This window comes from Eschrichtius robustus, chromosome 18, assembly GCF_028021215.1.
Source record: "Eschrichtius robustus isolate mEscRob2 chromosome 18, mEscRob2.pri, whole genome shotgun sequence".
Lineage (NCBI taxonomy): Eukaryota > Metazoa > Chordata > Mammalia > Artiodactyla > Eschrichtiidae > Eschrichtius > Eschrichtius robustus.
This window is the reverse complement of record NC_090841.1, coordinates 27,376,816-27,520,994: the sequence shown is the minus strand read 5'-3', so window position 1 is coordinate 27,520,994 and position 144,179 is coordinate 27,376,816.

Below are 144,179 nucleotides of genomic sequence, written 5' to 3'. Positions count from 1 at the left end.
CCTACCTAAGGAGACAAAAGACCTTTATGCAGGAAACTATAAGACACTGATGAAAGAAATTAAAGATGATACAAACAGATTGAGAGATATACCATGTTCTTGGATTGGAAGAATCAATATTGTGAAAATGACTCTACTACCCAAAGCAATCTACAGATTCAATGCAATCCCTATCAAACTACCAATGGCATTTTTCACAGAACCAAAACAAAAAATTTCACAATCTGTAGGGAAACACAAAAGACTCCGGATAGCCAAAGCAATCTTGAGAAAGAAAAACGGAGCTGGAGGAATCAGGCTCCCTGTCTTCAGACTATACTACAAAGCTACAGTAATCAAGACAGTATGGTATTGGCACAAAAACAGAAATATAAATAAATGGAACAGGATAGAAAGCTCAGAGATAAACCCACGCACATATGGTCACCTTATCTTTGATAAAGGAGGCAAGAATATACAATGGAGAAAAGACAGCCTCTTCAATAAGTGGTGCTGGGAAAACTGGACAGATACATGCAAACAAATGATGTTAGAACACTCCTTAACACCATACACAAAAATAAACTCAAAATGGATTAAAGACCGAAATGTAAGGCCAGACACTATAAAACTCTTAGAGGAAAACATAGGCGGAACACTCCATGACATAAATCACAGCAAGGTCCTTTTTGACCCACCTCCTAGAGAAATGGAAATAAAAACAAAAATAAACAAATGGGACCTGATGAAACTTAAAAGTTTTTGCACAGCAAAGGAAACCATAAACAACACTCAAAGACAACCCTCAGAATGGGAGAAAATATTTGCAAACGAAGCAACTGACAAAGGATTAATCTCCAAAATATGCGAGCAGCTCATGCAGCTCAATATCAAAAAAACAAGCATCCCGATCCAAAAATGGTCAGAACACCTAAATAGACATTTCTCCAACAAAGACATACAGACTGCCAACAAACACATGAAAGAATCTTCAACATCACTAATCATTAGAGAAATGCAAATCAAAACTACAATGAGGTACCACCTCACACCAGTCAGAATGGCCATCATCAAAAAATCTACAAACAATAAATGCTGGAGAGGGTGTGGACAAAAGGGAACCCTCTTGCACTGTTGCTGGGAATGTAAATTGATACAGCCACTATGGAGAACAGTATGGAGGTTCCTTAAAAAACTAAAACTAGAACTACCATATGATCCAGCAATCCCACTACTGGGCATATACCCTGAGAAAAACATAATTCAAAAAGTGTCATGCACTACAATGTTCATTGCAGCTCCTTTTTCAATAGCCAGGACATGGAAGTAAGCTAAATGTCCATCGTCAGATGAATGGATAAAGAAGATGTGGCACATATATACAATGGAATATTACTCAGCCATAAAAAGAAATGAAATTGAATTATTTGTAGTGAGGTGGTTGGACCTAGAGACTCTCATACAGAGTGAAGTAAGTCATAAAGAGAAAAACATATACCGTATGCTAACACATATATATGGAATCTAAAAAAAAAAAATTGGTTCTGAAGAACCTAGGGCCAGGACAGGAATAAAGACACAGACGTAGAGTATGGAGTTGAGGACATGAGGAGGGGGTAGGGTAAGCTGGGACGAAGTAAGAGAGTGGCATGGACATATATACACTACCAAATGTAAAATAGATAGCTAGTGGGAAGCAGCTGCATAGCACAGGGAGATCAGCTTGTTGCTTTGTGTCCACCTAGAAGGGTGGGATAGGGAGGGTGGGAGGGAAATGCGAGAGGGTGGAGATATGGGGATGTATGTATATGTATAGCTGATTCACTTTGTTATACAGCAGAAACTAACACACCATTGTAAAGCAATTATACTGCAATAAAGATGTTAAAAAAATATATTAAGTGATGAACCTGAGTTTGATTCTCATCATGATAGAATCTGATTGTAACTGCTATATGATTCTGAACACACGACCCATCCCTACACCCTGAAATAAAATACCAGATTATGATGACATTAGGAAAAACCTCATGGTGTACAACTTTATCACATAAAGTTCCAGATCCCTTTCAACATGACTTTTAAAAAAAAAATCACACTGATGGAATCAAAAAGCAAATAGAATGAGTGAACTTTTTTTTTTTTCCCCCACATCTGGGAATTTGTCCTTATCCAAGTGACTGGAAATGTTACTATGCTCTATGTATTTAAGGTAAACAGAAATGAATTACCAATATTAGTTTCAAGTTTCCTTCATTGTTCCAATAAAAGTCAATGAGCCAGGAGTATCTTATAGATGCTTTTCTATTTGTTTTGTTTTATATTTTATTCCCTTATATTTTATTATGAAATTATGAAAATAATTATAAAAATTCAAAGAGTATGGAAGTGTGAAAAGTCGAAATGTAAGTGTCCTTCCTTCACTTCCCACAGTTGATCCCTGCTACCATTTTCTAAATTTCCTGAAAACTTTCAAACTAAGAAATACCTAAAACAACAGATTTGGATATATTTATTGCTACAGGTATTTCTTTCCCAGGACTATGTCAAATCTTTGTTTAAGAAAATGTATTGATAAGAAAGCAATCATACTAAGTGAAGGAAGTCAGACAGAGAAAGATAAATATATGATATCACTTATATGTGGAATCTGAAAAATGATACAAATGAACTTATTTACAAAACAGAAACAGACTCGCAGACTTAGAAAACAAACTTATGGTACAAAAGGGGAAAGAGGAGAGGGAGGGATAAATTAGGAGACTAAGACTTACATATACACACTACTATATATAAAATAAATAATCAGCAAGGACCTACTGTATAGCACAGGGAACACTTCTCAATGCTCTGTAATAACCTATATGGGAGAAGAATCTGAACAAGAATAGATATATGCATATGTATAACTAAATCACTTTGCTGTACACCTGAAACTAACATAGCATTGTAAATCAACTATACTCCAATATAAAATTAAAAAAAAATTTAAAAGAAAGAAAAACATTGAAGTTAAAAAAAAAGAAGAAGAAGGCAGCAATAGATTGAAATGTCTTATATTTCCTCTCCAAATTTGTGGTAGTGAATAGAAAAAGATGAAAATATTTCCTATGTCTCATCTATCACTTTAGTGTCGATTTTGTTTTGTATTTTATTTTTTGTCACCCAGGATTGGTTACTTTCAAGTCACATTGTTTGGGCAAGAAAGAGAGACCCCATCCTCAGCTTCCTGTCAGGCGTAGCCTCTCCTGCCCACCGTGGTGATTAGTTCATTCTGAACACATGACTTCCTTCTGACCAGTGGGTCAGGTCTAGGACATCTGTTTGACTGACCACATAGGGCAATTATTAGGATTACTTAAGCTACAGAATGTATTCAGATTTAAGGCATAGTCTGCCACTCTGCCTGGCATTGATTTAAAATTATTCCCAACATTCTGCCTCTTGGATGGCTGCCTTTAGTTCCACAAATTTTAGCTCAGGCTTCTGCACCCAAATTCCCAACTCTCTGGGCAGTATTTTGCCTGAGATGTGTTAATAACACTGTATCTCTAAGTTAATGTTTTTGACGCGAACCAAAATTGCACTTTATAACTTTCTCCCAGAGTCCCATATTGAGACATATTTGAAAAATTTTGACACATGTGGGAAAAACACAAAATCGATGAGAGTAGTTGATACAATAATTTCAGAAAAAAGAGTGGATAAAGACCTACATTTTATAATAAACACACACTAAAAATCTAAAGTAAAATTGGAGTAGAGATAACTGTGAACGTGTGGCAGATAAACATATTAAAATTTCATTTAAATTCATAGTGACAAATAAGATTTGTTCCATTTCATAGATAAAGAAAACAAATGACTGGCCATGCCAAATAACAGTAGAGACATAAACCAAACTCAAGTATGCAGCTATGTGCAAGGACAAAAACAAGATAGTATCATCATTTCCATGTAATCCTCTTTTTAATCATCAAGTGTCTATATTTTATAGGAGATATTTCTAAATGTTGTGAGCCATTTTCAGATTTTCAAACCATAGTGTTTCCCATCAAATGGCAGAACCATTTATATTCATGGAAGCTGAGAGGTTTTTTTTTTGTTGTTATTTTTCCTTTTTTTCCTTTGGCACACATGGTCTTATGCCTGAGCTTCTATTATTTCTGTTCCAGAAGAATGCAATAAATATGTCTAGAGACAAGGGACAAAGTAAATAAAAGGCTGTCCTTTCCTTTGCCTAAGACCCTGGTTTAAAATGAGCTATTTTCCCTGAACACCATATATTAATTGGATGGCTTCAGCTTTAGCCACAGACAAAAGCAGCCCTGATCATGATTATCTGCAATATAATTCTTCTTGATATGATGAGCAGTCACAGATTATAGATATTAAAAAGTGAACTTTTTCCATGACAAGAAAAAGATCCTAGAATGTGACCTCTTGGTAGGTCAGTTAAAGGAGCAACACTGATATCATTTCTGGCATTGTGTGTATCCTCTCAAAGATTCATAAATATTTTATAATTACAGAGGCTTCAAAACTATTTGACTTCTAATTGGCTCAATTTTTTTAAAAGTCAGTTGCCTCAATAGAGTACTTTTTGTTTGTTTTTAATATGTATTCAGGATCCTCTGTTATGATTTCTACACCTTGTAGAGGGTGAACAGTGTTTAATTGATAGCAGACTCTCTGGAGTCTGCAAACATCTTGGCCATTTTAATTAAAAAAGTAATTTTTCTGTCTTTTTGTATAATTTGTAGAATATAAAGTACCTACATTCTTTTTTATATATGAAGGTGCCATTCTCAGGTCCTTTGCTTAAAACTCTAAAACTAAGTTCTGGGGTCTGGGCAAGATGGCGGAAGAGTAAGAGGCGGAGATCACCTTCCTTCCCACAGATACAGTAGAAATACATCTACACGTGGAACTGCTCCTACAGAACACCCACTGAACGCTGGCAGAAGACGTCAGACCTCCCAAAAGGCAAGAAACTCCCCATGTAGTTGGGTAGGGTAAAAGAAAAAAGAAATAACAGAGACAAAAGAATAGGAATGGGACCTGCACCAGTGGGAGGGAGCTGTAAAGGAGGGAAGGTTTCCACAAAGTAGGAAGCCCCTTCGCGGGCGGAGACAGCGGGTGGCAGAAGGGGGAAGATTCGGAGCCACGGAGGAGAGCGCAGCCACAGTGGTGTGGAGGGCAAAGCGGAGAGATTCCCGCACGGAGGATCTGTGCCGAACAGCACTCACCAGCCCGAGAGGCTTCTCTGCTCACCCGCTGGGGCGGGCGGGGGCTGGGAGCTGAGGCTCGGGCTTCAGTCGGATCGCAGGGAGAGTACTGGGGTTGGTGGCGAGAACACAGCCTGAAGGGGTTAGCACACCACAGCTAGCCAGGAGGGAGTCCGGGAAAAAGCCTGGACCTGCCAAAGAGGCAAGAGACTTTTTCTTGCCTCTTTGTTTCACGGCGTGCAAGGAGAGGGGATTCAGAGAGCCGCCTAAAGGAGCTCCAGAGACGAGACGGGCGCAAGCCGTGGCTATCAGCGCGGACCCCAGAGACGGGCATGAGACGCTAAGGCTGCTGCTGCCACCACCAAGAAGGCTGTGTGCGAGCACAAGTCACTCTCCACACCGCCCCTCCTGGGAACCAGTGCAGCCCGCCACGGCCAGGCTCCCGTGATCCAGGGACAACTTCCCCTGGAGAATGCAAGGCGTGCCTCGGGCTGGTGCAACGTCATGCAGGCCTCTGCCGCTACAGGCTAACCCTGCCTCCTCCGTACCCTCCACTCCCCCCAGCCTGAGTGAGCCAGAGCCCCCGAAGCAGCTGCTCCTTTAACCCCGTTCTGTCTGGGAGGGGAACAGACGCCCTCAAGCGACCTACACGCAGAGGCGGGTCCAAATCCAAAGCTGAACCCTGCGAGCTGTGCGAACAAAGAAGAGAAAGGGGAATCTCTCCCAGCAGCCTCAGAAGCAGAGGATTAAAGCTCCACAGACAACTTGATGTACCTGCATCAGTTGAATACCTGAATAGACAATGAATCATCCCAAATTCAGGAGGTGGACATTGGGAGCAGGATATATTAATTTTTCCCCGTTTCCTTTTTTTGTGAGTGTATATGTGTATGCTTCTGGGTGAGATTTTGTCTGTATAGCTTTGCTTTCACCATTTGTCCAAGAGTTCGGGCCGTCCGTTTTTTTTTTTTTTTTTTTTACTTAAAAAAATATTTTTTCTTAGTAAGTGTTTTCTTAATAATTTTTCCTTATTTTCTATTTTTAAAAAATCAAAAAAAATTTTTCTTAATAATTTTAAATATTTTTTATTTTAAAAAATTAAAATTTTTTTTCTTAAAAATTTTTTTCTTAAATTTTTTTTAAAATTTTTTACTATAATAGCTTTATTTTACTTTATTTTATTCTATTTTATCCTCTTTCTTTCTTTCTTTCTTTCTATTTTTTCTCCCTTTTATTCTGAGCCATGTGGATGAAAGGCGCTTGGTGCTCCGGCCAGGCATCAGGGCTGAGGTGGGAGAGCCAACTTCAGGACACTGGTCCACAAGAGACCTCCCAGCTCCACATAATACCAAATGACGAAAACCTCCCAGAGATCTCCATCTCAACACCAAGACCCAGCTTCACTCAACGACCAGCAAGCTAAAGTGCTGGACACCCAATGCCAAACAACTAGCAAGACAGGAACACAGCCCCATCCATTAGCAGAGAGGCTGCCTAAAATCATAATACGGCCACAGACACCCCAAAACACACCACCAGATGTGGACGTGCCCACCAGAAAGACAAGATCCAGCCTCATCCACCAGAACATAAGCACTAGTCCTCTCCACCAGGAAGCCTACACAACCCACTGAACCAACCTTAGCCACTGGGGACAGATACCAAAAACAACATGAACTATGAACCTGCAGCCTGCGAAAAGGAGAACCCAAACACAGTAAGATAAGCAAAATTAGAAGACAGAAAAGCACACAGCAGATGAAGAAACAAGGTAAAAACACACTTGACCTAACAAATGAAGAGGAAATAGGCAGTCTACCTGAAAAAGAATTCAGAATAATAATAGTAAGGATGATCTAAAATCTTGGAACTAGAATAGACAAAATGCAAGAAACATTTAACAAGGACCTAGAAGAACTAAAGAGGAAACAAGCAATGATGAAAAACACAATAAATGAAATTAAAAATAATCTAGACGGGATCAATAGCAGAATTACTGAGGCAGAAGAACGGATAAGTGACCTGGAAGATAAAATAGTGGAAATAACTACTGCAGAGCAGAATAAAGGGAAAAGAAAGAAAAGAACTGCGGACAGTCTCAGAGACCTCTGGGACAACATTAAACGCACCAACATTCGAATTATAGGGGTCCCAGAAGAAGAAGAGAAAAAGAAAGGGACTGAGAAAATATTTGCAGAGATTATAGTTGAAAACTACCCCAATATGGGATAGGAAGTAGTTAATCAAGTCCTGGAAGCACAGAGAGTCCCATACAGGATAAATCCAAGGAGAAACACGCCAAGACACATACTAATCAAACTATCAAAAATTATAAAGAAAACATATTAAAAGCAGCAAGGGAAAAACAACAAATAACACACAAGGGAATCCCCATAAGGTTAACAGCTGATCTTTCAGCAGAAACTCTGCAAGCCAGAAGGGAGTGGCAGGATATACTCAAAGTGATGAAGGAGAAAAACCTACAACCAAGATTACTCTAGCCAGCAAGGATCTCATTCAGATTTGATGGAGAAATTAAAAACTTTACAGACGAGCAAAAGCTGAGAGAGTTCATCACCACCAAACCAGCTTTGCAACAAATGCTAAAGGAACTTCTCTAGGCAAGAAACACAAGAGAAGGAAAACACCTACAATAACAAACCCAAAACATTTAAGAAAATGGGAATAGGAACATACATATTGATAATTACCTTAAATGTAAATGGATTAAATGCTCCCACAAAAGACACAGACTGGCTGAATGGATACAAAAACAAGACCCATATATATGCTGTCTACCAGAGAACCACTTCAGACCTAGAGACACATACAGACTGAAAGTGAGGGGATGGAAAAAGATATTCCATGCAAATGGAAATCAAAAGAAAGCTGGAGTAGCAATTCTCATATCAGACAAAATAGACTTTAAAATAAAGAATATTACAAGAGACAAAGAAGGACACTATATAATGATCAAAGGATCGATCCAAGAGGAAGGTATAACAATTGTAAATATTTATGCACCCAACATAGGAGCGCCTCAATACATAAGGCAAACACTAACAGCCATAAAAGGAGAAATCGACCGTAACACAATCATAGTAGGGGACTTTAACACCCCACTTTCACCAATGGACAGATCATCCAAAATGAAAATAAATAAGGAAACACAAGCTTTAAATGATACATTAAACAAGATGGACTTAATTGATATTTATAGGACATTCCACCAAAAACAACAGAATACACATTTTTCTCAAGTGCTCATGGAACATTCTCCAGGATAGATCATATCTTGGGTCACAAATCAAGCCTTGGTACATTTAAGAAAATTGAAATCGTATCAAGTATCTTTTCCGACCACAATGCTATGAGACTAGATATCAATTACAGGAAAAGATCTGTAAAAAATACAAACACATGAAGGCTACACAATACACTACTTAATAACGAAGTGATCACTGAAGAAATCAAAGGGGAAATCAAAAAATTCCTAGAAACAAATGACAATGGAGACACGACGACCCAAAACCTATGGGATGCAGCAAAAGCAGTTCTATGAGGGAAGTTTATAGCAATACAAGCCTACATCAAGAAACAGGAAACATCTCGAATAAACAACCTAACCTAGCACCTAAAGTAATTAGAGAAAGAAGAACAGAAAAACCCCAAAGCTAGCAGAAGGAAAGAAATCATAAAGATCAGATCAGCAATAAATGATAAAGAAATGAAGGAGACAATAGCAAAGATCAATAAAACTAAAAGCTGGTTCTTTGAGAAGATAAACAAAATTGATAAACCATTAGCCAGACTCAACAAGAGAAAAAGGGAGAAGACTCAAATCAATAGAATTATTAGAAATGAAAAAGGAGAAGTAACCACTGACACTGCAGAAATACAAACGATCATGAGAGATTACTACAAGCAACTCTATGCCAATAAAATGGACAACCTGGAAAAAATGGACACATTCTTAGAAATACACAACCTGCCGAGACTGAACCAAGAAGAAATAGAAAATATGAACAGACCAATCACAAGCACTGAACTTGAAACTGTGATTAAAAATCTTCCAACAGACAAAAGCCCAGCACCAGATGGCTTCACAGGTGAATTCTATCAAACATTTAGAGAAGAGCTAACACCTATCCTTCTCAAACTCTTCCACAATATTGCAGAGGGAGGAACACTCCCCAACTCATTCTATGAGGCCACCATCACCCTGATACCAAAACCAGACAAAGATGTCACAAAGAAAGAAAACTACAGGCCAATATCACTGATGAACATAGATGCAAAAATCCTCAACAAAATACTAGCAAACAGAATCCAACAGCACATTAAAATGACCATACACCATGATCAAGTGAGGTTTATTCCAGGAATGCAAGGATTCATCAATATATGCAAATCAATCAACGTGATACATCATATTAACAAATTGAAGGAGAAAAACCATATGATCGTCTCAATAGATGCAGAGAAAGCTTTTGACAAAACTCAACACCCATTTATGATAAAAGCCCTGCAGAAAGTAGGCATAGAGGGAACTTTCCTCAACATAATAAAGGCCATATATGACAAACCCACAGCCAACATTGTCCTCAATGGTGAAAAACTGAAACCATTTCCCCTAAGATCAGAAACAAGACAAGGTTGCCCACTCTCACCACTATTATTCAACATACTTTTGGAAGTGTTAGCCACAGCAATCAGAGAAGAAAAAGAAATAAAAGGAATCCAAATCGGAAAAGAAGAAGTAAAGCTGGCACTGTTTGCAGATGACATGATACTATACATAGAGAATCCTAAAGATGCTACTAGAAAACTACTAGAGGTAATCAATGAATTTGGTAAAGTAGCAGGATACAAAATTAATGCACAGAAATCTCTTGCATTCCTATACACTAATGACGAAAAATCTGAAAGTGAAATTAAGAAAACACTCCCGTTTACCATTGCAATAAAAAGAATAAATTATATAGGAATAAACCTACCTAAGGAGACAAAAGACCTGTATGCAGAAAATTATAGGACACTGACGAAAGAAATTAAACATGATACAAATAGATGGAGAGATATACCATGTTCTTGGATTGGAAGAATCAACGTTGTGAAAATGACTCTACTACCCAAAGCAGTCTACAGATTCAATGCAATCCCTGTCAAACTACCACTGGCATTTTTCACAGAACTAGAACAAAAAGTTTCACAATTTGTATGGAGACACAAAAGACCCCGAATAGCCAAAGCAATCTTGAGAACGAAAAATGGAGCTGGAGGAATCAGGCTCCCTGACTTCAGACTATATTACAAAGCTACAGTAATCAAGACAGTTTGGTACTGGCACAAAAATAGAAATATAGATCAATGGAACAGGATAGAAAGCCCAGAGATAAACCCACACACATATGGTCACCTTATCTTTGATAAAGGAGGCAAGCATATACAGTGGAGAAAAGACAGCCTCTTCAATAAGTGGTGCTGGGAAAATTGGACAGGTACATGTAAAAGTATGAAATTAGAACACTCCCTGACTCCATACACAAAAATAAACTCAAAATGGATTAAAGACCTAAGTGTAAGGCCAGACACTATTAAACTCTTAGAGGAAAACATAGGTAGAACACTCTATGACATAAACCACAGCAAGATCCTTTTTGACCCAGCTCCTAGAGAAATGGAAATAAAAACTCAAATAAACAAATGGGACCTAATGAAACTTTAAACTTTTGCACAGCGAAGGAAACCATAAACAAGACCAAAAGACAACCCTCAGAATGGGAGAAAATATTTGCAAATGAAGCAACTGACAAAGGATTAATCTCCAAGATTTACAAGCAGCTCATGCAGCTCATTAACAAAAAAACAAACAACCCAATTCCAAAATGGGCAGAAGACCTAAATAGACATTTCTCCAAAGAAGATATACAGATTGCCAACAGACACATGAAAGAATGCTCAACATCATTAATCATTAGACAAATGCAAATCAAAACTACAATGAGATATCATCTCACACTGGTCAGAATGGCCATCATCAAAAAATCTAGAAACAATAAATGCTGGAGAGGGTGTGGAGAAAAGGGAACACTCTTGCACTGTTGATGGGAATGTAAATTGATGCAGCCACTATGGAGAACAGCATGGAGCTTCCTTAAAAAACTAAAAATAGAACTACCATATGACCCAGTAATCCCACTACTGGGCATATACCCTGAGAAAACCATAATTCAAAAAGAGTCATGTACCAAAATGTTCATTGCAGCTCTATTTACAATAGTCAGGACATGGAAGCAACCTAAATGTCCATCGACAGATGAATGGATAAAGAAGATGTGGCACATATATACAATGGAATATTACTCAGCCATAAAAAGAAATGAAATGGAGGTATTTGTAGTGAGGTGGATGGAGTTAGAGTCTGTCATACAGAGTGAAGTAAGTCAGAAAGAGAAAAACAAATACAGTATGCTAACACATATATATGGAATCTAAGGAAAAAAAAAAAAAAAGTCATGAAGAACCTAGTGGCAAGATGGGAATAAAGACACAGACCTACCAGAGAATGGACTTGAGGATATTGGGAGGGGGAGGGGTAAGATGTGACAGGGTGATAGAGTGGCATGGACATATATACACTCCCAAATGTAAAATAGATAGCTAGTGGGAAGCAGCCGCATAGCACAGGGAGATCAGCTCGGTGCTTTGTGACCCCCTAGAGGGGTGGGGTAGGGAGGGTGGGAGGGAGGGAGATGCAAGAGTGAAGAGATATGGGAACATATGTATATGTATAACTGATTCACTTTGTTATAAAGGAGAAACTAACACACCGTTGTAAAGCAATTATACTCCAATAAAGATGTTTTAAAAAGAAAAAGAAAGAAAACAAAACAAAAATATATTGAGGAAAAAAAAATACTAAAACTAGGTTCTGAATCTAAATTAAACATGTTTCAAGTCTTTAATCCTAAACAGTTTCTGAAATCCCAACTTCATACTGATCCAAAGGACAGAAAATGGCTAAGCTTGCATAGTGCTGTATCCACTCTGCTTTGGGGGAGTTATTTTAATCTCTTAAATGACTAGATTGATAGCTCGGCATCAGTGTGAATAATCACTGATGATCAGGCAATCAAGCATAGCAATATAATTGCTCCTCCCATTAACCTCTATTTAAAAAAATTTTTGGAAGTTATATAAGTCTGTGGTTCTCAACTGGGGGTCACCTTGCTCCTCAAAGAGGGTTTGGCAATATCTGGAGTCATTTTAAATTACCATTACTTGGGAGTAGGGGTGTGCTAAAGGGTAGAGGCCAGAAATACTACTAAACCCCCTACAATGCTCAGAACAGCTCCCAACGGCAAAGAATGATGTGGTCCAAAATGTCAGTAGTGCTAAGGTTGAGAAATCCTGACATAGATGAACAAAGGTAAGGAAGGATGGTAGAGAGTTACAATATTTTATATTGCTAACCTTTGTTCTCCAAGCTTAAATAATTGTTTAGCTTTCTACTTGTCTAAATTCAAATAGCTTTAATTACAAATATTCACTCATGCATTGAGACATTCATCCATTCATCCATTGCCTCATTAAAATGGGCAGTGGGGAGGCATCTAAAATCCCAGTTAAAATAAATACCTGAATTTTTAAGATATTAAGGACAAAAAAACCAGAATAGAAGTATGAAGTCACATTCCAACACATATTTGTCTTGGATTTTATGACAGGGCAAAGCAAAATCATTGAAAGAATTTAAACTTGACAATGGACAAAAATAAGATTTCTGTTTAGGAAGATTACCTTAGTTGGAGTGGAAGTTTATGCACAGAGTCAGAATCCAAATAGGCGGTTATTGTAATTCTCCAGGCAAAGGAATTTGATGGTTTGGCATAAAATACTGTTCGAGGAATGAAGAAATAGGCTGATTATAGAAGATGTTTAGGAGGTAGAATCAGACACAGCTATACCGTTAAGGAGCTATGAGATTGTGAAGATGGGGACCAGTCAGGACTATGCCTGGATTTCTTCTGCTTTAACCAATGAGGAAACACTGGTATCATAGGAGGCAGAATGTAGCAGAGAGTATGTTAGGGGTGGGGGAGATAATAATGTCAGTTTTTGATATCTTAAACTCAAAAACCTGTGCAACACCGTTGGAAATGTCCTTAGTTGATTATGTGAGATTAAAAATTCTGGATTAAAGGCAGTCTTCAAGAAAGTGGTTGAAATTTGATTTGGCCAGGATTCATGAGTACCCAGAAGCCACAGAAGAGGAAGGTCTGGGTGTCAGGGAAATTTGTTCAATCAGATTCAATAAAGTCATCAGGTACAAAGAGGGTACAGAGAGTACATTTCCTCAGTCAAGAAAATATAATGGAAAAACCAGTGTTTGAAAGAGATGCAAAGTCTGACTCTTGATGTTGTGAAAATAAAATTCAGTTAATATTAACACTGACATTTGTGTAGTGCTTTAAATTTTACAAAGTGTTTTCATGGGAATTATCTTATTTAATTCAAACAACCTGAGTAAGGGAGGACAGATATTATTATTGTTCCATTCTGTAGATATGGCTACTGAGGCAATAAGAGGTTAAAGTGTATTTCTCAGTATCAGGTAGGAGATAAGTGCCATTACCGAATGTTGAGTCAAGTTTTCTCATCCTAAGCTCCATGCATTTTTCAACACAAACACACACACACACACACACACACACACACAAATATACACACAGATACATACACAAGTGTAATGCCTGAATATGGACAAATGAAAAGTAAAATGAATGTTGTTTAGAACATAGTTTCTCCCCAGTAAGGATTTTATATATGGCTTAAAAATAAATCAGGGCCATTTCAAGAGACTGTAGAATAATACTAAAGTGTATTTCTATACCATTTATCTAACTTGAGATTTTAAAGATTTTAAATATTAAGAATGAACATACATAATAATATTAAAATAGATCATTGCTCTCAGTAGGCATTGGTCACACACAGCCTCCTAGCCTAACATAAAATGTTAGCAGGTTTCCATGATAGACAGATAATTTTACAGTTTACTGCTAAATGTACATTTCAAGTGACTTTGGATATCAGATTTGAATGACAAAGGTTCCTGCAGTAGGCAATTCAGAGGTAAAGGAACTTTGACATGCGCCCTAGTTTCAATGGTGCACTGTCTTGAATAAAAATTGATAAAAACTCCAGGACTGGAAATGCTTTATCAGTCCCAGAGGGTTTGTCTCTTCACACCAGATGCAGGAAGTTGCCTGTATTCATTAATATCCTTCAGTGAGGGCCACAGGTAGGGAGAGAAGGAGCTCCAGGGGGGATAGCTGGTGAAATAAAAACAAGAATATTGAGTTTTGTGTAGTAAAGGAAGGATGTGGGTTTATAAAGTTCTCATGGTCTTAAGGATGTAAATAAATTGAAAGTCAAGTCCACTGAAAGGAACACGTTGTTACTTCAGCCTTCCTATTGCATCCAGAAGAGATGGTCCCTGTTCAGGGTGACTATTGCTTTTTACTCCTCTCTTTCTCCCTAGTCTACCCTTTAAAATTACAAACACACACACACACACACACACACACACACGGGAGTATTGTTCCGGTTTTGTTACTTTGTTATTTTGTCTTGGATTGGTGAAAACTGGAATTAAAACCCGTGGTATTCTTTTATGACACTTTCTCTGTCAACATGTTTCTCAGAATCGAGCTTAACGGATTCAAGTGAATCTGTGTGCAGAAGTGATTCCTGAGGGAAAAGACAAAATCCTTCGAAAGGATTGCTACGCAGCTTCAGCCACAAGCATTGAGACCTCCTTATCCGGCCTAACCCTGCTAATGTATTTCAGAATTGAACCCCATCTTCATCCCGGCACAGCATCCCCCTGGTGATTTGAGCAAGCCTTGTTCACAGTTTCATCTAACAGGCTCAGCGGTTTCAACATTTGATTATCTTTCCCTCAGGTTCCCGATCAAGTCTTTTGCCTTCGTTATGCGCTGACAGGCACACTGGGCTCAGGTTCTGTGTGTGGGTAGCTTCACAGACTGAACGTGCAGAAAGTGCAGAATCGACAATCTGGGTAAATCTCGTATTCAAGGAATTTAATTGTATTATTGAAATTCAGGGCTGCGCCCCTGAGACATTGATCCGGTATTGTCAGTTTCAAATCCTGGGCGCATTGGCAGCGGGCCGATGTGCTCATGGAATTTGCAATTGAGGTAATGAGGAATCAAAGCTCGCGACAGGATCGCTAACTGACAGAAAACAGGGGAACCAACGCCAGTCGATACGGGTCGGCCCAATGGAGCCCACCGGGCAGCGTGCAATCCTGGCCAAGTTCCTCGGGTTTCAATTTAAGAACAGGCTCAGGACTTCGGAAAGGGGCACAGTTGGTGGTGCAGACTAGGGTGAAGTCTTTGCTTTCCAAGGCACAGAGAATGTTTGCTCATAAGCTTTTATTGCCAAAGGCAAGGCACTCTGGCTTCAGCAGCCAAATAAAACAAAGGGGGATTAAAACAAAACAGTGGAATACAAAATATGAGGGGAAAAAAAGGAAAAAGACTTGTGACAAATGATTGCTTTTTTGCTCTGCAAGAAGTTAGATGTAATCTGCTCTGTTGGGGGATTCTTCAACAATTTCAAAGCAGGTGAAGGCCCGCAGTATTATAAGGAGGATATATTTTCATCATAAAGTTGGAATTTTCTGAACTTTTGTTTATTTTAGACCTAAGAGAAGCTCATTTTCATTTCAGAGTGATGGAGCTTAATGTGTTTCTTAGAATAAACCAAAACGGACTATTGTCCTCCATTTGCCTTTTTGTTCAGTAACCCACTTTCCCTGTTGGTTTACAGATGCCCTGGGAAGGCTGAGCTATAATTGTAAACATGGAGAAAAGGAATCCAGAGATAGATATTGCAAGCAAAATATTTTTATCTTGTTCCTGGACATTTACTTTCATGGGACAATTATTAAATTACATGGATGTTCCTCAGCCCAACAAAACGTAGAGTGGGGTTACATCTCTAATTGTGGAAAGACTTTGATTTAAACACGTTGTCCTGGAATAATTATGAAAAGCACTCTCTTTTATTTTCAGAATATCTTCATTTGGATAATAAAAATATGGTAATATGTGGTCACCTTGAAAACCTAAACGAGTTATCAATTCAAAAGGAGAGGGGTTTGCTTCTTACCAGACAGCATTCATTGTACCATATAATACATAAATGTAGCTTGATACCTAGTTTGGAAAAAAATATATATGTTATTGCCTCAGTTTCCTCTGAAGTTAAAGAATAAATGCTATCTTAAAGACTTTAGGGGGAAAGTTATTGCTGTTTAGCTGGATTTTACCAATACTTAAATTACTCCCTAGATGCTTTATGTGCTTTAGAAGGTACAAGGATACACTTGTGAAAGAACAACATGTTTCATCACTGCCTGAGAAATTGCTGGACTGCTCTGTGGCTCTCAGAGTCACCTTTCTTTTACTATATTCCTACAACAGGAAAAACGCTGTTTTTGTGATTAAATACCAAGAAATCTAGTCAAATAAACAAATCTATTTAAATTATTCAGAAGAAGATTTTAGATAAATAAGTAGGGAGGTATATTTATTTTAACCCTTTTGGATAAAAAATAATTCCCTGAAATATATGGAAACTTCCCAGACCTGATGATCAGAGCATCACTGCATAGTTTAAGGTTATCTAAATTATTGGAAAAGATCAGTACTCATACCAGGAAACAGCTTGGCTTTCCCATCCTGAAATTGATCTCATATCAGTTTGACATTGTCACTTACATTTTTTTTCTATTAAAATAAGTGAAAACTATGAGAGATTGATTTTATTGGTACATGACAAAATTGCAATTGTGTAAAACTGGCCATTCAATAATGGCTAAAGCAGGTTTAACTCAAAAGTTTCTTGTCTTTATAAAAATATTTACAGAGTTCTAACAAATGTCTTTGGGACTATTTTTAAAGGAAGGTTCTCTTATTTCAGTATCTTTAACTCCACCAATCTCTTAGAATCAGATTCAACTCACTTTCATAATCACTTCTACTAAATTCGATAGAGAAATATCACATTTTGTAAAACCTTAAAGTATTGCTATGAGAGAACATTATGACCAATTTTCCCTTTAATATCTACCAAATAAAGATTCACTGTATCTTCCCTTCCATCTTAAAACAGTCAAATTTCATTCTTCTGGAGGAGGCAAATTAAAGTATTTTGAAATTTGGTAAATTAGTTTAACATGCTTATTAATCTTATGATTGGATACAGGAAAAACTTAATTGTCCTTTGAATTGAGAGAAAAAATACAATAAATTTTAATCCAATGTAGCAATTAATTGACTCATTCATTTACTCATAAATAATTGCTCAATGCCCACTATCTGCTAAACACTTAGGAACACATCGGAGAACATGGCAGGAATAATATAAAGATTGTCCCTGCCCTTACTGGGAGGCAAAAAAATGAAGGCAAAATGATTCTAATTGCCCTGTTCTATCGCCCTGCTGTGTCTTCCCCTAGGTCATTAAAGCTTAAAGACCTTCTTATTCTTTATATATATTTCTAGAGGGTTCTGCTGAATATCATTCCCAAAAAGAAAGCACAGATGTAATGCAAAGTTTTCAAGCAACTGATAAAATTAAAAAAAAAAAAAAAAAAAAAAAAAACTCTTCCCTCATTTTGCTTTTAAGTCTAGTTTTCCTTTAATTCCTTACTAATCATTGTTCAATATTCATTCTACTATGAAGAAATTATTATCCTATTGCACAAATTACTCTCACTCCAAAATGACATGATTAGAAATTTTCAGCTAATCAGTAAGTGGTCTGTAGTTTGATTCCCATTCATCAGTGATGTGAAAGGGGAAGAGATCATGGAAGGGGAGCAGTGCTTTATCAAGCATTCCCTGTTAGTAAATGAAGACTGAAATTGATTAATAATTGAGAAAAGAATTAAAATTCTTTTCTTTCACCCATGTTATGGAGAAGAGATTGCTATAGTTAATGGCAATTATGTGAAATATTCTGGGTAATGAAGCAACTTAAATAAACTTTGCAGTCCTCACTCATATTACAAATAGAAAGAAATGACAATTTGAATGTAACATCACAATTTTCATTTAGGATTATGAGGAAACTCAGTGCTTGAACTAACTCAGCCTATTAGGCAATAACAGTTTCAGTAATTCTAAGTGTTATTATTATTACTATAATCATAATAACGCTCTCTGCTTAATTGCCTTTAGTTTGACTAGCATAGTTTACAAATATTTTTAAACAGGCTAAAAGTGCAACCTAAAACCTATTCTTGAATTTTTTAAGGGGGTGCAGACATCTTAGGGGTAGGAGTTAGGTTGTTAATACTTCAGAATGTATCCCTTTAACTATCATCTTATTTGTAATTTAATTTGTTTTGTATGTCATTTATTTATATAGTAATTAATTCATTGGATTTGTACTAAATGAGAATATAGTCTCTTGCATTTTATACATGCTATAGGTTTTATGATAGTGGAACATTTAACTCTCCTTTATCCCTGTACATGTTTTCTGAATTCTCAGCTATTTAAATAATCAAACACCTGCACTCTGGCATCTGGTGGTCTTTGGAAGAGTGGGCCAGGTGATGAGTACCCACCACTGGGGGCTCAGAAGAGGCTCTCCAGGACCGTTGATGGCATTATTTGTTCACAGATAATGTGAGCAATTTTGGATAATAATTTAGTTTAGTTAAGATATCCAATAACTGGATGCTCATTAAGCCAACATCAGTGTACCAGTTGTCAATTATTTTAGATTTACTCTCTTCCCAGTGAACTAAAATAATCAAGTTTGCAAAAGAGGTTTTATTCATTACACATGATCATGAGGTACATGATCAGAGCTGCGTGAAAATATACACACAGAAAAAAGAACAGGAAGAACTCAGAAACCTAAAGAGTTTTTTTTTTCTCCAAATGGCACAACTGTGTATTTCATGTGTTTTCCATAATAAATAGAAATTACTTTTGTTGTGGCAATGTGACCTTTATGGAAATACTTTATTACAATTAAATTTTTAAAATTTAGCAGTCCACATTCAAGACTTTGACATATACTTTAGGAAAAATATTTTCTGAGCACTGTCAAACACTAAATTGTTTCTACAGTCACTATCTTGTACCTTTGCCATCCTAAACAGATGTTTATTTCAACTAAGGCATGTGGAGGAGAAAAATAATCTCTAATACTTTCAAGTCCTTATCATCTTTATTAAATGTTGGTCAAAGGGGTTTATCATCAATGGCTTTATACAAAATTTTGGAATTTTTCTCCCAACTCATTAAACTATGAGAAGCAGAGTTGACATTCTGTGAAAAAGCCCCTAACATGAATTTTTCTTGAAAGAATCATTGCCAATTTAAGGAAGCCTTCAGTTGTCCCAGGATTTCTCAAAATGTTTTGTTATTTTTGTGGTGTTTTGCGGAATCCATAATTCCTTCACAGCTAGCTTCCCTGGGGTTAATCTGAGAGGAGAAAAACAACAACCTGAACTTATTTTGTCATCTTGATAGTCTATCTAAATAGAGGTTTTGCTTTTAACATGGTGCTATTGATTTCCAACTAAATCTTTGCATCCACTCTTACTAAAAATACTGTTCTCTGAGATTAGTAAAATGAGAATTACTGAAGGCTTGTTGCCAAAAGGAATGAAAGTAAAAAATACACAAGAATTTATTTAATGTAGCTATGTAGGAGGTTAACTGAAAAGCTATTACATTATATATACATACAGTTTGATTTATGAGATTTATATAGAGTATATTAATGTGTACCTTCTTCATTAAAGAAGACCAGAATAGATCTGCAGAAATGTCCAAAATATTAAATGTGTAAACTCAAGTGTAAAGGACTTCTGACAACTCTTAACCTATAGATAAGCACATAAAAATAAATAAAATTAAACATAATTCTAACTTTTTGAAAGTCTTGAAATTGAGGTGTCCAAGATAAAGTAAGTTACTGCCCATCCAAATTAACAATATATAAGGGAGTTGATTCTACAGTAATTTTGAATAATTGTGCAGAAGTTGTCACATCACCATTATCTTGTTGTATAATTCTATTTCCAAAACATAACTTGATTCAGTTCACTTCATTTCTCCTGCCTCCAGTTTTGTTCAAGTATCTACCTTTTCTCACCTGGCCCACTGCCGTCAGCTCCTCACAAATTTCCCTGCCTATCTACTGTATTTAACCTCTTCTCTCAATCAGCTCATTTAGTCCAGTACATAAAAATGTTCAAGTTCCATCCAATATATCATTCCTGACCCTCTATATCTCTTTCTCTCCATGCCTTCACAGTCAAGGTTCCCAAAACTTTGTACTTTTTGTCTGTCCTGCTTCAATGATTTTCTACTCTTAATTCATAGTGTAATTAATTAATTCATAATCCTACTGTAACAAGCAACTAGAAACTTACTTCCTGAGGTCATTGAGAACCTCCTAATTGTCAGGTCCAATCTGACCTTTCTGCAATATTTGCCTCTGTTGACCATTCTTGTCTTTTGGAAACTCTTTCACAATTGCCTTTTGTGACACATCTCTTCTTTCTGCATCTCTGCTTATGTGTCGGGCAGGGTCATGGCAGGAAACAGATGGCACATATAAATTGGATAATTTGAGAAGATTTTAATATAGGGACTATTTACAAAAGTGTGAGCAAGGGAGATGGGTAGGATAGTGTAGTTCCCTAGGTTTAATATCTGTGAGTGTCACTACTCTTAGGCATGAAGTGCAAAAAGAGGAAGAGATTACCAAGAGTTGGGGACAGAGAGCTTTTGTTGAGCTATATAGGAAATGTAACCTTCAGTCATGGGATATGTCAATGCTTTGAGAACTCAGTAAGATGGATGTGGGAAAATAAAACCTCTGAACTCACTCTTCTTTCTACCAATTTTTTTTGCAAGTGCCTCCTCTTCAATTCCTCTCCTCTAACAATACCTAATGTTAGAGGGCAAGGGCACCATTATATGTGGTCCAAACAGGTCAGCTCAGCATCTCAGGCACAGGGCAAAGTGGAGAAGATTAGAGAAGAGAGTGATCCTGCCCAGCCTCTATTTTTAAGTGGTGGTTTTTCTCCAGGGTTCCAATCTGGATCCCCCATATTCATATTCTTTAAACATCCTTCTAACCCTGGAAACTTCTTATCTTCAATCTTGACTTCTGTTATTATTTCTATGCTGGTGATTCCCCAATCTGTATCTCCTTTATAAATATATTTTCTAAGGTCAGTCTCATACATTCAAGTATAGTAATAGTATCTCTTTCTTGAATTCAACATCACAAAATCTGAACTCATTTTCTTTCCAAGTAATTTACTTTTCTATATTATCTCTCTTTGAAACTGAGTTACATCCAAACCCACCCAATCACCAAAGCTCAAAGCCCAGAATTATCCTTGACTGAGTTTTACTCACTAGGTAGGTAGGACCAGTTGATCACAAGGCATTATAGACTACTCCTAACAGGTGTTTAATTCACCTGCTCCTGTGCACTGTCACCATCACTATCCTAGTGAGTGTGGCAAAAACAAACATACCAGGAGTTATGGAAACTGTGTATATGAAGAGTTTACCTAGTCTTCAGACTAAGTTCTTCCAAAGGAAAACCAATGTTAGCTAAGTCCTGAAGGATGAGTAAAGGGTGCCTGGACAACTGGAAAAAGTGTTGGATGCAAAAGAAACAGAATGTGCAAACATTCCTACAGGAAAGAAAAATATTAAACATTGGAAAGACTAAAATAAGGCAAGTGTAGCTGGAGTGTGGAGAATTGGGATAGGAGAATATCTTAAAATATCTTCAGCTGAGACTGAGGAAGTAGGAAGACAAGACTGAGAAGGCTTTGAGAGTTATCATGGCTTGGGGACTTAATGTATATGGTACTCAAGTTGATGGAAGAAATAAAGAATTTAAGAAAAGACTCCAAAAGAATTATTCTATTTAAGCCTGAAAAGGTCTTACAGTCTTACTCTGTAGAGTAGAAGGATGTTCCAGCCAGTTGAGAAAAGATGATCTGATCAAAGGCAACAGGTAAAGAAATCTTTAGGAGCGGCACACTCGTTTACTACTCAATTTTCCAACTGCAACTCATCTTTGTTCCCTGAACATCTGTGCGTATTCAAGAATTTTCAGATTACATTATGAGTCAGGAATGCTTCTTTGACGGGAATTCCTTTGCATTTATAATTTGCTCCAAAATTTTTGGAATTTATTATGAATATTTGTCACATCTTTTTTCCAAGAGGCAGGATGGAAAGATCATTTATCTAAGAGTTAAAAATCTTAGACATCACCTTGTTGTTGTAATTATTATTATTTAATCATGACCTTACAGATTGCTGATAATTGGAGCAAGCCATTAAGGCTCCATGTTTTTATTTCTTGTCTTCTAAAATATGAGTTGAATGAGATAATTACCAAGAGACTTTCAAGGTCCGAAATTCTGTAAATCTAAATAAACCCAAATCATGAGAGAAGATTAAATGATCCTTTAAGATTGGTTCCAATCCTCTAAGCTCTAAAACAAATACCATAAAATAAATGAAATGGACAATCATGAGAAATCATCATTGCATGATTCCAAGTAGATCAGCATTCATTCATGTAATCCATAAAGCTTGGAATCTGATTTAAATCTTCCATCTACCATAGTAGTTATTCGACTGTGGAAATTCCATCTCCAGAAAGGTATTAGTAATTAGATATCAGATAAGTTCCAAGTTAATGTACTGAAGAAATTCATCTGACTCTTGGAAGAAACTACGTATCACAACACACACACACACACACACACACACACACACACACACACACAATTCTTGTTAGAGGCTAGACTATAGGTATTTTCGCAGACAAAAGAGAAAAGGAAGAATGAAAATGATGAGAAAATGAATAATTAAGGAAAAATACATTGTCCTCTCTCATTTTTACATCTTAAACTATTTTAAGTAATAACTTTTGACTTTACTCTTAATTTTCTTTGATCACCTCTTGACTTCAACTTAACACTGTCCAGTGGAGAATTTCAACTCCTAAAGGATCTTAAGGCTTAATTAATAGAGGAGCCAGCCAGAGGGATAAATCTAGAGATATCAGAAGTAATTACAGTTTAATGAAACAAGAATGAACAAATTACCACAAAGCCCAGTAGCCTGGTAAGTGACCTGAAATGAAAATGTGGTCATCAAACTGATAACCTCTTTTTTTTTAACCTCTGTCCCTGAAATACCATTTCCCTTTACTCTTTCCCTTTCCGTTCCCTTTTCAATTGGGAGAATATTTGAAATGATCATAGTTATGAGAGGGTGGTCCTCAGCACACAACTTCACCACAGTACATCTTAAATTCAGCTTCAGAAAATGCTTGGAATACAGGGAATGTTTACAGTCCCCGTGCTGTTTATTTTGACAAACACAATCTCTTTTCGCACTGCAGGAGGGAAAGAAAAGGGGATCAAAAAAAAAAAAAAAGAATCTTTGTTTTAATCCGTTGCTATCAAATGTTAGAACTGAAAAGGGGAAATTTAACTCCCATCCTTCTGGTGAGAAGCAGCAACAGGTTGAACTGAACTGGGAAGACAATCACTGTCCTTCTCATGTTTCCACTGGGGCAAAAATGAAAGCCTATTCCCAGGGACCCCCAGCCCCTCTCCCATAGATGCAGAATCTCTCTAGCACCAGTCAAGATGCCTGAATGTATTACATGATACAAAGTATTTCAGTTTGGGGGGAGAGGGATACGGGTGAACAAAATCTAGCTGATAGAAGAAAAATTATCCAGTGCAGACCATGGCACTCTTTATTACAAAGCTGGTTGTGAGTGAGGAAATGATTTCCACCTTTCAGCCAGCACTGAGACAATGTAATCTTGCATTTTCTTATATCTAACAGTTCACTGCCTCTGTGGACATATTGGCTTTCACAAAAATGGAAACTGGGGCAATTAAATGAGGGTTTAAAATTTACCCAATATCTCTGGACTATCTAATGAATTGTAGTCTAAGAAACTAATTTGAGTCAATATTGCCAAATGAACAGTTATTTAGTTGTATACAATATTTTCTCCTGATGATAGCTAGTTTTAGAAATACATTGAAAGTAGCCTTATCTAATCACATCCTAGAAGAATGATATTTATTATATAGATAAATGATGCTAAATTCTGGCAGGTTTGATAATGTGTGTGTGTGGGGGGGGTTAGCTTTAAATGAGTCAGAAATATGCTCAATAAATACAATAAATGAATGCAATAAATGAAATAAAAAAATAACAAAATGAAAACAAATCTATCGTTAAAGCAATGTGATACAACTATGAAGGAAACTGCTGTGATACTGAGAAAAAAAAAAGATGACGTATTAAAGTACTTTATTAATAACGTCTTTAAAATCAGAAGATTATTTAAGGTTAAATATTAAATTCACCTAAAGAAGTGAGACATCAAGAAGAAAGTAATAGATACAGCTTCCACAGTATATGAAAAGACATGAAAAAAAGCATTTAAGACCCACTTTAAAGTATTATATATGTGTGTATGTGTATATATATATACATTATATGTGTATAAAAATGTAGCAAGTATTTGTAATGAATAAACTGTTCTATCAATGGGGAATCCCTGTGCAACTACACGTTAACATGTGTTTTCAAATTTTACGCAAAATCATCCTTCCTCTTCAGGCATAGGCCAGATGGAAGCTTATGGGCTGCTATGTCAATACCTACAGAACGTTGATGTCTTCTTAGCTAGTCCAAATAGAACCATTCCATCTGCCATAAACACTGGACCCAAAGGCCACATTAGATATTGAGCTAAAAATAGTTAAAATTATTTTTACCGTGAAGACATTTTTATAGATTCTGGGAAAAAGGAAACACTGTGTATTCCAAAATACGTATTCTCGGGTGATTGTGAGTGCATTCTCATGAGTGCATGTATAGAGAAATAATAAAATAACCTTAATAGGAGATTTTTATGGATGCCAGAGCTAAATTAACTGTGTGATAGTATTGTTTCCCTGGGGGTGAGATCTAGCTGATTCTCTTTAGCTTCTGCATCTTCAGTCTTCTCAAGATGATGATTGGTTTTATTCCTTTTTTTAAAAAATTCTAACCACCTGATGGTTTCCTTCTCCAGATGGAAGATGTAGAGTACATCTTTGTCAATCTGCCAGGTCAAATTCAGTGAGCGTTTTGTTTCCTTTCAAAATGAGAGTTTCACAGTGCTTGGAAAGGTTAAAACAATCTGCACCCAGGTTCTTATAACCTGCTAAGAACTCAAAGGTTCTGAAGGTAAAAGATGACCATAGGTCACTAACTGTCCCCAAACCTACTTTGTAGGTTTGTAATAGTCAAAAAATATCAGACTTAAATTCATTTATTTTGACTTCTGTAAAAGACAGATAAGCATGCATGATTGAAGTGAAGGGAAAAGAAGAAATAAAGAGGATTATTGGAGCCTCCTGTATTTTAAAAAGTCACCAGATACTAAATACTGTTATTCTAGAGTCACGCCAGAGTCCACAAGAAGAGTAAGGAAGGAAAATCAACTCTGGTGTCTTCTTTCCCTCCATCTGTACTTTAGTGTGTTGGTCATTGATTCTGGGTTGGTTGGTTTGTACAAATCAAATTCAGTAATCCATTTTAAGGGATTTGAAAGTCTCAAGTGCTATAATAAGTTGGATGGGGAACCAAATTAAATATTTTTAATGCCATATGAATGTTAGTTATTCATGAGTATTCCCACTATACTCAGTAGGAAATGGTGAAGAAGGGAGGGAAAGGAATTGCCTGGCCAGGCAAGTCAGCTGAATCATCCTGGAGAGGAGTGAGTCAGTAGAAAAAAGATGTTAGACATGTGTCACACTCTGTGGTATACGTGGTGATTGACCTTCCAGCCCATTCCTGTTGTGGAAAGTCTATCAACCAAAGCTGCTAGAACAAACCGTCTAGGTATCAAGTGACCTCAAGGAGACTGACTAAAGCTGAATAGTGTGTACCTGTGATCAAACTCAAAAAATCTCAGGGAGAGTCTCTCTCCCAGAAATTTAGAATTAGGATACTGAAAAACTTAGTCTGTTGATAATGGTATATCCCTAACTGAAAGGTCTTGTAGTCAAAGTAAAGTTAACGCCATGGTCAGCCAATGCCATATACAAGCTGAAATTCTAGAGAAGAAGTGAAGATCTAACTGCAGAGAGGTGGGATAGGGGAAAAGGAGATAACAGACAAACAAAGATCATGGCCATGTGGCTCTAGAGAAGAGGGAAGATAGAGCTTCATTTTCTGACATTTTACTTTGAATCTTGTGGCAACATGGCTAAACATCTGCCTTGCTGTTGGCTTAAAACAAATACCATTTTCATAAGCCATTTTAAGATTTTTTTGTACACAAATATGGCATGTCTATAACATGTGCACATCCTTCTCTTAATGCTCTTTACACACATAGTCTACATCACACTACTGTGTGTGTGCAAAATACTGCATCCAGCTTTGTCATGTCGGTTCACATTGGTTTCAAGATTTTTAAGAGAAGGAACTATGCCTTCTATGTTTGCGCATATACTACAGAGCCTAGCATTCTAGGCAAACCAGTGCCATTTTAAATACAGACTTATTTGACAGTCATCTTGGTCCAATTTTTCTCAGGCAATGGTGGTTGCCAACCACGAGGAAATCACTCTCCACCTAGGTTTTCCATAAAACGTAAATTATACCTGGGACTGGATGTATTTGGAAGCCTATTAGTCACTACTTCTTTGCTCTATCTCAATGGCATCTTTACACTTCCATTTAATAAACAAGAATTTCATTAAGGAAGAACTTATGTTACTTGAGGAAGCACCAAAGGAAGAAGCTGGCTTGATTAAATATAAACTTAGGACTAAAATAAATAATCTAAGAAGGTAAATCTACAGATGTAGACAAGTACACGGAATTGGAAGTTTTCTGAAAGATTCTTAATTTAGCTATATTTATTCTTAGCATTTCTTATTTTTTCTTGGTGGAAATTAAAGATCAAGTTCATAAAGGCAAACCAGTCTACAGGTTTTTCTTTAAGGATAAAAAGGAAGAAGTAGGGACTTCCCTGGTGGCACAGTAGTTAAGAATCTGCCTGCCAATAAAGGGACACAGGATCAATCCCTGGTCCAGGAAGATCCCACATGCCGCAGAGCAACTAAACCCATGAGCCACAACTACCGAGCCCGCATGCCACAACTACTGAAGCCTGTGCGTGTAGATCCTGTGTTCTGCAACAAGAGAAGCCACCACAATGAGAAGCCCACGCAACATAATGAAGAGTTGCCCCAGCTCGCCGCAACTAGAGAAAGCCCACATGCAGCAACGAAGACCCAAGGCAGCCAAAAGTCAATCAATAAATTAACAAATTAAAAAAAAAAAAAGGAAGAAGCAATGCTGGACACCTTTTTTTTTTTTTTTTTTTTTTCATTTTACATCTTTATTGGAGTATAATTGCTTTACAATGGTTTGTTAGTTTCTGCTGTATAACGAAGTGAATAAGCTATAAATAAACATATATCCCATATCTCCTCCCTCTTGCATCTCCCTCCCACCCTCCCTATCCCACCCCTCTAGGTGGACACAAAGCACCAAGCTAATCTACATGTGCTATGTGGCTGCTTCCCACTAGCTATCTATTTCACATTTCGTAGTGTATATATGTCCATGCCACTCTTTCACTTCGGCCCAGCTTACCCTGCCCCTTCCCTGTGTCCTCAAGTCCATTCTCTATGTCTGCATCTTTATTCCTGTCCTGCCCCTAGGTTCTCCAGAACCTTTTGTTTTTCTTAAGATTCCATATATATGTGTTAGCATACGGTATGTGTTTTTCTGACTTACTTCACTCTGTATAACAGACTCTAGGTACATCCACCTCACTACAAATAACTCAATTTCGTTTCTTTTTATGGTGAGTAATATTCCATTGTATATATGTGCCACATCTTCTTTATCCATTCATCAGTCGATGGACACTTAAGATGCTTCCATGTCATGGCTATTGTAAATAGAGCTGCAATGAACATTGTGGTACATGACTCTTTTTGAATTATTGTATTCTCAGGGTACATGCCCAGTAGTGGGAATGCTGGGTTGTATGGTACTTCTATTTTTTGTTTTTTAAGGAACCTCCATATTGTTCTCCATGGTGGCTGTATCGATTTACATTCCCAACAGCAGTGCAAGAGGGTTCCCTTTTCTCCACACCCTTTCCAGCACTTATTGTTTGTAGATTTTTTGATGATGGCCATTCTGACCAGTGTGAGGTGATACCACATTGTAGTTTTGATTTGCATTTCTCTAATGATTAGTGATGTTGAGCATCCTTTCATGTGTTTGTTGGCAATCTGTATGTCTTCTTTGGAGAAATCTCTATTTAGGTCTTCTGCCCATTTTTGGATTGGTTGTTTGTTTTTTTGATATTGAGCTGCCTGAGCTGCTTGTATATTTTGGAGATTAATGTTTTGTCAGTTGCTTCATTTGCAAATATTTTCTCCCATTCTGAGGGCTGTCTTTTCATCTTGTTTATGGTTTACTTTGCTCTGCAAAAACTTTTAAGTTTCATTAGGTCCCATTTGTTTATTTTTGTGTTTATTTCCATTTCTCTAGGAGGTGGGTCAAAAAAGATCTTACTGTGATTTATGTCATAGAGTGTCCCGCCTATGATTTCCTCTAAGAGTTTTATAGTGGCTGGCCCAATATTTAGGTCTTTAATGCATTTTGAATTTATTTCTGTGTATGGTGTTAGGGAGTGTTCTAATTTCTTTCTTTTACATGTAGCTGTCCAGTTTTCCCATCATGACTTATAGAAGAAGCTGTCTTTTCTCCATTGTATATTTTTCCTCCTTTATCAAAAATAAGGTGACTATATGTGTGTGGGTTTATCTCTGGGCTTTCTATCCTGTTCCATTGATCTATAATTCTGTTTTTGTGCCAGTACCATACTGCCTTGATTACTGTAGCTTTGTAGTATAGTCTGAAGTCAGGGAGCCTGGTTCCTCCAGCCCTGTTTTTTTTCTCAAGTTTGCTTTGGCTAATCGGGGTCTTTTGTGTTTCCATACAAATTGTGAAAATTTTTGTTTTAGTTCTGTGAAAAATGCCATTGGTAATTTGATAGGGATTGCATTGAATCTGTAGGCTGCTTTGGGTAGTAGAGTCATTTTTACAGTGTTGATTCTTCCAATCCAAGAACATGGTATATCTCTCTATCTGTTTGTATCATCTTTAATTTCTTTCATCAGTGTCTTATAGTTTTCTGCATATGGGTCTTTTGTATCCTTAGGTAGGTTTATTCCTAAGTATTTTATTCTTTGTGTTGCAATGGTAAATGGGAGTGTTTTCTTAATTTCTCTATCAGATTTTTCATCATTAGTGTGTAGGAAAGCAAGAGATTTCTGTGTATTAATTTTGTATCCTGCAACTTTACCAAATTCATTGATTAGCTCTAGTAGTTTTCTGGTAGCATCTTTAGGATTCTCTATGTATACTATCATGTCATCTGCAAACAGTGACAGTTTTAATTCTTCTTTTCTGATTTGGATTCATTTAATTTCTTTTTCTTCTCTGATTGCTGTGACTAAAACTTCCAAAACTATGGTGTATAAGAGTGGTGAGAGTGGGCAACCTTGTCTTGTTCTTGGTCTTAGTGGAAAAGTTTCCAGTTTTTCACCATTGAGAACGATGTTGGCTGTTGGTTTGTTATATATGACCTTTATTATGTTGAGGTAAGTTCCCTCTATACCTACATTCTGGAGAGTTTTTAATCATAAACGGTTGTTGAATTTTGTTGAAGGCTTTTTCTGCATCTCTTGAGATGAGCATATGGTTTTTCTCCTTCAATTTGTTAGTATGGTTTATCACATTGGTTGATTTGCGTATATTGAAGAATCCTTGCATTTCTAGGATAAACCCCACTTGATCATGGTATATGATGCTTTTAATGTGCTGTTGGATTCTATATGCTAGTATTTTGTTGAGAAGTTTTTCAACTATGTTTATCAGTGATATTGGCCTATAGTTGTTTTTTGTGATATCTTTTTCTGGTTTTGGTATCAGGGTGATGGTGGCCTCATAGAATGAGTTTGAGAGTGTTCCTCCTTCTGCTATATTTTGGGAGAGTTTGAGAAGGATAGGTGTTAGCTCTTTTCTAAACGTCTGATAGGATTTGCCTGTGAATCCGTCTGGTCCTGGGCTTTTGTTTGTTGAAAGATTTTTAATCACAGTTCCAATGTCAGTGCTTGTGATTGGTCTGTTTATATTATCTATTTCTTCCTGGTTCATTCTTGGGAGGTTGTGTTTTTCTCAGAATTTGTCCATTTCTTCCAGGTTGTCCATTTTATTGGCATATAGTTGGTTGTAGTAATCTCTCATGATCCTTTGTATTTCTGCAGTATCAGTTGTTACTTCTCCTATTTCATTTCTAATTCTATCAATTTGAATCTTCTCCCTTTTTTTCTTGACAAGTCTGGCTAATGGTTTATCAATTTTGTTTATCTTCTCAGAGAACCAGGTTTTAGTTTTATTGATCTGAGCTAGTGTTTCCTTCATTTCTTTTTCACTTATTTCTGATCTGATATTTATGATTTCTTTCCATCTGCTCAGTTTGGGGGTTTTTTGTTCTTCTTTCTCTAATTCCTTAAGTTGAAAGGTTAGGTTGTTTATTTGAGATGTTTCCTGTTTCTTGAGGTAGGATTGTATTGCTATAAACTTCCTTCTTAGAACTGCTTTTGCTGCATCCCATAGGTTTTGGGTTGCTGTGTTTTTGTTGTCATTTGTTTCTAGGTATTTTTTTAATTTCCTCTTTGATTTCTTCAGTGATCTGTTATTTAGTAGTGTATTGTTTAGCCTCCACGTGTTTGCATTTTTTACAGATTTTTTCCTGTAATCAATATCTAGTCTCATAGCGTTGTGGTCAGAAAAGATGCTTGATACAATTTAAATTTTCTTAAGTTTAGCAAGGCTTGATTTGTGACCCAAGTTATGATCTATCCTGGAGAATGTTCCATGAGCAGTTGAGAAGAAAGTGTATCCTGTTGTTTTTGAATGGAATGTCCTGTAAATATCAATTAAGTCCATCTTGTTTAATGTATTATTTAAAGCTTGTGTTTCCTTATTTATTTTCATTTTGGATGATCTTTCCATTGGTGAAAGTGTGGTGTTAAAGTCCCCTACTATGATTGTGTTACTGTCAATTTCCCCTTTTATGACTGTTAGCATTTGCCTTATGTATGGAGGTGCTCCTATTGGGTGCATAAATATTTATAATTGTTATAACTTCTTGGATCGATCCCTTGATCATTATGTACTGTCCTTCTTTGTCTCTCATAATAGTCTTTACTTTAAAGTCTGTTTGTCTCATATGAGAAGTGCTACTCCAGCTTTCTTTTGACTTCTATTTTCATGGAATATCTTTTTACATTCCCTCACTTCCAGTCTGTATGTATATGTGTCCCTAGGTCTGAATTGGTCTCTTGTAGACAGCATATATATGGTCTTGTTTTTGTATCCATTCAGCCAGTCTGTCTTTTTGTTGGATCATTAATTTTCTACCTTACTTTACATTTAAGGTAGTTATTGATATGTGTGTTCTTATTACCATTTTCTTAATTGTTTTTGGTTTGTTATTGTAGGTGTTTTCCTTCTCTTGTGTTTCCTGCCTAGAAAGTTCCTTTAGCATTTGTTGTAAAGCTGGTTTGGTGGTGCTGAATTCTCTTAGATTTTGCATGTCTGTAAAGGTTTTAATTTCTCCATTGAATCTGATGAAATCCTTGCTGGGTAGAGTAATCTTGGGTGTAGGTTCTTCCCTTTCATCACTTTAAATATGTCCTGCTACTCACTTCTGGCTTACAGAGTTTCTGCTGAAAGATCAGCTGTTAACCTTATGGGGATCCCCTTGTATGTTATTTATTGTTTTCCCTTGCTGCTTTTAATTTTTTTTCCTTCGTGTTTAATTTTTTTATAGTTTGATTAATATGTGTCTTGGCGTGTTTTCCTTGGATTCATCCTGTATGGGACTCTCTGTGCTTCCTGCACCTTATTGACTATTTCCTTTCCCATATTAGGGAAGTTTTCAACTATAATCCTTCAAATATTTTCTCAGTCCGTTTCTTTTTCTCTTCTTCTTCTGGGATCCCTATAATTCAAATGTTGGTGCATTTAATGTTGTCCTGGAAGTCTCTGAGACTGTCCTAAATTCCTTTCATTGTTTTTTCTTTATTCTGCTCTGCAATAGTTATTTCCACTATTTTATCTTCCCAGTCACTTATCCATTCTCTGCCTCAGTTATTTTGTTATTGATTTCTTCTAGAGAATTTTAAATTTCATTTATTGTGTTGGTCATCATTGTTTGTTTGCTCTTTAGTTCTTCTAGGCCCTTATTAAACGTTTCTTGTATTTTCTCCATTCTATTTCCAAGATTTTGGATCATCTTTACTATCATCATTCTGAACTCTTTTTTAGGTAGACTATTTCCTCTTTATTTGTTTGGTCTGGTGGGTTTTTACGTTGCTCCCTCATCTGTTGTGTGTTTCTCTGTCTTCTCATTTTGCTTAACTGTCTGTGTTTGGGGTCTCCTTTTCGCAGGCTGCATTTTCATAGTTCCCATTGTTTTTGGTGTCTGCCCCCCGTGGGTAAGATACATTCAGTGGGTTGTGTAGGCTTCCTGGTGGAGGGGACTGGTGCCTGTGTTCTGGTGGATGAGGCTGGATCTTGTCTTTCTGGTGGGCAGGACCGCTTCTGGTGGTGTGTTTTGGGATGTCTGTGAACTTATTATAATTTTAGGCAACCTCTCTGCTAATGGGTGGTGTTGTGTTTCTGTCTTGCTAGTTGTTTGGCATGGGGTTTCCAGCACTGTAGCTTGCTGGTCGTTGAGTAGAGCTGGTTCTTCTCATTGAGATGGAGATCTCTGAGAGAGATTTCACTATTTGATATTACATGGGTCCAGGAGGTATCTGGTGGACCAATGTCCTGAACTTGGCTCTCCCACCTCAGAGACTCAGGCCTGCCTCCCGGCCAGAGCACCAAGTTGCTGTCAGCCACACAGCTCAGAAGAAAATGGGGAATAAAAAGAAAGAAAGAAAGAAAGAAAGAAAGAAAGAAAGAAAGAAAGAAAGAAAGAAAGAAAGAAAGAATAAAATAAAGTTATTAAAGTAAAAAATATATTATTAAAAATAAAAAGGTAATAAAAAAAAGAAAAAAGAAAGAAAAGAGCAACCAAGCTGAAAAACAAATCCACCAATGATAACAAGTGTTAAAATCTCTACTAAACAAACAAACAAACAAACAAAAACAGACAGACAGAACCTAGGACAAATGGTAAAAGAAAAGCTATACAGACAAAATCACACAAAGAAGCATGCACATACACATTTACAAAAGGAGAAAAAGGAAAAATATATATATATTTGAAAACAAGGAAGAGAGCAACCAAATCAATAAACAAATCTACCAAAGATAATAAACTCTAAATACTAAAGTAAGATAAACATAAAACCAGAAACCAGTTAGTCACATACAGCAAACCCCAAGTCTACAGTTGCTCCCAAAGTCCACCGCCTCAATTTTTGGATGATTTGTTGTCTATTCAGGTATTCCACAGATGCAGTGTACATCAAATTGATTGTGGAGATTTAATCCGCTGCTCCTGAGGCTGCATGGAGAGATTTTCCTTTCTCTTCTTTGTTCACATAGCTCCTGGGGTTCAGCTTTGGATTTGGCCTTGCTTCTGCATGTAGGTCTCCTGACGGCATCTATTCCCTGCCCAGAGAGGATGGGGTTAAAGTAGCAGCTGATTAGGGGGCTCTGGCTCACTCAGGCTGGGGGGAAGTAGGGGTACGGAATGCAGGGCGAGCCTGCGGCGACAGAGGCCAGAGTGACGTTGCAACAGCCTGAGGCACGTCCTGTGTTCTCCTGGGGAAGTTGTCCCTGGATCACGGGACCCTGGCAGTGGCAGGCTGCACAGGCTCTTGGGAGGGGTGGTGTGGATAGTGACCTGTGTTTGCACACAGGCTTCTTGGTGGCTGCAGTAGCAGCCTTAGCATTTCATGCCCATCTCTGGTGTCTGCATTGATAGCCACAGCTCTGGAGCTTGTTTACACGGTGCTCTGAATCCCCTCTCTTCATGCACTCTGAAACTATGGCCTCTTGCCTCTTAAGCAGTTCCAGACTTTTTCCTGGACTGCCTCCCGGCTAGCTGTGGCACACTAGCCCCCTTCTGGCTGTGTTCATGCAGCAAACTGCAGTCCTCTCTCTGGGATCTGACCTCTGAAGCCCTAGCCTCAGCTCCCAGCCCCCGCCCGCCCCGGCAGGGGAGCAGACAAGCATCTCTGGCTGGTGAGTGCTGGTCGGCACCGATCCTTTGCAGGAATCTCTCCACTTTGCCCTCCGCACCCCTGCTGCAGCGCTCTCCTCCATGGCTCCGAAGCTTCCCCCCACCACCCACCCACCGTCTCTGCCAGTGAAGGGGCTTCCTAGTGTGTGGAAGCTTTTCTTCCTTCACAGCTCCCTCTCAGAGGTGCAGGTTCTGTCCCTATTCTTTTGTTTCTGTTTTTTTCTTTTTTCTTTTGCCTTACCCAGGTACGTGGGGAGTTTCTTGCCTTTTGGGAAGTCTGAGGTCTTTTGCCAACATTCAGTAGGTGTTCTGTAGGAGCTGTTCCTCATGTAGTTGTACTTTTGATGTATTTGTGGGGAGGAAGGTGATGTCCATGTCTTACTCCTCCGCCATCTTGAAGCTGAACTTCTGGGCACCTTTTTGAAGTCAGATTTGATAGAAAAAGTATCTCCAAGACACAGATGATGTGGTGTCTGATATATGAGAGAGAGAGAGAGAGAAAGACATAGAGACAGAGACAGAGTGATTGAGAGGGGTTGAGACAGAGGCAGTGGGAGGGGGATGGAGAAGGAGAGAGACCCTCTGAGACCTCTGTCTCTCCAGGTTCCATCAAGATTATCAAGATCACTTGAAGCTCCAGGAATCTTCAGGATGTTCAGGTTAGCCTCTGCTCCTTGTTTTCCCAAGAGACAGGTTCATTTTTTAATTGTTAGAGAAATTTCAGGCATTTAGCCTTCAAACGCTGATTAAGAGGGAGTGTTGTGGCAGATTCATCCATTTCTTCCTGAAACTACCTAAGTATTATATATATATATATAAAAGTTCAAAATACATGAGACTCCATTTTCAAGCCTATCGATGGTCGATTCATATGTTTGAAAATATTCCTGAAGAAAAATATGTTTTAAGTTGTGAGTTGTGAGTTATAAAGCCTTGAGTTGTGACTGATAAAGCTTGGATGTACATATTTACATAAACTGCAGGGCATTTTTGTGCTGCCATGTTGATAACAATGGAGTTAGACAAAAAGGCAAGGATCAATGGTTCCACTATGGGTAGAAACAATCTCACTTCACAGAAAGTCAAATTTGTAGAGAATTTATTAGCGTTCCCCAAAGATAATCCATTGAAAACATTCACACACGAGAGAAATATTTTACATTCTACCCTTACTATATAATGCAACATTGATTCAATAAAATTTTTACAAAACAAGACTTTGTTAGAGGGAAATGCTTCGCTAAAATTTTATTTCCTTGAGATGTGATGTTCCTTAACCACTCCTGGCTTCCAACCCGGTATCTTGATCCTCCAGTGGAGGTTGAGTGAGGGGTCAGTTGGTTAGAGGTGATAATTATTAGTCCATGTTTCTCTTCTGGGAGAGATTAAGCTGTCAAAACTTCTGAGCACAGACATTTCCTTTTTTTCTCTTACTCTCCACTTGGTCCAACAAGGAGCAATGATGTGAATTGGTGTTGCTGCTCTGAAAACTCAAATTTTGTCTTTGGGAAGACTATGCCAATTTGGACAGTTGGGAGAAATGGAGGTTGAAGGCTTGCTCATGGAGGCATTCTCCCTAATTCCTCCAATTTACCCTTCACTGGCTGTTAAGGTGATGTTCGGGTAATTCACTTGCTGACATGTTTTTCTTATTTCCAAAATTTTCCAAAAGTTCTTCAGGAAAGAGGGCATTTCATTTGACTCTGTAGACAGTCTATAGTATAATGCAAGGTTTATTTTTATACAAATATGAAAATGTAATTTTGGATTACTAATTAAGTCCTATAAAATAAATTCAGCAATATACAGGAATAAATTACTGATTATCCATAAAGAACATTAACTAGTTAATCAAATATGCTGTCAAGATTATTTTTAAAGACAACAGAAATTTATACATAATTCTTTGAGATGAAGAAACAGATACTCCATAACATTTGGTGCAAACACAAAGCCATATTTAAGTCCCGAATTATGAATTCAATTAATAATTAAAGGATTATGCTCATAGGGAAGGGTATATATAAAACAGTAAATGGCTTTTTCAGGTGATTAAGCATCTCACACCAAAGGGAAAAAAAAGTTTATTGTGATGCTATTCCTTAGCTTGAATAATATTCCTCCAACATAATAAGAACATAATTTAATGAAACTAAAATAGCAGAAGAGAGAATGAAGTTCCTTTGGGGTTTCTGAATGGCTGGCCTGACTGTTTTCTTCAAGTTACCAGGGATATCACAGCGACTGCAAGCAAGAGGTGAGCAGAATGAAGTGAGGGCAGGTATGAAAATGGGATAATTATGTGAACCTGGATTAAATAAGTGAATGATTTTCAGTTGAAATTATCTGTATAGAAAGGCAGTGATATAATTAGATATTTTAAAGCCAATAAGAATTTCAGGGTCATTTTGTGAATGGGAGAAGGTATGAATTCTCTAAGCTAACCTTGCCTATATCCTTCTCTTGACATACTGTAGCAATTATTCTCCCATAAGCCTTCACAGGATACAAATTGGACAATGTACAAGTAATTACTGATGAATGTGAATGTGCTGCTCAGTGATGAAATGTTTTCATAGAAACAGAACGAAGTAGATGGAAAAGATATTCTCATCAATTTTGAATAGATCTAGTCAAAGATAATGTGCCTACCACAAAAGATTTGAAAAGAGGTGTTTCAGTAATGTGCTCATAAAGGGTCATTTATAGTAGACTTTTTTAAAAAGCTCTTCCTATTGAAACACAGAAAGGCAATTGTATAGAAAAAAAATGATAAATACACATTACAGCTATTTAAGGAAGGATGGATGCTACATAAATGCGTTCTATTCATTTTAAGACTTGGATTTTTAAAAATTTCTCTGGTTGGAAATATACAGTTTACATCATAAAGATCCTGTTATATCTAATGGAAATTAAACACTGAATATCTTTCAGTGTCAATAATAGTCTTTTTTAAAGGTTTGCATAATTGCATTATAAGTTCCTTGAAAAACATCTATATATTCTCAGAAAAATTAATACAGATATACATATAGTTTTAGAAACACTGTTATTTGGGCATATTTTGTCTACCATCCTTGCTTTACTATTGCTTCTTAATCCTTTGTGCATTCTCTTCTCACAGACAGCTGAACCTGTAATTTCACAATTTCTCATGTGAGGTGGCTCCAAGGAGTACCTCCACACTCAGCCCAAGGAAAGGGTTCTGCATTTTGAACCCTTTCTGCTGGAAGGACAGGACATGCTCGAGAATTAAAATGAGTTTTCTGCATTGGCCTAAACCCTGTGCACTCTTCAAAGAAATACAAATAAAAATCACAGTCCAGAAGACTGAACATTTTCTACATTTATGGTCTATGTCACAAAATACTTAAATTATTTATTCTTTGATACGCCACTTTAATTATGCGTGGTATCAACTGCAGAAATATGTCTGGGGCTCAGCCTCTCTCTTTCTCAGAGCTTTTCTTGTTATCTCCATGAGAGAACAACATTATGAGTCAAAAAGGGGTGAAACCTCTGGAAATATTGGAAATACATGAAAAGGCTTATAGGATAACCCAGTAGGGAAGAGCCTGGTCTCTCCAATCAGATATATCCCTTACAGTTCTTGCCTCTATCCTTTTCAAAATGAACTACCTAGGGGAATTTAATCTATCTTGGCCTGTGGGAGTTGTGGCGGGAATTAAATAAGATGTCGATAAATACTTAACCAAATACACCGTTACTCCCCTTGGTTTCCACAGCTCTACTAGGAGTTGTGGGGATGCTAAGCTCACTATTAAGAGTGGTTAATCTCTTGTTATGGTTGTGTTCACAACACTTGTCTCTTATTCTGTTGTCAGGTATGGTTTGTGCAATTTGATTCTAAGGATGATGCATCAAAGCTTGTAAATTATTTTATTTTTAATAACCAAATGGAGAGGTCTCAAGGTGTAGGCATAAGAGAGTCACTTTCAAGATGCTGCTTTGAATGAGAATGAAAAGGGTTTAGTGACAATTACTGCACTGGGAGCTGCCCAAGGTCCTGTCCCCTCCAAGGGAGAGGACTCACAATGGATATAAATATCATTTGTCCATATGTTTCAAAAGATTGAAAATGCTTCAGAAAAAAGGATTGCCCTTAAATTTCCAAGTTATTAAAGATATGGAAAATATGAGAAGAATATTTTAGCAGAGGAAGTGAAACAGAGAAAATCCAAGGTAAGCTTTAGAACAATCATTTGGAAGTCCATAAAGTTAACTCACTTCATTAGTTGCCTTTAAAACTTTTCATGTGAACCTGTATTTGGAAATATTCTGGGGCATAGGAGGAAGTTTAGGGAATTGAATATATCAGGTTATATGGCACCCTATACAAGCAGCACATGTTCATTCAACTAATAGTTATTCAACATCTTCTATAAGTCAGACACTGCTCTGTCCTGGATGATAGTAATAAAGCCTTAAAAAAAAATCCTCTCTTCTTGAAGCATATATTCACATGTGTATGTGCATGCTCTCGTGGGATGAAAAAGATGGTCTCTCAAATAAGTGGGGGAAAGAAAAATTATTTAATAACAGCACTAGAAAAACTGAATCACAATTTGAAATAAAATAAAATAAACTTGAATTGAAATCTCACACACACACACACACACACACAAATCCAGATGGATCAAAGATCCATCAAACAAAGAAATTCACACAGAAAATAAAATAAAATTTGTCATGAAATTAAAAACAAAAATCCATCAAAGATGCAAAAGTCATAAAGTTAAATACTACATAAAAATAAAAACACTTTGCTTTGGAAAGTGCATCATAATCAAAGTCAAAAGACAAAGCAAACATCTTGTTTTCTTAACATGTAAGAATCGCCTTGACATCAACAGGAATAAGACCAACAACTCAGAGAAAAATATAACAGTGGACAGATTCTCTGTAGTTTATTGATATATATAAAAATTATCTGAATAGCTGGAGTGGAAACTATCACTATAAAGATGAAAACAAACACTGAAAAATATTTTTTCTCTTTATACTTGAATTCTGATTGGCTTATGTTGCCTTTTGCTCTTTGATAAAAGAAAGTATTTTTGAAAAGTAAATACTGATTATATCATTTTGAGGATTTTGGATTCTGTAGAAATAATTTATGTTTAATGAACATCATAAACTTTTCTTTGATTTGCTTCTTCATTATAAACAATGTGTCTTTGAACACTTGAACTTAAAGTAAGATCTAATTTGGCTTTAGTTTTTTTAAAAAACTGCTTTTTTAAAAAAATCTTTTTAGTCCAGCAAACTATTGGATCAAATAACTAAGGAAAATCTTTAATGTTAAACATATTAACAACTTTCTCTTCAGTACAAATTATAACCATAGCCCCTATTGATTTTTTTTATATATTAAAATATAAAGCAAACACTGAGATTACAGAAAGTCATTTCAAACAGTCTCCTGGCTTTTAGTCAAATACAATACAAAGATTTTACTTGGCTGCATCACATTTAAATAATTCTGATGGCTAGGGCACCCCTTTATCCACAAAGACAACAAAATAACATTACCGGTTAGTATTTCTCAGTTCAGTTTTTGAATATACATTTTATTTTCCTAATTAATAAAAACATTAAGTGATAATTCTAGTTATTCTCATCATCATTAAATTTAGAATGCTTTGTATGAATGCAGAGCTTTAAAACTCATAAAGACTACAGTCACTTGACCAAAAATTTTATAATTGAGACTTATATAATGTGTTAAGCAAGGCCTCAAACACCAAGGGTATAGGCAGTTCTTAGGTGAAACTTCAATTCAGATTTTATAAACCTTTAAGCAAAATTCAAAAGAAATAATGTGTACTGCAATATTTCAGAAGTGAAAACCCCAAGACTTGTCAAAATCTTAAATTATAGATTGGTGTCCTACATTTTATTAAATTCTCCATAATGCTTTACTTAAGCAGCTTCAGAAATAAAGTCCACAGGCCTCATGGAATATTCGGGATTCCTGCTATTGCGAGTGACAAAAGCCCAATTCAAACTACCTTCAGAAAACAGAACAAGAAAAGGAATATTCGGGGCATTACGGCTTCAGAAAACTTTAGATCCAGGAGCTAAAAAACTGTCACCAGTACTCAATCTAGTTCTTTGCACATTACAATCTGTCAGACATTTGTTACATCATAGCCTCCAGCAGCCCCACCTTTTATGTTACCAGGTTTCAGCTTATAGACCAAGAGTAAGAAAAAGAAAATTCTTGGAACTGAGTATTGCTGGACCAACCCAGGCAGAGGTCCATCTGAGTTTAACTCATGATATATTAGATCTAAGTCATAATCTGAGCCCTGAAGCCAAACCAAACCTTGTCTACCAGGACAGGGGAAGGAGTATTTTCTCATTAGTAATTTGAGCTGGTGTTTTCTGAACAGTTGGATGTGGGACACGCAGAAGTTTTCCCTTCATATCTGCATAATCCTCATTACCATTTGGCTTTATACTTCCTCTTCGTTTTTGGTCTGCACTTTCTCCTAAAAGTCATCTATTCTTTCTGCAACTCGTAGTTAATTAATGTCATCACTCTTCTCTTCTAGGTTATTAAGTAAGGTACTTAATTGCTCTTCTGGACTCTAATCTTCCTTTCTTTTACACACAACCTCCCCTCTGTACCCAAAGTACCCATTTAAAGCCTAACCTAACCATGTCACTATTGATAATTCAAACTCAATAAATATCCATTCCCAAATCTCAAATCTTTGACACATTTATTCTACCCCTTACTTCAATACTCAGTCTCAGAAGATAATCTTGCCTCGTGACATACGGAAAAAATAGAAAGAAAAAGTTACTGGGGAAATGATCCTTTTCTCTAAAAATTATTAAATAAGTATCTGATATGGGGCTGAATCATTTTTGTCCTTCTGATAATGTATTTCCAGTACAACTAAATCGAGTATTTACACAAAGATTAATTCACAGATATGTTAGAATAATAAGATACTTTATAGGACTCATAATAAACCAAATTCTCCCAAGAATAGCTTCAAATATTGATTTTTTTTACTCTGAATTTTTGCTCTGTAGTGTGGAAGCACCTCAAAGTTTGAAGTTTTTTGTTGCTGTTATAAATAAGGTTAAACTATTATAAACCTCTATATCCACCTCCATGTTTTCTATTCATACAAATAAATCTGTGCTACCACTGTTTAATAATGTTGGCTTATAGGCTTATGAACACTTTTGCACATAATAAACCGTAGCATTATTGAATTCTACTGGACAGTTGTCAAAGTGCTTAAAGCATTATAATCATATTTTTCTCTCTTCTCAATGACCTGGAAGCACAAAGGCAACATCTATACGCACCCTGTAATAAGTTTATTTTGTTTAAATGAGTTTTGTTAATGCCTGGTGATGTTGGGCAATGTTAATTTTGTTATTAAGATGGTTCAGTGTGTGCCTAGTGTATCAGCACACACTAAAGAGATCAAAAATGCAAAACTATGGTCAATAAGATCATGCAAAGCTACATCATCACATCACAGTTTAGCATAATTGAATTTCACTTTATAAAACAATTTATGAAATAGCCATAAAACCTAGTAAGTCTTGAGCTAGGAGCAATTGATTATATAAAGAAAAAAGATATACTTGGGCAACTGGTGAAACAGATTCTTTAGTGCTTGCACCTCACTGACATATTGATAATAATCAATAATCATTGTTTTTTCTTGCCATCTTGACTTTGCATATAGTTTATGTAGTAACTGAGAGCATGAGTTCTGAAGTACATGGTTTCAAAAACTGACTTTACCAATAGCTTCCCATTTTTTGAAAATTATTGAAACTTTATGTGCCACCATTTCTTCATTGATAAAATGGGGATAATAGTACGTATTTCATAGGGTTGTTGGCAAGTTTATGTGGCATCATACCAGGAAGATGCTTAGATAGAATTGCACACACAGTATATACTATTATATATTCTAAATACCATTGTTTATGCATCTCACCTGATATGGGAAGGGACTTCTCAGGCTCCACTGACAGTGTCAACCAGAACTAGCAAATAAAGGCAGAGATCCAGGCTCCATATAAGCTGGTACACTGCATTAGGCGCAGTATTGTATTGAATACAGTAGTATATTGAATACAGTAATATGCATTGAAGATAATAATACATAATATCAGTGTGTGTTATCTGCATGAGAGACGATGCATTTTTTGAAGTGTGAATTCATAGAACACATTGGATACACATATTCCAATATGTATTCTTCCACTGTGTTCTGTATCTTATCTCCAGTTTTCAGAGCAGAGGTGAAGGGATTGACATTAGGTCAGAGGTTACACAAGTGCTTTCTTATAGCATGAGGCAGAGAGCAGGGGTGTGGGCAGGTATGTGAAACCCTGAGATCTAGTAATAGGAAATTCGAGTTTTATCTGGTGGCTCAGTTCAGTGGTGAACTTCTCAAGAAAGGGTAATGTGTTGGCTATTTCTTTAATACTATTCTCCTTTCCAAACAATGACACTTAGTAAACTCTGCACACTTTGAACACTCAACAAATAATCTGTGGTTTTCAGAAGTTTTCATTACTCTGGTCATAAAATGAAAAATCAATAATTATAAATTAATAAATCATTCCTATAGTTTATAAACGTCTTCCATTCTGATGGAGTTTCTGGAAAGGACGGGATAGAATTTATTCCTCTTACTCATTACCTACATAGGAGCAGTCAACTGAACTTTGGGATGAAAACAATACTACAAAATTCACTTTTAGGTAGAAGTCATTGACAAATATTATTTTTTTTTTTTTTAGACTGTGAAGATCTGTATAGCCCCGTCAAAAATTAAAATAACATTTGAATGTTATTTGAATTCAATATCAACTCATTTGAATCAATTCTTGATTTTCATTTTGCTTCTATTTTTAAGAACAGTGTTCTAAAATGTCCACATAATCTCTGAAGTACTTTGTTTACCTTAGGAAGGTACAAAAGCTTTTAAAATAAAACACAAATAGCTTGGCAGAGTTCACAAGAATATTTACTGATAAAAGATCTATTTTCAGAAAATATATCAGCTTTGTCATTTACTTCAGATTAGAATAAAATATAATCATGTAAGGTAGGATGTGTCATCCCTTAAAAATTAATTTCTTTTTGTCCCTTATTGACTCTCATTCTTCTCCTTATATCCTCTTTATATTTCAACTTCACCAAGGAGCATTAGTATCCTTCATTAGGCCATGATGCACTCACCAGATAATCCCTCTACATAAGCCTGTTGTACACACTGTCAATGTAAATTTGAGGGTATACACAAGAAGTTAAAAATTTTAAGAAAGACATTTTTTCTCTCTCCTCTCCATTAGCCAAACCAGCAGGACGGTGGTAAAATAAGGCAAGACCTCTGGCTCAGATAAAGGCCAGAAAGATAGAAGGGAAGTTACCTGGATACTCCAAAGGTGTTCTTCTGTAAGGTGAGAGGTGGGGAAAAATTTTATGCTGTTTAGGGTGATTCTTGTGAGAAAAGGATTTCAGTGATCCATGGAGTATAGGCCAAAGCACTAGTGATAGCGTTAATAACATATAGCACTGTAAGTGCAAGATATTTTGACCAAATATTACCAGGTGACTTTGGGTCTCCCAAGCTCACTGAGCCTAGGTTTTCTTATCTTTAAATTAGCGGTGAGAATGCCTACCTGTAGCAGATTATATTTTCCAAAATTGATACAGCAATATTTCTGGTCCCACATGCTCTTCTAGAATTTTGTCATAGCCAATAAAGAGGCAATTCCTTTATCCTTCTCTTAAACTTGAACAGGACTTTCCAACTGCACTTCCAGATAGAGTGGTGCAGGTAATACCACGTGACTCCGAGGTCAGAGGTCAGGTCCTGAAAGGTGATACAGCTGTCACCTGGCTCTCTCCTTCAGGACATGCAACTTGTGGTTCCCTGGGCCATCGTGTACAAAGTCTAGCTCTCTTGAGTCCACCATGAGAGGGAAAACATGTGTAGAGGCCACATAGAGAAACAGCTATTGAATCTTCCCTAGCAAGGCACCAGGTATGAGAATGGAGAACGTCTTCAGACTGTGTCCTCATGAGACAGGCCAGAACCTCCCAGCCAAGCTGTTCTTGAATTCTTAACCCACAGAGACCATGAGAGGTAATAAAGTATTCTTATTGTTTTAAACCACTAAATTTTGTGGTGATTTTTAATGTAGCAATAGATAACTAATACATCACAATTTAGTCAACTTGTGAGGATTAGAAAGCATGTTTTAAAACTTTGTCAGAGTAGATGCTCAATAAAAAGCAGATGTTTATTAACATATTTACATGAACTACATGCACTTATATACCATCCTTCCATTCTCTGTCCCCAAAAATTTCTAATAGTAATAATAATAAAAGAAGAAAAAGAGGAAAAATATTATCACCTTCTGTAATAAATGTCTCTGTGTTCTGAAATTCTATTTCAAGCATAATTTTTGTAAAGAGTAATAAAGCATTTGGTGAGGAAAGACACACGCCTTTTCCTGGTGCCCTTTCTTTTTAATACACCTGGAAAACTGAACTGAATGAATAAATTATATCTCTATTGCCAATATTATTTTCCCATCTATTATTCCTCATATTCTAAAGCTACAAAGCAAGTTATTTTGTTAGGGGGAGGAATATTATAAGTATGGTAGCATACCACATATAATTATTAGAATATCCTTAATAATAAAATGATATAGCATTCTGTAATTAAATTTGTAGTCATTTCTTGGCATAAAATACGATATACCGTTGACAAAATTAACAGAAGATCATGTAACCAGTGTAATGAAATTGCCTCTGATTAGACACCAGTGTGTACTTCCACATCCTAGGGCTTGGTTGGGCCTTTAAAGGGAAGGCAGACCTTCATGTTTTGGCCATGCTAAACAGGGCAGAAGCCAGTTGAAACTGTTCCACATAAGAAATGAGGGGTTTTGCTTCTGAGAGTGAGGAAACTGAGAACTTTGGGGAAGGGGAAGGAGTGGAGGGGCATAATCCAAAGCAAAATAACAAAATGACCCCAAACATAAAAATAATAAAAAGGCTAATGTCTAAAATTCAACATCAGATTGTTTGCATATGTGCTATATTATCTCCTTCTATCTCTACAAGCACAGAGTAAAGTCTGTTGTATATTTCAAATGCCATCCAGATAATTTATCAATTTTGGATACTGAAACTGATGCTGAAACTAACCCTAAAAGTGATGCTCTCTCAGTAATAGAGGTGGGCAAGTGAGAATGACACTCACTGTTTTTAGATATAACACAACTCCCCATATCTTGCAAATGCCATTTAGTTGCTTAGTGCTCAGAGAACTTTCCTTGTCTACTCTTTGGAGATAGTTCAACTATGTTGAACATTATGGCATTCTGATGATTTTTGTTAGTAATAATGTTATTTTCTCAGCTACTCAAAAGCATGCATACTTCACCTTAACTTAAAATCTTCTTCCAAATAAAATTTGAATGGTGTTGTTCCCCACAAACATGGCTACTTCTGTTTCAAATTAAAAATTGGCAACCTTGAGGTGAATTGGTACATACACTCAACAGTTGCTATACAGTCAAATGATTTGTGTAGAGGAAGTAGCCATATTGAATAATTCTGTAGTTAAGTACAGTGTTAGCAGTATAATCTAGCTCAGGAGCATTAAAATCCATGTTTTAATTGAGTTATCATAGTTTATTTTTAAAATGTTAGAAGGATTTTATAGCTTTACATTCTGAGTGTTACTTTATAGTATACTGGGAGCTGCAATTCTAAATAGCATGCAGAGCTAAAATCTTTGCACTGAAATTGGATATACCTGAAACCAAGTGCTAGCTCAGCCATAAACTAGTTGTGTGACCATGATCAAGTTACTTAACCTCTCTGAGCCTTGATTTTGCCCTCTGTCAAATGTAGACAATAATAGTATCTATCCAATGGGTTGTGGTGAGGGTTAAGTGAGATGATTCATGTTCTTGACCCAAAGAAATGTTACCTTTTAATTCTATATTTTTAAAGTTACTCTATGTGTCCTCAATAATATAATATCAGTATGTAGAGCCAATATCTTCTAATGACTAATACGGTCAATTGCCACTACTTTGAGCACTTTACACTTTACAAGTATTTTCACATGCTTTATCATATTAACATTCACCCTAAACCTAGGTGCTGGATATTCTTACTATCTTAAGTTCAGAGATGAAAAAATTGAAGCTCAAGGAACTGAAGTAACTTTTCCAAGGTGACTCATGTCACTACTAGCAGAACCAGAACAGGAACGAAGCTGCCACTATTGCCATAATAACTAATCTCAAAACAGAAAAAACAGAAAGAGAAATGTGTCTCAAACATTTCAGTTTTTTTTTTTTTTTTATATATAGGAAGTCAAGTTTATTCAACTTAAAGGGTTGTGTTTTTTTTTTAATTGAAGTATAGTTGATTTACAATGTTTTGTTAGTTTCAGGTGTACAGCAAAGTGATTCAGTTTTAGATACATAGATAGATAGATAGATAGACAGATAGATAGATAGATGATAGATAGATAGATATTCTTTATATATCTAGATAGATATTCTATATATGTATATTCTTCTTCATTATAGGTTATTAAAAGACATTGAATATAGTTCCCTGTGCTATAGAGTAGGTCCTTGTTATTTATTTTATAGAAAACATTTCAGTTTAAAACATCACATGCTTATTTGCAGTGCTGATATCTTGATATTCTTCTCAGGGATGCATCAATATAATCTCACTCGCATTATTTTTTTTCCCTGCCCTTCTTTGTGATGGCTGTGCTTTCATTCACACATCTATGGTACACAATGCTTGCTCCCTTGTCTTTCCCCTACAATCAGCTCAGCCCACTGGAGTTCTACACCTTTGCTTTGGGCATAATGACTGCACGCCAAGGATTTGCTGAAGCTGACTCTGTATAGGCCTCGAAGACAACAGGGGGCACATAGTGTGTCAAATAAGACCCTGATTCACAAAGTGCAGTCTTTAAAATTTTCTGTAACACTGTCTCACTCACGTACTTTGCAGAACTCGAGCTGGAGTACTAGACTGAAATATTGGGTTGGCAAGAGATAGAGCAACAGCTAGAGGAAAGATTTACAAAACTTACTGGGTTGAAAACAAAAAGAAAACTAAACTTTCACACCTCCGTTCTGATCAGAGCACAAGCTTACTTTTATCAGCTAGATGTCTTGTTTTTCTTGAGATTGCATTATGGTGGGGTCAACTCATTTGCTGACCTCTGTCTTATTCACCCTGAATATTTCATCTCAAATGCTGGACTGATTTTCAAAATGATCCGTAACACAGAGCAGAGTTTAAAAGGTGAAGAGACAAGGGTCCTTGAGGAATTTTGAGTAGGACAGTCAAGTAACAAGGACACTGGAAACTACAATTAAGTAGCCTTGAGGAACTGTAAATAGCTGTGAACAGCAGCCTGAGAGGGCCGTCAGTCTTGGAATCATGGCTACAAAGAACTGAAGATTTTTCCACAAACAGATGGTTTTCTACCTCATAAAATTATGTGGTACATGCATCTTATGCTTTCTTATAAATTTATCCTATAATATCCTTGGCTTTCACTACATCCAGAAGGATATAGATAGCAATTCTAAACAGAAAGTGAGGCTCCCATTGTATGGCAGCAATGCCTTAAGTGACTAATAGCATATTTCTTATCTCTGATTTATTCTTTGGTTTATTCATCAATTCTTTACCATTTATGGAGCCAAGCAACAAAAAGTAGAATATCTTCATAATCTGATTGTGCCAAGCCAGTGATATCATGATTCATTGCCAGTATCATCTCTCATAGATATGCATTCCAAGAACCTCCCACACAATGCTCTACATAAAGAGTGAATCACTAGCTACGATGCCAAAATCTTCAAAATCATGAACAAGGACAACTGTAGTCATTGAAAACCTTTTAATAATACTCTAGAGCTGTTATCCCCCCCAAAAAATTGGACTTATTAGTCATTGTCAAAGAATTTTTAATTATAAAAGGAGGCTTCCCCATCTTAACAAATGGCATTAGCTTCCACCAAGTCATCCTAGCCAAAAAGTTAAGTCCATCTTGATTCCTGTCATATCATCCATCAAATTCTTAAAGCCCCGTTAGTTATAACTTCTGAATCTCGGTCATGCCATCTACACTGCTGCCAGGAGTTCCCAAAGTACTACCATTGCTGGCCTGGATGGCCTTCATCTGGTCTCTTTGTTGATTACTGCCTCACTACTATCCACCCTCTGCACAGCACTAACGTGAAAATCCATGCTCTTTATCATGGCTTTCCTGCTTTTTGAGGTCTGGTCCCAGCTTTACTGTCTATCTAGTACTTTTCCCTGACAATACTGGCCTTTTTCATCTTCTATGAATATTTGAAACTTGTTCTTACCAAGTAGTTCTCACCATTCCTACATCTTTGCATGGCTGGCTTCTCTGCCCAGGTAGGTCCCCTCTCAAAGGTATTTTCCTAGAGACCTATCCCAGAATTCTTTTCTAAGTCATTATCTGCCACTCTATTTTGCTTTTGCCATTAAGTTTATTATCTGACATGATCTTGCTTCTTTTACTTGGTTATTGTCTGTCTCTACCATTTAATGTATAAGCTCCATGAGCACAAGGAACCTATTGTGTGTTTTCTTGCTATGACCAGTTCTTGGGACTATTCACAACGTGTGATAGTAATCAATGAGCATTTTTTTTTGAATGGGTGAATGAATGAAAGGGACCTGTAAGAAAAGATATAATAAGAAATAAAGAAGAAGAAAAAGCTATGTCATAAACTTTTTTATCATAAATCCAAAGGTTAAAATATAAAGTTTTATTGTATATCACCTATATGTTTTAAAATAGGTTAATAGATTATTTTCTCATACAGTTTTATGTAGACATGTGGAATAAAGTTTTACTAATTGTACTTTTCTGAATTCTTATTTACATTTATTCATGGAATGCTTATTAAGGAAGTAAACTAGAATTGCAAGCATGACCAAAAGACAGGGTTCACGGAGCCTGGTTTCTTGATGAGACTTGTGAAATGCAAACATATTTGAACATATAAATATGTTTTTAATAATGAATGATTATTAATGTCCTCTAAGCAAGGCAGAATGTGTTACTTAAACAAATAATTATCTTTCAGATTTGAAAAGTGAATAAGATAATTTATATTTTTATTTTTTCCTCTATTGTGTTTTCAAGCAGGTAGCATATGCTCCACACATGAGAGTGAGCAAGCTTGCAAAGACTTGAGCCTATCTACCAATGAGCTAAATTACCTAATGAAAGGTCAGGAGACATGGAGGGGCTGGCCACCACAGGGGGGCTGTTCCTCCAGAATTCAAAGGAACCCAAATGATATCAAACTGGGTTCTCTTTCTTTGCTTTCTCTGTTCGCAGAAGCTATTTCTTAACCTGAAATTTCAGAAGTACTGTCTCCATGGGGACAACTTCACATTTATCTCTTTTTTCATCACCTTGGATCTCCTACTTAGTTTTGAGTAGCCCTTAATGCGTGTTCCATATTTGAGCAGAGCCACTAAGCCAAGTGCTGTGAATCTGAGAGGCAGCCTGTTGCCCTGGGAATACTATGATCCACAGGGTCAAACAGAATCATTCCTCCTACGTCTGCCACTTACTAGCTTGGCAGCTAGGCTCTTTCACTTCTGCGAGCCTCAGTTTCTCACCTATGGAACAGTAAGTAAACTCACAAGGCTCTTGTAACAGTTGAATGAGATGGTGGGGGCAGACATGCTTAACCCAGTATCTGGCATACAGTGTCCCCTCTATCCCTCCTCTAGTCTCAGTTCTGACACTTCCTAGAAATGGGACCTTGTCAATTTACTCATCAGGTCTGGGTTTAATTTTCCCCTTTCAAATGATAGCATAATAGCCAACATGTTCTTAAAAGGATTATTAGATCCAAAAGTCTAAGATTCTTACCTGTAAGAATCATCAGCTTGACCATTCACATGGGAATGATATATTCAATGTCTTGGTAATCTCTTCCACATTCATTTCTCTGTTTTATTTCACCTCTACTTTATCATGTATATGTGCTAAAAGTAAATCTGATTTCCTCGAGAAAGACACCACTGTCTTTCAGATGTATCAAGTGCCAAGTTTGTATAAAGCTCAGCACCCAAAGTGCATTATAATGTAGGATGTGATGGTTGTCTTCTGGGTAATGTCCTTAAAGTCACACATACCATTAATTTTATTCTCAAAAGAAAACATCTTTTAAGTTGCTTTGACTCTAATATAGATCATCCATATTTTAAAAGGCAATTTGGGAAATAGGATACTTCAACATAAAAAAATCTCACCTTCAATGGTTCAGCCAATACAACCACATCTAGACCAAGTCCTGTGAGCCACATGGTGGCAAACGATCTTCCCTCCCCAGCTGAAAATCCTCTCAGCTTCAGTTTCTCTTTTGCAATATACTAGAACCCGACTTTACCTGATTCTTTTCATATTTTGTCATGTAAGAATAAAACACAGATAAAGAAATATGCAGTTGAAAATGCATTTGTATTTTAATCAAGAACTGTGTGTTCAGGAATTATCACTCATGCAAATGGAGATAGTCATCAATCATAAGTGCTCCTTTGTACCTGTGGCAACTTATTACAGAGAAAAGAAGTATTTCTGGAGTCTGAGAAATTTGCTGTCAGAAATACTACTCAGAACGCTTTTCTTTTCTTTTAATTTCCTGCAAGCCTCTGAAGGCAGAAATGAAGTAGGAGGGATGTTTTTTTCCTTTGCTGTGACCTGAAAACAGACAGAAACAGATAATCTGTAACATTGCCATTTAAATCAAAACTCTGGAAATGACATTAGTCATTAGTTTATTTAGTATTATAACCATAGTAAGATGAGCATAGTAATTTATAGTATATAAATGTATATATATATATATAAGTATACGTTTGTGTATTATATGATTTGATTTATACAAAAATTCTGTTATATTTTAATTGAGATTCAGAAGACAGCAAGGGACTTGGGACAGGAACTCAGGGCTTCTGTCTATATGTCCTAAGTTATTTCCATATTATATTTTCCCATTTAATTTACAGTAAAAAAAAAAATCAGAGATTCACTTGAAGTAATAAGAATTTTAGAGAGTGGAATAACACTTTGTATGTATGTATATATATACACGCATACATAATACAAACTAATTGTTTTTTTCTAATTTATTTATTTATTTATTTTTGGCTGCATTGGGTCTTCGTTGCTGCATGCAGGCTTTCTCTAGTTACAGCGAGTGGAGGCCACTCTTCATTGAGGTGCGGGGGCTTCTCATTGCAGTGGCTTCTCTTGTTGTGGAGCATGGGCTCTAGGTGTGCGGGCTTCAGTAGTTGCAGCACATGGGCTCAGTAGTTGTGGTTCATGGGCTCTAGAGTGCAGGCTCAGTAGCTGCCGTGCACGGCCTTAGTTGCTCCACAGCATGTGGGATCTTTCTGGACCAGGGATCGAACCCGTGTCCCTGCATTGGCAGATGGATTCTTAACCACTGTGCCACCAGGGAAGTCCAAACTAATTGTTTTCATATCTAATAGTTAAGATTTTGGTTTATCTTTATGTAATTAAAACATATATTTTTAGAATTCAATATAGACATACTTTCAACCTCTATTTTCCATATTTAAATTGTCAACTTTAAGAAATGTACAACAATTTCAATCCCCAATCAGCGTAAACCAGATAGGAGACTGAAACTCATCTACAAGGTGCTTTGTAAGTGTTCTGAAGTCTTTTCTGTATGCTTCATTCTGTATTTCTAATAGTGTGTAAACAGCTTCATGATGCAGACCATGTTTTTTTTGTGATACCTCATGATATAAGTATTGAGAGATGCAAACAGTGAGATCTTAGTGAAATATGGCTTCCTGAATCTAATTGTGTAGGTTTTTAACATCTCACAGACACTTCAGTTGGTTGTCTTCATGTTCTCCTCATACTTTAAACTGTGAAGTCAAGAGCTAAGCAGAAGAGCCTTTTAGTCGTGGTCTGGTATTAAATAGGAATCATGTCTACATTTGTACCATCCAGAACATGCCCAGCTTCAATCATGAGTGCTGAGTAGATTTGCATCTTTCAGTATTTGTATGGGAGATTTCATGCGAAAACCAAGTCCTATAGGCCTTTAAGATAAACAGTGTTTTCCGATGGTTAAGAATACAATATTTAAAGTTATGGAAACCTGGTTCATATTCAAACTTTCCTATGTGAACTTAAGCAATTTACTTCAGTAATTTAGTTCTCAGTCTCTTCTACCCATAGAATGGGAACAAAAGAGCACCTACCTTATTGGATATGTTTGATAAGGATTATACATTAGTGCATGTACAACACTTTGACCAGTGTCTGCACATGGTTACTTGTCATTCAATAGTACTTAGCAATAGTACTCAGAGTTTTATAATATTATTAATGCTCCCTTTGATAGTTTACTATTCACTCACTTAACAGATATTTATTGGGTACCAGCTATGTAAGAAGCACTGTCCTAGGTGCTAGTTGTACAAAAGGATACATCTCTATTCTCATGGATTTTACAGTTACTCTATTTCTATCATTACTCCTAATTCTGCATTATGCATTCTCAATTGTATTTCTATTCTATACAGTTCTATTGTATTACTGTATTAATTCCATTATGCAAATATACTCACAAATAAGTGTACAACTTTGACTGATAGATGATTCAAAGAAGAGCTGGTTAATGCTATGGACTTCATTGTTTTTTCACATTGAGGAATAGACCTGATACATAGCTATAATCCACAAGATCTCAAGGTCAGAGAGAACTGAAAAGATACCCAATTAAACAAGTATGTATTTGTATGTTGTTTAGTCTCTTCAATGATTGCCCCCTGTACATTTTCCATCATTTAGTCTAAAGTTCATTCTCTTGATTTCTTGTCATTTTCTCAATTGGCTATGATGTAAGATAAATAATTATGGTTAAACAATAAGGCTAGGATATAAACGAGAAAGCAATATAGTAAAATCTTGTTAATCCAATGCTAGTTCATTCAAAATAACATTCAAATTGAATCAACACTTATTCCCCAGTCAAATAGATATGGTTTTCTCATTAAAATTGTTCATTTAATACAAAGCATGCATTATGAATTATTTAAGGCAGAAATTAGGTCCCAGGAGTACCTTGCATTATTAAAGAGGTAAAATAATTCCAAAGGATGCCAGGAAACAGCTGTATATAAGCTACAGTGAAACTGTATTTGTGGACCACTGTGATTACTTGAGGCTGCAGGACTTGGTACATAAGATAACCATTCTCTCACGTCTTCTCTTTAAAACAGATATGCAGGACCATTTCTATAACTTTACAATTTTCCAGGGGAAGGGCTCCTCTGCTTCTTCCTATGGTATTCAGTACCTGGTACAGAATTACTTAATTTTAATAATTAAAAATAATTGAAGATGTTTTACTCTCAACCATGAGCTAAGTTTTCAATGATAAACGGTTTTTTATGATCTCCTTGAATTTCTAGAAACTGAAAACTTTCCATTGTGAATGGCTGGAGAACTAAAAAAACTCACTGTTATTAAAAGGTACTAAGTGTATTTTCGGGAAACAATTGGAAGATACAAAGCACCATTTTTAGAGACAAAATTCCTCAGCTTTGCTGTCTTTGAAATGGAGCTACTGTGATTTGATGCTCATCAGAGGGTCCAGACAATATAATTTTAATGTTAAAGAACCTGAGGATCATCAGATAGAGAAGTGTTTTGAAAGTACAAATTAGGATTGTTTAAAATGTATAAACTGTATCATCTAATTATAAAGGAAAATCTTACTTTAGAATCCCTGGGGGTATGGATGTTATTTCTCTTTTAAAACTATTAAACAATCTAAGAGCTGACAGTAGAGTTAGTGTGGTTTGAGCTTTCAGACATGATTTTAGTGTAAGGTTTCACTTCTGTTCTAGGGGACACATAACTGTTGAGAACAAATACTCTCTGCTGCGGCCCTAGTTGTGTCAATATGACAATTCATTTGGGAGATTTGCAAATCATTAGAAAAGGTTTAGAGTATTGTATCCCCCTAATGACCACAATGGGCTATGTCACATGGTGATTTATGACTCCTCATGAATTTCCTTGGGATAAACCATGTGGAGTTTAACATCGTATACTCTTGAAATTAACCAGCATTACTATCTACGTGATCCACTTGCAAACAGAGAGGAGTAGATTTGAAGGTTAAATCACAAAGACATGGAAAGAGCAGGATATGTGATTTTTTTTTTTTTTTTTTAATTTATTTATTTATGGCTGTGTTGGGTCTTCGCCCCTGTGCGAGGGCTTTCTCTAGCTGCGGCAAGCGGGGGCCACCCTTCATCGCGGTGCGCAGGCCTCTCATCATTGCGGCCTCTCTTGATGCGGAGCACAGGCTCCAGACGCGCAGGCTCAGCAATTGTGGCTCACGGGCCCAGCTGCTCCGCGGCATGTGGGATCCTCCCAGAACAGGGCTCGAACTTGTGTCCCCTGCATTGGCAGGCAGACTCCCAACAACCGCGCCACCAGGGAAGCCCAGGATATGTGTTTTATAGTAATAATTCATATAATAAAACTACAGTTTTAAGGAAAGCCAATTCAATTCATAAAAGAGGCATGATAGTATTAACTTTGCCATTATAATAATAGCAGGCATCCATTCAACAAATATTTTTGTTGATTATTTTGTGCATCATCTGTCAGGTGCAACAGGAAACATAAAGGTATCTAAGATATCGCTCCTATCCTCAAAATATGTAGATGAGAAATCTTTACAAATTTCTTCTACTCTCTCCCCTGGGCTCCATCAAACCAGAGTCAAAAATAAACAAAACTAACAAATATACCAGAAGCCTCTCTCTGCCTTCTTCCTAGACTTTCTCTTGGAGCAGAGCTAATGTTAAACTGATTTAATAAACCTCATTTTATGCCACACAGCCAACTGTAATTGCTATACTTTAAATATATTTCAAAAGCCAAAAGAAGTGTAGAGTCTGAAGTCCCCCTGGGAAAACTGTGCTGCTCAGAGTATTAGTGTCTTTAAGAAGAGATCCCGGAACTGTTTTTCTGTTCCTGCTCAAGAGGAGGGGCATTTCTCCTTCTCTCTCCCTGCCAACCCCAGATATTTAAACTCTCTATTGAACTCCTGCTGAACTCTCTGCTGAACTCCTGCTTTTCCTCCAAGGAAAAGACTGTGATTCCCTGTCACATGTGAACCATCTTAGTCTCACCCTTCTCTATGTCCTCCACGCACTTCCTATGGACTCACCCGTGCTTACTGGCAGCAGTGCATTCAGTGATGTGAATACATCCCTGTCTCCAGAGCAAGAGTACACATTGCATGAGAACTAAGGCCCCATCTTACTTTTCCATGTATTTCCAGACTTTAGAAAAGTACTTGGCATTTCTGAGGTACTTAATGAGTTAAACGATGGACCATGAGCCCTCTTTTCAATTATTTAGAATACTTCTACATGATGGAGTGATGGGCTTACTTTCCAGAGCTCCAGAATCAGAAGAGAGTTCCATAAGTAGAAGCTCTGCAGAGGCCACATTGGAATACACAAAGGAAACAACCAGAAATAGTATATAGAAATCACCAATAACTGGAAAGGAGCTGGTCACTGGATGCATCTAAGCAGAAAAGGAAGAACAATTTGGGAGCAACGCTACAGAGAGAAATCCAAAAATCAGATTGGTTTGTACTACATGGAATTTCTTTCTTTTTTTTTTTTTTTTTTTGTTGCTTTCTATTTCCTACACATGCAGCAAGCGTGCCATGATGAGTGTTTTGCTTTGTTTTTAAATAAACGAATGATGTGCCTGCTTTCAGTGTGACAGGGATGGGCATAAGGAGACCATGCACTGTGATAGTATCAGTCTCTAATGTTGTTTCTTTCTACTTCACTCTTTAGCTTTCTAGTTTCCTCATCCAGGTTCAAACCAACCACGATGTGTGGGTTCTTGGCTCACGTTCCTGGCTCCTTGTGATCTGAAACCTTAGCTTGGCTCTAGCTCTCTCGGTTACTAAACTGGATCACATCCCCTGGTTATGTTTTGAACTTCCAGGTCTGTATCCTCTGCTTCCTTCCTCCTCTTTTCCACTTTTTCTGACTTGACAACACAGCCATCTGTTACTCTCTCTTTTTCCTCCACATCACTCCAAGCCCCAGCCTCAAACCAGTGCATCCGTGTAGCCCAAGACCCCATGTGCTGGAGTCAATGACTTTGGCAGCTGACACTGTGGAGAATGCTCTGGCTCCTGTTCACTCCAATCGTGGAAAAAGGCGCAACTAAGGTATCAATTAGGGAAATGACTCAATTTGAGAAACTAGGAAAGCAGTGATAGCAGAAACATACACTCCACAGCTTTTCACAACCACAGTCGTAATCTCAGGTTCATTTTTCCAGCTTTTGGTCATGCAACCATAGCAGGCAGAGGCAGAGGAGGCTGCTTTGACTTTTTTTTTTTAATTGTAAAAGAAATTCTCCACTACAAGTGTTTGCATATACCTGTCAAAAGGTTTCACTGATACACTCAAAGCTTTGCCATCTGAACTCAGAATGCAGGACAGCCCATGTCAAGGACAGAAGTCAGTATTGTATAACAATCCCCAGATTATGGGTCAGACAGGTGGGATTGCGTGTTGACAGCAGTGCTGGTGGCCCCTCGTCACCCCATGTTTGCAGGATCACACATAAATGTAATTAAGGGGCTGTGCTGGTGTGCCTCTGGTCTCAAGGTTAATTAACCACAGGAAAATGACACCTTCAGGTGTCCTGTATCATAACAGCACTCACAGAGAGAAGCAGGATTTTAAATTGACAGCACTGACACCGCCAGACTGCAGAGTTGAAACCAGCAGAGGTGAAAACAAAGACTGACATAGGTTGCTGCACTGCTGACAAGAGGGGAAAAGGACACATTCTTCCTGCCTTTGGTAGAAATAACACTGAAACCAGAAAAATCACACCCATGATGGCTCACTCTTGAGTGTGATTAAGGACACATGTGCAATCCTGCTCCCTCCATACCATCCCAGGGATGCTTAGTGTTCCAGAGCTCTGCACCCCCAACTCCAACATGTGTGCACACACACCACACATATACACACACACACACACACACTCCCCTCTACTGCCCCTCAGGATTCTCCAACTCCTTCCCAGATGAGTACAGCATGGAGGAGGGTGTAAGCTCCCTAACTCTCACTGAATGCTGAGAACTTTCCACAGGTCCCTTACCTTCTTGGAGGTTTATTTTCTTCTGATTTAATGACCCTTTCTGATTCTGTATTTTTTCTTTTTCCAATTTGCAAGCTCTGTCCAGACCGGTCTGCTCAGGCATCTGCCATATCCATGTCACCTGGAAGAGATACACTTGTGAGGAAGAGAGGCTTCCTGGCCCTCAACAATGAGGATTCTTGGGTTTCTCACGAGGTGTTTTTGCCTGCATGGAGAACTGGGTCTCTGCTACCCGGTCAGGATGTGTGTTGAGGGGTGGAGGGAGGTTTTTTGTTTTTTTTTTTTCTACAGGGAATGGCACCAAACCCACCAGCACGGAACCCCGCTCAGGTGTCTCGAGCCCTGAATGCAGTGCGCTCAGCTCTCTCTCCAACCAAATCCCCTCTGCTCTCAATTTGTAAACAACTCAACTCTGCCTGCATAATGTGTGAACCAGCGATGCCAGTGCCTCGCTGTGCCCTTCCCTGCTCCCAGCCTAGCACACCTGCTGCCCAGGCTCTGGCTGCTACTGCTGTCATCACGCTCTGCCATCGCCCGCCCTGCTGCTCGCTGAGCTGGAGGCACATCCTTGGTGTGGGGAGGAATGTTTATTTGTTTTAATTGGTGGACACGGCTGGGCAGTGACAGTTGGGGAGTATTGTGTGTCATTCACCCTGCACCAGGTGCCGGCTGTGATGGCAGATGTAGGTGGATCAGCTTAGAATCCAACCTACAGAGGAGTGCCTTTCCAGAATAAGGCAGCTGCTGTGTCTCTCCCCTACTTATGGGAACACACTCTCTTCCCTTTCTTTTACCACCTCTCGTGCTTTCCTAAGAGGAAAGGTTTTATTAGTCTGGAATACAATAGTCTCATTCAAAAAAAAAAAAAAAAAGAAAAAGAAAAGAAACCTATTCTTTCTCCAAAATACATAGTCTATGAATACAAGTACCTTCTTTTTTATGTGACCCAAGCATCTTCCTGAACTGACAGGTAATATTCCATATGTTGCAAGGATTCATATATATCCTGGGTAATATCCTGAACATCAACTTAGCAAATCTTTTTATACACAAATAAAATGTTTCCCGATCGGATTCTACTCCTATTCAACTCTATAACTAACCTCTCCCTATTAAGAAGACTCGAAGCTGACTGCTTTTCAGTCTAACAGATTGAGTTTTTATGTGTTTAGCTCCTCTTCCAAAAGGGGGCAAGCAATAATACCCATAGCAGAGTTGGGTGGAAGCACCAGTGGTCCTTCCAGAAGCAGTGGATCTGGGAGCTGCCAGCTGTCTCCCTTGGACGCACTAGTCCTGGACAGTGGTACAAAATCACACACACACACACACACACACACACACACACACAGAGCCAAAACTCAGCAAACAGTCATTCTCTCAGGATTCCTTCCTTTACTTCAGCCCTTCAGCAAAGCCTTGCCTTCACCAGACCAACAGAAGCCAAGAACATGGCTTGGCGTCGTTGCTTTATGCTTTAATAAAGGTGGTGAGTGTCACATATAGCTTCTGCTTGTTTATACATTTATATCAGCCTCAGCTGCTTCAGGAATGAGCCGAGAGGGGACTTAGTGGCTTCGGAGTGCAGAGCCAGAAACGGTAAAACACTTCTGCCACCTAGCGGTGCAGCCAAAGCTGCACTCATCGGAAAATGTAAATGCGTCTATAGGGCCAGGGAAAATCAACTTGTTAGACTTCAGCTTCAGTTTCAAAGGAGACAAAGCATATGCCCCACGTCCTCAAGCGCAGTAATTAAAAGTGACCTAAAAGTAATGTTTTAATGATGCCAGATCTTTCAGCAATAAACGACTAAACAAAATACCCTATGCTGGTAACTAATTACAGTGTTCCCAACTGTTGATTTATAAAACCAAGTGACCCAAGCAAATGAAATCATTGTACTGAATTTCTTCTCCAGAGTCTCAGTGTTTTTTGTTTTGTTTTGTTTTGTTTTTTGCCATCTTTTGTTTAGCTATATACTGTTCCAAAGTGCAGGGAAGGATTGGAGTGTTGTTATTAGTGGCAAGGAGGTTATTAACTTGGAGAAAAAAATAGCTCATGTCTTAGTACAGAGTATGCACAGCCACAGAAGATGCCACTCATCCTAAAACAATGGAAAAGAGGGAACATTCAGGATGTATGTAACTCATGATTGAATACAGTCATTATTGAATTCTATCTTCACATGGCTTTAAACAACACAATATATAAATACTGCAAAATAAACCAATTATTAAATCATTTCCAAATTGCTGCTGAGTGGGCCTCTGCCACTGTTTGAACAGAAGTCAATGTCATGTGTAATGGAATCGTTCTGTCAGTACCGAGGGGTTGATTCCTTTTCAAAAGACAACAGGGTTTGAGAAAGAATGAGTATTCTAAAAGGATTTTAGGAGAACAGTCCAAACAGCAGATGGTATGGCTCCTTATGGATACTCAGCATTCAACAGTGAGAGAGATTTAGATAATGTTAAAGGTGTAGAAACTGCAAAATCAAGTATCTTTCTCCCCTCTAAAAATGTAAAATAAGAAAACAAAACCTATGCATAATTTATGGATGCCCCAGGTTAGTCTTAAATTATGCAATCCACACATCCACGAAAAGTTGCTTACTATATTCCTTAGTTACTTCATGACACTGATGGCATTCCCCTCCCCCCAATGCACACACACTTTATTTCTGAAACAAGTCTGTTAGAAAGGGATGTCTGTATCTACCAAGTGAGTAGCACTCATTTTTAAAGCAAATATATCGGTGAGCAGGGAAGCACAAAGGCATTTGCTAACTAAATGCTTCTTTTATCAACTCAGTGGTCTTCCCTGCATAGAAAGCTTCTCAAATGTGCATTATGGGATTTAAAGCACTCTCAATAACGTTCATTACTTTCGTGGTCCTGCCCATCTTCATGTGAAATTAACTGTATCTCCTATATGTACATCTACTTAAGGTAGTAATTTAATGGCAATAACATCTATATCTAAGAGGGTTATTTTTCCCTTGGGTCTGTTTCACACTCAGAGATCTCTTCATGGTGTTTAGAATAAAAACCGGAAACACTGCTTTCCTTCTGTTTTAGAGAAATGAGGAAGAAAAAGACAAAGGAGAACAATGAAATAAATTTTAAAGCAAAATAATCCTAGAAAATAATAATGCCACAAACATGAGTGTTCAGTGGGGAAGGAAGATGAATAAAGCATAGGTATATTTAATTTGCATTAAATAATCTCCAAAATTTTTAGTTTTTCATCTTATACTCTCTTTTCATCTCCTCTTCTCTGCAACACCCCCCCAATATGCATACGAAATCTTGCTCTATCTTTTTATTTAGGAAAATCATGTTTACTTCCCCTATTTTCATATACATTCAAGGTAGGTATTCTTAAGTCACACTAGATAAGTGCTGTGTCATAACGTTAATTTCCCCTCCTTTTATGGGCAGATCTCTGATTTTGTTCCCTTTTTCTACTCTTCTCACACTTGACTCAGAGAGACTGAGCCTTTACCCAGCACGAAACCCCAATTGCCAAAACCAATCATCATCACCTCATAATATTAGTTGGTGAGCATGTGACCTAGGTCTTCCCAATATCATGGGGGGTGTGCTGAGGAATTCAGAGGATGACTCTGAATTCCTACAACAACAATTCCAGGAATAGTCTTCCTTTGTACCTCTGGACATGGCTCTTTTTAACTGTTTCTCTTGAAATGGTCGTATCCATCTTACATCTCTGAAGGAAAGCAGCCGTTAGGATGACTGTAGAGGATGAATGGAATTTGAGTCTGTGATGACTTTGGCCCCTGGGTCCACTAATACCAAAGCCCCTGACCTGTAAATAAAAGTTAGTGTACTTTGGCCAAATGGACCCTCATTTATTCCTTTGCCCAATGGCCAGCAACTGTAAAGACTACAGATGGCTCCAGAATATGTTCTCTTTCAATACTTTCAATTCTAAAACCTTGATCTTGCCTGCATTACTACTGAAAATTACCCTGAATATTCTAATTATCCATTCTTTCCTCCTTCACATACAGTTTCCTATTGAATCCTATAGATTTCACTTTGTAAATATCTCTTGAATCGACCTTTTCTAATCGATTCCACATTTGCTATTTCAGTTCACTCCCTCATAACTTTTCTTTTGGAGTCTTGGTAGAGCCTCATAACTCCTCTATTCAAATAAATCCTTTGTTCTGTCTAGTATGATCTTATAAATTTCAAATGCAGCAGGTAGTTCTCTATGTTTCAATGCATGTCAAAATGTCCCTCTGTATTCAGGTTCAAAGCAAAACCCTTTTCTGTGATCAATAAGCACTTTTTTTTTTGTTTGTTTTTCCTGCTTGCCCTATGCTAGATTTTTTTTTTTTTTTAATTTCATTGAAGTATAGTTGATTTACAATGTTATGTTAGTTTCAGGTGTACAGCAAAGTCAATCTGTTATACATATACATATATCCATTCTTTTTCAGATTCTTTTCCCATGTAGGTTATTACAGAATATTGAGTAGAGTTCTCTGTGCAATACAGTAGGTCCTTATTAGTTATCTACTTAACAGAAATAGACTCACAGATCTCGAAATCAAACTTATGGATACCCAAGGGGAAACGTGGGGGGAAAGGATAAATTAGGAGATTGGGATTAACAAATAAGCACTTCTTCCTGATCATCGTTGGAAATTGAGCTTTCCTACCCTTCTCCTCTTTATCCTCTACCTCCCAGCTGTACTGAAATAATTATGCATCTAAAATCTTGCTATTTCTTGCCCCTGGGCTTTTGCACTGGCTCCCTCTGCCTGTGATACCTTCCTCATCAATCAACCCCAACTCTAGTTTACTTCAGCTGGTTACTTTGTTGTCAAGTCTCTGAGAAGCCAGCTCTCCCATCCTAACTTCTGTTTTGTTTGTGTGTCCCTCTTCCGCTTCCCATCTCACACTGTCCTCACTTGTTACATGTGCTGAACACACTGTTATGTCATTTTTTTTTAAATTATTTATTTATTTTTTGGCTGTGTTGGGTCTTCGTTTCTGTGCGAGGGCTTCCTCTAGTTGTGGCAAGCGGGGGCCACTCTTCATTGCGGTACGCGGGCTTCTCACTATCGTGGCCTTTCTTGTTGCGGAGCACAGGCTCCAGACGCGCAGGCTCAGTAGTTGTGGCTCACGGGTCCAGTTGCTCCGCGGCATGTGGGATCTTCCCAGATCAGGGCTCGAACCCGTGTCCCCTGCATTAGCAGGCAGATTCTCAACCACTGTGCCACCAGGGAAGCCCTATGTCATTTTTGTTTGTTTGTTTGTTTATGAATTTCTTTACTAGTAAATGAGCTCTTTCAGAACTCAGAGCATAACTTTACCAAAACTTCATACCATGCCTGGTCTAGAAAAAACTCTCAATAAAAAATTTCTGATAAATGACAATATCTAACGGCTTCCCAAGTTACAAAGTAACGATTCTAAAAGGCACAGGGCTAGATAGTGATACAAATGCAAATAGAATTGAGAGGTCTTTTTTATTTCAATATGCTGTTTCAGATTTAGTTTACTCTGGACCCTAGCGGTTAAAACTTAGAACTGTCATTTAAGACAAATAGCTTCTTCAAAGGGCTTTACCAGAGCCTTATAGTTAGAATTGCTTGAGGCAGAACTTTTAGTCTTCCTATCATCCTCTCTCTTATTTACAAAACAGGGGCAATAGTATTGCTCATCTCTTTTTGCCAAGGAATGATTAATGTAAGGGTCAGTGAAACCAATACCCATAGAAATGATTAAAGGCAAGGCTAGGACTCAAAAAGAATATTCTTGTACTCTTTTTTGGTTCATTATATCCTTCTGTGTATTTACTGAATAGGAGAAATTCAACCAGAGTATATAACACGGAGTACATTTTTCCGGTCGTATCTGAGAAAGGAATATGAGACAAACAAAAGAACCACAGTGCATAATCTGTACATACCTTTCTGCATTACAAGGTGGAGTTCAACATCTTTCTATTTCACTATGTGTTTATGTATCAGGCAGCAAGCCCTTGACCCTGTAACATGTTATATTTCAATGCATTTAATCAATTCTATGTTTAAACCCTGAAATGCTGTGCATTTTGATTCTACTCAGTATGTGGCAGTATAAATATAATGGTTCTATGGGGAAAATTTCATAATAGTTGAAATGAAGTGAAATCTGAGTTGTGTTTCTGAATATTTTAAGAATGGTCAGAGTTACGTTACTACGTAGATAAAAAGTGTCCTCCAGACAGACTCATTTGTCATCTTCCTTAGTAATCTCCTCAAATGTTAGTATCAAGGAGCCTCTCAACTATTCTATTTAAAATGGCACCCCACCCCACCCCTGTGCCCTCCAACACACACACATTCTCTCTCTCTCTCCTTCCTTCCCTCTCTCTATATTTTCTTTCCTGGCATGTTTTCCTGCTGCTTTTTCATCCCTGTATCACAACACTAGATGACACACCATTTATTTTACTTTGACACATCCTTTACTTGTTTTTTGACTTCATGCCTGTCTCTTTCCACCAGAAGGTAAGTCTCATGAGGGCAGAGGAAGGTTTCTTCATGCCCCATTACCAGTGCCCAGAACAGCGTCTAGCAAGTAGGAGGTACTCAATAAATAAGCACTGGGATAATGAGTATCTTATGCTGAAGAAAACATTTCACTTTGGAGATTCTCTCATAAAAAGACCTTTTACCCACAAAAATATTTTTATTTTTAAAATTTTTTTATTGGAGTATAATTGATTTACAATATTATATCAGTTTCAGGGGTACATCATAGTGATTCAGTATTTTTATAGATTATACCCCATTTAACGTTTTTACAAAATAATGACTATGTTTATGCTGTGCAGTACAATATATCCATGTAGCTTATTTATTTTATACATAGTAGTTTGTACCTCTTAATCCCCTACCCCTATCTTTCCCCTCCCCCTTCCCTCTCCGCACTGATAACCACTAGTTTGTTCTCTATATCAGTGTCTGCTTCTGTTTTGTTATATACAGTTGTTTGTTTCATTTTTGAGATTCCACATATAAGCGACAACATAGAGTATTTTTCTTTCTCTGTCTGATTTATTAACCACAATGAGAAATCACCTCACACCTGTCAGAATGGCTATCATCAAAAAGAACACAAATAACAAATGTTGGCCAGGCTGTGGAGAAATGGGAACCCTCCTACACTGTTGATGGGAATATAAATTGGTACAGCCACTGTGGAAAACAGTATGGAGGTTTCTCAGAAAAGGACCTTTTTATCCTGTGACCTGTGACCTGCTTTGTTCTCTTGACACTTTTTTTTTTTTTTTTTAACATATCATGATATCCTAGTATCAATGGTATTATTCAGAAATCTTCTCAAGTGTGCCCTTTGGAATCTACAATTTCCAATGAAGGATCTCATGGGTGGGGATACACAGTTGATAAAAGCTAAAAGAAAATTAATGATTCCACATTTTATCTCACTGCTTTAAAAAAATTATTTATCCTCTGAGATACAAAGCATGATGATAGAAGTTAAAAGAATAGAATGTTCTCGTAGCTTACAAAGTGATCTCCCAGCCCGATGCAAATGCTATATGTAACCGGCAGCCCGTGTGCCACTATAGGAAGGTAATAAAGGAAAGTCTGTTTCTAAGACAACAGCATTTTCTTTTATGTCTTATGCTGTAATAATAGTTCCTATGACTTTGAGGATCATCTTGAATTTTGCCAGGAATAAAACAGTGTAAATTAACCAACAGTTAAATACCCCTTCAAAGGATCAAAATAAACAAAGAGAGATAATTTCATTTTATTGATTGAAAACAAGTATTACAGTAACGTTATAGCAATTTATACTGAGCTACCATGACAAAGAGGTAGAATTCAAATATTTAAAAATACACTACATTTCAATTAAAGTGGCTATTGATGGAGAAACACATCTACTAATTCTGAAGGATTACTTTCCTGACAATATCAGAAAATTACAGACTATTATACATGAATTTCAGACTTTATTTTACTATCCTTCTCAGTACCTTATGCACTTACTCATCCTGACCATGCCCCCATTTTCTCTATAAAATGGAAAGAATAACACTGATACATTTAAATGAAATTTAAAAACATTATAGATTGAAAACAGCTATGAGTCTTCTGTGTAAAAATTATTTTAGGAAAACATACATTAACACCATGAATAATTCAGCCCTGATTCCTAAAATACTCCACATAGACTTTATTCTACATAAATGATAAGACCTTCATTGTATTAACAATTATATTTCAGTCTTATGAATGTTATTACCAAAACATGTGTTCTTAACAATTGTTTCAAGCATTTTTTTCATATGATGTATCCAAAAAGAGGAGAGAATATTAGTAATACATATTTAGGTTGAAAGATTTTTTTTTAATGAAAAAATTACCTTTTCATATTTTAAAATTAAGTTTTATACAGCATGTTCATGTAATAAATTAAAACAGATTCCTTAATCCTCCCCCCACCAATTTTTCCACTAAAAAACATGTTCAAGATTATAAGACAATTTGGTAAGTTTTTTCTGGGGTTTTTTTGTTTGTTTTTTATTTTATTTTTTTGAGGTTACTTGTAAGTTCAAGTCAAGAAAAGGTACAAATGAGGGAAGAAAAGAGTTGTGATAAATTTAAAGAATAACTAATAAGTACCTGCCATGAATAAGGGGAAAAATACAGAGATAAGACAATGATAAAACATTGTCTTATGATTATGATATATGCAAAAAGATAGACACAAACTATGTCCTAAATGCCTCAAAAATGTGAATGAAAAATCCTTTTATTTTTCTTTTAGCTTTTTTTTTTAAGTTGAAGTATAGTTGATTTATAATATTGTGTTCGTTTCTGGTGTACAGTGAAGTGATTCAGTTAAATCAGATTATTTTCCATTATCATTTGTCACAGGATATTGAATATAGTTCCCTGTGCTATACAGTAGGACCTTGTTGTTTATTTTATATACAATAGTGTGTATCTGCTAATGCTCAACTCCTAATTTATTCTTCCCCCACCCCCTTCCCCTTTGGTAACCATAAGTTTGTTATGCAAGCTCTCATTCCAGTCTGAATTACAACCCAGGTGAAAGGATATTAATATAAATGTTAAAGAAAAAAATATTGGATCAGAACATTGTATTATTTTTAATTCATTCTGTACACTAATAAGCCAAATGTTCACTTTATTTCTGAAAGGTTTTCCAAAATTTGTTCCTCCATTCTCCTTTGTTTCCTTCCAGGGCCTCACAGTAAACCTGAAATTGTAGTTTACAAACAGGTAGGCATCTCATACCACCTTTTGTTCATGTTCCTTCAGCCAGTTTTCAACACACTTGATTGCTCATTATTTGGGGAATAAGATTTCATTGAACACTATATCAAATGCCTCACTAAAATCAATACTCATGACACCTGTTATGTGGCCTTTATTCATTTAGGCTGTGGTTCTATCAAGACCTAGAAACAAATAGGTGCTCTATATAGGATACCTATGAGTCGTGCTTGTCTGTCTTTTGAGAGTTTACACATATGTTTTTATTAAAAATTTGTTATTTTACTTTACTAAGGAGAGTTTTCAACATATTTGAGTAAAATATTCAAACTGGATCTGCTTGCCTACTTTCAAAATCACAGGTGAATGACACATTTTATCTATAATGTTTTATAGTTTTCAGGTTCTGTGACTTCTGAAAAGTCAATCATTCTTTATTTGATAATGTGTTCATTCACTTAAACAAGTTCTATCCATTATGTTGTCAGTTTTCCATGATTAAAATACATTTTCTAATTGAATTACTTTGGTTCTGTACACCCAATCATCTAGTTATTAGAAAAAATTTTATAGTTAAATGTGAAATGTTTTCGCTAAATTGAAAAACCTGCCTGCAAAAGACACAAATACATGCCACTTTCAATATTCTGAATAATTTATAACGTTGGCATCAATGAACTTACATAACACCAAATATCAAGGCAGACTCACTAAATGGATAGTCCTAAAACCAAACTCTTTGTGTTGAGCCATGGGCAACAAGGGATCATGGAGTAAATGGGGGCTCTGGTTACTCTGGCCATGCTAACCCTGGCTCCCCTAGCTGAGAGGATCAGGGAGGGTAATTCAACGGTAAATACTGAAATGATAAACAGCCACAGATTGCAGCTTGATTAATTTTGGGTCTAAAATTGTTGGTAATTTCTACATATCTCTAGTTTGCTGTTTAAAGCACAACCTCTGAGTTCATCAGATCTGCTTCCATCTCTTAATGTCAAGAGTGTAACGAGAATGAAATTAAGGAAAGGCAAATTACTCATTGATCCATAGATACTTAGACTTTTAGAATGTTTGAGCAGCGAGGATGCCTATAGAACATTTGCTTTAACCGCCTTATTTTACAGATGGGGAGAAGGGTTCCACTGACATTAGGCAACTTTCTCAGAGTAGCACAGTCAGTTAGAAGCAGGACGAGTACACAATTTGTACTGATTTCCAGTCTGAGATTCTATGCATAATGCCACGCTATTTACTCATTCAATAAGAGGAGAATAATTTTGTTGTAGAGTTTACAGGATTCAAAATTTCTATGAAAAAATTGTTATAATATCTAGAATTCCTTACAGAAATTCTAGAATTCCCAGGAGTACTGAGGTATGTAGACATGAAATACATTGATGACTTGTTTAAAATTCATTGTTATATTCTATATTTAAAATAAATATTTTGCTCATTATATTCAATTTTAATAAAGAGAAAGACCTGGAATAAATCAAGAGAAGCAACTATCTCTCCTTATAACATCTCATTCCGTCACATGTTTTCCACTCCCATCCACATGGTGACTATTGAAAACTGAATCTCCAACCCAAATCTCCCTTCTGTACCCCAGCCCTCACTATTTAATGATCAACACTACTTAATGACTGTGAGCACATCAAACTCGAAATGTCAAAAACAGAACTCGTCATGTTTCTCCCACGCCTACACTTCACAACAAAACCGAATGCGTAAAAATTATTCCAGGTTTCTCTTCCTTATTCTCTGTTATCAGAGAATATGACCAGCATCCATCCATCTAGCAGCCCCAAACTCCACCCATTCAGCAACTCTTCCATCTGTTTCACTTCCCATATGGAATTATTTATCAGAGCTTGTCTGTTACATACCTCTTAAATACCTCCCACCTCCTCAAAAGCTCTACCTGGACTCCCATCCTTTCTTCATCTTCTTGTCCCCAGATCAATCAAACCTTGGACTCTCACATTGTTCTCCTGGAATAATAGAACAGCAGCTGAACTGCCACATTGTTGTTTTCTCTTCAGAACCTAAATTTAGAACCTGAATTCCTTCTCATAGTCCTACTGGCATATGAGAATTGTCATGACCTAACCCTAGGTTACCTCTATAACCTCATTCTTTCTACTTATGCTTCACTACTTAATGTTCCTCTGTATTTAACTTTGCACTTCTCAGAAAGTTATGTGTTTTCTTTCACATTCATGCCTTTATAGAGTGTATTCCCTCTGCGGAGAATAATTAACCTCTAGGACACACCAATTGACCCTAATTTTTTTTACTAAGCAAAGATGATCTTCCTTCAAAACCAACTAAGCCATTGCCTCTTTCAGGAAGCCTTCTCTGACTGCCACAGATGTATTAGTTGCTGCTCATAACCATTACCATACAAAATTAAATACATCTCAGTTAGTAAGTAGCACACAGCATTGTGATTTTTCCATTTTGAAGTTTTAAAATTTCTTTTAAATTTTCTGGGGTCCTACAGTCTCCAGTTCAGCAAAACAAGGGAGCTAGATTGAATGAAACCTTAAAATACCTTCTAAAAGTAAATATGTTATATTTCTTATAGCATACTAAGTACTGATTTTAATGAAGAGGATTTCATAAGCACTTATTATGTATAAATTATTTAACATTCATTTTCTCATTTAATTTGTTATTGGTGGGATACCTTATGTTACAGTAACAGAAACTTAATTTAAACTACTTTAAATAAAAATAGTAATTTTATTACCTCACAAAACAAAACACAAATCCCAAAACAAGAATTAGCTCCTGGTACAATTGAATCCAGGGCTCAAACAGTATCTTCAGCACTTGGTCTCTTCTTCGTTTTTGTCTCTTTATTCCTCAGAGTTAGTCTGTTTCTCATATAAGCCCTCTTAGAAGCAACGGTCCTGAAAAAGCTCAAGTTTTTAATTATCATTCATCTAATAACTCCAGAAGAAATATAGTTTTTCTTTCCCAATAATTACTGCAAAATCCCATGTTTGGATCTTACTGGACCTACTTGAGCTGTGTGAATAAATTGTTTTTGTGATCAGAGACATTCAAAAGCAAGACTAACTAGTCCTAAGTACCCAACCCTAAACTAAGAGTAATGGAGTCAGGCCCACCCTACCTCATCTTGAGTAGGTTTGTTGAGATCTGAGATCAGGGTAGGGTTTGTTGCCAAAAGATAATCTCTTATTAGAAGAAAAGAGATTTAGGCTGGCCAGGCAAATATAGCACATAACCTGCAACAAATTCCAACAATTTGTGAGGTTGGTGTTATTATTGCCTTATATTTTCTCACCAGACTAAGGGTCAAGAAACTTCTTCTATAAAGGACCAGAAAATCAATATTTTATGCTTTTGTGAGTTGTATATGGTCTCTGTCACATATGGGACTTTTTTTTTTTTTTTTTTTTAACAACCCCTCAAAAATGTGAAAAACGTCTTTAGCTTGAAGGCTGTACAGAAACCAGCTGTGGGCTGGATTTGACTCATGGATCATAGTTTACTGGTCCCTTCACTAGACAGTAAGTTGAATGCAGAATCTGTGTCTTTGGGGTATTAGTATCCCCAGTGCACACAGTGAGTGCTCAATGTTTGTTTGCTGAATAGATGCAGAATTGGATCAATTAAATTGAGGATTAGAATCAGGAAATGAATTTCAAACTCATTTCATACATAACATTCGAAAAACCAGAGATGGAAACTCTTTCTCAAACACTTGATAAATTTCATCTGACCTCAGCCTTTTGGGGAAAACAAAGTTGGGGGAGAAGGGGAGGAGAAGAGAGGAAGAGAGAAAAGAGCTGTGATTCTAAATAATAATTCTTCATGCAGTTGTTAAAGATCACATAGAGAATGCAGTGGACCTTTCTGTTGGGATTGCAGAGGGAGAAAACCAAAGGATCTGGGAAAACACACTCTCTTGAGGCATCACCCAAACTGCCTAACCATCACTGCCTAAAGGACAAGTTTATTGAGAGAAACTATTGAGAGACAGGTGGGAATGCCTCTAGTTGTATTTTTAAACTATCCTATCTAACTTATGCCTCCAAGCTCCTAAAGGCTAAAGCCCTCGGCTCCCTATGACCACAGTTGCTAAGATGTATAGCTGCAGTAACAATCAAGGAAAATGGAGCTTCTATGACAGCTGGAATGAAATAGTACAGGAAGAGAAATCACTACTTTATATTAGGGAGTGTTCCTTTAATTTATGCTATATAGTATTTTCTTATTTATCTTTCTTTAATAAACATGTGTCACAATTTCATATATGTCTTTCTACCACTTCAGTCATTCTGTGTCATTTTTTTCCAGTACTATGATTCCGACAGTCCTTCAACTTCACCTAAATGCCAACTCCTTTGATCCCAACATCTTTTTCACATGTCATCCCCCATGAAGTCCTCTTTTCCTTTTCAGGAAGTTTAAAATACACAATCAAGGGAGTTATTACGTCCAATTGAGTTCCTTGCTCCTCATTATGGCTGAATGGTGGTCCCCAAAATGATATGTCCATGTCCTCATTCCAAGAACCGTGAATGTTTTCTTACTTAGAAAAAAGGGTCTTTGCAAATGTAATTATGTCAAAGATCTTGAGATGAGGAGATCGTCCTGGATTATCCAGGTGGACCTTAAATCCAATGACAAGTGTTCTTAGAAATGACACACAGAAGACACACAGAGAAGGTGATACGAAGACAGAGACAGCAATTCGAATAATGTGGCCACAAGCCAGAGAGAAGAGAAGAAAATGTGACCAGGGGAGCAGAGATTGGTGTGATGCAGCCACAAGTCAAGAAATGCCAACAGCAGCCAGAAATTGGAAGAAGCAAAAAAACAGATTCTCCCCTAGAGTCTTTGGAGAGAGTTCAGATGTGCTGACACCTTGATTTCAGACTCTGACCTCTTGAACTATGAGAAAATAAATTTGTGTTATTTTAAACCACCCAGTCTGTGGTGATTTGTTACAGCAGCCACAGGAAATTTCTTAGAGTGCTCTGGGTAAACCTCTACCTCCTCTGGACCTCATCCCATGCATTGAACATATCTGGAGAAAACTCACACCTGGTACCATTCTAAATCCATAACCACAAACTCCCCTGGTCTATGTGTGCTCTTTCTTGCTCTCCTTAAGAATGATTTCTTATCCTCACTCTTGGCTGATACTGTCACTTTGTCTTTCCCTGAAAATAAATAGAAGAAATCAAAGAAGTTTTATAGACTCTTACCATTCAGTAGGTACCCATTTATCCTGGGTATATAGATCAGGTATTCATACCTCTCTCTAAACATCTAAAGACAATCCCACTCCATGAGCAGACCCACTCCTTCTTGCCTAACAAAGATTTTCTCATCTCTTCTACATCAGTTTTCTCTCTACTGAATTACCTTCAGCGTACAAAAATGTTCCTCTTTACACCATCTACTGTCATATTCCTTTACTCGCTGACGCAGCAAAACTCCGCTAAGTTGTTTGAACTGATTCCCTCCAATTCCTATCCTCTGGGTTAAACCCACTCTATCAAGCTTTTGCCTGTACTACTCCATCAACAGTACTTTTAGCAAGGTGAGTCATTACCTGGATGTTGCTAAATTTAGTGATCAATTTCTATTTCCCCCATTACTTGACTGGTCAGTAATACTCAGTACAGTCATGATGTCTTCCTCCTTGTTATAGTCTCTTTACTTGGGTTTCAGAACCCTATACTCTCTTGTTTTTATGCCTACCTCACTGACCATTCTCTAGTTTTCTTTACTAGTGTCTCCTTTTTTCCCTACCACTTAATGTTGGTGTATCCCAGGGATGTTCTTTGTCCTCTTTACTACCTAGACTCGAATTTTTTTTCGTGATCTCACTGTCTCATGAATTTAAATACGATCTGTTAGCAGACTAATCCTAAATTTATGTCCCCAGTCAAGACTCTTCTCCAAACTACATACCTCTATATTCACCTTTTTCCTTCATTTACCCATTCATTTGCACTTGGAAAGTAGACATCTTAAACTTAACACATCCAAAACAGAACCTCTGAATTCCATCCTCAAAAATTATTTTTCCATACTCTATCCATTAATTACTCAAGGCAAAAACTTTTGACACGCTATCAGAGACATCTATACATTTCTTACATCCCACACTCCAATCATAAGGAAATCTTGTTGTTTCTATTTTCAGAATATATTGAGAATAAGACACTTACTTTCCACCTTCACTGTAGACACCTGGTCCAATCCACCATTATCTCTCATATGATCTCCTAACAGTCTCCCTATTTTCATCCCTTTTACCTTGTGATCTATTCTCAGCAAGTTGCTAGAATTTTCTTTTTAAGAACGTAACTCAGATTTTTTCATTTCTCAAATAAAATATCCCCAGTGGTTTCCCTACTACATTCAGAAGGGAAGTTATTCAATACAAAACTCAGACTAGCATATACCAATTTATATCTCTATATCTTCTATGCTTCCCCACCCACTTTTCTACCACTACATGGGCACCTTTGCTGTTTCTACAAAACACCTGACACCATCCTGTTAAAGCATTTGCACTGGCTGTTCCCTCAGACTGGAATATCCATTCCCCAGATAACTTCAGTTATAACTCCTTCGCATCCTTTAAATCTCTGCTGAAATTTCGTCTTCTCTAAAGTCTGCATTGACCACTCTATTTGAGAATTACCCTGTCCCAACTACCACACTCCCTGTTTGCCTTCCTTGCTAAGGCAAATATTCTCCATGGCTCTTATTGTTTTCTGGCATACTATATAATTTATTTAACTCTTTGGTTCACTGGTTAATTTCTGTCCCTCCCCACTAGAATAATTTCCACAAGGCAGAGATTTTTGTCTATTTTTTTTCCACTGATAGATCTCAAATTCTTAGGATACTACCTGGCACATTGTAGGCACTCATTGTAGGCACTACCTGGCACATTGTAGGCACTCATCAAATTCATTTGAATAAATAGTGTACTCTAGTAACCTTGCGTTCTAATTCCCACTTTGTCACACACAAGCAATAGGTCTTTGAGTATTCCCATTTAATTCCAAATCCTCTCATTCAAATGATTTGAATGTCAGTAAATTGAACATTCAGGGAAAAATATAATCATAAAGGCCACATTTAGATGCCAACATTTCATAATTTCAAAATCTTAGAAGCTACCAATTTTTGATAACAAAGAAGAAAAGGAATTGACATTTATCAAGCACTAACATTGTGCTAGTATTTTAATCCATCAACTCACTGACTAAAAATTCCATGAAGTAAGGTATTCTTTTTTCATTTTATAAGTGAAGGACCTGTGGGAAACTTAAGTCATCCAATAAGCAGAAGAACTGAAATTTTAGCACACCTTTCTCTAACTACAAACATACACAATATACACAATGGTCTGTTTAACTGACCTGTTTAGTTAAAAGACAGGTTACTGCTTTGGTTCCTGTCATGGACCTGCCTGGTATTTCCTGCCTAGCACTTTTCCCTTCTCTTGGTAACTTGGAAGGAATTGGGATCTTTACAAAGACATTATGATTGGGCTGCGATCAGCTCTGGAAGTGCATAGCTTATCTCAACTCATCCAATCATTCCCCTTCTTTGGAAATCTCATGGAGTCATAGCATCACAAGCTCTAAGGAACTCGTTCTGAAGTTGTCTTCCCACTATATGGAGGGAATCATTCTGAAAAAAGAGAATGAATCCCTTACACAGAAAAATGCAAAGAAGGGAGATGGAGGCAAAGGAAAAGAGGGAGAGAGGGACGGAGGGAGATAAGGAGAGAGAGATGGAGAGGGGAAGGTGAGGAGATTATTGGGGCAGGGAGGGTGTTGACACCTAGTTCTTGGAGTACCACCTATTCTAGTTTCAGATACTCCCAAAGTGGGACTGCAACCCTGTTACTCAGAGATTAGTCAACATTTTCTTGGATTTGTAAAACAATCAATTCTCCTCTCAGATTGTTTTTTCATAGTATATGGTCAAAACTGTATCTTTTTTATTTGAAAACTCTGCATTTATTAAATATAGAATTACAACCCAACAGGGCACCATCATTACCTAAGATACTTGGAATTCCAAATGCTAGTCCTATAAGGTATAAGGAAGTGCAAGTGTCCATGTCTTAGAAAATGAATCTGAGTTAATTAGACAAACCTTAGAACAAATATATGAAATAAAATATTCCATCATTAGGAAATATATCTAAAAAATCAGAATGAAGATCTGAAATAAAAATCAGGCATACCTGCAGGTCCAAGAGCCCTTGTTTTCTCCACATGATTTAAGTCAAGGTTTATAATTTCAAGAAAGTAGAAGAAGCCAGGGCAAATAATGAAAATGAGTGTCCTGAGCTAGATGTTAAAAAAAAAATTAATTAATAAAAAATTAATTCATAATTAATTCAAAGAAAGTGTAGTAGTGACTGGAGAAAATGGAGGATTTTTTCCTTATTTTCAAGGGACAGGTCCTTCTCAGCTCCAGACATTCGTTATCATTTCTGTACACTTTCTGAAGAAATGTACAGACATTTGAGTTTTTATGTGAAACCTCTATATTTATAAATATTGGTTCAAAGTTTTATAACACTGTGAAGTGCAAACAGAACACATCTGCAGGCCAAACTCAGGTCCCAGCATCAGCTTTCAACTCTCATTGGTTATCTGGGCCAAGTAATGATGAGGCAAAGTATGAACAAAGAATCAGGCACATGTGTAGTGGCCTCCCAGGAAAGCCATTGAAATAGTTTTATTATTTTTCATCTTTGATAAGACTGACTTCTTAAATTTCACATTGACTAATTTGGATATTTTTAAGTAGTGGGGTCATGAATTACTCCCACATACTCCAATGTGTAAGAAAAAGGTAATGGTGTTTTAAATTTATTTACTACATTTATGGTGTGAACTTTCCCCACAGAAGCACATTCAGCTGGATAGTATAGATAAAAATGAAGTCTTCCAATCTAACAAAGCAAACACTTCAGACAGTTCCTCCTTGGGGGATGAGTGCTGTCTTAGACATTACCTCTTCTTCCCCATCTCTTTGCTAAGATGGTATCTGAGTATATACTAGGAGAAGCTTATGTGGGGAGCAGTTGGTTCCTTCCTGATACTCTTCACTAGCACTTTGGTCACCTGCAGTGATGCCATTTACCAGTGTGGTTAACTGGACACCCCGAAGGCATTCATTCTGCCTGGTGAAATAGTGATGTGTCTTTTTTCTCAAGCAGTGCTCAAAGGGAAGCTATTTCATCTCTGTGCTGACAGGAGACAGCTCGTCCTTAGCTCCCCCTGGTGCCATGGACTCCTGACCTCTAGCAATAACTCCCATATGGTCCCTCACCCAGTTGGGCCATAGGGAAGCTCTTGACTTCAGGTCCTTTCCATTCAGCTACACTAACTCCTCAGCCCTCCATCATGCTCATCAGCCAGCACACTAAGCTTCCTTCTGTTCCTTCCAGCTGGATGTGTTTATCAACCCAGGAGCTGAGGTGGACTTTCTGGGGCAAAGCCTACTCTCTTGTTCCCACTGCCTTCCCAGAATGAACTGCCTCTTCTACCCCAAGGCAGCCACTTCACAGACTGTGCAGGGACTTCTCCTCTTAGGGTCCCCAAAGGAAATGAGATCAAAGCCCCTCTGGTCTACGTTGTTCCCTCTACCTCGCCAAATATAATAAAAGTCCCTTAACTCCAAAAAGGCAGAAGCCTTCACAGAGGTTAAACAAGACCCCCTTCCTCACTCCACCTCATCCTCTTTCCACACCAAGTTGAACTGGAACAAGCAGGTCTGGACTGTTACTTTCTCCTCCTTTAATAAAGGATGAAAATTCTACGATTAAGAAACCAGGCTCTTGATAATGTTATAGAAGGAAATGAAGAAATTTAGAAAATACAGTTCCCTCTAGGTAAAACCAACTCCCAAGCATATTGCCTTACTGAGGACTTTAAAATGGTATTTTGGGTGTCAGAGCTACATACAGCTTTTCTCCTTTTCTCTTTGCATTCATGCCATAACATTCTTCACGCTTTTGGAGGCAGATAGATGCATCAGGCTGAACACGGAGGATATCGTGTACAAGAAAATAAGTAAAAAGGACAGTATATAAGAAATACCTCACTACACTTATGTAGATAGTAAACTAGAGGAGGAATCTCAAGCCTCTTTCATTTGGATGTTCTACTAAACAAAACTGAGGAGTCAGCACAAGCACCTGTTTGTGTATTGCAGTCCTAAGCTTGAGACTTGACCAATATTCCAACACTTCTGAGAACCGGAGAAAAAATATCCTTTCCACTACAATCAGCTTTAGGATATGTCTCTTGCTTTACTTATGCAGTCCTGCAACCTCCCTTGATGTTTAGGGAACAGCAACTAATAAATTACTATTGATAATAAGTTTCTTCCTGTATTTTATTCCTCAACCCTGCATCATTTTCATCTTGCTCTTAAATTTTTTCTTTTAGTCAAAAAATTTTTATCATTATAAGATCAAAGAGACTTTTTCCATGGCAACCTATCCATGTTATTCTCTCATTCATTAAATCATATTTATTTTAGTGCAGTTATTAAAATTTTAAAGTAAAATGACTGATAAAAGCCATTTTTCATTTTAATACATAGTTTTCTTTTTTGAACTTTGAAAGTTTACTTTTGATTGATTTTTAATGACAAAGTCATCTTTCTCCCATGTTAAACTGATTCTTGAGCACTCTATTTTTCTCTTAGGTAATGTACCAGAATTAACCTGAACATTTTTTTGAAGTTTTAGTATAAGTATTAATTCTGAAAATCTGTTGCAAATTATGATCTTTGTTCCATAGCAAACATGCTACATTTATGGACATGTATAACACAAAACAGTCTTTTTAAAAACTCCTCTTTGAAAGGTAATTAATCTCATTAAATTAGGAATAAGCATTAAGCTAGCAAACCAAACTTTTAATTTAATTATGAGTTTCACAATATCTAAGTGACCTTAAAGAACATACCGTAACCCTGGGCCATATTTTTTAAACAGTTAACAGAAAATAGATATATCCTCACCTACTGAATTATAGTTTAGGGTGTATGAAACAAATTAGGCAAATTATTCTCATTTTTATTACTTTGGGAATATGTTTATATGAATTCTCAGAAGAAAGGAAACCATAGTGTTGATTTTACAAATGCCATTGCTTTGTTAAGCATAAATGTTCATAAAGCCATGGAAGCATTTATTCCTGTGGATCCACATAGACCCCAATACGTACCATGCCTGACACATACTAACTTCTTTTTTCTAAATTAATTTATTTTTTACTGAAGTATAGTTGATTTACAATGTCATGTTAGAAACAATATTCTTTTCCAAATTCTCTTCCCTTATAGGTTATTACAAAATATTGAGTATAGTTCCCTCTGCTATACTGTAGGTCCTTGTTGGTTATCTATTTTATATATAGTAGTGTGACATACTAACCTCTTATAGAGGATTCGAGTTCAGTAACACTCACTCTCTCTTGTTCATCTGCCCTGGGAGGAGGATATATCCCCATCCCATTGGTGTTGGACTTGTCCACGTGGTGTGCACTGACCAATGAAATAGGGGTGAAAGTAAAGGCGTGTCAATTTCCAGTGACCTCTTTAAGAGTCAGTAAAAGTGTCTGGCAGTCCTCCTGCCCTCTTTGCTCTGGCATGACAACAGCGTACTTATATTAGAGCTGCTCCATCAAAGGAGGCTTTTGACGGAGAGGTCATGTGGTGCAAACCAGAACCTGACCATGGGGTCAGCCTGGCGTGGAGCTGCTGCAGCCAATCCACAGATTTGTGAATGAGGAATCAATACATATTTTTGTAAACCACTGAGATTTGGGGAGTAATGGGTTCATAGCATCATTATAGCAACAGTGTATAAACATAGTCATTGATACCTAGAAGACGTGTGCTGGCGAAGCCAAAATCTGAAATATGCGTCACGTGGCTTTGGAGCCTGAGTGGAAGGCAGCATGGAAACTGTTAATTCTGTCTAGACAAATGGGGAAGTATTTATGGCCAAATAGTTGGCAAAACTGTCACCTGAAGGAACTTAGAAGGCAGAAGACATACCTAATGAAGCTGTAGGTTTGGGCAAGGAGATACTGAGACAGAATATTACTAGCATGAGTTGTTTGTTAGAAGCCGTGGTTGATAAATATCATGAGTGAGAGATGAGCTCAGGAAAGAATTGGCCTTTTTACAAGAAGGGATAAAAGCGGAAGAGAGAATCCAAACATGCCTGGACTTTCAAAGTTTCAAGATGTAACTGATTCTCTCCTCCCAGCCTCTTCAGCCTGGAAATGATTGTCAGATTAAGAGAGAGCTGGGGAGAAAGACCAGCCTAAGGCAACACTGTCACACCTTTTGTTAAGACCTCTGATTGAATTAAGATGCCCTCCAGTAAATTTTTTTTCAATAAAATGGCTCAGTGCAAAAAGGCTAAAGACACAATCTACAGAGGTCTAATAATCTCAAAATATCTGTAAGTCTATAGATATACTGGCACATGGTAGTGACTGAAATCATATCTATTAAAAACATCTTTTTGAGACAGTCATATTGCCAAAAGTGTTGTAAAACTAGACCAAAAAGACTGTGACTCCTAAAGAAGTTAAACAATCACAGGCCCCCAAAATTTCTAGGGACAAGAGGCAGGCTGAGAATGTAGCTCAGCCAGAAAGGAGTGACTTTCTTCAATGCCTCCCTCAGATGTTATGAAATGCCATAGAACAGGAGAGCACACAGAGAAGACAGAGTCAAAGCCTTGGAGAACAATGAACTTGAGAGCTACTCACAGGACCAGAAGTGGAGCCTCTCAAGGAAGATCCCCTAAATCCAAAATAAGGGGCCTCACAGTATCAGCCCAGTGGGTTACTGTGTGATTCCCTTTGTTCCAGTCATTGAATAGGAGTGATTACTGCAGTTGTCTTGTTCCTTGCCTATCCTGTGCGTTGTAAACGTAGAGGGGAAGAGAACTTTTTTATTCTCAGTTTTTAGATTTCCATAATGAGTTGTATCCAGCCATAGCATAGAGACTATCACAAGATGATAACTCAATAATATATATTGTCTACATGAATAAACTGAGTAAAAGTTAGCTGAAGTGGTATGTGTACTATATGTATTGGTCAGGAAAGTTTACTGTACACAATCTAATCATTGAATACCTTCATTCAACAAATATTTAGTGGTGCAATAATAGACCCAGAATCCTCTAATTGTTCTCCTTCTCTTCCATCTGGATGAGTAAAATCCATCATCCACAGAACTATCACATTGATTCATCTAAAAAGCAGAGCTGACCACATGCGACACACCCTTGATTATACCCAAGTCATGTCTTCTATCATCTACTGGATAAAGTTCACACTCCTTGATATATTTTACAGGATTCTCCATGAAATGGTTTCTGCTTTCATTTTTAGTCACATGTTTTCCTTTTGTCCTCAAAATTTACACTTATAAATATTAAATGGAGAGGAACAAACATCAACTGTTAGCTGATTCTCAAATTAACCAATTTTAATAGATGTATCCATGCACTACAGCAGAAGTAGCCTGACCAAACCAAACTGGCCTCTGAGCTATTTCAACAGGAAGCCCAAACAAGGAGTAATGAATTGACAAGACAGCTATATGTTACATTTGTTTTGTTTTGTTTCATGAGTCCCACAACTCACCATCCCCTGACCTGGAATCATCTCACTGAAAGCCCCTTTCAACCAAACACAAGTGAACTGTACACTCAGAAACTTCAGCCTGTAGCATTATTTGCTGATTAATAATAATAATAATAATAATAATAATAATAATAATAATGTGAGGGCAGGAATCACATAAGGGGATGTTTTTCTTTCATTTATCTTTCAAACTGCCATTATAGACAAAGAAAATATTTACAGAGGGAAATAAGTAAACATGGCAACTCCCAAATCTAGATGATTTCAACTCAGAATGTTGAGATGGTTGTATAGATTATGTAATCATTAGAAGCACATCAACACTCACATATTTTTTTTAAATGTCATCTTATTTTTACCTGAATTTTCTTGGCTGTCCATATTAGGTTTTATTTCAACCTCAGCACTATTTATGGTTCATACCAAATAGTTCTTTGTTTTGTGTGCATGTGTGTGTGTGTGTGTGTGTGTGTGTGTGTGTGTGTGTGGTGGTGGTGGTGTGTTGTCCTGTGCATTGTAAGATATTTAACAGCATCCCTGGTCTTTCCCTACCAGTTGCACCTACACTCCCAGTTATGACAATCAAAAATGTTACGGATTTTGCTGATTATTCTGTGGGGGAAGAAAGACAAAAGTTCTGGGGCAAGAACTACTAGCTTACACTGATCACATTTTTTGAAAATTTTGTATAATTTTCCCCATTTTACTCACCTACATATATCTTTGTGTAGTTAGACACACAACACTAGCAGGCCATTCAGATGACCACCTCAACAAGCTTTTCTTACAAATGACCCTTCAATCTCTTCAGAGAGGGTGGAAAAGTCTTTGTGAACTAAATTCCTCACTGGATTGCATGACAGCACGACTACTTCTGTTGCATCATTGTACAGTTAGAAAGAACATTTGATTTTTCTCCTGAATATCTTGTGCCCAAGGTGTGGTTTCCAAATAGTCAACCAGTAGAAAGCTCTTGGAAAATCATTTAAACATCTCAACCTCAGTTTCCTGATATGCAAAATAAAAATTATATCTGTCCAATCAACTTTGACAGTTTGCCCCAGGATCCAATACGTTAATAAATGTGAAAGTATATTATAAATAGCATTCAAAAGAGGCACACTATTATTTTTTAATAATGCTACTTCTCTAAACCCAGTTTGAATATGAAAATTAAGATACTCAGCTTATTCTAATCTCAAGCCTCTAAATTAAGGCACTTCTGTAAGAAGACCAAGAAGGGATATGGTAACAGTTAACTTTTTAAAGTGAAATGATGTAGCAAATATTCTCTGAACCAGTTAAATTTTAATTGCTTGTACATGGATGATTCTACAGTGCTTTGCTCAGATAAATGCTTAATAAATACTTGTGGAATTGAATTAACTGAACCAAAAGACATATTTCCTTCTAATAGATCTAGCACTATGACAGTTCCAAGTTTCATCATGTGGAAATAAATTATGATGCCTTTAAATAGCAGCTTCATATGGAATTGATAAAATAGGTTCAGAATAAACTCTCCCATATCCATTCATTACTGTTTGTTTCCTTTGTGTTCACTCCAATACCATAAGTATTAATAATGTTTCTTGTAAATTACCTTGAAGCTTATAGTTTTATTTATTTATTTATTTAAAAATTTAACATCTTTATTGGTTTACAATGTTGTGCTAATTTCTGCTGTATAACAAAGTGAATCAACTATATGTATACATATATCCCTATATCCCTTCCCTCTTGCGTCTCCCTCCCACCCTCTTTATCCCACTCTTCTAGGTGGTCACAAAGCACCGAGTGATCTTCCTGTGCTATGCAACTCCTTCCAACTTGCTATCTATTTTATATTTGGTAGTGCATATATGTCAGTGCTACTCTCTCACTTCATCCCAGCTTACCCTTCCCCCTCCCCGTGTTCTCAAGTCCATTCTCTACATCTGCATCTTTATTCCTGTCCTGCCCCTAGGTTTTTCAGAACAATTTTTTTTTTTTAAGATTCCATATATATGTTTTAGCATTGGTATTTTTTTATTCTCTTTCTGACTTACTTCACTCTATATGACAGACTCTAGGTGCATACACCTCACTACAAATAACTCAATTTCTTTTCTTTTTATGGCTAACATTCCATTGTATATATGTGCCTCATCTTCTTTATCCATTCATCTGTCGATGGACACTTAGGTTACTTCCATGTCCTGGCTATTGTAAATAGTGCTGCAATGAACATTTTGGTACATGACTCTTTTTGAATTATGGTTTTCTCAGGGTACATTCCCAGTAGTGGGATTGCTGGGTCATACGGTAGTTCCATTTTCAGATTTTTAAGGAACCTCCATACTGTTCTCCATAGTGGCTGTATCAATTTACATTCCCACCAACAGTGCAAGAGGGTTCCCTTTTCTCCGTACCCTCTCCAGCATTTATTGTTTGTAGATTTTTTGATGATGCCCATTCTAACCGGTGTGAGCTGATACCTCATTGTAGTTTTGATCTGCATTTCTCTATTGATTAGTGATGTTGAGCATCCTTTCATGTGTTTGTTGGCAATCTGTATATCTTCTTTGGAGAAATGTCGATTAAGGTCTTCTACCCATTTTTCGCTGTTTGTTTTTTTGATATTGAGCTGCACGTGCTGCATTTATATTTTGGAGATTAATCCTTTGTCAGTTGCTTCATTTGCAAATATTTTCTCCCATTCTGAGGGTTGTCTTTTCATCTTGTTTATGGTTTGCTTTGCTGTGCAAAAGCTTTTAAGTTTCATTAGGTCCCATTTGCTTATTTTTGTTTTTATTTCCATTTCTCTAAGAGGTGGGTCAAAAAGGATCTTGCTGTGATTTATGTCATACAGTGTTCTGCCTATGTTCTCCTCTAAGAGTTTTATACTGTCTGGCCTTACATTTAGGTCTTTAATCCATTTTGAGTTTATTTTTGTGTATGGTGTAAGGGAGTGTTCTAATTTCATTCTTTCACATGTAGCTGTCAAGTTTTCCCAGCACCACTTATTGAAGAGGCTGTCTTTTCTCCATTGTATATATTGGCTCCTTTATCAAAAATAAGGTGGCCATATGTGCATGGGTTTATCTCTGGGCTTTCTATCCTGTTCCATTGATATATATTTCTGTTTTGTGCCAGTACCATACTGTCTTGATTACTTAAGCTTTGTAGTATAGTCTGAAGTCAGGGAGCCTGATTACTCCAGCTCCGTTTTTCTTTCTCAAGATTGCTTGGGCTATTCAGAGTCTTTTGTGTTTCCTTACAAATTGTAAATTTTTTGTTCTAGTTCTTTGAAAAATGTCATTGGTAGTTTGATAGGGATTGCATTGAATCTATATACTGCTTTGGGTAATATAGTCATTTTCACAATGTTGATTCTTCCAATCCAAGAACATGGTATATCTCTCCATCTGTTTGTATTAAATTTAATTTCTTTCATCAGTGTCTTATAGTTTACTGCATACAGCTCTTTTGTCTCCTTAGGTAAGTTTATTCCTAGGTATTTTATTCATTTTTTTGCAGTGGTGAATGTGATTGTTTCCTTAATCTCTCTTTCAGATTTTTCACCATTAGTGTATAGGAATGCAAGAGATTTCTGTGCATTAATTTTGTATCCTGCTACTTTAGCAAATTCATTGATTAGGTCTAGTAATTTTTTGTTAACATCTTTAGGATTCTCTATGTGTAGTATCATGTCATCTGCAAACAGTGATGGTTTTACCTCTTCTTTTCCAGTTTGGATTCCTTTTATTTCTTTTTCTTCTTTGATTGCTGTGATTAATACTTCCAAACATGTTGATTTATAGTTGTAGGGAGGGCAACCTTGTCTCATTCCTGATCTTAGAGGAAATGCTTTCAGTTTTTCACCACTGAGAATGATGTTGGCTGTGGGTATGTTATATATGGCCTTTATTATATTAAGATAAGTTCCTTCTACGTCTACTTTCTGGAGGTTTTTATCATAAATGGTTGTTGAATTTTGTCAAAAGCTTTTTCTGCATCTATTGAGATTATCACATGATTTTTATCCTTCACTTTGTTAATATGGTGTATCACATTGATTATTTGCGTATATTGAAGACTCCTTGCATTCTTGGGGTAAACCCCACTGATCATGGTGTATGATCCTTTTAATGTGCTGTTGGATTCTGTTTGCTAGTATTTTGTTGAGGATTTTTGCATCTATGTTCATCAGTGATATTGGTCTGTAGTTTTCTTTTTTTGTGACATCTTTGTCTGGTTTTTGTATCAGGATGATGATGGCTTCATAGGATGAGTTACGGGGAGTTCCTTCCTCTGCTATATTTTAGAAGATTTTGAGAAGCATAGGTGTTAGCTCTTCTCTAAATGTTTGATGGAATTCCACTGTGAAGCCATCTGGTCCTGGACTTTTGTTTGTTGGAGGATTTTTAATCAGTTTCAGTTTCAGTGCTTGCAATTGGTCTGTTTATATTTTCTATTTCTTCCTGGTTCAGTCTCAGAAGGTTGTGCTTTTCTAAGAATTTGTTGATTTCTTCCAGTTTGTCCATTTTATTGGCATGTATCTGCTTGTAGAAATCTCTCATGATCCTTTGTATTTCTGCAGTGTCACTTGTTACTTCTCCTTTTTCATCTCTAATTCTGTTAATTTGGGTGTTCTCCCTTTTTTTCTTGATGAGTCTGGCTAATGGTTTATCAATGTTGTTTATCTCCTCAATGAACCAGCTTTTAGTTTTATTGATCTTTGCTATTGTTTCCTTCATTATTTTTCATTTATTTCTGATCTGATTTTTATGATTTTTTTTCTTCTGCTAACTTTGGGGGTTTTTGTTCTTCTTTCTCTACTTGCTTTAGATGTAAGGTTAGGTTGTTTATTTAAGATTTTTCTTGTTTCTTGAAGTAGGATTGTATTGCTATAAACTTCTCTCTTAGAATTGCTTTTGCTGCATCCCATAGGTTTTGGAGTATTGTGTTTTCATTGTCATTTATTTCTAGGTATATTTTGATTTCCTCTTTGATTTCTTCAGTAATCTCTTGGTTATTTAGTAGTGTATTGTTTAGCATCCTTGTGTTTGTATATTTTACAGTTTTTTTTCCTGTAATTGATATCTAGTCTCATAGTGTTGTGGGCAGAAAAGATACTTGATACAAATTCAGTTTTCTTAAATTTACGAAGGCTTGGTTTGTGACCCAAGATATGACCTCTCCTGGAGAATGTTCCATGAGCACTTGAGAAGAAACTTTATTCTGTTGTTTTTGGATGGAATGTCCTATAAATATCAATTAAGTCCATGTTGTTTAATGTGTCATTTAAAGCTTCTGTTTCCTTATTTATTTTCATTTTGGATGATCTGTCCATTGGTGAAAGTGGGGTGTTAAAGACGCCTACTATGTTTGTGTTACTGTCAATTTCCCCTTTTATGGCTGTTAGTATTTACCTTATGTATTGAGGTTCTCCTATGTTGGGTGCATAAATATTTACAATTGTTATGTCTTCTTCTTGGATCGATCCCTTGATCATTATGTACTGTCCTTCTTTATCTCTTGTAATACTCTTTATTTTAAAGCCTATTTTATCTGATATGAGAATTGCTACTCCTACTTTCCTTTGATTTCCATTTGCATGGAATATCTTTTTCCATCCCCTCACTTTCAGTCTGTATGTGTCCCTAGGTTCTAAGTGGGTCTCTTGTAGACTGCGTATATATGGGTCTTGTTTTGGTATCCATTCAGCCTGTCTATGCCATTGGTTGAAGGATTTAATCCATTTACATTTAATGTAATTATTGATATGTATGTTCCTATTACGTTTTTCTTAATTATTTTGGGTTTGTTTTTGTAGGTCTTTTCCTTCTCCTGTGTTTCCTGCCTAGAGAAGTTCCTTTAGCATATGTTGTAAAGCTGGTTTGGTGGTGCTGAATTCTCTTAGCTTTTGCTTGTCTGTAAAGTTTTTAATTTCTCCGTCGAATCTGAATGACATCCTTCCTGGGTAGAGTAATCTTGATTTTAGGTTTTTTCCTTTCATCACTTTAAATATGTCCTGCCACTCCCTTCTGGCTTGCAGAGTTTCTGCTGAAACATCAGTTGTTAACCTTATGGAGATTCCCTTGTATATTATTTGTTGCTTTTCCCTTGCTACTTTTAATATATTTTTTTGTATTTAATTTTTGATAGTTTGACTAATATGTGTCTTGGCATTTTTCTCCTTGGATTTATCCTTTATGGGACTCTGTGTGCTTCCTGGACTTGACTGACTATTTCCTTTCCCATGTTTGGGAAGTTTTCAGCTATAATCTCTTCAAAAGTTTTCTCAGACCCTTTCTTTTTTTCTTCCTCTGGGACCCTTATTATTTGAATATTGGTGCAATTAATGTTGTCCCTGAGGTCTCTGAGAGTGTCCTCAATTCTTTTCATTCTTTTTTCTTTACTCTGCTCTGTGATAGTTATTTCTACTCTTTTATCTTCCAGGTCACTTATCCATTCTCTGCCTCAGTTATTCTGCTATTGATTCCTCCTAGAGAATTTTTAATTTCATTTATTGTGCTGTTCATCATTGTTTGTTTGTCCTTTAGTTCTTCTAGGTCTTTGTTAAATGTTTCTTGTATTTTCTCCATTCTATTTCCAAGATTTTGGATCATCTTTACTATTATTACTATGAATTATTTTTCAGGTAGACTGCCTATTTCTTCTTCATTTGTTCTGTCTGATGGGTTTTACCTTGCTCCTTCATCTGCTGTATTTTTCTCTGTCTTCTCCTTTTGCTCAGCTTACTGAGTTTGGGGTCTCCTTTTCGCTGGCTGCAGGTTCGTAGTTCCTGTTGTTTTTGATATCTGCCCCCAGTTGGTGAGTTTTTTTCAGTGGGTTGTGTAGGCTTCCTGTTGGAGGGGACTGGTGCCTGTGTTCTTGTGTGTGGGGCTGTATCTTGTCTTTCTGGTGGGCAGGACCACATCTGGTGGTTTGTTTTGGGGTGTCTGTGAACTTAGTATGATTTTAGGCAGCTTCTCTGCTAATGGTTGGTATTGTCTTCCTGTCTTGCCAATTGTTTTGCATGGGGCATCCAGCACTGGATCTTGCTGGCTATTGGGTGGAGCTGTGTCTTAGCACTGAGATGGAGTTCTCTGGGAGAGCTCTTTACGTGTGATATTACGTGGGGCTGGAGAGCCCTGAATTCGACTCTCCCACCTCAGAGGCTCAAGCCTGACACCAGGCCAGAGCACCAAGTCCCTGTCAGCTACATGGCTCAGAAGAAAAGGGAGAAAAAAAGAAAGAAAGAAATAGTAAATAAAAAAATAAAATTATTATAATGGAAAAATTAAAAAATTATTAAAATAAAAAATATTTTAAAAATAATATTAATTAAAAAAAGAGAGCAACTAAACCAATATACAAATCCACCAATGATAACAAGTGCTAAAAACTATACTAATATAAACATAAAATTCAGAAACAAGTCAGTCGCAGACAGCAAACCCCAAGTCTACAATTGCACCCAAAGTCCACTGACTCAATTTTAGGATGATTCATTGTCTATTCAGGTATTCCACAGATGCAGGGTACATCAGGTTGATTGTGGGGATTTCATCCACTGCTCCTGAGACTGCACAGAGTAATTACTCTTTTCTGTTTTGTTCACACAACTCCTGGGGTTCAGCTTTGGTTTTGGCTGCACTCTGCATGTAGGGTGCCCTCAGGCATCCTTTGGGAAATCTGATATCTTCTGCCAGCATTCAATAGGTATTCTGTAGGAGTTGTTCCACATGTAGATGTATTTTTTATGTGTTTGTGGGGAGTAAGGTGATCTCCATGTCTTAGTCCTCCACCATCTTGAAGGTCCCCCCTGAAGCTGATAGTTTTAAAACAGCATTTTTCCTATGTTTTCTCATTCCACCTTTCTGAAATTTCTCCATTCTTCAAAGGCTGAATCAATGTCTCTATCCTCCATAGTTTCATCCTGTATAGTCTTCTATACACACTAAGAATCACATGGATTTTTAAAAATTCTTTTTGTTGACTCTACAAAATTCCAAAATGTACTATTTTATTATGTGACTGTCACCTAACATTTCATGTGTTGTGCATTTTATAAATATTAGTCAGTAAATGGATGTTTGTTATTTGAGTCTGTCCCTGAAAAGTGGAAGTTCTATAAATGCAAGGACTATGTCTTACACCAATTTTGCATTACATGAAGAATTCTTCTTTCAACAAATATTTGATTAATATCTGCTATATGCAAGTCACTGTTCTCAGTGATTTGGGGGATACAAATGTGTGTGAGCTGCTGCAATCCCTTACCTCCAGTGTAACTGTATAATTGATAAGTGGGCTGAAGCCTACCTTATAACTATATGAGTTCACTCAATTTAAGATATTTAATATTTTTATTTAATTTCCACTACCACCCATCTGTTTGTTTTGCTGTTGCTGATATTTTTTAAGCTCAACATCTAAATGGGAATTCAAATGAATACCTTGAGTATCAAATTGGTTGATGTGTGATGGCATTCGTGCTTTTACATTCCCATTATATTTTTTTCCTGTCAAAAGAACTTCAGCATATACATTTAAATCAGAATACGCCATCTCATATAGTTTTATATTTTTCCCTCAAGTTGGTCCTTTGAAAATTCATCTATTCAATCTTTAGTCGTTCCTATTCTTTACTTTTAAATTCATAACCTCACTGTTCTGTTCAGAATATTTTCCTCTTCCCTTTCCAAGTTTGACTGCTATGCTTTTCTTCAAGGCAATGCTGTAAAACACAGTCAACAGCTGCCCTTAAATAAATAAAGCCTGAATAAATACATTTTTACCTTTTCAATAGCTTATCCTTAAGGCTCTATAACTGTCACTGCAAACACTATTCATGCTGGAAACTAATATGTTCAAAGGCCAGAAAGTTCATTTGGATAATATGATCGACAATCAATTCTAGACAATATTTTAACTATTTACAATGCCAACCAACACTTCTTAAAAATCATTGTTATGGATGCATGTCATTATATATTTGTCCACACCCATAGAATGTACATCAGCAAGAGTGAACCCTAAGATAAACTATGAATTTTGGGTGATTATGATGTGTCAATGTAGTTCCATCAACTGTAACAAATGTACCACTCTGGTGGGGGGTGTGTGTGTGTGTTTATAATGGGGAAGGCTATGGGGCATATGTGGGGACAAGGGGTATATGGGAAATCCCTGTAACTTCCTCTCAATTTTTCTGTGAGGTAAAACCTCTCTAAAAATATAATAAAGTCTTAAAATTTTAAAAATTAATGTTCTGTTCACTTTATTTGGGTTCAATAATCAAACTATCTGTAGATCATGTTTCAAGTTCAAGTTTTTTGAATTACCATATTAATCCAGCTCTTTAAATCATGACTTGATCATAGATTAACCTACGGTAATAACGTATGTTCCATACTTCCTACTTATCATCTGTTTGTGTGTATCACTGCTCCAATATATCTGATATTTACATTGTTAATAATATGAACATTGACTAACGTTATTTGCCAGCTACTTTGCTAAATACTTCACATGTATTAGCTCATTTATCCTCACATAAAACTGTGAGGTATAAACTATTAATGTTTCCATTATAGTAAAAATTAGACCCAGAGAAATTTTATAATTTACTATTGCTCATCCAGTCATTAAATGTCAGAGTCCATGATTTTAATTATTGTGCTTACTTCCATATATAAATTTTCATATATAATTTATTACATCATTCTTCTTTTCTAATATTGTTCTGGTATGTCTCATTAAAAATTGAGTTAAAGAGCAGTTTTCATTAATAAAAAATTAAAATATATGTATATTTTTTTAAAAATAGGCTTACCCCATACAGACTAAGTAACTAAGTCTAAGTAACTTAGACTTGACCAATAATATGTGTTGCCTATAGACTGAACCCTACCAAGTGGCTTCCTTTATTAGAGAATGATTTGTAATTTACACTTTTATATAAATAGGAATTTCAAAGTTTACTGAAGACACTTGAAACTTTTCTAACATATACAAGCAAATATAAAACTCTAAACACTATTTTTCTTTAAAAAAATTACAAACATAGAATTTGTGGAGTATAAAGCTTAGCCAGATATTATTTATAAATTGCAAGCAAAATCATGCAGAACCACCACAAAAACATGACACTGAAAAGCATGCATGAAGGCGTCTAAAGAACGGAGCTAGCAAGATCTCAAGGTGTAATTTTCTTAAAGAGTAAACTATCCATAATGAAAGATGGGGTGCATTAATTGTAGTACCTAGCATAATTCTCAACATATAGTAATAACCAATGAATACAGATTGGTTGGCTCTATGATGTGAGTTAATATCAGTGGCAGGACCATGGATCATTCTCACTGGATTCCTTTCTTTTCCCTATCTCTATTTTAGTTTACATAAAAATGACATGTGATTCAGTTCAGCTCTCTAGAACTATACTTCATCACACATGACAAGGCTTCAATATAGGCTCCTATAGTATAGTCTGAAAACAGCTGAGCTATAGACATAATAAGCACCTTGCCATGGCTGGGCAGTGTGACATTGGCAGTGCTCTAGAGAGAGGAAATTCCAAGAGCTGCCTTGATTCTTCCCATTGTCAAGACCTCTATTGATCAGTTTCCTAGAGCTACCAGATTCATGTTATCATCAAGTCCTGGCTTCTCGGCACCATTTTAGATTCCTTGAGATACCATAATCCCCTGACAACAATGCTTTCGTTTGCTTGAGCTTACCAGAGTTGGCTTCTTTTACTTTCAGCAAAGACAACAAACTGCCAATAAAATCTTTACTATCAAACCTCAACTGAAAAAGGCATGTACTTACAATCAGCTCAGAAAACCTCTAACCATTATCAAGGGAGCTTCCCTTTCACTGCAGTTACCTTGTATAATGATTTTTAATATCATTGACAATTTAGTAGGTGAAAATGACATCTCATTGTTATTTTCGTTTTATTTCTTTGAATGCTAGGGAGATTGAATGTATCTTCGCATATTCTTTGGCCATTTACATTTCTTCTCTGTAAAATGTCAGTTAAAGTTCTCTGCTCATATTTCTATTGGGGTGTTCACTTTTTCATATTGATTTGTAGAAGTTATTAAAAATATTAACTCTGTGTGTGCTAAGTATAGTATGAATTTCCCAACTTTATAATATGACTTCTAATTATTCTGGTCATTTTTTTGGCAAATGGAATGCTCCTCATTTATAAAGCAATAAATTCTTCCAATTTTCTTTCTTTCCTATTTTTCCTTGATTTTCACTTTATTTGGGTGCATTTCCTTACCCTGATTTTTTAAAAAATTTAGTTTGAATGCTTCACTCTTTATTTCCTCTGGAATGCCTATTGGTGGAAAGTAGAATTCTAACTGTTCTGATTTATTACATGATTTTTTTTTTTTTCAAAGAGCCCTCAATAACATGTTAAATAACCATTCTTTTCTTCTCTGATTTAAAATATCCCTCGTTGTAGACACGTGATATTTGCTTTTATTCCTCTTTTTTCTGGTCACACCATTACATTATGTACATTTTGGTGGGCAAATGTCAGTCATGCACCCAATGGTTGGGCATAGGTCTGGCCCAGCCAACGGATCCAATGAATTAGGTATTCTTTCTCTGAGATTTAGACTCTTGAGGAGGCAGACAACAAACTGAAAATCACGGGAGTTCATTTATTTCAGCTGTGACCCCATGAGAGGCTCAACTTTGTGCCACTTCCTGCACTGATGGAGCAATCAGCTTCCTTTCCTTAGTGAACTCACTCTTCACCATACAGTTTCCTTCTGGGATCCCCAAATTCTTAAAAAATTTCTTCTTTCCTGCACTTACTCAGAGCCAGTTTATATTTGTGAAGCCAAACACCTAAGGATTAATATTTGCATATTAATAGAGGAAGTCCTAAAGGAAATATAAAATATATTTTTATGAGAAAGTAAAATATGGTGTATGGAGTTTTATTATTGTCTTAATGCAGGAAGGGCCAGAATGCCACCCAATGTATTGTCATGCTGGGTATTGTCAGGAACTAAGGCTGTGGCTGCCCATATGGCCTTCAGGTTGCTGGTTGCTATGTCTAGGGTCAGCAACAGAACTTTCAGGAGAAACACTTACATGGTATAAGAATTTGTGGCCAGAGAGCAGACCTTCTTTCGAAGCCTGTCTCTGCAGCCAGCACAAGGCCTCCCTGGAGAAGGCAGTTCAGCAGCCATTCATGAAAGGGTCTTAGAGCATATTAAGGACTCACTGAGGCTCACTTTCCTGGGACGCTATGGACTGACTCTAAAGAAAGTCTTCTCACATCAGAGCAGTTGGAGATAAATGGATATGAAAAGAGATCTCCCTAAATATCTCCACATCATTTCCAAGAACTGATCTGATGTTGTGGTGAGTCTTATAGTTCACTTTTTGATGACTCTGCTTAGACCCACATTCTAACTGGAACCAACAAAAATCTATAGAATATGATTCTCATCTGGATTTCAAACTACCAACTAAATTGCAGTTGGGCTATGGTTTGAATATAGTAGCTCTTGAAATTTTCCCTCAAACCAGTAAATTCTTAGTCCTCCCTATCTCAGTTGACATAATTTATTTCTATTTGCTTTGGCCAAAAGACATGATAATTCCTTTGAAACTTCTTTTTCCTCAAGAAGTTTACGTGGTTTGGCTTTCCAAATACACCCACATTCTAACCATGTGTCACTGACCCTACACTTGCCCAAACCATCATCATCTCTCTCCTGGATTAAAGCAATAGGTTTCACATCGCCCTTCCTGCTACTCACCTTGCCTTCCTGGAATCTTATCTGAATGTGACTGCTTGGTTGATACCATTAAAAATAGGCTAGATTATGTTTTTTTTCAAATCCTCCAATGATCTCCCTTCTCACTCAGAGTAAAAGACAAAAATTTTTTGTGTGTTACATAGAAGGCCCAATGTTATCTGATTCCCCGTGACCTACTTTACTTTTTTCTCCTTAGTGCATCTCATTACCTACCACACTATTATTTACTTGTCTAATTATTTTATTTTGCATCTCCTACTCACATGGAATGTAAGCTACATCCATGAGGACAGAGATCTCCCCCCCACGTTGTTATATCTTCAGCACCTAGAAGTGTGCCTGACACAGGGTAGACACTCAAAAAAGACACGTGTTGAATGACAAATGAATGAATGAATGGTTCTTTTCCGAGTCAAAAAAGACAATTTTAGATTCTCTACCATAGTCTTCTATTGAAAGCTTCTAGAAGGCAAAAACCATAGCCAGTTAGTTTCCTGATTAAATAGATTGAAAATATAAACTGTTTATAATATGTTAATAGCATTAATCATGAGAGGTTTAGAAAACAAAACCAAAAGTATAGTCCTTACACAAAAGACTTAATGTACCTATTGCATAAGTGTTTTAACAAGGAAGCACATGATTTAGAAAAATCTACAGAATAGAACATTAAAATAGCCAAAGAGATGCAGTAGCTTCCATTTCTAAAAAATTTTCTTCAATCTGGAAATTGTCTGAAAAGGCTGTGTCGGTATCTATGACATCATTAGAGTGAGATAAAAGTGGACACAAACCTGCCCAATTATCCAGGATGTTTACAAGAAAGAATATACTTTGAAGCTAAAGAAAACAAAATAGGATAAAAATCAAGTCCTATTATTTTATAGAGCAGCTAATAAAAATACAGAATTCACTAAGAACACAGAACAGATGATCTAAGAAATAGAACAAATTAAGAGGGATTTGAAAAATATGTGAGTAAAATTAATCCATAACTAGCACCTAACAAAGAATAGGGTTCAAGATCTATCCTGTAACTTTAGAGGTTCATGTCATGAAGTATAACTAGCAACTAATCCAATTTAACCTTCCTGTTGCCCCTGTCAGATATAGGAAATTAAGATGCACCTTTGGTCTGACAAACTGTAATATTTTTATGTTCTTAAGTTTAAATGTCTCAGCTCCATCTGGTTCAGCTGCACTTAATCTAGACCCTGCTTCAGTTTTTTAAATAATAAAAGTATTTTACTAGGGGAATAAAAATAGCAAATGCTGATCACTGGTTACGGGTTGTGAAAGAAGACATTGCTTGTAACGATAGATATACATTTTTGGAGTTTATGATTGCTTACAAAACTAAATTAATCTCATCATGTGTCACAGTAAAGCAAATCAATGTCTGGAATGACATACCTTGTAATCAAGCAATGCAAATACATCAGATAATCAACATAAAATTAATATGCAAGTAAAAATGAAATATAAAGTTGTCATTAAATATCTAAATATGAGTAGTGATACAAATCATTTAACCTCTTTTTATTTTCAAATATGGCTAATGAGTAGAACCATCTAGGGAGATTTTTTAAGATACATATTTCCAGGCTATACCCCCTTGAGATTATAATTCAGAGATTTGGGGTAGATTTGAGAACATTATAAACTATTCATATAAACATTTGGAAAATTAGTAGTTATGATGCAGTGCTGTTTTAACACTTTGTCAAAGTTGTCCTTGACCATTTAAAATAAAATGAGATTAATATAAAGAGAAATTATGTATGGTCTGGAATGTGTGTCAAATACTTTAAAAAAATTATTACTATAATGATTTTACTTGGACAATGTAGTGATACAAGTTTGAAGAAGTCAGAAATATCAGAGCTTTTCACATGTGGGACATAACATATAACCTAGTTAGGAGGAATCTTTTTGGACGTTAACAAGTCATTAGACTACAAGGGTTAATCCTTCAATTCACAAAACAAGCAAGTGCCAAATTTCAAACATACAAGGAAAAGAGGTTAATGTATTAATTTCCACTTTTCTCGTCTGATCGATGAGATAAGATTTTAATGAGTTTTCTCAGAATTGCAAAACTTGGCTCACTCTTCCATTTCCATTTAAGAAAAGTTTAGAGATCTCCATTTGGGACCTATCCTCAAAGAAGGTACTCCATCTGATATTAAGTGCCTCCAAGATCTCAATATTCAGTCTCAGATATTCTGTATTTCCCAATCACAAATTTAAATCTCTGATTTTCAACTGGAAAGTGACAATAATAGCAGTACCTGCCTGTATAAGTTGTCATTCTTTAGGTTACAACTGACAAACCAAAAATGCATCATTGCCCTCATGGTTAGGGCTGGCTTTTGGATGCAGAAGTTCAAATGATGTCATACAGATCAGATTCTCTGTTTTTAATTTTTAATTAATGAAAACATATTTAGACATTAAAATAAAAGCCTAGCGCAAGAAATAAAACATTTCAATTATAATTGAAGATCACTCTATATACATATTCTTGATGTATATCCTATCCCCTTACCTGCCTCTTCCCACCTTCCAGATAATAGTCACTAACTTGTTCACTTTTACTATTTGTACACTTAATCCATAAATAAATAAATACACACACATGATTTAATTGCATGTCTCAAATGTTTTATAAAAGTCTCAGAATATATATGCTTCTGTAACTTGTATTTTGTGCTCAACATATGTGAGATTTGTGAGATTTATCCACGTAAATGCATGTAGAACTAGTTCATTATATTACCATTAGTATATGTGATGTCTGTAGAATATTCTAATTTGACTGTTGGACATTCATGTCGCTTCCAAATTTTTACAGAACACAGCTGAAATAAACATTCTTATACATATCTACTTTGGTAAATATTCTAGAGCTTTTATTCAGGATTTCTTGTCTTTTTCTTACTATTTGACAGGAGTTATTTAGACAATATCTATTATAATCTGTAGTTTAATAACAGAAATTGTCTTGCCAATTTCTTCTTGTAGTTTATAGCTTGTCAAAAACACAAAAGATTTATATTTTACTGTCATCAAGTATTTCAATATTCTCTTTGATGGTTTGTGATTTTGGAATATACTTTAAAAAATTCTTTACTAGCTCAAGATCATGAAATTATTTTCCTTTAGATCAATAGTTTTTAGATATTTCTTTTTCATATTTAGTGGTTTAATCCATCTGAAATCTATTTTTGTGTATAATATAAATTAATTAAAAAATTTTTCCATATGGATAAATACTTGCTTATTCTAGAAAGAATCATGTGGTCAAGTAAATGGGATGAATTAATTCCCTCAAATCTGGGTCACATGCTTTACTCCAGGAGCTAAGGAGAAATAGATCTCTACCCAGAGCACATGAAGTGAGAATGGAGAGAATTTGGATCCTTCGTCTCCTCATTAGAAGTTGTTTGATTAAACTATTAAAAGAGACCAACAAATGGTTTGTTTTGTTTTGTTTTTGAGGTTTTCTTCTACATTGCTCAAACCAACTCATATCAGGGAAACAAGAATTCATACAATATAGGAATCTTCCTCAGGAATAAAGAGTGTGCAGATTGCTGGATGTTTCAAGCACTTTCTATTGTAAATCTAAGTTTAGAAGTGGCCAGATTGGAAGTAAACAATAAGAGATAATCCCCTGTATAAATTTTCAGTTCGAGAAAACAATGTACAAAATTTTCAAGCTGTTGGCTGCCTACTGCCCACTTATCACCAGGCAAAGCCTCAAAATTGACCGCCTCCTCCCCTCACAGAACACTAGTCAGGCTCTTTGTTCAGAGGAGGCTAATTATGTAAGCAAACTCACATGCACAGCAAAAGAGGACTCTCAGGATAGTGGCACAGAATAACTAATCTAATTCTATCATCATAAAATATCAATAGAAAACTTCTGATCACCAGACACATGAAGAAAATAGCAACCAGAAAGTGAATAATCAAGACTAAAACAACAACAAAAGCCAACCAACCAAAAAAAAAAAAAAAAGAAAAAAAAAAAAAAAAAAGACAAACACCTGAATCCTAAAAAAACAAACATAACTTCATGGAATAAAAGAAAACAAAAAATTATCTCATTGTAAATCCTCAAGAAAATAAAATAAGATTCAAGAAATGGAACCATTGAGGAATAAGAAGAACCTGTTGTGAATTAAAAGAAAGAAGCAGAAAAAAAATAAGAGGCCGAGAATCAACCAAAGAGGCCCAATATTCAATTAATAGATATTCCAGCGAGAGAGAACAGAGGAAAGAGAAGGTAGAAAATTATAAAGTTAAAAACTAGAAAAATACTTCCCAGCAGTAAAGACACAGATCTTCACATTGAAAGGGACCAAAAGAATGTAAAAAAACAAAACAAAACAAAAACCCAAAAAGACAGTTCTACACTCTATCTTGTACATTTTCAGAAAACAAAAGACAAATGATTCAAATATTTCTCCTCTGATAAAACCAAAGTATATGCATGTGAATAAAATTGGCATCAACTTTGAAATAAGCAACATTACATGCTATGAAAGTTCTGAGAATATCATTTTAAACTGTAATTTTATTATCCATACAAACTCTCAACCAAATGTAAGATCACCATAAAGAAATTCCAGGACTTCCTTGGTGGCACCGTGGTTAAGAATCTGCTTGCCAGTGTAGCGTATACAGGTCCAGGAAGATCCCACATGCTGCGGAGCAACTAAGACCGTGCACCACAACTACTGAAGCCCACGCACCTAGAGCCCGTATTCCACAACAAGAGAAGCCACCGCAATGAGAAGCCACCGCCATGAAAAACCCATGCACCACAAGGGCGAAAAGTAACCCCCAATCGCCAGAACTAGAGAAAGCCCACGGGCAGAAACGAAGACCCCACGCAGCCAAAAATAAAATATAAAATAAATAAATTTTAAAAGAAAATTTAAAAAAAAAGAAATTTCAGTATGTAAGAATATACTTCTCTTATCTTTTTTCGAGGAAGGAGAAAGACAGGATATAGGAAAGAATATGGTTAAAAAAAAAAAAAAGAATCTACAAAAGATGCCCACACAGCTGGTCTAGAAAGATATTGGTCCAAACTAGAACAGGAAGTCAGTGAGTTATAAGCAAAATATCCTCAAGAGAAGGTATAATGCATTCCATTCAAAAGTTACCCAGTGTAAAAATCTGTAATTTCTTAACAAAAAACAAAAAAGTAAAATAAAATGAGAATTGAACTTTACCCAGTGTTAAACAAACTTAAATATATGGCAAGTTTTTATCAAATGATGAAACGTGAGAAAAGAGAATCCATTTGAACTTCATGTTTGAAATACTCTCCTTAGAGTTCACAGGGGTTAAAGGATAAAATCTAATCATGGCATACCAATTTGCATCATAGGGAGCAGAGTTTCCATAATCATCAGGTAAATAATAAATAAAGGTTTTGAACTTTGTAATATAAAAAGATCAGAAGAGAATCTAAAAGGTATTAATTTGACAGTGTACAGATAAAGTTATGGCTGATAGATATTGATCATTGATGAAAAGTGGTAGAAAGGATGGGAGTACTAATATCCTCATCTACACCATCGGAAGTCAAGAGAAATGACCTAGACTTGCTGGGACAAGAAATTCAAGTTTATGCATATTACTTTAAGTAGAATTAGTAAACCAAAAGAATAATGATAATAATCTAAAATTTTATATTTGTAAAGGAGATGGAAAGGTGCATGGGGTTACTATTTGTAAGGTAAATCTTTACCTTCCTTAAAGGAGAATAAATATATGATTAAGTGTTGCTTATTCATAGATATGGAAGCAAATACCAGAGCTGCAATTATTAAGAAATGATTGTTTCAGCTATGGAAGGTGGTTTAATAGGCTGCTGTTTTGTTTCACAGGTTCTTTAAAACAATTTGTATTTTTACAATGTATTTGGATTTGTGTGTTTGTTTTACTTTGATTTAATTTTTTTAAAGCCAAAACACAAAATATCTGATGGAGAATACAGATAAATGGGCTACTTAGTCGAAGTCCATCCATAGCTGCTGACACATGTCATGCAGCTCTGCCTCACTGATTCAAAAAGAATACAATTGTGAGGGCTGTGTAGTAGATTGATGGGCTCTCCTTGGTTGGCAGCTGGTTTCAGTGAGAAAAAAGACATACCTCAGAGGTGGGTAATGAGTGTGCTGCGTTCGTTAAAAGAAAGGCAAACAGTTATCTCATTCTTTTTATAACTTTCTGAATAGTGGTTTTAATAAAGTATTAACAAAATATTTTGGCTCCTAGCAGCCTAACAATGAAGGCCATATAACATGCAAAAGAACTTCTCTTCGTTAAGGAATTAACATCCTTTTAAAATCCAAATAGAATGTTGTTATTGAAATAACCAAGCCCACTAAGGCATTTCATTTTCTGAGGCAAATATCTTTCTATAAGGCTAAATTCATCTTAGAATATTTTATAAGCATCATTTTTACTTCTTTTTAAAATTGTAGGAGTATCTTAGCATTACCTTAATACCAATACCTAAATACTAATGTCCTATTTTCTAATTTTCTTTGATATTTTAAAAAGAAAAATTATAACAGTGGATTTTAATGAAAGTCACTCTTACAGGACTACTAGTAAAACTCTTTAAGATATTTTTTATGTAATTATATGTATCTTTCTTATAATATCTTTATGTAATATTCCTTACCTTTTCCTTAAATAATCTATTATCCTTTAATGAGCCCTAAATTATTCCATCTTCTTACAAAGTTAAATACTTTGTCAATTTAGAGAAAGACTAATACTGTATGATACCACTTATAAATGGAATCTAAAAAATGCAACAAACTAGTGAATATAACAAAAATGAAGCAGACTCACAGATATAGAGAACAAGTTAGTGGTTACCAGTGGGGAGAGGGAAGGGGCAATACAGGGTTGCGAGAGTGGGAGGTATAAACTATTGGGTGTAAGACAGGCTCAAGGACGTATTGTATGACACAGGGAATAGAGCCAATATTTTGTAATAACTGTAAATGGAAAGTAACCTTTAAATTGTATAACAATTTTAAAAATTAATTAAAAAGAAAAATAAATAAATAAACTCATTTCCTGGAAAGCAACTCTTATGATTTCCTGAGTTACTCATTGATTTTTTTAAACTTTTACTCCATAAACAGTAAGGTAGGAATTGTGAGTTTCTTGTCTATGTATCCAATGATACCACAAAATACTTTGAATTCCTTTCCAGACACAGACACAGTATATGGATGTCTTTTTGTTGTTGTTGTTGTTGTTTTTTTAAACAGTGGTTCTGGTACTCCTGTGACGCTCAGGATATTTAGTCAAAGTTTCTATATTCCCCACTGTATTTTCCAAGTCATACAGAACATTTATATTAATCTAATAGTCAGGTATACTGATTTCAAGAATCAACCTAATTGTTCAAGATTATTTATGGCATGAAAACTTATAGCTTTTTTAATGTTTAATATTTAAATTTTTAAAATTAATAAATTAAACCAATTTGGTTGGAACGAAAACCATTTAACTCAATGGAACATGAGCAAATGATACACATTTTAAATTTACTTCCATGTTTGCATTAAAACAAAACAAAAAAAATGTTGGACACAGTAGAATCATCCTCCTCCTAATAGAACCCCATGAAAGCTATGTGGTATCCATGATTAAAAATTGAAAAATAAAAGCCATGTACCCCAAAATTCTTAAGATATCATTGTGTTACAACTAGTTTTATGAACTCTGTTTAAAGAATTGTATGATATGAGCATTAGATAAAGCCTTATGTAAGCAAATACAATTCCCATGACCTGCAATTTCCTCAAGAATAAGGTTAAATGGAATCATTTACAGACACTGTACTTTGGAACATTAAAAAAAAATGGCATTTTTTGATAGAAACAGCTTATTCATTCACCAACTCCCCTTTCCTTCCCATTCACACTGTTGTGTTGCATTTCTTTCCAGACAGATCCAGTCATGGGGCTAAAATCTGGCCAGAGGAATGCAGGATAGAGTAAGGTCCTCCACTTGGACACCTCATTCCTGCAAATCCTCAGCTATCCTTCCTAGTCATCTAGCCGGTTTGAGAGGACAAGTTGGGAGGTGCCTGGGTCCACAGAGAACTGAATAGACCAGAGTCCTTCTCCCTTTTCTTGCATTGGATTGTGACATGGGGGATAAATACAATTCTATTATATATTACATAAAGCCACTGAAATATTGGGTTTATTATATCAGGTAGCCTATCTTTATTTCACAAAATGTACCAAGCCACCAGTAACATCCCCAGATTAAGAAACAAAAGACCCAGATTATAGCCCCTAACCTGCCATTCCCCACACAAACAGCCATAGTTGCATCAGTGGTGTCACTTCAGATGAGCTTCATGTGGGCAACATCATCATTGCTGAATCACACTACTAAAAACAAAAACAAACAAAAAAACATGCAATGGTCACTCTTTGTTGAACCTCCATTAAGTTACCTACAAGGCTAGACAGATATTCAGCTAATTTCACAGGTAAAAACAAACAGGCTTGGAGCTGCTTCAAATGACATAGTTACCAATCAGCAGAGACAATGGGAGACACCAAGTCTCTATGACTCCTGCTACCTCTCAGTGAACTATGGGGGAACGTCACACAGGTACTCTACTTCCCTACCCTCAGTGTCCTCATCAGAGGATTGGGTCAGAAAAACTCTAAAGGCTTTGACTTCAAGATCTCTCTATGAGAAATAAGAAATAGTTGTCAGAAAAACATGGAAGTGTTGGCTGACATATTTATATTTGTGCTAAACTATTACAACTGTGTTATATATCCTACAGAACTATGTGGAGAAAGTTGGTGGACTTACTCGCTAACTTTCCTTCCAATTTTCCTCTCTCTTCCTCCCCTTCACTAAACACACACACACACCGTCCTTCATAACCTACAGTGATTCACTATGTGGCTCCTTTATCTGACAATGTTTTGAAAAGTGAATACCAGCTATAGGGAAGATAGGATATCAGGGGACCTGACGAAGACAAACTTGTGTATGACACAAGAAGATTTGTATTATGTAAGACAGGTGGGCAAGAGGAAAGGTGATAATCTAGCAAGAGGAAGCAGAGTGAGCTAAGCAGTCATGAGGGTGGAAAGCATGAGAAAATCCATTAACGTTCGGTCCAGGGTAGGGTGTTTCACTCTATGTGGTCTCCTCTCCTACTCCCTGAACTTACAAATGCATGTATTTTTGAGGGTTTCCTCATTTACCCTCTTTCCATGTCTGCCACATTACCACCTATGTGCTAATGGTTTCTGCATCTATGTTTTATTTCTTTCATCTATGTATACGGCACTTTACCCTGCCAGATAATTATCTAAGCATTAACAAATACTAAGCCATTTGAATGCATATACATTTCAATAGGATAGGTGTACTATTTTTATTCCCATATTACAGGTAAGGAACTGAGGCCCAGGGAGGTTGAATAGCTTGCCCAAGTTCCTGCAGTTAATAAGGGTTAAAGTTGGGAAATAGCCACTCAGGTAAGACACATCTCCTGAATCTTGAACAGCCATGATCAGCTATGGTATGGCATAAATTTGGGAAATCATCTAAATAGATGTGATTGTTGAAGACTTGTAGAGGGTTCAGTGTTTGACTGTCAATTGTCAATGTGTACAGAATACTGGGAAAAGAACCAGGGATAGAAATACCCACTTTTAGAAACAAAGGAAGGAAGCAGAGTCAGGGACAGAACTGGAAATATAGGCAAGGCAAACAAGAGCCTGCCTTGCCGTAGAATTTGGGGTAAAAGAGAGGCAAAACAGGAACATGGTCCACAGATTAAATGCTGCAAAGTTAAGTGGCCTAAGTGCTAAGAAAACACAATACTTGATATTCTTGTGACTTGTCTGAGAGCACTCCTGAGATCAATGTGTAGGCAACAATAAAGTGGAGATGGTGAATATAAATCTATAAGGGAAGATGAGGTGTTATAGACAATGCATTAGAAGATCTGGTTCTGCTGAGAGATTTGGGAATGCCTTTTTTTCTCCACCCTATTCATTAGCCTTTATTCTCTTCAGCTAATAAAACAGAAGAGTTTGGCTAAATAATTTCTATTCAGTTTTACGACCTTATCAGAGTATTGACTGCATAGGGAGAAAGGATTTGGAGGATGGTGTGTGTGTTTAAAGCAAATGTTTATTGGTGCCACAGAGTAACCCAGCTCTGCTGACTTCAACACCTATCATGAGACCCAACTGACTCTAAGTGAGACACACAAAACTGCCCGAAGAAAGCTGAGTAAAAATCAAATCTAGTGGAATTTTCTTCGTTATTTTCTAATTTCACCTTTTAAGTGGACATCTTCAAGACTCTTCATGACTCCTTGAGAGGCTCTGAAGGCTAAAATTACCACCAAATGCTTCTTTTCTTATGTCAGCCCTTAATTTGGGCCTTTTTATTCCCTTAAGACCTCAGGTTCAGGCATAACCATCAAGTGTTTGGGGTGACCAAATTTGAACTTCTGCTATTTGCCATCATTTGATGTAATTTCAGTGTCAACTTGTTCACTTTTAAAATGTCAGTAACACTTATTCAAACTGAATCATACAAAAAAACTTTGGGTTATCAGGGCATTCCAGAAGATCACAGAATGAGAGCTAAATACTTACTGGTGTGTCTTCTAAAGAACAGCAGAGAAAATAACATTGCCACTGAAATGTTAGGAGCCATAAAAATGTCTGGGTAACTAAGCTCTCTACCCAAAACTCAAAGACATTTTAGGACATATCAAAGCCAGCAGGAGAAGCTAATGGATGTAACAGAGTCCCATAGGAAAAGGGATTTCAAAAGCTACTCAATTCAACCTCCAGTTCCCATGCATGTTCTTAAGGTGGTAGAGTGGACATTTGTTTTATTCGAACTTTCTGAACTTACCTTCTAAATTTTGTAGCTTTCTGTTCAATGAGTCCTGTTTCCCCAAGTAGAAGAGCATTTTGCCAGCCTCTCTTGCAGCTGGGACACATGTATTCAGGTTCTGTAGATGGGCTAGTCAGAAACATGATCCTGAGATTTATTTTAGGAAGAGAGTGATGTGAAGAGGGCAGAATTATGTGAAGGTGGCAAAGGGCAGAAGGATGTTCAATTCTCAGAGGCAGCAACAACAGAGGTCTAAGCAGATACTCTCAGGCTCAGAGGCTGTGTTGTAAGCCATGTGTGCCTGGCAGCTATGGGTGTAAAGTTTCATCTAGAGGCACCTAAACTATAATATGAGTATTAGATAGTTCCTGGCTACCCAGCCAGAGCTTAACTCTTTGTCCTCTTGAAAAATGTGGATACCTCTTAATGTCCTTTGTAAAGTTCCTTTCACCTTAAATGAGATAGACTAGGCTTTAATTTTTGCAACTAAGAATGTTTACCTTTAAATGGAAATTTCAAACACTTGATTTTTGAAAGATATATCAGGATAATTATAAGAAAGCCTATATTCTGGTCTTGTCTACTGTGCCAATTTTTCCCATGACTATTTTTCCTTTCAAACCACTTCTTGAAATGCACCTGGCTTCTTAGCTCTGCTGGCTTCATTCATTTGTGTATCCATTCAACTGTGATGTAGTGAACATCTATACAGCTTATTGAGTGTCTAGTATCCAATGAATAATGATGGCTGAAACTGTCCTTGATTTCAAGAAATTTCCAGGACTAAAAGTAAACTAGGAAACAAGTATGTATAAAACAATGATATCATACAATTAACGTTATGATGAAAGTGAGCACAGGTCACTGGGAGAACACAGAGGAGGGTAATACATTTAACACAGGGCTAGGAGGTGGGAAATTCAAGAAAGACCAGATAAAGAAAACTACAAGTTAAAAAATAAAGAATGAGTAGGGGCAGATAAATGTGGAGATACATGATGGACAGCATATGCAAAGTCTTAATTCCAAGAAAAAGCATTGCATTCCTGAGGAAATACAAGGCATACAGTAGGACTTGAGCTACAGTAAAATGGCATGTGAAGTGAAGCTAACAGGTAAACCAGAAACAATGACCCATACTGAGGAATATATCAGAAATGGGAAATCATTGGCGAACTGAAGCCGTTAAGGCTGGGACACAGACCTCAAGCGAACTAGGATGAAGAGAATGATCATGCTATGATGACTTTTTTTAAAGGGTTATTTGTTTATTCTTGTCTGACTGATTAAAAGAGCTTATCACTTTTTCTACAATGTGCCAAACAATTAGGGGCATATTAGTGCCTCTCTGTAGGGTCCTGATTTAAGCTTCTTTTTTTATTTTAATCAGCCAGGGGTCATATATATATATATATATATATATATATATATAGTGCTGAGCAGAAGAAAGTAGTGGAGTTCTCCTCACTTCAGATAATACTGACCAGGTTTCTCTGCTGAAGTGATCCCTCAGCAGTTTGTCCTCCAATGTAGGGCTCAGTGCCTTAGAAATGAACACAGAGTCATATTTATATGGGTCTTTATGTTATAACTACCAATGAGCAAAATCCCTGCTATTATGACTTAAAATGCAGAGCAAAATCTCTTAACCTATTCCTACCCCTTCTCTCTAAGACTCATCTTCCTAACTAAGAAGTAATTTCTTCTTAGTCTCCCAGCCTCAAGTCAGGCATTATGATGTTTTTCACTTACTTTATGTTATTCTACAAGGATATCAAGTCTTCCCTTCACTCTGTTAAAGGAAATCATCCCAGAACTGTGTTCCCAAGCCTGGTTACATCCCTTATTCTTGGGAACTTACCTCTTTATCATATTTTTTCCTTCCCAACACCTCTTAGGAAATAAGTAAGATCTGGAGTCATCCTGAGCAACAGTGTTAGGGAACTTGGAACTCTCTCCTACATTCACCCAGTGTCCATGCACTGACCACTGACACCACATCAGTACTGTTCTAGGTGCTGAGGATACAATAATGAACAAGACAAGCATGGCCTCTGCCCACAGAGCTTAAAAAGGTACATTTTCACAGTCTGGAGTTCCTTGAAGGTCAAGGACTCCACAGCACTAACCACTTATTTACCAATACTTAACCGACTGCTATGCTCAATTAAGTACATACCAAATTGTTTTTCTTTCTTGGTGAAAGCTGCTGTGAACAACTCAGGGAAAGTTGTGTCATATTCTTAATAGACTCCGAATTTCTTTTTATATGTAACACAAAGAGAAGCATTAACGTTCTATTTGCAGCCTAAAGAGCTGATGCTTTTATTTTTTATCATTGGCAAATTCGTTGAAAAAATACTTTATTGCATTATTTAAAACCGATCAAAGTAATGTGTCCTCTATCAAACTTGGTACTCAGACTTTTATTAAAGTGATCCTCTTGCATGGCAATGAGTTATAACTTGGAGATCAGTAACAATTATGCTAAACATTGAATGGCAAATTTTTTTATACTATGAACTTGAACCTTCCTATAGACCAGTGATGCTCAAAGTATGGCTCCTAGAACAGCAGCATTGACAACACCTGGGGGCTTGCTAGAAATGGAAATTATCTGGTCTCACCCAAAACTTACTGAATCAGAAGTTCTGAAGGTGGGGACCAGAAATATGTATCTTAACAAGCCCTCCAGATGATCTCGTGCACACTCGAGTTTAAGAATCAACCTGCAGAAACATCACCCCTGATGGCTTTCAAATTTTCAAACTTAAAGAAACTTACCTCACAAAAGAATAAAAATAGTCATGTAAAAGGGTACAACTTCACTAAAATTAAATAAGCAAATATGTTATTTTATGGTTTATTAATTAAAGTAGCAAGGATTTTTGAAAATCATACCAATGTTGGTGAGGGTTCAGAGAAATAGACCTTATTGGGAGTGTAAATTTGTTCACATTCTGGATGGCAAGTTAATAATAATCAAAAGCCTTTAAATTATCTGTAACTTCTCAGCCAGAAATTCCAATTCTAGGAATTTAGTGTGAGGAAAAAAGATGAAGAACTTCAGTTCTGAAATTAAGCAGACCTGGGAACAAATACTCCTTTCACTTACTAGCTTATGACTTTTGGGTAATTTCTTTAAACTCTCTAAGCTTCAGTCTTTCCTTCTGTGAAATGGGGTTAATTCTGACAACTAACACATAAACTGATAAAAACAAAGATATAATCCATATATTTATGGTTGCTAGATAAAATATGGAACCTCCAATTACATTTCAGATAAGCAATAAGAATTCTTTAGTACATATGTCACAAATACTATGAGACATACATATACTAAAAAAATTATTTATTGTTATCTGAAATTCAAATGAGTGTCTTGTACTTTTATTCATGGAATATGGCAACTCTACCTATCATGTACTAGGTGTTCAATAAATATTAGCTACTCACTTATTTTGTATTGTATTTTTACTTGAGAAATTGATAAAGCAAACTGGTGACAAGAAAATTTGCCAATTTTAAATTGAGATTAGTAGTTCTGTAAAACTCGAAAGAAGTTTATACTTACAAAAACTTCATGATATGCAGATGAATATGCTGAAATACAATCTTAGGATGTCTCATATCTAGAAATACTCCTGAGTAATCAAAGACATTCAGTATCTTGGGTTTGAATAAACCCAAATTAACTGGAAAACCTGATTTGTTAAAACATTTGAGCATCCCAGTTCTGCTGCACTATAAGAAAATATTTGCTTATACATGTATCAAAAACCTCCTCTGATAATAGAACAAAATAGAGAGTTGAAAGTAGGGCTGCTGACTTTGTAAGAAACAGAAAGAAATCCATGTGCTATCAACTTGTTACTAATAAAATGTAAACATCCTGAAACTTTAAATCGCATTTGATTCAGCAGCCAAAAATAAATTTGTCTTTTTAAAACTGTAAAGTTCTCTCTTTATGCCAATAAAATTTAGTGACTTATAATTATGCCCAAAAATGTATGTGACACAGTTTAAAACAAAGTATGAAGCGGAACAGTAGTCACAAGTTGCCTTTTTTTCCCCCTTACTTAAAGATTGTAGCCGGATGCAGATGCTGAAAGGGGACCAGTGTGACAGGGGCTGTCTTCACTATCAAAGGGATGGCATCATGACTGGTCATGAATGATCGAGTCATTTTGGCTGTCTTCATGATAGATGGATATGTTTCCTTGATCAATTCTACCTGCCACTGTGAAAGGTATTGACCTACAGGCAGCTAGAAATTACTGAGTGATGGTTGAATTCACTGGCTACATACAGATCTGGTTGAAGTTAGGGCTGTCAAGAAACAGTGAGATCCTTTCCCAGTGGGGTTGTCTGAGAAGAATCCATGAAAGAAGTACTAGTGAATCTTGGCCTTGAAAATGACTAGGGTTTGGTAGATAAAGACAGGAAAAGAGGCATCCTGGGCCAGTGGGAGATGCCAAGAGCAGGTCTGTTGGGGATCAATGAATAAAGTGAAGCAATATGCTCTTGAGAGAACAAAATGAAAACAAAGGTGAAGTAACTTTGGGCCTGCTTGGAGGTACCAAGGAGTATGGATTTCAATCTCCTACAAGAGGAAGACACTGGGGTTTTGTAAACAGACAGGTGACAGATATTGATACCAATTAGATTTTCAGAAGGCTAATCCTACAGGAACATAGAACATGTGCTGGTGGAAAAGGAGATGGAGGCAGAGAGATCAGTTAGAACCTCTCCTAAGGGTTTTGGCATTAAGAGGTGAGAGATGAGCTTTATGGAAACAGAGATAACAGAAACAAAGCAGCCATGATGGAAATTAAGCCATGGGAAGCAAGAGTCACAAAAAGGTTGTTTATACTGGGAGTGGTAAGATGGATGGAGAGGAATCTCGCTTAAAAGGGGAGAGGGCAGGGCTTCCCTGGTGGCGCAGTGGTTGAGAGTCTGCCTGCTAGTGCAGGGGACACGGGTTCGAGCCCTGGTCTGGGAGGATCCCACATGCCGTGGAGCAACTGGGCCCGTGAGCCACAGCTACTGAGCCTGCGCGTCTGGAGCCTGTGCTCCGCAACAAGAGAGGCCGCGATGGTGAGAGGCCTGTGCACCGCGATGAAGAGTGGCCCATGCTTGCACAACTGGAGAAAGCCCTCGCGTGGAAATGACCCAACACAGCCATAAATAAATAAATAAATAAATAATAAAAAAAAAAAACCAAAAAGGGGAGAGGGCAGGGGCCAATTTGATTTTAAAAATCAATGATGTCTTGGTTGGTGTTGAAGTGGAACTATCCACTAGCAGCTGGAAATGCAGAATTTCATCTTTGAGGAAATCTTAGTGATGTAAGTAAATATCTTAGAGACCATGGCAGGGAGGGAAAACTGAGGCAGTGAGAACATATTGAAGACAAGAGGTGGAAGGGGTACAATAAATTCCCATTGAATCTCTAAGGTAACTTCTGCCATGAACGTAGATGGATGAAGAAGAAACACTTAAAATATGGGACCAGGAATTGTAAGACTGAAGAAGAGTAGTCTTAGAGAGATGAATAAAACTAGCTTAGAATTATATCACAGCAGTCAAAGTTGGGAAGATAATCAAGTAGACAAGAGTAGCCAGAGTCAATGGAGCGGGCCAAGTAACAAGTAAGAAGGCATTCCAGGCAGGTCAAATGGAGCAAGTAAGGACTCTGAGGTAGCAAAGAGGGTAGAAAAGTTGGTATATTACTTCAAAAAGAGCATGGAGTTTGAACTCCCACCAGGGTTTAAATGCTGATATGCTTCCATTAAATGGAAATAATAATGCTGTTATCAGTGAGAATTTAAAGTCAAGTTTTCTGGTATAGAGAACAAACATGGACACCAAGGGGGGAAAGTGACAGGGAGGGTGGTATGTTGAATTGGGAGATTGGGATTGACATATATACACTAATATGTATAAAATGGATAACTAATAAGAACCTGCTGTATACAAAAATAAATAAATTTCTAAAATTCAAAAAAAAAAAAAAAAAAAAAACCCACCAAACAAGCAAACAAAAAATAAAGTTAGGTTATCTGGGACTTTCCTAGTGGCACAGTGGTTAAGAATCCACCTGCCAATGCGGGGACACGGGTTCGAGCCCTGGTCTGGGAAGATCCCACATGCCGGCGGAGCCACTAAGCCCATGCACCACAACTACTGAGCCTGTGCTCAAGGGACCCCATGCCTCAACTACTGAGCCCGTGTGCCACAAGTACTGAAGCCTGCGCACCTAGAGCTCGTGCTCCGCAACAAGAGAAGCCACCGCAATGAGAAGCCTGCACACTGCAATGAAGAGTAGCCCCTGCTCGCCACAACTAGAGAAAGCCCACCCGCAGCAACGAAGACCCAATGCAGCCAAAAATAAATAAATAAATAAATAAATAAATAAATAAATAAATAAATGGGGAAAAAAAAATAAAGTCAGGTTATCTGGATCAGACATTCAGAGCACCAATCAGTAAGGGTCTGAGAACATCCCCTATATATGAGATAAAGGCAGTTACATTTCTAGAAACTTCTTGAAGAAAGATTATTGTGTGTGGTGAGAAGGAACACTTAAATTAGCCATTTGGACTGGGAAGGGGCACGGTGAGCGCTCAGCAACTCTCTACCCCATCCTTATCAAAGGCCACTAACATAACTTGACTGTTTGCAGAGGAGAAATTGTAGAGCTTTTATTCTCAAAGTGGACTGTGTTGCTGTGGTAACCTTAAGGGGCATCACTTCTGTGCTTATTCCTTATCCAAGGCTCATTGTCCTGTCTAATTAAATGCTAAACAAATATTTGAAGAATATTGTTTGAGGGGGGAGCAAATTAGCCTTCCTGAAACACCCACAAGTTTCAGCCTGGTCCTGACCTGTCTCATTTTTGTCCAGATTAAATGTACCATTGGCCCTCTGTATCCATGGGTTCCACATCTGAGGATTCAACCAACTGTGGATAGAAAATATTCAATTTTTCTTTTTAAATTCCAGAAAGTTCCAAAGAACAAAACTTGAATTTGCTATGCACCAGCAACTATTTACATAGCATTTGTGTTGTATTTACAACTATGTAAACAGCATTTACATTGTATTAGGTATTGTAAGTAATTTAGAGATGATTTAAAATATACGGGAGAATGTGTGTCACTTATATGCAAATACTACACCATTTTATATAAGGGACTTGAGCATCCTAGGGTTTTGGTATCTGCATATCCCACAGAGATACCAAATGACAACTGTATATGAAGTCTTGGGGCTTAGTGAGCACCCCATCCAATAAGTGTTTCCCAACAATTTCAAAATTGTTATCCAACTAAATTGGCTATGCAAGGTGTCTTTGTAAAGCATCCCTGAGAGAGAAAGATAAAAATAGAGGTTTAGGAGAGAGCATGGAAGGCTTTAATATCAGACCAATGAATGAAGACAAAGGAAGACACTGAAATGTGGAGATTTTGAGATACACATTTTAGTCTTGAAAACCTCAGTTTTAATCTCAGCTTACCATTGACAAATGGGGTGATCTTGAACTTCCTTGATCCTGTTTCCCACCTAGCCTATAAAATCAAAATGCCATTCCGCAAGCTTATTGTGGTACCCACTGGCAGACAATTAGATGGCAATACAATGTGGTAGAAATCAAAATGGAGGGTGTTAGAAAGGGAATGAATAATGAAAAATGAAACCAATTCTTACCGAAAGATTTCCAAGGAAAGTAGCTGCAGAGGGAAGTGGGGTCCAGTGATTGACCTCCATGTCAATCTCCCTCCCTACCTTGACCTCTCTACCGTCCTTCCTTCCTTCTTGTTTCTTTCTTAATACGGGAAGAACTACTCTTTATAGCAGAAAAGACATAACCTACACAGTTAATAAAAGGATAATAAATATAAATTCCACTAAGAATAAAGCTCTCTGCTGAGAAGGATCCTTTCTTCCTTTCTTCATATACAGAACATAGCATAGAAGTACATTTATACAAGCCATTAAATATAGAATTTCCCAAATATTTGGGATATTCTTTTATTGTTTTAGGCTTATGTTTGTGTTTTCTTGTTAATGGACTCTAGGTTTCTATCACTAAGCTACCAAATTCATTTATCAACTGATGAATATGAAGACGAACTATGTCTAAGGCTGGCTGGAAAAAGAATCCCTGATAAACACACACACCCAGTAAAACCCTTTGAGGTGATGCCACAGGACTTAGTGTTTCTACCAAAGACCTGCTCATGGAGAAATATGCCTCTCAAGGCTAGGGAATAGATGGAGATTGCGTGATATTGTGATCCTCAGAAAAGTTTATTCTATTGCAAAAATAGCTAATAATCAATGTATTTTTGCTTCCTGATTACTTTTTTCATTCTTGTTTCTGTAATGCATGAATTATGTAAAAATATACTTCTATTATGGTCAAGAAAATAGTGATGCCTGGATTTAAAACCCACCAGGCTATTCCCTTCCCATCCTCCTTCTTTCTTCCACCCTCATTATCCTCACCTCTGCATGACAAGCAGGTAATTATTGACACAAATAATTGATAGGAAGGTATTTTTTCCTGCTGCCTCTTTTCAACCTACCCCATTCTGACAAGTATGCACAAACACTCTATGGGTCAGTGATGTGATTTCTAAGAAAAGCCACTGTTCTTATATTAAAAGGAAGATGTTCTAGTTTCATGCATCTGTAAACAAGGAATGGGTGACAATCCCCGAAGATTTGGGGTGATTTACATTTTAATCAAATGGCACAAACTATTAATGTTTACTCCTAAATGTATAATAACAGATTAAATAGTAATATTCCTATCAGGGAAAACAGATACCATGGTGCCAGTTGCCTTGAAATTGCATTAATAGATAATAGAGTGGTTGTTTTGGCCTTTAGTCTTTCATATCTTACATTTCTGTTTGCGTTGGTGTTTTAAAGTGATAAACCTAAACGTTCCTATTAAGAGAAAAACATATTATTATAAATTATTGTGTTTTTGCTTAATTGCTAAAATATGCATTTTTATTTCATTCTATAATCTACTTATTTGAAAAATATAAGTTGGAAATATAAGTTGGTAAGTCGTTTTTCTAAGTCAACATGGCACAGTTAGGTGTAGATTAATTGAAATAGTGGTTTCACAGGTCCAGAAAGTATAAAAATGTATCTTATCTCTTACCTGACTTCAAACAGAACCACTCTTACATCAACTCAAATGGAGAAAACCCTTCTGCTTTTAAAGACTCCAGATATACTTTCCTCCCTCATTTTCCTCATCCTGTAAATGGGATAAAGTCAATATCATAAAATTGAAAAATTAAGGAAATTATACATGTCACTTATCACACTGCCTAACGAATAATAGCTGTTCAAAATAAATAATTATTATTTTCTCATTCTTAAAGAAGCCTCATGTATATGTACAAATACAAATGAAAAGAATTTTCAAGACTGCAAACTAGAATGCATTTCCCTACAGAACCATTCATTCCAGGCTGCACAATTTTTTTCACCGAACATTTCTTGAATATGTACCATGCACCACACTACCTTTTGGCACTAGGAATAAAAAAGCCAAGTGCAGAACTTGACATCATGGGCCTTGCATTTTTTTCAACCATAGCAGCATGCAATTCTGAGCATGATTTTGTAGGCTAGTTGCTCTAAAATCTTATATAAGAACTGTTTGGAGAGCTACAATATTAGTATGTAAAGAGCTCACTGGTGTAACAGAAAGAATGACGTGTGTAAAGTTTTTTTTTGCTTATTTGTGTGAATCAGATTTTTATCTTGCTCACAAAATGAGGAAATAAAATCTTGACATATCTCAAAATCAACAGGGTATGAAGGATGCACAAATCACAGTTCAATACCCATTACCTGTTCCAAATCTGTTTAATGGATAAACTCACAAAACTTGAAAACTGTTAAGAAAAAATTCTTACTTTAAGCACAGCAATTACATAAGCAGAGCAATAACAACAAAAGTTATCCTTCTTTCGTATAAAAATAAACATATGAAATGCCCAGTTAGCCCATCAGCCTATTAATAACCACCATGGTTTGGTGATAAAGCATTCTTCCAGTGCTGAGATTAAAAAAAAAAAAAAAAAAAGACCAAGCTAACAAACAAACAACAGCAAAAATATCACAGAACAATATAAGCACAATGGAAGATCTGGGAGGATACACAAATGAATCAATTTGAAGTCCTGAAGAGACGCTCATTTGGAAATGCAAATGAAATAAAAAGAAAACATGACCAAAACAAACAAACAAACAAAAAAAACAAAAACACATCATTCAACTAAGGCAGTAAAACAAGGGCATTATGCATCCTACCTAAAGCAATGACTATGTCTCCACCATGAAGGAAATCTTATTTTAACTAGTCTAAACAAGAAAAATTGTTTTCCTAGTCATATCAATATCAATATCAATATTTGTTATGTGTTTGTACAATTCAATAGGAAACAGAAGCTTATTATCCATCCTTCTCTTGCAGGGAGGTCTGTGGGTCTTCAATCTTTATTCTGGTAACTGTGTCAGCGTCAACGTCATCAATAAATATTTATTGTACTTTAAGGGCAAAAATCATATTGTTACACATGGATTCATTAATTGAAGAGTTTAAAATTGTTCATATCCCATGAATGTGTCCAGAATTCTGGCAAATAATACTGTCATCCATTTACCAAAGATGTCATAACCATTGCCTTTGCGCCAGGCACTATGCTTAGTGTGAAAGCAAATCAAATTTACAGTAGATTGGTGAAGAGGGGGATTAAACAATGTGAAATCTTAAAGTCTATAATTAAATTATGCCAGAGGAATATCTAACTGGCTTTGGAAAACATAGCAATGAATTTTTAAAGGTACAAGCCTCATAATAGTGATAAAGAGCAGGATTCCCTAAATAAAAATTATCTGTTGGTGAAAGAAAACAGGACAGAAAAGAAAAACATTCTTGGAGGTAAATAACTTGGAGGGAAACCAACAAAGATGAAATAACAAAAGTAATTATTGTGTGAATTTCTTTGGACTTTTGGATCTGAAACGCTCCTTAAAAATTGCACTAATGTGTTATTTTCTTGGTGCAGTTTTTGATAGACCACATAGCAGAGACATCAACATTGTTTTGTCCCTGATAGATTAACATTGTTTTTCCAGAAGTTCTTGTACTCTTCACATAGGAAAGGAAAGCATGAGTAACCTTTGCAACCAGATCTATTTCTCTCATTTCCTATTTGACAAAAAGTTTCTTTAGAGAAATAAAAAATAAATTGAAGTCATTAATAACTTTACCGAGTATATCTTTTTTTAACATCTTTATTGGAGTATAATTGCTTTACAACGTTGTGTTAGTTTCTGCTGTATAACAAAGTGAATCACCTATACGTATACATATGTCCCCATATCCCCTCCCTCTTGCGTCTCCCTCCCACCCTCTCTATCCCACCACTCTAGGTGATCACAAAGCACCGAGCTGATCTCCCTGTGCTATGCAGCTGCTTCCCACTAGCTAGCTATTCTACATTTGGTAGTGTATATATGTCAATGCTACTCTCTCACTTCGTCCCAGCTTACCCTTCCCTCTCCCCATGTCCTCAAGTCCAACAGTGATAGATTAGTTATAAAGTGTCTCAGGATAGCACATTTTGCATCTTTCTCTATCTTTTAATAAAACACTGTATTCCTGGGATACCAATAGACCACTTTTCCAGGGCACTGAGTCAGAGCATTTTCCAAGCAAAGAGAGAAGGAAGTATGACTCCAGAACAGTTATAGAACATGACTCCACATAGAGTCCTCTCAATTACCTGCTCTTTCTGTGAAGCCCTCTTTCATTTTCAAGGGATTTGTTACTAATTATTAGAAAGAAATAGAGGATATCCAAAAACAATAAATCGAATTTAGAGAAATCTTGCAAATTCTTACATTCATTGGCCATGGCTTATCTAGGTGCTCACAAAAGGTAGCTGAATGAATGACCTGTATTCACTAAGACTTCCTTTCTCCAATTCTTTAATTGGAATTGGCGGAAAGGCTTTTATCTCCTAATGTGTAGTTGACTATGCATCAGACTGTGGCCAAAGAAGAAAAAATTCAGCTTTCAAGCAGAAGTCAGCTTTCCGCCCAATAGTTTTCAGATTCAGACACGAAATAGAAGACTGGTTTTCAATCCTTCTTGTCAAAGAGACAAACAACTTGAGTAACTGGGAAGGGTAGTGGGACATGAGGAGGAGTCAAGGAGAAAGGATGGCTAGAAACAATGTAAATAGTTTGACTTGTGTAATAGCCTTGTTCTTACATAAGGAAGTCACCAGATGCAATTGAAGAGGTCATACATTAAAACCTGTTTATTCAATTTATGCACGCCAATCACACTTTGTTGGCAAGAGTCATTTCCAACGATGAAAATAATGCTGGAGTCTTTATGACACAACCTAGGGTAGAAGCAACATGTGTATGAGCTAATATCATCCCCAAACAGCGTTCCTTGTCTTTTCTTTATGCCACTTTGCCTCCCTAAACCACCAATCTTTCAACCCCCTTGACCTCTTCCCCTAGCACTTCTGCCATGTGCTGCCAACACGCTTCAGACTCTGCCTGTAAGGTACAAATTCTTAAGCCACTGTTGCCTGTAGCTGCTACTTCCATTCATATGTTTGTGACTACAGCACCAACATCAGTCATCTCTTTAGCTTCTAGTTCCCTTGGGCTATGCCTTCCCCCAGCTCACCTCCTCTACATCTAATATGCCTCCTTCAACTGTACAACAGCTTTCTTCTCAACTGTGGTCTCACTGTCATGCTGGTGATCAACAGAAATACCAACAAAACAATACAAAGAAAAACAACTCCTCAAACCTTTCTGTATCTAGGTCTCGCACATTCACAAAATTCAAATTTTAAAACTGGAGAAATTGTGTTAAAAGTATTTGATGGGAGAGAATATCTTGATTGAATAACTGAAAGTTTTTCCAAAGTCTCAAAATTCAATCATCTTTACGAACTTTTCTTTCTGATTTGTCTGCCTATAACAGCAGTAAAGCAATTGAATGTGGTTACCGTGATGATTTTTTAAAAATCCAAAAATTTGCAACTTCCTGGACCTGATAAAGCACCCTAATTATTTATTGACTACTTACTTTACACAGAACAGGGTTATTATCATGGTGAGAGGTAATTAGGTCTAGGCATACAAAAATCTTAGAAGTAAGAGGAGACAAATGCACATAAAACATCATATATGCAAATATCATGAATATATAATATCCTTTCATCTACAAATTGTAGCTTTACATAGCACTCAACCTCACAATTTATTAGCAGAACCCTTGAAGGATTTACTGAGACTCCTTTTAAGTGTCAACAGTATACATAACAGAAGGAACCCACATTGTCTGAAAACAGTTTCAAAATCCTTCCCCTAATCTGTCTTAAGAGATGTAAATAGTGTATATAGGCCTTGGATATTCAGTAATCCTGATAACGGATTTTAAATCTCCCATTCCTCCAACAATTTTGCCCTCTGAATAAAAATTAGGACCTCCTTCTAGAATGCTCTCCTCCTGGTATCTATTTTGTATCCAGTTCAGATTGGACTTCTTTTCTAAGGATTTTACCTCCACCAGTTTCCTTTAGGTGACTTATTAGCCTTCCTTATTATTACAATGGGGTCAATAGAACAGTTTTGAACTTCTGTTTTTACTTAAAGAAAAAGTATAGCTTTATTCATTTATAAGAAAAATTGTATAGAGTGAGAGTATCTTCTAGACAATGCCAAACTTACTTGAAATACTCTTTCCTCCTCTAGACTTTAGAGGTTATAAAACTAAATAATAAAAGTCTTACAATAAGAGTTTCTCCCTGAATCTCACTCTTTCGGCTGCAAATCACAATATACTCTCTCTATAAAATTTTTCTTATAAATGAATAAAGCTATATTTTTTTCTTTAAGCACTTTAAAATGAGCTCATAGATGCTTCATGAAAATGTATTTTCTATTTCTATTAATCAGTCCTCAAACTTCATCCATCTGGTGTTTCAAATTTGTCTCCAAAAGGTGAAGGGTGAGAACAATTATAATTTATAATTTTCATCACTGAGGTCTACAATTTCTATCTGCGATACACTTAGAAATCATTGATTAATCATCTCAATCCTTTTATGAAATGGATATTATCTCTATAGTTACATGATTTAAAACTAAAGAAACTTTAAAAAAAATAATCCTGAAACTAACCTAGTTTGAGGAGGATTCAAATCAGGAAATACGTTTTAATATGTGAATTTGATGGTTTAAATGATGGTTAATTTTGATTATTCCTTAAATTACCCTAGGACATAATGAAAATCATACACGTTTTAGAACCAATACTAAGGGGAAAATTTTTCAATGCCAAAGGTCAACAATATTATCTTTTAAAAGAGCTCATGAGGTTGATTGCTGAAGTTTGCAGTCCATGTGTTGATAAGGCTGCCAATCTAAAATATCAACTGTGAGAACTCTTTTAAAATTTAGCATATTTAGATTTTGGCATCAAACATTTTAGGTGAGAAAAATCCATGACTTTTCATTAAATCTCAAGAAAATATAATGAATAAAATAAGTAGTTAAGCATAATTATCTTTCTCTAATCTCTCTAGTGCACCAGTACACAGATTGTCCTTTCTGCTTGAGTTTTATATTTACCAAAAATCAGTTATCTTTGTTTTCAGATCTATTCATGGAAGTTTTAATTATGTAATTTAATAAATATAAACTGATGATATATAAGAAAAAATAGAACTATTTTGCTTTTTTCTAACTCTAATGAATGCCTTGGAAAATTCCCCAAAAGATGAGCTATTAAAAAAAAAATGCTGAGGTGAGGCCAAGATGGTGGAGAAAGAAGACCCTGAGCTCACCTCCTTTCACAGGCACACCAAAATCACAACTGCTTACAGAGCAGCCTTCAATGAGAATGACCTGAAGACTAGCAGAAAAGATTTTCCATAACTAAAGACATGAAGAAGGAATGAGGACACAGAGAATCCACTTTTAAAGTGTATACAAAATCTCACATTCTCCAAGTAGCAGCATCGAGGCAGTAGTTTGAAAGGAGCCTGGGTCAGACCCACTTGCTGATCTTGGAGAGCCTCCTGGAGAGGCAGAAGGCAACCGGAACTCCCCTGTGAATGGAGATGCTGGTGACAGCCATTTTGGGGAGTTAATTCTACCACACTGACACTAGTGCTGATAAGCATGATTTTAAAATCCTTTCTCTAACCCATTAGTGCTGGAGGCTTACCTGCCCTCCAGTGGACAGACACCACCTTGTGGCCTGTGTAACCAGCCACATGCATCAAGATGGAATGGGATAGAAATATCTTAACTCTAATACCTTAACCCAAGAAAATCAACCATATGAGGAATTAATTTTCCTCCAATACTTAGGATTCAGAAAATACGGGTGTACCTCCTTAAATGACAATTTAATGATGCAATTCAGACCTTTCTTTCAGATAATTAAAATGGAGACTACAAGGTCAATAGTCAAATCTCAATACAGGCAAAAGGAAGTCTTAGTTTAACAATCAAAGATGCTTTTATTTCCACTGTTGCTTCCACTTCTCTTTTGAGTACCTCCCTAGCCCTAACTAAAATGCCAAGAACCATTTTTCTCTTCATCATCTGAATATCTCCTTTACATTTTCAATCCTGGACCATACTTCTAAACATCTCTCTCCATTACTCTACCATATTAGAACCCAAAATATGGCACCTTGGTAAATTAAATATTTTAAGCTGAAGGATTTTGGGAAAACCACAGAAACAGGAAGGTCATTCTGAGTATCTCCCCTTCTCCCCTGAAGCAGGGCAAAAGATCCTCATGTAAGAAGTACCCTCCCTATACCCAGAGGAAAGACATGCACTTACCTCCAACACAGAGGGATGCGGCCCTGACTGCTACACTTACCCCATACTCTTTGCCCCATCATATTGCTCCATTCTTTATTAAATCTGTCATAAAAATACTCAGGTTTAACTGTTTCTTCAGGTCTTCATTTCCTTTTGAAGTCTCCCATGTCACATAAAACTGACATTAAATAAATTTGTATGCTTTTCTCCTGTTGATCTGTCTTTGTCAGTTTAATTTTCAGACCCAGCCAGCGACCGTAAGAGGGTTAAGGAAAGCTGTTTCCTCCCCTGCAAACCCAAAGGAGGGCTTGGTTAGTTAAGCTCATGTAATATTGAGAAAGAATCTCACTGGAAATGTAACAACGAACCATGAGCCCAAGAGTAGGTTCTATTCTTTCCTCTCCCTGTTATGATCTATATGCCCCCTGGGAAACCACTTTGGGACCTCAGTTACATTATCTGCAACATTAGGAATTAAATTAGAATTACGGTAGTTTAAAATGTACCAGCTACTACACTAATTTGTTGTGTCATTTAATTTTCACAACACTCATATAAGGTAAATAATATTATCCCTATTTTTCATATAAACAGACTGAGGCTTATGAGTCAAAGGGTGGCAGACACTAGAGGAAAAACTTAGGTCTGCCTGAACTTTACATTTAACAGGATAATTTGAAACCCATTAACTGTTCAAAGAAAATATAAAGCTATTTTTCTAAATTAACCAGGCTTGCTAACTGCATGATTCAAATAGTCTATTTTAACTATTTACCTCCTTTGTCAAGTAGACAAAGTAGGCTGGGCTACAGAGAAAGTCCAAGCAAAATGACAACAGAATAAATCTAGAACAAGACAGAAAGTTTTACCATTTGCACCAGTTATAAAATGAGTTTCAGTTGGGTCTCTTCACCTCTGTGAGACTTCTGATACATTTTTAATATAGGCATACTTTATTATGCCTTGCATTATTGCTCTTCACAGATATTGTGATTTTTACAAATTGAAGGTTTGTGACAACCCTGCACTGAACTAGTCTATTGACACCAGTTTTTTCAACCATATTTGCTCACTTTGTATCTCTCTGTCACATTTTGGTAATTCTTACAATATTTCAAACGTTTTCATTATTATTGTATTTGTTATGGTGATCTGTGATCAGTGATCTCTGATGTTACTATGGCAAAAAGATGATGGCTCACTGAAGGCTCAGATAATGGTTAGCTTTTTTTTTAGCAATAAAGTAGTTTTTAATTAAGATATGTACTTTTTTTTAGGCATAGGGCTATTGCGCACTTACTAGAGTACAGTATAGTGTAAACATAAATTTTATATGCACTGGGAAACAAAAAAATTTGTGACTTGCTATTTTTGTGAGATTTGCTTTACTGCAGTCGGGTGGTCTGGAGCCGAACTTGCGTATCTCTGAGATATGTCTTTATATATGTTTTCAGTTGACCTTTAAACTTTCAGGGCCACTTATCCATAGATTTTTCACTAAATACTTACTACTGTACCACACAATCCATGGTTGGTTGAATGCAAAGATGCTGAACAGCAGATAGGGAGGGCTGACGCTAAAGTTCTATGTGGATTTTTGACAGCACATGCTCCTAACCCCACTGTTGTTCAAGGATTAACTGTGTTTATACTACCCTGAAAGCGAACACAGGTTCTCTGAATCAGGGACAGACTACTATTACTTACATCAATAACCACATTGCTTCCTTATGCCCCATTTCCCCCTTCAGAGCAACAGAAAGAGAACCTGCTAACCCTATGCATACTACAGGTTCCCCCCAACACCACCACAGGAGAGGAACCTCACAATTTGAATCTGGGAGTTTATATAGGTTACATGTTGTCCTCTCAACTACCACCCTCCAGAGAAGAAAGGAAGAGAGAAAGACCTTATCTTCATAAAGTAAAGAAATTTTCACTGGGAAGGGCAGGAGGAAGCCAAGTATTTGGCTCCAGAGACAATCTGTTTTATTATCCTTTGAATGAGAGCCAATGACTCCACAATAGATGAGCGGCTCTATGCCCTTAGAATATGAGAAATGAATGATCTAGGAAAATGTTATATTATTTTCTTTATTTATAGCATGTACTTTATTTTGCCCAGAATGTCCCAACCATACAGTAACATGAAAGTATTCATCATGCTTCCCCACACTTTAGTATTCTCATCTGTAGAATAAGAGAGTTGCTATACAAAGTCCCCAAATTCCATCCATTTATGATTCTTTTGTAGATTTGATAACTCCACTCAGGAAAAATAAAATGGTCAGAAAAAATAAAGTTAACTGAAGACATCTACAGGCAAAATGACAAACTGACTTAGATGTTATACCTCCCTCATAGGGGGCAAATCATTTAAACTGTCAGCTTCCATGCTCTTATTGGTTAAATGAATAACTTGGACTAAATGAATCAAATACTCCTATGAAATTAATTTTGAATCAAAATAATGGCTGCATATGCTTAAAAATTTACTCATATGTAATTTCATTACCATTCTCAAATTTGTATCAATTTTGGCCAGATCTTTATTGCTAAGTGAGGTAAATAAATATTTTAGTCACTCACATAATTGATGTCATGACTCTACTTTCCATTAATCATAGTTCAGACCAGGTGTTGATTGATTTTCTTTACTTTCCCAAGAGAGGCTGGGAAAGAGTATGACATTTTGAACAGCAGCTCTCAAACGTTAGCATGCATTAGAATCACCTGGAAATCTTGTGGCTATTGCTGTGCTCCCACCAGCATCTCTAATTCAGTACATCTGGGATTAGGCCCAAGAACTTGCCTTCTTAAAAAGTCCCTGCGTGACGTTAATGCTGCTGGTCTAGGGACTACCCTAGCAGAACCACTGAGTTACAGTGTTTCTAAAACTTTAATTTACAGAAATCACTTGGGGTGGGATAGGATGGGTGGGAGGGAGGCTCAAAAGGGAGGGGATATGGGGATAGGTGTATGCATATGGCTAATTCACTTTGCTGTACAACAGAAACTAACACAGCACTGTGAAGCAATTATACTCCAATAAATATGTATAAAAAAATAATACAATACAATACAGTACAATACAATAAAAAAAGAAATCACTTGGAGATCTTGGAAAAATGCACATTCTGAGGCTTGGGGAGGAGTTTGCCATGCTGCATTTGTAACCAGCTCCCAGGTGATGTTGCCATTTCTGATCCACAGATTGAACACTTTGAGTAGAAAGGACCAGCACAGGCATCACTCCAAAGCTGTTAGACAAGCAAAATTGAAACTCAATTGAACAAACATATTGACTGCCTCCTATGTATCACACACTATAAAAGCTGCTAGTGTCCTGAAATGAATTACGCCCTGTCTGTAAACTCAATAAAGTTTAGACAGGAAATTAGAAAATTAAACAAACACATAAGTATCATGATAAAGGTATGGTAAAAAGTGCTACAGAAACACAAAATTAGCTCTGACTAAAAGGGGATAACATCTGGGAACAGCACAGAGGGACAGGTTTTTCTTGAAGAAAATGCAAATATAATTTATGTAACCTAAAAGACTCAGAAAAACTAAACCTCAGAGGCAATATGAGAATTTTAAACTTGTTTGAATTAACACAGACACTAAAATAGGCAAGAAGACAAAAAAGCACTACTTTAAATAGTTAGACCAAGCAAACAACCATTTTCACTTTAAAACGATTCAAACTTAGCTAACCAAACAAGCAGACACGTTAAGCCCACTTTAAAAATAAAATAAAATAAATAAGCAAATAAAATAAGCCCACAGTTATTTCAGGTAAGGTAAATAATGCTTCACAAAATTACTCAGATACCCACAGATTTAAGTTAATGCAAATAACACAGGCCAAACCAAACAAAGACACAGCAGCTTCTTATAGGACCATGAGAAGGCCCCTCTGAGGTGCCTGGAGCAAATCTGATACCTTACCAGTGCTCTGATGGACCAGGAGATCTCTACCTCCAAACATTCCCTGTCCTAATAGGGGATCTTCAGATTCAGGATGCTGTAGACAGTTGACTCCTGTATAACTGAAAGGCTTCTGAAGAAGTATTTTCTTTTGATATAATGGAAAGTGGAAATTCCCCAAGTTTTCAGTCACCAGTCTTTTTGTGGGCAATAGAAAATGAAAACAAAACAAACAACAATGATGACAAAACTGTTTTCTTTCTAAACGAAAAACAACTTATAAGTTTTAAGTTAAAGCTTAAAACATTCATGCAAACAGTTAAATATAATTGAACCAGCACTTTAAAAAAATGGTTTCTGATAGAATTGCATGTCATTTTCAGAGTATGAAAGTGAAGAGAATACAGATGCCATTGTGTATGGGGCATTTCTTTAAAGCAGTGTTCTTTGGAGTAGGAAAAAGAAGATAGGGTCGTTCCAGCCTCACAATGTCATCTGATAAGAGAATTGACCTTGAACTCCTGGCAGGTGAGAAATGGCTGGAGCAGAGGCTGAATCACTTCCAAACACACACTCTTCGCCTCTTCCTCTCCTCCCTGCCAGGGCCTTTAACCTCAACCCCCCAGACCTCATTTTAGAAAGTCAGGAGACAACAACCTAAAAAGGATTGAAGCAACATAGCAAAATGTGTGGAGAGTTCAGGTTTAAGGGTCTTCTATCTCTTTAGATGGAGAATTTTGAACGTACATTCAAGAGCATGGTTCCCACACAGAGAGAAGTACGCCCACCCTCTGCCCATGAGTTTAAGTGCCACAAGCACCCTAGAACTAATTCACTTTTTTACAGGAATCACTGAGACTTAGCACTGTCAACCCCTGTCACTTGAAGTCAAACCATAAATAGCATGTTGATGTGTCCATTCACTTTCAATTCTGTTCAGTGCTGACTGAATACCTACTATACATTAAAGTTTACAAATATAAAACCTCTGGGCAACTCCATGGTAATGTTGATCAGTTTGCGATTTAGATTACATTGCATGGAATGGAAGACCATCATATCCACAAAGCAATTGGTTCGACACCACAATGGCACCTTTCAAGTATATGCCTTCCCATCCTTGCGTTATAGAACACTTGCAATGACATGTGTCACCACTACGACCTTGGGGCTATCACTCACCTTTTGTTTATTTACTTCATTTTAATGAATGCCAAAACTGAAGGGGATTTTATACACCTAGGACTGCAAGTACTGTCCTTGTTTAATGGAATAATACAAAATCTGGACAATTCATGACCCTGACTTTTAGGTAGACTAAATGGAGAGGGGAGAATAAATAGAAAATAATTTTTTTTTTTTTTCTTGGAGTGAAGAAAACAAATTTTAAGAGAAGGCATTTTGTCTTTCTGTTTTGTTTTGCTTTGTTTTGAAATATCTGTTTCCATAGTTGAGCACATAACAGTTAAAGCCCGTGCAATAAAATACAGAAAAGGAAATAAATGTAAACCTTTTCTGAGAGCTACTCTTTACAGATTTTAATGTGATGTTACCCTCTATTTAAACATGCTCTTGTAAGTTCACTGGCTCAGGGTATATTGAACATGTCAGAATGTAGAGTTTTAATAACTAGGAAAAAAATCTCAGATAAACTTGACTCTAAGATATGAACAGAAATGTCATTCTTTTTGCAGCTAGATTTTAATACATCCTTCAAGGTGTAAGGAGTGTGGGAAATCAATAGCAAACCCCAGGGTCCTGCTGTTGAGGTATTCAAAATACCTGAGTCATATCAGAAAAAAAAAAAAAAGGCTGACATAACCTAGGACTGAGCAGTTCACACAAGAACTGGAAAGAACTATTGCTCAAAATCTAAACACATCTTCTTGTGTCTCTGAATAGCAATACACAAGCTTGTAGTTGTCATAATTTTAAGAAAAAAAAAAAAAAATGTAGCCATTTTTTTTTTTTTTTTTTCAAAACTGAAAGCACTGATATGAAGGTAGATACTTTGGGAGAAATTATTTTCTCTTGCTTAGTAATTATCACTAATGAAAGAAAGCTTTCTTAAATACTAGTACATCAGGGCTGAATTGACTGACCGTACATCCAAATTGTTGCATTATTCACACTGGAATTACTGCAAAGATTAGCTGCAAATTGCCCTCTAAATTGAATTTATGGTTTCATTTTTCAATGACTACTGTGTTGTGACAGGTGAGAGGAATCTGAGAGGAAAATGACAGCAATGGACCCAATTTCTTAGTGCTCTATCTTCAACATAGAGCCAAACCATCTCTATACGTCATTTTGGCAAGCATACAAACCTGGTAGGCTGAACTCCAGGAGATTGTACTCCATATCCTACTTGGTAAGGAAAAGGTCAACATTATATTTTTGTCAAGGGGAAGCTAATCAAATCGACATCCACGGAGGGGAAAGGAGTTTACATGTGTGATGAAATTATTTTGTGTGTGTCGACTGAAAAACTTGCACAGCCTAAGTGTTGAGAGTTATGTTTTACTCGGTGGATGAAACTGAGGACTAAGCCTGAGACACAACGTCTCAGATAACACTGAGAAACTGTTCCAAAGAGGAAGAAGGCGAGCCAGGATATATAGGAGTTTTTGCAACAAAGACCGGCTAGGCAGCACATCAAAAGATTACTGTTAACTAAAGAAAACCAGATATCTCAAATTAAGGAATTTAGCACTATTTCTATTTATGGGAAGATGCAAGAGTCTGGGATCACTGAAATCGTTCCTTTGATATGCATTTCAGCTATCTGGGGCCAGTATCTTGTGCTTCCTCATCCTGAGTCTCCTCATGGTGCATTATTGTGGGGTGGCTGCGGTGGCTGATGGCTTGATGGTGGGCATCCTGTTTCTATCCCGAGTTCCTTCAGGGCTCACCGTTGGGCAGCTGCAATGTGATGGCTTGATGGCTACAACATCCTTTGTTTACTGCTTTGGCAGGCAACTTTTTCATTCACGTGTGTGATATTCCTCGATTTAATCCTCACAACAGCACCAAGGAAGAGGTAGTTGTATCCTCATTTCATAGAAAAAAAATAAAATAAATGAGATACTGAGAGGCTGGATAACCTGCCCAAGTCTGGACCTTTGGGAGGCCTTTCAATCTGCAAAACCCATGCCCAGGATCTCCTGCCATGCCACCTTCCAGAAAGGGCTACTGCTTGGATCCCACTACCAATTCAGATGTATTAATTTTATGCCTGGCAAAACACTTGTGGTTTCTTTTTTGCACCAAAGAAAATAAAAATGACTACAGTCCAAGTTAGACAGGGGGAAACGTAAACCTATTCCATCACCTGGATGTTGTGAACACATCTAAATCTTTGGAACAACTGTTTTTAGACCGTTATTGAAAAGCTGAACAAAATAAGAACTGCCAGAAGAGAGAGACAGTAAAGTCCCCCTTTATATGAGGTATATAACTTGTTGCAGTACATGGAGGGTAAGACAGTTTTGTTAGCCTTTAAATTGGGTTTGTATCGTCCAGGCCTCTCAGGTTAGAAATGATTGAAAACAAATATTAGGTTGGAGTTAGTGACAAATGCAGTTGATGCCTTCAGGTTTCGAAGACACCAGTATGTGAACATATGCTCTGTCTGGAAGACAAATGATTAGACAGCCTCTTACAGCTTTCTGTTTCTAAAGGTTTAGAACATGTCACCATTTTTCTTCTGTAATGGCCTCGGGCATACTTTCTTTTATCAAACTAGCTCTCACGTTAACATACAACTACTTAAGCATAGGCGGCATTGCTATAACGAAGGGAGCAAATGAAGTAATTTTTATTTACAAATAAGTGTTTTCACATTTTTTACACTCAGATTGTTAATAGGGAATTTGCATGATCCTTTAAGAAGACAGAAATAAAACCTTAACCTGTTAGAGGGGATATTGCAAAACTCTGGGTCTCTAGATAAATCTCTTTGCATCCTTTAACCTTTTAATTCAGTTTATTACTGATTTTATAATGTATCTTTTCTTAGTGCATATAATTTAAGTTTTTTCTCCTCTGAAGATAATTCTTAATATTTTACCTTATGCTAGTGTGACATACATTTTCAACTCCACACATCTCTACTCTACTGGTGCCAGGTGCTGCCTTTATCCCATCAAACTGGTCCATTTTTCTTTTCCCCTTGTTTGATTATTTTAAATGAAACTAAAGTGTTGACATTTGCATTTAAACTCAAACACTATTCTTAGTTGATGACAAGTGTGAAAACAAGCTTTACTTTACCATTCCATGTAACTGAACAATGTAATACTAACCCTGGATGTCTAGAGCAACTGACGTCTTTTCATGTTGAGTTTGGCTATTGTACAGAAAAGACAAGCCAAGATACATGGGGCACAGATACTTTAGTGAAGCAAAACTAAGTGTTCAACTAGCTGTGTGAACCTCTGACAAGCTCCTTAATACCTCTGAGTTTCTTACTAAGAATGGGGTTAATGATGTCTACTCATAGGGATATTGTGAGGAGAGGATGAGAGAACCAACTCTCTAGATCTTATACATAAGGCATGTCCTCAATCCTTCACATCATTTCTGAGAAGAAAGGGTCGTACTTCACTATCGAGCAAAGAGAAAAGAACTCCAGTGATGAAAGAGTAAAGAAATACTAAGCCCAAATCAATGGCTTGGATTTTAGCTTTCAAGATGGCTTTAAATGTATAGTATGTAAATATGTATGATAGAAAAAATCTAGGGGAATATCCACAACAGATAAATGGTTGTAACCTTGGGAACTGGGTTAGGTGGATTTTCATTTTCTGTTACATATTTCTAGAATGTTTGTAGTTGTTAATAATAAGCACATATAACTTTTGTTATAAGAAATTCTAATAAATATTAAAAATTTAAAAGTGCCTAGAATACAGTAAGTGTTCAATTAATATGTTTCTATTTGTCTTCCTGATACACAAGCTATAAAAATAGAAGTATTCATATGTGCATTTATGCTAATATTTAATGTCTACCTACTCATTCTGAGCTCTTCTCGATTCTGAGGGTTCAAAATGGAAAAAAATAGACAAGTCTTGGTCTTTCTTATCTGTCAAGGCATAGACACAAGTAATAAAACTTTCAAAAGTCCCTGTAAGAAAAAATTGTAAAAGCTTTCTCTCAATCTGATTCTCTCTCAAGTTTGTATCACAGAGAGTCTCCCCACCTGAAAATTGGCCACTACCCTCTGAGAAATAAAGTTAGAAAAATATTTCAGGAATATGTAACCAAAATAGAAATTGTCATGATACTATGATATCATTTTGTCAGAGTAAAACCTAAATAATCACTCATTCACTTGAACTAAATGTATATGTAATTTCTGTTTTCATAGGTCAAAATTGTCAAATAGTAATTATAAATGTTTTCCCTTAGTGTTTACTATCAAGATAGTTTTAAGACAGTATTGCATCCAGACTTGCATGTGTAATAGTAATTACACAGGTTTTCTCTTACTGTTTACTATCAAGATAGTTTTAAGGCAATATTGTGGGACAATATTGCCCCACAAAATAAATGCATTTCTAATTTTTTAAACCTGACTTGAGTGCAGCTAAGAATTCTTAGTATAAATTTCTGAACAGTTTTTGATATCTGCACGGATGGATGGGAGCAGCCAACACATGTAAGTCAAATTGACTGAAAGTCCAAAAATTATTCACATATGGCTTTCAAATATTGCCTGGAAAGTACAAGGATCTCCTTAGTGAATGATATCAACAAAAAGCTCAACCACCTGTTCTGTGAAACCATATCAGTAACTCAAAAGCAGGGTGTACAGGATGGAGGGTCCTCAACTCCTACAGAGATTATTTCATTGATTCTCTCATGCCAATTAGGGTTTACGCAGAGCAAACTTGAGCAGAGTAAGTCTCATTCTAAGAACAAAGAAAATCTTCCCTGGCCTGGACTAAATCATTGTCATAAATACCTTAAGTGATAGAAGCTACGAGATGTGGGTAACAACAGGAACAAAGAAAACAACAAAGTAAAACATCCTGAAGAAGCAGCTGCTTAGATGGAACCCTACAGTGTTTCCCGGCACGCTTAGAGGAACTCGAAACCAGTGCCAGTGCTCAAGTGGAAAACTGCTGAGAGCATGGTGGGGTTTCTGGGCTGTCACAGAAGTTGGTGTCCATAGGGATACTATTTCTTTTTTTTTTTTTTTTTTTTTTAAACATCTTTATTGAAGTATAATTGCCTTACAATGGTGTGTTAGCTTCTGCTTTAAAACAAAGTGAATCAGTTATACATATACAATATGTTCCCATTTCTCTTCCCTCTTGCATCTCCCTCCCTCCCACCCTCCCCATCCCACCCCTCTAGGTGGTCACAAAGCACCGAGCTGATCTCCCTGTGCTATGCGGCTGCTTCCCACTAGTTATCTATTTTACATTTGGTAGTGTATATATGTCCATGACACTCTCTTACCCTGTCACATCTCACCCCACCCCCTCCCCATATCCTCAAGTCCATTCTCTAGTAGGTCTGTGTCTTTATTCCCGTCTTGCCACTAGGTTCTTCATGGCCTTTTTTTTTTTTTTTTTTTTCCTTAGATTCCGTATATATGTGTTAGCATACTGTATTTGTTTTTCTCTTTCTGACTTACTTCACTCTGTATGACAGACTCTAACTCCATCCACCTCATTACAAATACCTCCATTTCATTTCTTTTTATGGCTGAGTAATATTCCATTGTATATATGTGCCACATCTTCTTTATCCATTCATCTGTCGATGGACATTTAGGTTGCTTCCATGTCCTGGCTATTGTAAATAGAGCTGCAATGAACATTTTGGTACATGACTCTTTTTGAACTATGGTTTTCTCAGGGTATATGCCCAGTATTGGGATTGCTGGGTCGTATGGTAGTTCTATTTGTAGTTTTTTCAGGAACCTCCATACTGTTCTCCATAGTGGCTGTATCAATTTACATTCCCACCAACAGTGCAAGAGTGTTCCCTTTCCTCCACACCCTCTCCAGCATTTATTGTTTCTAGATTTTTTGATGATGGCCATTCTGACCGGTGTGAGATGATATCTCATTGTAGTTTTGATTTGCATTTCTCTAATGATTAATGATGTTGAGCATTCTTTCATGTGTCCGTAGGCCATCTGTATATCTTCTTTGGAGAAATGTCTATTTAGGTCTTCTGCCCATTTTTGGATTGGGTTGTTGGTTTTTTTGTTATTGAGCTGCATGAGCTGCTTGTAAATCTTGGAGATTAATCCTTTGTCAGTTGCTTCATTTGCAAATATTTTCTCCCATTCTGATGGTTGTCTTTTGGTCTTGTTTATGGTTTCCTTTGCTGTGCAAAAGCTTTTAAGTTTCATTAGGTCCCATTTGTTTATTTGTGTTCTTATTTCCATTTCTCTGGGAGCTGGGTCAAAAAGAATCTTGCTGTGATGTATGTCATAGAGTGTTCTGCCTATGTTTTCCTCTAAGAGTTTGATAGTGTCTGCCCTTACACTTAGGTCTTTAATCCATTTTGAGTTTATTTTTGTGCATGGTGTCAGGGAGTGTTCTAATTTCATACTTTTACATGTACCTGTCCAATTTTCCCAGCACCACTTAATTGAAGAGGCTGTCTTTTCTCCACTGTATATGCTTGCCACCTTTATCAAAGATAAGGTGACCATATGTGTGTGGGTTTATCTCTGGGCTTTCTATCCTGTTCCATTGATCTATATTTCTGTTTTTGTGCCAGTACCAAACTGTCTTGATTACTGAAGCTTTGTAATATAGTCTGAAGTCAGGGAGCCTGATTCCCCCAGCTCCATTTTTCGTTCTCAAGATTGCTTTGGCTATTCGGGGTCTTTTGTGTTTCCATACAAATTGTGAAATTTTTTGTTCTAGTTCTGTGAAAAATGCCAGTGGTAGTTTGATAGGGATTGCATTGAATCTGTAGATTGCTTTGGGTAGTAGAGTCATTTTCACAATGTTGATTCTTCCAATCCAGGAACATAGTATATCTCTCCATCTATTTGTATCATCTTTAATTTCTTTCATCAGTGTCTTATAATTTTCTGCATACAGGTCTTTTGTCTCCTTAGGTAGGTTTATTCCTAGATATTTTATTCTTTTTGTTGCAATGGTAAATGGGAGTGTTTTCTTAATTTCACTTTCAGATTTTTCGTCATTAGTGTATAGAAATGCAAGAGATTTCTGTGCATTTATTTTGTATCCTGCTACTTTACCAAATTCATTGATTAGCTCTAGGAGTTTTCTGGTAGCATCTTTAGGATTCTCTATGTATAGTATCATGTCATCTGCAAATAGTGACAGCTTTACTTCTTCTTTTCCGATTTGGATTCCTTTTATTTCTTTGTCTTCTCTGATTGCTGTGGCTAGCACTTCCAAAACTATGTTGAATAATAGTGGTGAGAGTGGGCAACCTTGTCTTGTTCCTGATCTTAGTGGAAATGGTTTCAGTTTTTCACCATTGAGGACAATGTTGGCTGTGGGTTTGTCATATATGGCCTTTATTATGTTGAGGAATGTTCCCTCTATGCCTACTTTCTGCAGGGCTTTTATCATAAATGGATGTTGAATTTTGTCGAAAGCTTTCTCTGCATCTATTGAGATGATCATATGGTTTTTCTCCTTCAATTTGTTAATATGGTGTATCACATTGATTGATTTGCGTATATTGAAGAATCCTTGCATTCCTGGGATAAACCCCACTTGATCATGGTGTATGATCCTTTTAATGTGCTGTTGGATTCTGTTTGCTAGTATTTTGTTGAGGATTTTTGCATCTATGTTCATCAGTGATATTGGCCTGTAGTTTTCTTTCTTTGTGACATCTTTGTCTGGTTTTGGTATCAGGGTGATGGTGGCCTCGTAGAATGAGTTTGGGAGTGTTCCTCCCTCTGCAATATTGTGGAAGAGTTTGAGAAGGATAGGTGTTAGCTCTTCTCTAAATGTTTGATAGAATTCACCTGTGAAGCCATCTGGTCCTGAGCTTTTGTTTGTTGGAAGGTTTTTAATCACAGTTTCAATTTCAGTGCTTGTGATTGGTCTGTTCATATTTTCTATTTCTTCCTGGTTCAGTCTCGGCAGTTTGTGCATTTCTAAGAATCTGTCCATTTCTTCCAGGTTGTCCATTTTATTGGCATAGAGTTGCTTGTAGTAATCTCTCATGATCTTTTGTATTTCTGCAGTGTCAGTGGTTACTTCTCCTTTTTCATTTCTAATTCTATTGATTTGAGTCTTCTCCCTTTTTCTCTTGATGAGTCTGGCTAATGGTTTATCAATTTTGTTTATCTTCTCAAAGAACCAGCTTTTAGTTTCATTGATTTTTGCTATTGTTTCCTTCATTTCTTTTTCATTTATTTCTGACCTGATCTTTATAATTTCTTTCCTTCTGCTGGCTTTGGGGTTTTTTTGTTCTTCTTTCTCTAATTGCTTCAGGTGCAAGGTTAGGTTGTTTATTCGAGATGTTTCCTGTTTCTTGAGGTAGGCTTGTATTGCTATAAACTTCCCTCTTAGCACTGCTTTTGCTGCGTCCCATAGGTTTTGGGTCGTCGTATCTCCATTGTCATTTGTTTCTAGGTATTTTTTGATTTCCCCTTTGATTACTTCAGTAATCACTTCGTTATTAAGTAGTGTATTGTGTAGCCTCCATGTGTTTGTATTTTTTACAGATCTTTTCCTGTAATTGATATCTAGTCTCATAGCGTTGTGGTCGGAAAAGATACTTGATACGATTTCAATTTTCTTAAATTTACCAAGGCTTGATTTATGACCCAAGGTATGATCTATCCTGGAGAATGTTCCATGAGCACTTGAGAAAAATGTGTATTCTGTTGTTTTTGGGTAGAATGTCCTATAAATATCAATTAAGTCCATCTTGTTTAATGTATCATTTAAAGCTTGTGTTTCCTTATTTATTTTCATTTTGGATGATCTGTCCATTGGTGAAAGTGGGGTGTTAAAGTCACCTTCTCTGATTGTGTTGCTGTCGATTTCCCCTTTTATGGCTGTTAGTATTTGCCTTATGTATTGAGGTGCTCCTATGTTGGGTGCATAAATATTTACAATTGTTATAGCTTCCTCTTGGATCAATCCCTTGATCATTATATAGTGTCCTTCTTTGTCTCTTGTAATAGTCTTTATTTTAAAGTCTATTTTGTCTGATATGAGAATTGCTACTCCAGCTTTCTTTTGATTTCCATTTGCATGGAATATCTTTTTCCATCCCCTCACTTTCAGTCTGTATGTGTCTCTAGGTCTGAAGTGGGTCTCTTGTAGACAGCATATATATGGGTCTTGTTTTTGTATCCATTCAGCCAGCCTGTGTCTTTTGGTGGGAGCATTTAATCCATTTACATTCAAGGTAATCATCGATACGTATGTTCCTATTCTCATTTTCTTAAATGTTTTGGGTTTGTTATTGTAGGTGTTTTCCTTCTCTTGTGTTTCTTGCCTAGAGAAGTTCCTTTAGCATTTGTTGTAAAGCTGGTTTGGTGGTGCTGAACTCTCTCAGCTTTTGCTTGTCTGTAAAGGTTTTAATTTCTCCATCGAATCTGAATGAGATCCTTGCTGGGTAGAGTAATCTTGGTTGTAGGTTTTTCTCCTTCATCACTTTAAGTATATCCTGCCACTCCCTTCTGGCTTGCAGAGTTTCTGCTGAAAGATCAGATGTTAACCTTCTGGGGATTCCCTTGTGTGTTATTTGTTTTTTTTTTCCCTTGCTGCCTTTAATATGTTTTCCTTATATTTAATTTTTGACAGTTTGATTAATATGTGTCTTGGCGTGTTTCTCCTTGGGTTTATCCTGTATGGGACTCTCTGTGCTTCCAGGACTTGATTAACTATTTCCTTTCCCATATTAGGGAAGTTTTCAACTATAATCTCTTCAAATATTTTCTCAGTCCCTTTCTTTTTCTCTTCTTCTTCTGGCACCCCTATAATTCGAATGTTGGTGCGTTTAATGTTGTCCCAGAGGTCTCTGAGACTGTCCTCAGTTCTTTTCATTCTTTTTTCTTTATCCTGCTCTGTAGTAGTTATTTCCACCATTTTATCTTCCAGGTCACTTATCCTTTCTTCTGCCTCAGTTATTCTGCTATTGATCCCATCTAGAGTATTTTTAATTTCATTTATTGTGTTTTTCATCATTGCTTGGTTCCTCTTTAGTTCTTCTACGTCCTTGTTAAATGTTTCTTGCATTTTGTCTATTCTATTTCCAAGATGTTGGATCATCCTTACTATCATTATTCTGAATTCTTTTTCAGGTAGACTACCTATTTCCTCTTCATTTGTTAAGTCTAGTTTGCTTTGACCCTGCTCCTTCATCTGCTGTGTGTTTTTCTGTCGTCTCATTTTGCTTATCTTACTGTGTTTGGGGTCTCCTTTTCACAGACTGCAGGTTTGTAGTTCCCGTTGTTTTTGGCATCTGTCCCCAGTGGCTAAGGTTGGTTCAGTGGGTTGTGTAGGCTTCCTGGTGTAGGGAACTAGTGCCTGAGCTCTGATGGATGAGGCTGGATCTTGTCTTTCTGTTGGGCACATCCACGTCTGGTGGTGTATTTTGGGGTGTCTGTGGCCTTATTATGATTTTAGGCAGCCTCTCTGCTAATGGATGGGGCTGTGTTCCTGTCTTGCTAGTTGTTTGGCATAGGGTGTTCAGCACTGTAGCTTGCTGGTCATTGAGTGATGCTGGGTCTTGATGTTGAGATGGAGATCTCTGAGAGATTTTTACCGTTTGGTATTACGTGGAGCTGGGAGGTCTCTTGTGGACCAGTGTCCTGAAGTTGGCTCTCCCACCTCAGAGGCACGGCCCTGATGCCTGGCTGGAGCACCAAGAGCCTTTCGTCCACACGGCTCAGAGTAAAAGGGAGAAAAAATAGAAAGAAAGAAAGAAAGAAAGAAAAAAAGAAAGAAAGAAAGAAAGAAAGAAAGAAAGAAAGAAAGAAAGAAAGAAAGAAAGAAAGAGGCTATAATATAGTGAAGCAAAATAAAGCTATTGTAAAGCAAAGCTATACAGACAAAATCTCACCCAGAAGCATATACATATACCCTCACAAAAAAAAAGGAACAGGGGAAAAATTAATATATCCTGCTCCCAAAGTCCACCTCCTGAATTTGGGATGATTCGTTGTCTATTCAGGTATTCAGCAGATGCAGGCACATCAAGTTGTTTGTGGAGTTTTAATCCGCTGCTTCTGAGGCTGCTGGGAGAGATTTCCCCTTCTCTTCCCTGTTCACACAGCTCCTGGGGTTCAGCTTTGGATTTGGACCCGCCTCTGCGTGTAGGTCACCTGAGGGCGTCTATTCCCCGCCCAGACAGAACGGGGTTAAAGGAGCAGCTGCTTCGGGGGCGCTGGCTCACTCAGGCCACGGGGAGGGAGGGGTACGGAGGAGGCGGGGCAAGCCTGCGGCGTCAGAGGCCGGCGTGACGTTGCACCAGCCTGAGGCGCGCAGTGCGTTCTCCCGGGGAATTTGTCCGGGGATCACGGGACCCTGGCAGTGGCGGGCTGCACCGGCTCCCGGGAGGGGCGGTGTGGAGAGTGACCTGTGCTCACACACAGGCTTTTTGGAGGCGGCAGCAGCAGCCCCAGCGTCTCACGCCCGTCTCTGGGGTCCGCGCTGATCGCCGCGGCTCGCGCCTTTCTCTGGAGTTCGTTTAGGCGGTGCTCTGAATCCCCTCTCCTTGCGCGCAGCGAAACAAAGAGGCAAGAAAAAGCCTCTTGCTTCTTAGGCAGCTGCAGACTTTTTCCCGGTCTCCCTCCCAGCCAGCTGTGGTGCGCTAAACCCTTCAGGCTGTGTTCACGCCGCCAACCCCAGTCCTCTCCCTGTGATCCGACCGAAGCCCGAGCCTCAGCTCCCAGCCCCCGCCCGCCCCGGCGGGGGAGCAGACAAGCCTCTCGGGCTGGTGAGTGCTGGTCGGCACCGCTTCTCCGTGCGGGAGTCTCTCCGCTTTTTCCTCTGCGCCCCTGTTTCTGTGGGATCCGCGCTGTTAGCTGCGGCTCGCGCCCGTCTCTGAAGTTCGTTTAGGCGGCGCTCTGAATCCCCTCTCCTCGCGCACCAGGAAACAAAGAGGGAAGAAAAAGTCTCTTGCCTCTTCGGCAGCTGCAGACTTTTTCTCGGACTCCCTCCCGGCTAGCTGTGGTGCGCTAACCCCTTCAGGCTGTGTTCACGCCGCCAATCCCAGTCCTCTCCCTGCGATCCGACCGAAGCCCGAGCCTCAGCTCCCAGCCCCCGCCCGCCCCGGCGGGGGAGCAGACAAGCCTCTCGGGCTGGTGAGTGCTGGTCGGCACCGCTTCTCCGTGCGGGAGCCTCTCCGCTTTGCCCTCCGCACCCCTGTGGCTGCGCTCTCCTCCGTGGCTCCGAAGCTTCCCCCTTCTGCCACCCGCAGTCTCTGCCCGCGAAGGGGCTTCCTAGTGCGTGGAAATCTTTCCTCCTTCACAGCTCCCTCCCACTGGTGCAGGTGCCGTCCCTATTCTTTTGTCTTTGTTATTTCTTTTTTCTCTTTTGCCCTACCCAAGTACGCGGGGAGTTTCTTGCCTTTTTGGAGGTCGGACGTTTTCTGCCAGCGTTCAGTGGGTGTTCTGTAGGAGCAGTTCCACGTGTAGATGTATTTCTACTGTATCTGTGGGAAGGAAGGTGATCTCCGCGTCTTACTCTTCCGCCATCTTCTCTCCGGGATCCTATTTCTGACACACCACTTTGAGCAAAGAATAGGAATCTGGGGCTTGTCACTGCCTCGCACCCTGAGAGTTGACAGTGGGTGGGAGTAAACTGAGATGGCCTCTGTGAGGGCAACCTGGCAAGCAAAAGTTCAGTGGAGCAGAGAACTCAAGTGGGATTCTACATATAGGGTCAGGAGCAAGGAACAGATGCAGCGGGGTGGAGCCTGTGGCTTAACCTAAGGACAAATTTAATTCTCCTAACTTCCTTCTGTCCTACATGCTATTATTACTCTGTATTTTGGTTCTACCTTGTTTGTACACTCCATAATCTGCACATAATTGGCCAATGCTTATATAGCTTTATCCATCATGTTAAAAAAGATTGCCCACTATTGTTTCTTGCATCTCATGCCTTCCTTCTAAGTATGATGTTCTTCTTAATGAGATACATTTTAGTACTTTTTTAGCTAGAGTCTGTGGATCAGATAATTTTCTTTGTCTGAAAACGTTTTTATTTTATCCTCTTTTTTGACAGACATATGCATTATATATACAAATATGTATATATTTTTGTTGGTAACATACATTGTATGTTAACATACAGTGTAACATGTTGAGAAATGCTCATGAAACTGACATAGAGTCTGATAAATTTTTGTTCAGTGAACATATCAATAAACCCAAACCAGGACAAGAAATAGAATTTTACTCTCACCCCAGAGTCTTTCCTCATGTCCCATTCAGTTCTTATTCCCCTGCCTCAACATAACAATAGTCCTCAGTTGTTAACTACTTCTAGATTAGCTCTTCCTTTTTTTTAACTTTATATAAATGGAATTATACATGTAGTGTTTTGTTTGGGCTTCTTTCATTCTACATTATGATGGTAATATCCATTCATATTTTATAGAGGGTTTCTCTTTTTGTTGTTTGTTTCAAATATCATTGATGGATACATTTCATAGTTTGATTATAACACAATTTATTTCACCAGTGTGCTGTTGTGGACATCTGGATTGCTTCCAGTCATAGGCTACTACAAATAAGTCTTAATATGAACACTCTTGCACCTGTCTTTAGTGCACATATACACACATTTTGCAAAAATACATACATAGTATATGAATATGTACACCATAAGTAGAGTTTTCTAAAGGAGTGCTACCATTTTATACTTCCACCAGCAGTGTAAGAGAGTAAAAATAATTCTCGTAAATGGGTAGAATTATGGCTCTCATAATATATCATACAGATATAAAAATGAACACCTTAAACATTTTATTTAACACATTCAATGAGAGAAGCAGGCTGAAGTTATCATCAGTTTAAAAGAGAATCCAAAGAAAAAACATATTTATATAGAGTTGAAAATGGCTGAAAGATAATAAACAGAGATAGAATCAGATTACTGGAAAGAGTTTGTCCTATACAGACAATGCATTGTTGTAAAATAGTTTGAAGACAAAGAAAAGCTAGAATCAAATTACTTACAAGAGTGTGCTCTAGATAACACATCGTTTTTCAGTGAAACACATTTACTTTTCTTCTACAGAGGGTTCTAATTGACCCATTGACTCTCCAACACTTGTCACTTTTTAAAAATTTTAACCATTTTGATGGCTGTGCACTGTGGCTTTAATTTGGATTTTCACTGATAATCTTACAACTATGAAAATGTTTTCATATTTTAATTGGCCCATTAGCCATCTTTTGGGGTTAAAGTTCTATTGAAGAAATTTGTCCTTTTATTGTAGTGGGTTGACTGTTTTTTACTTGTGTATTTGTAGGAATTCTTTTACGTATTTTCAATCCAAGTCCTATGTCAGTACACGTATGAGTATTCATCTGCGGTTTGCCTTTTCACTTAATGGCATCTTTAAATGAGTAGAAGGAATTACATTAAAATATTCCTTGTGTAATTATACTCTTGGATTTTATAACTTGTTTTAGGTTCATTTGTTTTTATTTTAGCCCTTTTAAGATCTTACTGTATCTCTTATGGTTTCTAATTTTGCTTTTGACATATCTGCTGTAAGTTTCTTTATTATTTCTTTGCAGATCTCTGTTTGCTTTTACAATCTCTTTTTTTCTTTGCCCAGAAGATCTTTATTTTGAGTCTAGAGTCAAATAGTTTAAATAACTGGTGTCAGGGTGTGAATTTCCTTGTATTTAATCCACTAGGAATTCTTTGTATTTCCTAAATCTGAGTAATCAGTAATATCAGCAATTCTCTTCAAAGTTCTCTCTTAAGCTTTGTGCCTCTCTCATTCCCTCTTGCTTCTTCAGGAACTTATTTTTGGCATTTGCTAGACATTTCATTATCTCCTCCATGTCTCTGAACTCTTCATATTTTCCATCTCTGCATCTCACTCTGCTGCATTCTGTGTAATTTTTACAATCTGTTTTCTGCTTTACTAATTGACTCTTCAGCTCAACCAATCCTTGTGTTTTCAATTTCAGTGACAATATTCTTTAGTTTTAAAAGTTCTATGTGGTCCTTTTACTTATCATTCTACATATATTATTCTTTTAGATTCTCATTCTTTTCTTTTTTATTCTTTAAATTATGTCTTCAATCATTTTTTTTCTCTTTTTTAAAATTGTGGTGAACACATAACATAAAATGTACAAGCATACCCATTTTTAAGTGTGCAGTATACTTGGTCATGTTCATCATCTTCAAAAAGGCTTCCAAAGCTACATAATGGAGAAAGTATTGTCTCTTCACCAAAAAGCCATTGGGTCCTGGGCTTTTCTCTATAGGGAGGTTTTTGATTACTGATTCAATCTCTTTATTGGTTATAGATCTATTCAAATTTTTTGTCTCTTCATGATGTTGTCTTGGTAAGTTGTATGTTTCTAGAAATTTATCCATTTCTCCTAGGTTATCTATTTTGTTGGAATATACCTGTTCGTGGTAGTCTCTTTTGATCTTTTTAGTTGTGTACCATCAACTGTAATGTCTAGTCTTTCATTTCTGACTTTTTTTTATTTTAAACTTCTCTGTTTTTCTTGGTGTAGTTAAGAGTTTATTAATTTTGTTGATCTTTTCATTTCATTTTTTTTCTTTTGTTTTTCTATTCTCTATTTTGTTTATTTCTTTCCTAATCTTTATTACTTCCTTCCTTATGCTAACTTTAGGTTTAGTTTGTTATTCTTTTTCTGGTTCTGGTGGTGTAAATTCAGGTTGTTGATTTGAGATCTTTCTTCTACTTAAATGTAGAAATTTATCACTATAAACTTCCTCTCTGTACTGCTACTGCTTTTACTACACCTCATATGTTTTAGTATGTTGTATTTTCATTTGTCTAAATACATTTTCTATTTACCCTGTAATTGCTTTGACTCATTAGTTTTTCAAGAGTGTGTTGCTCAACTTCCTCACACTTGTGAATTTTCCAGTTTTTCTTTTGCTAGTTTAATTCCATTGTGATTGGAAAAGATACTTGATGTGATTTTAGTCTTCTAAATTTCACGCTGGTCAGAATGGCCATCATCAAAATGTCTACAAATTATAAATGCTGGAGAGGGTGTGTAGAAAAAGGAACTCTCCTACACTGTTTGTGGGAATGTAAATCGGTATAGCTGCTATGGAGAACAGTATGGATGTTCCTTAAAAAAATACAAATAAGGCTTCCCTGGTGGCACAGTGGTTGGGAGTCTGCCTGCCAATGCAGGGGACACGGGTTCGAGCCCTGGTCTGGGAAGATCCCACATGCCGCGGAGCAACTAGATCCGTAAGCCACAACTACTGAGCCTGCGCCTCTGGAGCCTGTGCTCCGCAACAAGAGAGGCCGCGACAGTGAAAGGCCCACACACTGTGATGAAGAGGGGCCCCCACTCTCCACAACTAGAGAAAGCCCTTGCAGAGAAACAAAGACCCAACACAGCCAAAACTAAATAAATAAATAAATAAAAATTAAAAAAAAAAACAAAAAAACAAATAGAGTTACCAGATGATCTTTCAATCCTATTCGTGGGCATATATCTGGGGAAAACTATAATACAAAAAGATACATGCACCCCAATGTTCTAAACAGCACTATTTATATAGCCAAGACATGGAAGCAACATAAATATCCATCGACAGATGAATGGATAAAGAAGATGTGGTATATATATGCAATGGAATATTTCTCAGTCATAAAAAAGAATGAAATAATGTCATTTGCAGCAACATGGATGGGCGTAGATATTATCATACTAGGTAAAGTAAGCCAGACAGAGAAAGATGAATATCATATGATATTGCTGATATGTGGAATCTAAAAAAAAATGATGTAAATAAACTTATTTACAAAACAGAAATAGACCCACAGACATAGGAAACAAACTTATGGTTACCAAGGGGAAAAGGTGGAGAAGGATAAGTTAGGACTTTGGAATTAACAGATACGCACTATTATATATAAAACAGATAACCAACAAGGACCTATTGTATAGTAGAGGGAACTATGTGCAATATTTTGTAATAACCTATAAGGGAAAATAATTTGAAAAAAGAATATGTATATATCAATATAATCAGTTTGCTGTACACCTGAAACCAACACAGCATTGTAAATCAACTGTATTTCAATTAAATAAATAAATAAATAAAAATTTTTTAAAAAGACTTTTTGCGGCCTAATATGTGATCTATCCTGGAGAATGTCCCATGCACACCAGAGAAGAATGTATAATATCTATATATCTGTTAAGCTCAATTGGTCTATAGAGTTGTTCAAGTCCTCTGTTTTCTTATTGATCTTCTGTCTGTTGATATATCCTTTATTGAAAGTGGGGTATTTAAATCTCCTACTATAATTATATCATTGTCTATTTCTCCCTTTAATGATCTCAATATTTTCTTCAGATATATCGATTCTTTCTTGTTAGGTGTATATTTATTTATAATTGCTATATTTCTCAGAGAATTGATTCTTTATTTGTTATATAATCTCCTTCTTTTTCTCTTAAAACAGTTTTTGACTTAAAATCTATTTTGTCTGATATAAGTGTGGCCACCCCTGCTGTCTTTTGGTTACCATTTGCATGGAATATCTTTTATAATCCTTTTACTTTCAGTCTATATATTTCCCTATATCTAAAGTGAGTGTCTTGTAGATATCATTTAGTTGGGTCTTGTTTTTCATCCAGTCAGTTACTCTGTGTCTCTTGATTGTGAAATTTAATCCATTCTCACTTAAAGTAATTACTGTTAGGAAAGGACTTACTATTGTTATTTTGTAAATTGTTTTAAACTGATAGCAACTTAACTTCAATCACAGACATAAACTCTACTCCTTTACATCTCTCTGCCCTCACCTTATGTTATTGATGTCACAAACTACATTTTTTTAATAATTTGTATCCACTAACATAGTTTTATTGTTTTAGTTATTCTATGCTTTTATCTTTAAATTCTATGCCAGAATTAAAGGTGATTTATGCACAACCATTACAGTATTACAGAGTTCTGCATATGTATTTGTCTAAAGTTATATATTTTCCTTTACCAGATATCTTTATATTTTCATATGTTTTCATGTTGCTTTCTAGCTGCCTTTTATTTCAATTTGAAGGACTCTCTTTAGCAGTTCTTTAGATAGACTAGTAGTAATAAACTTTTCCTAGTTTTGTTTATCTGGGAAGATCCTTATTTCTCCTTTATTTTTGTAAGACAGTTTTGTCAGATACAGTGTTCTTGGTTGTCAGTTTGTTTTTTTTTTTTTTTCTTTCAACACTTTGAATATATCATCCAATCCCTTTTGGCTTTAATGTTTCTGCTGAGAAATCTGCTTATAATCTTATGAGAGATCACTTGTACATGATGGGTCACTTTTCTCTTGCTGCTTTCAAAATTGTCCTTGACGTTTGATATTTGGATTATAATGTGTATTAGTGTGAACCACTTTAGGTTCCAAATATTTTAAGCCCTTTGAACTTCTTAAATTTGGATGTCCATTTCTTTTCCTAGATTTGGGAC